Here is a 144,179-nt window from a genome sequence, read left to right as displayed (position 1 = left end):
TGGCTAGACTAATGCTCCCATTCTGTCAAGGAAGTCACTAGAGTGAAAGTTGCTGATGTAGCTGGAAGCATTATAAACTGAGAAGCAAGGACCTATTTGTATGCGCTACCTTAAAAATAAAATTAAAAGCCTGCTTGCCTTGACTGCAGTGTGACTGGAGGTGCTTTAGGACCTTGCAAAATGCCTTCAGCTGTTCACATAATTATGTTGCAGGTAGAACCCCATCTGGCTCCTTCCTGACCCCACCGACCTCGCTTGTTTCACTGCTGTTCTAATGATCAAGGACGCTATTCAAAAATTACTATAGATTGTGTCATTGGAATGCGCCTGGTAAAAGCGAACATGCACTGTCGTGTCTTCTGCTAATTTAATCATTTATTAAAGGAAATTGAAAAATAAATGCCAAAAAAACTTATTTGGTAACCAATCACCCTTTGCACATTTTGCAATCTTCCCGATAAATGCAAGTATTCTTTGCTTTCTTTGAATGCTATTTGTGTTTGGTTTGGTGGGAGGTGGGGTGGGGTGGGGTGAAGTGGGTGGGGATAGGATTTGAGTCCTTTTGTATATTTAAGACAAAAGCTCATGAATAGTTTTATGCAAATGGAAGCCTCGAGAAGGGGCATTGAGAAAACCAGTGAATGTGCCATTCACCCTACCATCAATGGAACGGCATAATTGTCCCAAGCTCCAGCAGTAAATTACTTGGCTCTTCTGCAAATGATTCTACAAACTCACAGCCTGATTGTGGAGCTCTGAACCACAGTAATAGTCCCATTAAACTTTACTCAGCCTTGTGAATTAGTATCATTTACATTATTTGAACTCTAATTACGATACAAGTCGTTGATATAAGTGCTTCCCAAACTAATATAGCTCCTCAAATGGGCTCAGGGTTTTTATGAGAGCACACTCATCTGGCCTAGCTGTGGTTTGTGTAAATAATTTTCTTGTGTAAGTGAGTATGTTTGGATAGCTGCAACTTAATAGGTAAGGAAGACCAGGGTGTTAACGTGAATAAAATATTGCCTGTGGGGGGAGCCTCACCCTGCACAATTGATCACAAGACGCAGCGCCTGCACACCATTAGAATGAGAATGTCCATTAACTTGGAGGGGTGGTCCCTCAAATATTTTATGAAGGGCAAAGGGACCTCAGCCCCTAGGAGTTGACTCCTATGAAGGGAGATGACTCTGGCTAAGAGTTGCGAACGTGATCCATGCGGGAGGCACATTCGCAACCCACAACGCCCTATCTCCGCATGCACGGGTTGCGATTCAGCACTTCTGCGCATGTGTGACCGCCGAAACCCGGAAGAAACCCGTTCTGGTACTTCCTGCTTTCGGCACGTCCGTAACCTGAAAAAACGCAACCTGAAGCATCTGTGACCCAAGGTATGACTGTACTGAATATTTTAAGTGCCTCATGCATGGTTGGCTGCGAGTGGCTCTGTCACCAGAGGTTTCAAAATGGACCTCTGAACTGAAAACTAGTTTTTCATAATAGCAGATAAGCTGGTGGGCCTGTGTCTGGGCTGCACCATTTCAGATGGCAGGTGTGAGCTCACCTGATGGAATGCTGCTCCACTATGGAGGAAAATGAATATGTACAGTGGTACCTCGGGTTAAGAACTTAATTCATTCTGGAGGTCTGTTCTTAACCTGAAACTGTTCTTAACCTGAAGCACCACTTTAGCTAATGGGGCCTCCCGCTGCCGCTGCGCCGCCGGAGCACAATTTCTGTTCTTATCCTGAAGCAAAGTTCTTAACCTGAAGTAATATTTTTGGGTTAGCAGAGTCTGTAACCTGAAGCGTATGTAACCCGAGGTACCACTGTATATATTTGCTAGGGGTGAGTGAATCTATCAGTTTTGCTTCTCTCAGTTTTTCATTTTTCCAGTTGTAACTTCAGTTCTCCACATCTTGATAGAAGTTTGTATTTTTTTTTTAAAAAAAAATAGTCCCCATGAGAATTCATCAGCAGTTTTGTGTGAATTGATCCTATTATTCACAATTTTGTACATAGTTTTACCCTACATAATGCCTTTTGTGTTTTATTTTCATTAATTTATGCATGTTTATGTTTATACATGCTTTACACTACTGTATGCATTTCTGAACACCTTTATTGGCTTTGAATACAAACTGAATTGAATCCCCTCCGCCCTGCCTCCCTCATACTAGCCTTTCAATCCAGAAGCCTTGTCCTTGACATCTAGGTTTTTTTTCCTGGCTAAGGTGTTTTGTTTTGTTTTAATAGCAGAGCATTCAATCTTCTTAGCAGCTACCTGCAATCTGAAGTACTTTACCAGCTCACCTGCTCTTTGTGGGAACTAGGAAAGACATACAGGAAGGCACCAATTGCAGGGAAAGGAAGGGAAGCAACTTCCAGGTGCACAAAACAGAATGTTTGTATTAAGCCCACCCCCTATGTGTTTTTGAAAGGAGTTCTTCCTTGGGGGTGTCTTAAAATGACAAGTGGCAACCTGATGTCAGACTACAGGGCATGGTGGAAGACTGTGGGCCAGGAGTTACCCTTAGGTTTTTTCATCTGGACCAGTATCCCTGCCTCATCCCTCCACCCATACCACAATTTAGGTTTGAAAAACACACACACCCCTATTTGGAAAGTAATTGCTGCCAGGTGGGGTGATCTTTCTGGAGAGAGTGCAGGTGGGGTGAAAAAGGTTAACCCCTTGCTAGCTGCACTTTCCAGGAATATTAGGCTTGGGGCAATTAGGCTTTTGGAGGAAAGCTAAAATGTTTGGGGTTTTTGTGTGTGCTTGCTTCTAATTACTGCAGTGTGTGTGGTATATATGCATGTGAAATGTTGTTGGGCAGTGGCCATACCTATTTTAGCCTGGCCACATCCAGCATGTGCATGCTGCCTCTGGAAGACTGGCTAAGAAGGAATACTGTCCTTGGAGTGACAAAAATGGTTTCCTACCCTGGTTTACAACTTGTGAAAACGAGGCTTGGCTCCCAGTACACATAGCCAGAACTGCTTTGCCCAGGAGAGCTGTTAACCTCTGATGCTACTGCCAGATGGTGTAATGGATCAGTGTGTCTGGCTGTTAACTAGAAGGTTGGTGGTTTGAGCCCACCCAGGGACAGTTGTGGGCAGCATTCCTGGATTGCAGAGGGTTGGACTAGATGATCCTCATTGTCCCTTCCAACTCAATGATTTAATTCTATGACTTCTGCCACTTAAACTTATACTTCAGGTTCGGCATCTATGATGTGGGGGCGGCGGGGGGGAGAGAGACACTCCTTTTTTGCTTTTAGACAGCATTTTGTTGGGATTTTTGTCTTACTATACAATAAAATTGTAAGGGTGTTGCCATGCTGCAGTTTGCATAGCTGCCTACTGGAACAGCCTGGACAGGCCGGGGCAGCTCCTCCGCAGTTGTCCTGCTCTGCTATCCTCACACTGATGGTGGTATTTCTGCCTCAGCAGCGCAGGAGTCTGAGGAAGAAAGAAGCAGTAGAACAGGACGATTGCTAGGGAACTGCACTACCCTGCCTGTTCCCCCATGGCTCGCTTGGGCCACAGTCGGACCAATCTAAAACAGAAGGGGAAGGGAGTGGCATGAGTGAGGAGAAAAATGATTCTGAGGAAACCAAAGGAAGAAGAAGAAGAAGAGTTTGGATTTGATATCCCGCTTTATCACTACCCGAAGGAATCTCAAAGCAGCTAACATTCTTCCTTACCTCCCTCCCTCACAACAAACACTCTGTGAGGTTCATGGGGTTGAGAGACTTCAAAGAAGTGTGACTGGCCCAAGGTCACCCAGCAGCTGCATGTGGAGGAGCGGAGACATGTACCCGGTTCACCAGATTACGAGTCTACCACTCTTAACCACTACACCACACTGGCTCTGTGGCACCACACTGCCACAAAGGCAGACAGCCAGGTGGTTGAGAAGGCTGGAAAGGGCCCTGAGCTTTATAGCCCTCTACAGCCAGAGTACCTGAAGAACTGCTTTCTCCCACAGGAACCTATCCACCCATTAAGATTTGCATTCAAGGCCTTGTTTTGGTTTCCCTGTCTATATGAAGTATGGTAGGGTATTAATGTTTTAGTTGAATAAACATTTAAAAAGTTACAGATATATTTATCAGGGTTCAGCTATGTCCATTCTTGATAGTTTTATTTATTTATTTCATAAAACTTACATACAGTAGTACCTTGGATCCTGAACACCTTGGAACTTGGACGTTTTGCCTCCCGAACACCGCAAGCCCAGAAGTGATTGTTCCGGTTTGCGAACATTCTTTTGGAACTTGAACGTCCGGTGGGGCTTCTGCGGCTTCTGATTGGCTGCAGGAGCTTCCTGCAGCCAATCAGAAGCCGTGATTTGGTTTTGGAAGTCGAACGGACTTCCAGAACGGATTCTGTTCAGCTTCCAAGGTACGGCTGTATACCACTTGATTGTAAGAAAAAGAAACCCTCAATCAAAGCAGTTTTCAGAGAGCAAGTAAGAGAACAAGAGACTATGAGAGGTAAGAAGCACTTCCTTTAATACTGAACTTGAGTGGTAAGTGCTGCTAGCAGGAATGGATATTGAGAAGCAAGAGGTATAAACATGTTTGCAGTAGAAATAAAATGTGTTCAAAACATAAAGGGGTACCTTCCCCGCCCCCCACAAAAAGCCAAAAGAGTATGCTTAGCCATGAAACACGGATGTGGAAACACCAAAGGAAAAACCATGAGGAGAGGAACAAAATAGGAGAATACATGGCCGGCTGGCTGGAGCCCTGAACAGGAGCTCTTCAAATAGGAGGTGAGAATGCATTGCAACATTTGGTTGCAGGTCCCACTTGTTTCTTCCAAATCCGCATTGTAACCCAGAGCAGACACAATCTGGAACTCCTTATGACCGTTATATAAGGCTGCAGGTGATGACAAATTTACAAGCTTGACGCTCACCTCTTAGATGGAATAATTATTGCCCAGGTAGTAATCCTAAGATTTCTGTTTAGAGTGAATAAACAGTCTATATTCATTTGAAAAGGCTTTCCCCCCAGCCACCTAGAAGGATATAAACATAAATTTGAGCATTTCCCGCCCTATTTCATTCCCAGTGGCTTTTTACTCTGCATAAACCTCACCACTAATTGTTTTTCCTAGCTTTAAAACTACCTATAAAACTTTGAGTGTTCAATAAATATTTTTTTTCCAGAACTGGAGCAGTTGTAAAGGACCTGAAATATTAAAAGTACCCTTCAGCTGTGTGTCACTACGATCTCTAGTTTCAAAGCAAATCGTTCTCCCCCCCCCCCCGCCCTTTGGAATAGTTTCTGAACTATTACAAGCTATCAAAAGCTCCCTGCTGAATGATGCTTCTAAAACACTATTTTAAGAGGGTTTTGCTTCCTTTTAGCAGGCAGTTTCACATTTGTTAACCTTAAGGGTCTACTCTCCCTTTCAGAAGGAAGTGGGAGACTTCGGGATATGTTTGTGTCTGGGAGAACATGCATAAATTCCAGCAAACCTCTGGGGGAAAGTTACAGACACCAAGAGAATAGAGACATGCTTTGGCTGATTCTTGTTGCATTTTGCTGCTGCTGTAATTATTTTGTAGATGAAAGAAATGAGGCAACTTTCAGAGTGAGGTGACTATGGGCCCAGCCACACTTCTCCTTAAGTCTGCACCTCTTTCACCTGTTTTCAATTTGGGTGTTCCCACTTGTGTTTTTTGCCTCAGATTTTCTTTAGGGAAAGACCCGTGAGACCTTGTTCATTCTTCCTATAATATTTCCTGTTCATTCTTCCTACAATGAATAGTCTGGGTTACCTCCAGCTTCAACTCTGCCCTCCCATGGCGGAGAGTCAGGGGCAGAGGACAGATGCTTGAGGGGTAGGAGATGATGTGAGAGTGGACCGCCCCTTGATTGCAGCTCTGGGAAAGGTACAAGGAATCCTGTTCAATGGTGGGTCAGATGGAAGTGTGGATGATCTCTTATAGACCCGAGCAGTAGGATCGACCAGTAGTGCCCTCCTTTTGACAAGATTCCTTTCCGCAGTAAGGAATTGAATTGAAATTGAAAGTCTCCTTTCCGTGCAGACATGCCAGAATCTGAACTCCAGACCTGCTTCTTGCAAACTCCCCATCTGAAGTAACTTCCATCTAGGGAGTAACATGAATTCTGTCTGCAGCCAGGGACCCCAGAAGAGGAGGGCAAAAGGGGCTAGAGCAGCTTTTCTCAACCTATGGGTCCCCAGATGTTGTTGAACTACAACTCCCATCACCCCTAGCTAGCAAGGGATGGTGGGAGTTGTAGTTCAACAACATCTGGGGGCCCACAGGTTGAGAGCTGCTGGGCTAGAGCCTCTTTTTTTACAGGTCAGGGAGAAGCTGAGTCAGGGCAGAAAAGAGACTCCTGTTGTAGTCAAGACCAAACTGAGAAAGCTCCCTTTCCAGTCATTTTCCACTTCATGGAAGACGGCAGGGTAACTTGGAGGAGAGCCTTTGTAGATGAAGCTGGTGCACAGACAAATTGATACGGGTTCAAGCATTCTTTCAGGTACACACATCCCAAGCCATGCAGGGCTTTTAAAGTAAGCACTTGGAGATTTGAATGGCACTTGGAAACCAGAATTAGCCCTGTGTAGCAGCTAGTCCACAGAACAGGACAGCTGGATTTTTCTTCGTTTCTGTATGGTTTGACTCAGAGCTGAGTCTGACGGTATACCTTTTACATGCAAAGCTGCTGGGAAAACATTGGCATGTTGATACATATGAGGGACTTCTGAAATGTTTTATATGATTATTATTTATTAATTTATACATCACATAATGCCAAAATTTTCTCCGAAGCCTTTTACAAATACAGTCAAACCTTGGTTGTTGAACGTAATCTGTTCTGGAAGACCGTTCGACTTCCAAAATGTTCAGCAACTGAGGCACAGCTTCTGATTGGTTGCAAGAGCTTCTTTCACTCATGTGGAAGATGTGTCGGACGTTCGGGTTCCAAAAAATGTTCGAAAACCGAAGCATTGACTTCCGGGTTTTCGGCATACAAGAGCCGAATCGTATGATAACAGAGCGTTCGGGAACCGAGGTTTGACTGTACAAAAATCAGTCACATTTAATGTGTAACAGTGTAACACCACATTTCCTTTTATTTGTATAGGGATTTTGTGTAGATTGCTCTTTCATTTAGCAACTGGAAAGTTTTTTTTAGTGCAATAAATTTATGTGCTTGTTTAGGAAGACTGTTCAGTACAGAATTGCTTTCTTACCAAATGAAATATTGTAGGCATTGATTGCACAATACAAACCATTAAGTATGAAACTAGTTTTTTAAAGCAAACAGACAATGATGATGTTTCTCTGACTAAAGCCTGAGTTTCTATGTGGAAAACATTACAACAAATAACTATATGGAACTGAATATATGTTTAAATATCAGCTGCCTAACTACCTTATGGAAAGTTGTGAGTGCAGGTATTTATATTAATATTATTCATAACTAATGTGTAATTATTGTTAGAATATGCGCCAAGAACAGACAACATTTGAAGAGGTATTCTTTGTGGCTGCTTTCCAGCGCTTGAATTTCCTTCTTCTAAGAGCTTTAAACATCTTCTGAAAGTAATTAGTGTGTTCATTACTTGTTTCAAGGGATACAACAACAGTATACTCAAAAAAGTTTAATATTACTTCCCCCTAGGAATCCTGGGAGTTTCATTTCTTTGGGATGCCTGAGAATTCTTTTGCAGAGATTTCTAGCCCTCCTTAGAAAAAGACAATTCCTATGTTATGTTCTGCTTCATTCGGATTAACTGAGCTAGAGGGACTCTTTAAAAACTGATTTTATTCAAGCTACAACAGCATAACAATATACGCCAAACCAGCTTGTCCAACCATCTGCTGGTTAGGACTGTCTGGAACTAGTTTAGTGAGGAAACATAAACTGTCCTTCAGGAAAAAAACACAGCTTAATTCCCTTTCAGCTCAGCAATACAGTTACAACTAGACCTCAGGTCTGAATTCCAGGGTCTGGCAGTTCCCCCTGCCCCCAATGTATGTGTTTATTTATTAGGATTGAATGTATATCCCACCCTGCCTCTCGAAGAACCCCAGGATGGCAAACAGATCCACAATTTAAAACAAAACAAAAACATCATAAAACAGTTAAAACGTCCTAAATAAAATGACCACCGACAAAGCAGAAAGTCGTCGGGACAGCACCAAGCAGACTCCATGTGACACCCTCTAACCTTTTTGTCATTCCCACACCCAGTCAGGAAGCAGGAGGGATGTACCTTCCAGTCTGGTGCTCTGACGTGACCCTGCTGACAAGTGCTGGACTGGAAGGTGTGCCCCTCCTACACCCTGATTTTGGGGGTGAGAATGATGGAGGATATGACATGGGGACATTCTGGGATGCAAACAAGACAGGATTGGCTTCTGCGATTGCGTGGACAGGCGGAGTCCCCAGATCCTGCGCAGTCCCCCCTGTCATGTGGCATAACGACTCAAGACAACGTGCTATTGGATTAAATTGGCCACAACTTTATTAAATTTCAAATGTGGGTAGACCTTGGCTCAGGCATTGGGCGTTCTCCCTCCCCAGTCCCCAGCCGAGGACCTAGGGAGCATCAGGGTTATCCAGTGTGTGTGAGGGGGATGGGCTGGCTCTGGAGAACATATGTTCAAGCAGAGATAGCTGCCCCCATTACGCCGCCTCCGCAGGGGAGAGCAATGACGACCTTTCGGCGTATGGTCAAAGCCTCCCTTCAGAAACCCCTTTAACGGGGAACCCTGGTATCGCCGCCACAAAGAGGAAGATGGACTAAAGGATTCCACCCAAGGCCTGATACCGCCAAAGTTGTGACGTTTTGCTACGGGAAAGGCGAAACCTGCCAATGCAGGGAAGTTCCTTTCCGGCCCTTTAACAGCGACCTTAACGTAGCAGCGCCCGCATACCTGTGAAGAAAAGTTAACCTGCAAAATAAGACATTAACTGAGGGTGGGTAGGGTGGGAGAAGCTCTGGAGCCAAGTGAGGATTCCCATGTAAGATCCTCCCTCTATTGTGTGGGCAGGTAATCCCTCCCCTACCTGGCCTGGTCTCCTTGGCAACACTTCCCCCAGGTGGGATTGGACAACTGACTGAGGTAGGCGGAGACCTCCAGGTATCCCACCTGAGGGAAGGCAAAGCCAAGCCTATGCTGTTGGAGCCACTCCAGATCTAGGGGCGGTGCGCATCCCCGCAAAGGGCGCACCCCGTTTTAAGCGGGGAGCGGTCATTCCAGGGTGTCCTGCTTAAAATGGGACAGTTGTGAGGTATGCCATGTCCCACCAGATACTGCAAGTTGTATCTCTAGCATCATTCCTTTCTTCTTTTAAAAACAGACTATAAACTGGTTACAGACTATACTGAACTGGATTTGGCTCGCAGACCAGATCTAAATCTTCTCCATCCTCCATGGGCCACTTTTGACAAGTGGACAAGGCTGCCAACTTGCCAGTCACCTGACATCATATTATGCCAAATGATTCAAACTTCAAAGGAAGAATTGGGAGCATACTCTTAGGGTGCACTTCCAGTTGTTCCTTTGCAGTTCTGCTTTAATTTAAGCTGGGGTTAGAAAAGAAGAATCTCCGCAGCGTGGCTTAAATTCATAATGGGACTGCAATAATTCCTCTCAAAAGTGAGGCTTGTGTTAGGCGCTGGATTTAATAAATTAAGCACGGAAACAAACTCTGCTTTCACCAGGGATCAGGTCCACTTGGGCACTTTCTAATCGAGTACTCCTGAATGCAGTTAGTCCCCCTTGTTCCTCTACTCTCTGGTTCAATTTCTCATTTTCCTTCCTTTCTAATGATAACTGTGGTTTTTCATTATATGTGCCCTGACACAATGTTTCAAGCATACTTACTGTGTAAGTATGGTTTTCAAACCCACTTAAAACCATGATGATAACCTCTAGTTTGTGAGGGAACCATGGCTTGCATTAGTTGTTGTTTGTGTAGATAGGAGAAATGGGGAGCACACATTCAGAATCTGGCTGGTTATCAATGTGCAAATGGCGGTTTGCAGGAAGATAATCTTATGTCTGCACTGTACCTGATTTGCTATACTTCCCATTTTAACCAATCCCCAGTTTCTCCCTTGTCACAATCTTGCCACCTGTTCTCCCACTTGAACTATGACATACTTTTGGGACAGTCCTAGGCCTTAAAAGTTGTTACTTGTCAGCATAGCGAGAGCAAAGAACCAAAACAATAAGGCCTTGTCTGCACTATACATGGATCATACCACTTTAAACAGTCATGGCTTCCTGCAAAGAATGCTGGGAAGTGTTATGGAGGCCCCTATTCCCCTTACAGAGCTTCAGTTCCTGGAGTGGTTTAAGGATCAATTCCTCTTCACAGGGAACTCTTGAGAACTGTAGCTCTGTGAGGGGAATAGAGGGTCTCCTAACAACTACACTTCCCAAATTTATTTGGGGGAAGTCATGACCATTTAAAGTCATATATGATAGTACAGATGGGGCCTTAATAAATAAATAAATTCAGCCCAATCTGAGTCATTTTACATACATGCAAAAGTAAAAGGAATATGCTTCTGTACAACTGTGTGCATGCTTATTTGTTGAGTATAATGCAGTACGTTAACTGTAAAAAATGCTGTTTTGCAGAAGCAAGAGCTTTGAGAAAGCTCTGCTGCTTTTGTAGGCACATCCTAGATACCTACAACAGAGGCAAAAAATAAAAGATCATGTTTATAAGGGCATCGTATTGACGGACTAATTGGAAGGATACTGACTAAATTCTCAGTAGAGATGATCTACAGTACCGTGACTTTTACAGTCAATATTCTTCTTAGCCAGCACAAATATTTCTTTTAATGGCATATAAATCCATTTAAATTGAAAGTGCCATCTGTCAAACTTCTTAATCTGACCAGAGGTTCAAAAACAACCAATCGCCATTGAGCAGATGATAAAATGGATGTCACCGCAGTTGAACAAATTTGTATTAAAGATAGATGAGGCGGTGAGCCTCAAGCCTGGTTCCACTTAAATCTGCAGGAGGTTTCCTCCTTTGCTTTCAATGAGAGAGGGGTGACATCCTTTATATCTTGTAGTGAATGTTTCTTTCTTTCTTTTAAAAAACCACCTATTTATGTGTTACCCTCCCCTTCCCGCATTAGACTCTGGCATATTTTTCTGCCTCCTCCTCTGTGATGCTTACTGAATGATGATATTGTATCATATTTCTCAGATACAAAAAGCCACTGGATTATAGCACTGCTGAAAGCACGAGTCAGTTAGAAAAGGATGATTATAGAGGGAACAGCTTCTGTTTTTATGGTAATCCTTGTCACTAAGAAGCAACAAGAGTAAAAAAGCAAGAAGCTATACTGCCTAGAAGCAAATAGACGTGAAAAATAAAGGGTGTGTGGATGTATCTTTCCGTGGTGGCAGCCTTCTTTTGGCAAAACCGCTGCATATTATAATCCTCATTGTTCTATCTCATATTTGGCCTACTTTAGTTCCTTGCTCTCTAGGTCATCTTACTTCCAGTGTGTACTGTCTAGTTACACTTTTGTACTTTTTTTCCTGATCTTTTTCCTTGGTCTCATTTGCTCACATTTCCATTCTCTGTGGCACATGAGTGATGTTGACCTGGCCTAAAATGGTTTCAGAGCAAACCAACGTGGTTGGTGTGGAGCCATTTTCAAATCAGGTATATGAATTTAAACCCTTGGGGCAGGAGAGAAATGACTGCAGAGTTCTGACTGCCCTTTTCACATGTACAGGGGAGCTGTTTTCCTGTCACGATAACTCACATGGCAACCTTGTGTTAATAATAATAATAATAATAATAATAATAATAATAATAATAATTAATATTTATAATTTATAATTTTCCCCAGCCACTCTGGGCGGCTTCCAACAAAACACTAAAATACAACAACCTATTAAACATTAAAAGCTTCCCTAAACAGGGCTGCCTTCAGATGTCTTCTAAAAGTCTGGTAGTTGTTCCCTTTGACATCTGGTAGGAGGGCATTCCACAGGGCGGGTGCCACTACCGAGAAGGCCCTCTCCCTGGTTCCCTGTAACTTGGCTTCTCACAGCGAGGGAACCACTAGAAGGCCCTCGGCGCTGGACCTCAGTGTCCGGGCAGAACCCACGTTACCCATTCCATGTAGGCAGAACCAATAGTTGAGGTTTCCCCATCCAATCAGCACCCCAAGAGGAGGTAAAAATTAGAGCCAAGCAAGAATGCCCCCCCCCCTTTATGGCTCTACTAAAGTAGAGTCTTCTACCTTCTCCCCACCACAAATGCTTCTGGAAATGACAGTGTGTTGTTTCAAAGAAAGGATTGTGGAGGGAAATTGCAGTCCTCCAGCCACTTAGTGTTGCAGTTTTGCTGTTGTGTGGGGTGGTAGAGCAGTGAAATAATCAAATTAAAATTAAAAAGCCTTCTTTTCTTTAAATTTAATGTATTATGCTGCCTTTCTGTCAAGGCACTAAAGGCAGCTTACAATTTCTAAATACCAAAGCATATCAGCGATATGCAATGTAAAGTTTGCAGCGGGGGGCACAATACAAGTGGAATGGACTCTGATCTTTACTTTGCCTGCCTGCCTGCCTCACTCTCATCTTCCTTCCCACAAGGCAGATGGTGTCAGGTCCTGTCGTTTTCCTAGTAAGTCCATCATATCCCAAGAATGTGAGACTTTTCTCCCCTCCCCCGCATTTCCTTTTGCCTTCCCACCTTTTGCTCTGCTCACGTTCAGAGCAAAAATAAAATAAAATTCCAAAAGACATTTGGCTGAGTTCTAATGTATACATTCATTTATGAGCATTACAGTGTTGATAATGCACAGTTTAAAAGATTAGCATGAAAAGGTTTGCACACTCAGTTATGCTTTAGCAATAATGCTTTACACTTGGAATACTGAAGACAGATGTATCGATATCATTCCAGCCATCTCTATACCCTGAGAAAGATGAATTTAAGTTGATAAATTCTGTAAGTTACAGGAACTGCAAGAAATCCAATAATAAAAGAGAGTTCAGTCCTTCAGTATATTGTCCATCCTGCTCAAAATCTGTGCTTTCTCCAGGCAGAATATATCTACTGTGAAAGGTTCTAAATGCATTGGTTTCACATAAATTGTTGCTTTCTGGGTTGTCAGAGCTAGCATTATCCTGGTTTAGAAGCTCAGGTTTTGTTTTTTTTAAAAAAAAAAAAAAGCTCAGGTTTTTTTTATTGTTTCTACCCACTATGGAAAACATCGTATTAACAAACCTTGGGATGTAGGGTTAAGAGAGACTCACGCAGAAAGTGGCACATCTGAACCCCAGTTGTAGCATAAGGTTTGCCTTATGCTTAGGATCTTTCAAATACCACTGAAATGTTGTGCCATAAGGTCCTCTGTTTACTTTCGTGTGCACATTTCTGCCTTCATTTGCTAACAAACGCTAACAGAAAGCCTGTTTGTTTGGGATGTACTGGTAAGGGAATGAATGTACGTGGAGATGGACGTCATAATGGCTGGCTATGTCTCAGCCAGGATTGAATAGCGTAAGAAATGTGTACTACATTCTCTTTCCTGGAAATTCATCATGTCAGCCTTAGAACTAGAGGGTCAAATTCTGCTTGCCTGACTCACACCAAAGATTGTGGTAAAGTGAAAGGGACAATGGGAATGAGATGGTTGAAGGCAAGGCCATCGTTAACTGTGGCTTTCAAAAATACCACTAAAATAGGAGCATAGCATTCTCTGATTACATGACTTGTACTGTTAGTAATTGTTTGGTATTGTGTACTGTTAAATAATCATCATAGTAGCCAACCAGATGTCTATGGAAACAGGACATGAACCTAAAATCCCCCTTCCCACTTGTGATTCCCAGAAGCAAGACATACTGCCTAGGATAGAAGAGGGAGAACATAGCCAGTAAGGGAATGAGTGCAAGAGAACCTCCTGGGGGATTGGACTCACCATTGCCAAATGTATGTTACAACAGTATTAACTAGAAGACGCTATATTCCGACACTAATTTGAAAGTGTTGAATGGAGGCAGTGATCAGTTGCAACCTGAAGGCATAGCGTTCCATTTCGTAGTGTTTTCATGAAAGGGCTACCTTTTCCACAATATTTTAAGAATCCCCCTCACCCCACTTTGAAGCTCCTTGAAAAAAATCTACAATGCAGCCAACTGTTGCAACAAGTTCTTGCTTCTCCAAAAGAGAATGCAGCATCGGAGTTGTAGCTGAAGGAGCAGGGGAATAAATGTGACCATATTGAGTGAGTCTGACCACATTGACTCAGTCCTTTTGTAGGCTGCAGAAATGGCTCTAATCTTGTTTGGATCAGGGCTGGCTTAGCCTTTCCTTTTTCCAGAGCCCCAGGCAGACCTCAGGAATAGCGCACATCTTCTTGTAAAATGGTCTCTATGTCTGTCTTATTGAGCATCAGCTCCTTAGTTTCCTGGCTATTCCCCAATCCACACTGGTGGAGAAATAGGTGACATGTCTTCAGGACTATTTTTTAGGTTGGGCGTTATGGCATGTTCCTTGCATGAGGCCCTGAAAAACATTGTTACACAAGGATGACATATTGTTAGATGAAGGTGAATGTCAGGTAGAGAAATCCATTTCCTAGACCCTATAGCTTCAACATTATGTAGGAGCACTACCAAGAGAGCCCAGGTCTATCTAAGAGGCAACAAATCTCCAGAATAATAATAATAATAATAATAATAATAATAATAATAATAATAATATTTATTTATACCCCGCCCATCTGGCTGGGTTTTCCCAGCCACTCTGGGCGGCTTCCAACACAATATTAAAATACAGTACTGTCTCAAACATTAAAAGCTTCCCTAAACAGGGCTGCCTTCAGATGTTGTCTAAAAGTCTGGTAGTTGTTCTTCTCTTTGACATCTGGTGGGAGGGAATTGCACAGGGCGGGTGCCACTACCGAGAAGGCCATCTGCCTGGTTCCCTGTAACTTGGCTTCTCACAGTGAGGGAACTGCCAGAAGGCCCTTAGAGCTGGACCTCAGTGTCCGGGTAGAACGATGGAGGTGGAGATGCTCTTTCAGATATATTGGACCGAGGCTGTTTAGGGCTTTAAAGGTCAGCACCAACACTTTGAATTGTGCTCGGAAACGTATTGGGAGCCAATGTAGGTCTTTCAAGACCAGTGTTATGTGCTCCCAGTCATCAGTCTAGCTGCCGCATTCTGGATTAGTTGTAGTTTCTGAGTAAATTGTACAATCTAATAGCCAGTTGCTCCAGGTCCTATCAGCTTTGGGCGATCAATTGCCACCAGCTCAGTTAATGGAAGTACCGGTAGCCAGCATTGTTCTCTCAGCTCGGGGAAGTATCCAGGCCCTTCTCACACCTGACCAGGTAGCCTGAAGAAACAGAGGGGGCTGATTCATTCACTATCTTGAGATGATTTGGATTTAGTGCAAGACTCTGTGCAGACACAGTAAATGGGATAATGCTAATGGTTTGTGATGGGATGAAGGCTTAATACTCCCTAAGAATGTAGTTAGCTCCTAACTGACATTAGTGAATTGCACGAAAGCTTTTTAAAAGCATTATAATATTAGAACACCGAGGTTTGTCCCCATATATTAACTATAATGGTGTTAATGCTACTTGATTTCTGCACAAGGGCTTCTAGGGTTAGGTGACACTTCAGAAAGGAAGAAAAGGTTCATTACACTTTGTGAACCATGAGTCTCCACTAATGTGACACTCGGTTGTTTTATTTCAAAGAATCCGCAACTGCAGACAATAAGTAATCAAGCAGAGAAACCACACACATGGACTTCTGTTACTGTAATAAAAAAATCATTGCAATTAAACAGGGATGTTGACATAAAAATGAACATCTGAGGAAATTGTGTTACAATGACATAATTATTATCTTGTGGGAATCCTCCAGAGCTATCATGTTGCCAAATTTGTAATGATCACATACCAGTGTAAAGAAAAACAACTTGGAAAAGAAACATGATTTATATGCAGAACAAGGCAGATTAAGTAAAGCAAACGAATTAAAGAATTACCTGAAACATCTGAAATTTCATATCTAATCACGCTGGCTGTATATTATTGACAATATTCACCAATAATTAGAAAATTATCATCTCTGAGGAAAAACGATCATTTTTCATAATTGATTATCTTACCGAGTCCTTCATTGTACTTGTATCCTGCTCTTCTTTGGGGAACTCTGAGCAACTTACCCAGAACTTTCAAGAATTCTCCCACTTACAACCCAACTTCTCCACTGAGTGTTTCTTCAGATGCAACATTGTGGTATGGATAGCCTTTCCAGGATAGAGCTGTGTACATATTATTCGCTTAATATGCAGTGCCAATTCAAAAACCAGTGGGAGGGAGTGCAATAGATGTAAAGTAAACAGGAGTGTGTGTGCGGCCAACGTCTTTGAAGCTAATGTTAGAACTTCCTCAGGGTCCCAGAGTCCACAAAATGGTTCTTCCCCACCCACATGATCATCATCAAGGGTGCATTAAGCGAGGTGAAACCGTTTGCCTCAGGCGGCAGATCCAAACGCCCCCCCCCCCCGTGCTGCTGCCTGACCTGCTGGGTCTTCACCCACACCACCAACTGCCCTGTTGCCCTCACCCCTGCCACTGCGCCCACACCACTGCACCCTTGCAGTGCACTTGTGGTGATGGGGCTGGCAGCAGCATGGGCGCAATAGCGGAGGCAGAGTGGACATCCGGATATGCATGGGCGTGGTGATGTGTGGGCATGGGCAGTATTGGGATGCTTTGCCTACAGCAGCTAAACATCACAGGGGTGAGAAGGAGCTGCAGTGTAGACTTTTGACATGAGACTTGTGGCTTCTGATGTCATCTGGCTGCTGGAAGGAACATGTAGCAGCTGCTCCTTCACCACAGAGATAACGCGAGAAGAGTCTCTGAGACAGACAGCTTAGCTTTATTAGTTTTTAGTTTAACTGCCCTACACCATTCCCTGGACTCATTTTAGTTATAATATGAACTTTGACATCAAACCCACCAGTTGTTGTGCTTGTTTTTTGTTGTTGTTCTTTTTGGAGTGAAGCCAGAAATACTGGAACATTTTGGTGTATTTTCCTCCACTGTATGCACACACAAAACCCTACTATGATGCCTTTATGACAGAGTTTGACATATTTTCTACAATAAACATTTTGAACAACTCTTGTTTTATTCAGCAGTCTAAGTTAAGTAAAACATCGCTATGATGCAAGATGGTGTGAGCTTTCCGCTTAATATCTAATTAGCACATACTTAAACCAGTTTAATCGTCGTCATGTTGTGAGTTCACCCTTTCTCAACCTGTGGGTCCTCAGATGTTGTTGGACTACAACTTCCATCATCCCTGACCACTGATCCTGGTAGCTAGGGATGGTAGGAGTTGTAGTCCAGCGACATCTGGAGAGCCAAGTTTGAGAAAGGCTGGGTGACTTAGTTGGCCTACTCTACAAACATTCCAGCCAAACAAAAGTCAGTGTGCGCACCTCTCTATCCGTCTAGCAAGTAAAAGGTATTGTCACAATTCAAGGACGCATACCAGAATAAAAGCACTTGAGGAGTGCCTGGAACAGGACTGGTGAGTGGTGTGGCCTCCAGACCGTTCTGGGGGTTGGATAGAGGCCTGAAGGGCCACACCTGGCCTTTGGGCCTAAGGTTCCCCAGCCCTGCTTAAATGGCTTTATGTATCAGTGTGGAGAAGCATGACACCAAAACCCATTCCCATTCCTACAGAACGAGGATGTGTATGAAATAGTCCATAACAATGTCCCCCCAAGCAAGCAATAGAATGGAAGTTCTGAAGGGGAGCTCTAGCAAATTTCTAAGATGTTTATAGAATCCCCAGTCCCAATGTGTGTGTGTCTGGTTTTATTTTTTTGTGGGTTTAGGGAGGTTCACCCATCTAGCTTGTGTGTGAGAGTGTGACAGAGCGAGTTGAGACTAAAGTACATTGCAGTCCTATTACGAAAACAGAAATAATAATAATAGAGTCCTGTGAGTCAGGGATGTTCTGGTAGAGGCCCAAGATGGCGGCTGTAACAACTTCTCCTCCGTGAACCCTCCTGGATTACAAACCTTCTATAGCCTTTTACAGCCTTTTACAGCCGTTTTTATAGCTGTTTTTATTAGACTTTTAATTATTTTACCTCTGTTAGAAGTTTTAACCATTTTATCTCAACTGTTGGCCAGTCGTGGCCAATATACGTATTAACAAGGATATCCAAACTTTCTGCTGAGAAAGCCTGCTGCTGATTAGAAACGCCGCCTTGAAGACTGGGTTATGTTGAGCAGTGGAGGAGGAGTAGCAGAGGAGTTGTGTCCACAAAAGATAAGTTCTCTTTTTATCTCCGTTTATCTCTACTTTTAACCTCCACAGTCAGTGAGACAGTGACAAATGGGTCATGGCAAGCGACCAAGATCTGCTGAGAAAGGTTGTTCACCTCCAAGAGTAATAATAATAATAATAATAATAATAATAATAATAATAATAATAATTTATTATTTTACCCCGCCCATCTGGCTGGGTTTCCCCAGCCACTCTGGGCGGCTTCCATAAAAACCAAAAATACACTAAAATATCACAGATTAAAAACTTCCCTGAACAGGGCTGCCTTAAGATGTCTTCTGAATGTCAGGTAGTTATTTATCGCTTTGACATCTGCTGGAAGGGCGTTCCACAGGGCGGGCGCCACTACCGAGAAGGCCCTCTGCCTGGTTCCCTGTAGCTTTGCTTCTCGCAATGAAGGAACCGCCAGAAGGCCCTCGGCGCTGGACCTCAGCGTCCGGGCAGAACGATGGGGGTGGAGACGCTCCTTCAGGTATACTGGGCCGAAGCCGTTTAGGGCTTTAAAGGTCAACACCAGCACTTTGAATTGTGCTCGGAAACGTACTGGGAGCCAATGTAGGTCTTTCAAGACCGGTGTTATGTGGTCTCGGCGGCCGCCCCCAGTCACCAGTCTAGCTGCCGCATTCTGGATTAGTTGTAGTTTCCGAGTCACCTTCAAAGGTAGCCCCACGTAGAGCGCCAACAATTGATTCCCCCTCCACCCGAAATTGATCCCCCCTCCACCCAACAATTGATTCCCCCTCCACCCGAAATAGGGTTGCCAGGTCAGGAGTGGCCTAGACCCTGAGATTTCAGGGCCCAAACCTGAGACTTAGGGGCAGCTTCTGGTGATGTCTTGGGGTGGTGAAGTCACAGGGGGTAGGCCCCGGTGATGCCATTAAGCATGGCACATTAAGCATTAATCAGTCAGTGAGAGCATGTCATTCAGATAAAAAGCACAAAGTCTAACACACGAGTCAGGCATGCAGGCATAGTCTCTTCCTCTTTAGCCTGGCCCAGTTCTTTGTCTTTCTCTGCACTCCCTCCTACCACCGAGCCCTGGAGATGGAGGCTAATTGCAGGAGAGGAAGAGGGCAGACACCCCAGAGAGTCCATGCAATAATTTGCAGCTGCCTTTTGATGAACTGAAGATTGTAACCTACACACACAGTCTTCTTAAAAAAACTTTTTTCAAAGGTGTTTTTGTCTATCGAGAGATTCAAGCCCTCCTTCTGCTACCTTGGCAGCATGGCAATGGTTGTTGTTGTTTAGTTGTTTAGTCGTGTCCGACTCCTCATGACCCCATGGACCACAGCATGCCAGGCACCCCTGTCCTCAATCGCCTCCCGCAGCTTGGTCAAACTCCTGCTGGTAGCCTCGAGAACACCGTCCAACCATCTCGTCCTCTGTCGTCCCCTTCTCCTTGTGCCCTCAATCTAACCCGAAGTCAACCCTGAGGGTTCTGCCAACTCTACCCCAACGCCTTGTTGAACTGCACTGGTCTGGGCAGGAAGTGGAAGGGCAGGCTAACCTGTTTTTTACGTTACACAGTTGCCTCCCCCCCTCCCCTTGAGCCTTGCCCCAAGAATGTCCTACTTTGTTGTTGTTTTTTTTAAATAAATATTTATTAAAGTTTTTAAATATAAATGTACAAATAATAAACAATCTTACTTCTATCACAACAATTTCATCACTTCTTTGGACTCTCTCGCGTCTCCCGCTCCCATTTACATCGTTAAAAGTTTTTTTCCAAACAAATTATCAACTTGTTTACAATCTCATGTCCACTCATTCAAATATAATCTAGCACTTCTCCCAAAAATTTTTATATTTTCTTTAGTCTCACTTATCATCAAATTTAAATCTAATTTAGTGGTGGCCAATTTTTTATAATCTAGCATCCTTCTTAACATTCAACCAAATTACAATGTTTTTGTAGATACATCTTGAATTTCTCCCAGTCTTCCTCCATCTTCTCTTCTCCCAGATCACGGATTCTGCCAGTCATCTCGGCCAGTTGCATATAGTCCATCAGCTGCATCTGCCACTCTTCCAGTGTGGGTAGATCTTGAGTTTTCCAGTTTTTTGCGATGAGAATCCTTGCTGCCGTTGTTGCATACATAAAGAATGTTCGGTCCTTCTTTAACACCTTCTGGCCGACAATACCCAGAAGGAAGGCCTCTGGTTTCTTAGTGAAGGTATACTTAAATACCTTTTTCAGCTCATTATATATCATTTCCCAGAAGACCTTCACCTTAGGGCATGTCCACCAGAGGTGAAAGAATGTTCCTTCATTTTCTTTACATTTCCAACATTTATTATCAGACGAATGGTATATTTTGGCAAGTTTAACTGGGGTCATGTACCATCTATATATCATTTTCATTACATTTTCCTTCAGAGCATTACATGCGGTGAAGTTCAGCCCAGTGGTCCACAACCTTTCCCAATCCTCAAACATAATGTTATGCCCAATGTCCTGTGCCCATTTTATCATAGCCGATTTAACCATTTCGTCTTGTGTATTCCATTTTAACAGCAAGTTATACATTCTAGATAGTACCTTGGTCTTTGGTTCTAACAATTCTGTTTCTAACTTCGATTTCTCCACCTGGAACCCTAACTTTTTGTCATTTTTAAAAACTTCTTTAATCTGAGCATAATGTAACCAGTCTCGCACCTTATCCTTCATTTTCTCCAAACTCTGCAATTTCCAATTGTCTCCATCTTTTTCTAATATTTCCCAATATTTTGGCCATTTGGCCTCCATATTGGGTCTTTTTCGGGCCTTAGCCTCCAGAGGTGAAAGCCACCTTGGGGTTTTATTTTCCAATAAGTCTTTATATTTTGTCCAGACATTAAACACTGCTTTTCTGACAATATGGTTCTTAAAGGCCTTATTGATCTTAACTTTGTCATACCATAAGTATGCATGCCAACCAAAAGCATTGTTAAAACCTTCCAGGTCCAGTACGTCAGTGTCTTCGAGAAGTAGCCAGTCTTTTAGCCAGCAGAAAGCTGCGGCTTCATAGTACAACTTTAAGTCCGGCAGGGCAAAGCCCCCTCTTTCTTTCGCATTTGTTAATATCTTAAACTTAATTCTGGGCTTTTTGCCCTGCCAGACAAATTTAGATATATCTTTCTGCCACTTCCGGAAGCACTCCGTTTTGTCCACAATCTGTAATGTTTGAAACAAAAACAACATTTTTGGCAATACATTCATCTTAATAGCAGCAATTCGGCCTAACAAAGAAAGCTTCAATTTTGTCCAACTATCCAAGTCTCTCTTAATTTCAGACCAACATTTTTCATAGTTATCCTTGAATAGACTCAGATTTTTTGCTGTTATGTTTACCCCTAGGTACTTTACCTTTTTAACCATAGTTAGTTCTGTTTCTCTCTGAAACCGTTCTGACTCTATGTCTGTCAAATTTTTTCCCAGCACCTTGGTTTTCTGTTTGTTTAATTTAAATCCCGCCACCCGACCAAAGTCCTGAATCAATTGTAATACTCTTTTCGTACTAGATTCTGGCTCCTGCAGGGTCAAAACTAGGTAATCTGCAAAAGCTTTAAGTTTGTATTGTTTCGCTCCGACCTGAATCCCTTCCACCAACCGGTCCCCTCTGATCATGTTCAAGAGCACCTCCAGAACCGAGATAAATAACAGAGGGGAAATCGGGCAGCCTTGTCGTGTTCCTTTTTCAATTTTGAACTCTTCTGTAACCACATTGTTAACTATCAATTTGGCCTTTTGTTCTGAATATATTGCATCAATCCCATTCTCAAACCCCCGTCCCACTCCCATTTCTTTTAAATTTCCCTTCATAAATTTCCAAGAAATATTATCAAAGGCCTTCTCCGCATCTATAAAAAAAGAATGTCCTACTTTGGGGGCCCAGTGCTAACTACCACCAGAAGGAACACTTCCAGCTATAGATCTGCTGTATGCTCATAGAGCTTTCTGTGGGTCCAGCAGGGCCTTCTGCAGCAGACATGACCCGGTGGAACTCTTTCCTGGTGGAGGAACACTTGCACTCAGTTCTAATCGCCTCCATCCAGTTGATCTGGGGTTTAGGACTATTCGGCCCATTTGAAAAATAAATTATTACTGTGCAGCAAGAGTGCTTTTGTAACAAAACAAAAAAAAGCAAAAAAAGAGAAGAAGCAAAGAAGTTCCTCTTTAAAACAACATGAAAATAAAATGACATCATGAGTTCCAGGGAAGGATATGCATGATTCATTTATATCTTGGAATGCATTTACTAATAAATCACTCCAAGGTTGTTCTAATTTGCACTTCCCGCTGTGCTGAAACATTGCTAAATATTTTTCTTAAAAGAAAATAAAGGTTCCTTGTTGTTCTGACTTCGTGGAACCTCTCTTACTGTATAATGTATTTCATTTCTGAACTAATCATCTTTCCCTTCCAGCACAATAGGAAGCAAAGGAATGAAGCAGAAAAGGTGATGATAGCTTTGGTAAGGAATGTGTGAAGCACAGTTGTACATCGTTTGGATGCAGATGTAGCTTATAAAAATCTGTTATGCTTCCCTGACTCTAAACTGCACCGAAGCAGTCAATATTTAAGAGCAAAATTGTGCTTTTTACCAATTGATGGATTGCGTCATAAATAGAACTAATCACTAAAATAAAAGTGGGAAATTTATCCACATTGGGAATTTTAATGTAAATTATTACCAAAAGAATAATTTGCTTCAAAATAATTTTGACAAAGGAAGAAACTTAACTGGACTTTGCATCTTGATGTAAAGCTAAAGTCTCTATGCAGTGGTTTAAATTTGTACATTTCAACATCACAGAAAGTTTCCAGCCACATCATTTTTGGATGTCACTGGCCATGTACAGTAACAGAGTGCAACAGTGGTGGCATGTTGGCCGGACCATTGGGAAGAAGCTGGGAAAGCGGTCTGAATGTTCTCTTTGTACAGCAGAATTCTATGATTGCTTGGGAAAATTGAATCTGGCTAAATGGAGCGGGATTTAACTCCAAGCAAATACACATAGGATCGCAGCATGTATTCCAACACATTCTGATCAATTACCAGGCAAGTCTGAAAACGTTACGTCCCTTGAAACCCAGGACGTGAAGTTCATGTCATTACATCAGCCTACACTTCAGCAATTTCTGGGACGGAGTCTGGGCTGTGGAAACTCCCTTCCTACACTAGAAGCAGCCTCAAATTGGGGAAGAAAGACTTGCTGTGGCAGAAAGTCTGAAAAGTGAAAATGGAACAAGCTATACATGCATGGGACTGTTCCCTTGCTTTATAGAAGTGCTGATTGGGGAAAGAATATCTGATTTAATCTAGGCATTTCATCAAAGACAAAACCAATGTTTTGCACATTTTACCTTTTTTTTTTGTTTTCCGGGGAACTGAGAGGCCGGGGGGTGGGGAGGGAGAGAGAGTTACTCATTCCATGACCTATCAGGGAGAAACAGAAAGAATGCTGAACATCTGGCCAGCTCCAGCACTTCTCCACTTAAAAAGAATAGTGATGCCTGCATGCTGGGCAACATGCTTTTGGTCTTATGGCCAGGCATTTTCTAAGGCCTCCAAGCTTCTTAAATAAAGATATGATGTAATGGTGCCTAAAACGCTTAATAACTCAATCCTAAACACATTTAGTTGGAAAGCGGTCCCGCTGAGTGCAGTGGAGCCGCCTTCCAAATTATTGTGGTCTGGCAGCCTAGCAGACAGAGAGAACCTGTCCTCAGGTTATGCTCACGGGCGAGACAGGACCACTTCCACAACTCCATGCATCACTGAAGCACAACACTCTGCTGAAGAGGAAGAAATGATCAGCATAGCAATACTGTTGAGCTGCCAAGACTCCACCAGCTCAAGGGGCAAATCAGCCAGACTTGGGTTGTGGCAAGGAAGGAGCATAGTTAAAAGTCTCTGTGCACACAGGGCTGGTTCTGCCTCTAATGACAGCATGTTAATCCTGCAAAGGATAGAACATTGTTTTAACATTTCCATCCAAATGGACAGCTTGAGTCCCGAGTTGCCCTTTTGTGAACGTGTTATGTACCGAGTTGAATAGGATCCAAAATGCAGGAGTCTGATTGTCCCTAGAACAATAGGATCCAAAATGCAGCAGTCTGATTGGTCCTAGAACAATAGGATTCAGAATGCAGAAGTCTGATTGGTTCTAGAACAATGCAACAGTATGATTCGTCTGCAGGAGCCACCCAATCCAGCTCCAGGTGGAAGTGAATCCACAACCTGATTGGCCTACAGGAGAATCCAGGAATCAGCCAATCACATGCAGTCCATTGTGTAAATAATGTATATAAAGCAGATATTGTGGGGGAACTTTCATTCCTCCTCACCACTATGAGCTGAATAAAGAGCATGAAATCCACTCTCAACCCCGAGTATATTTCAGAACAGAAGAAGTTCTTCTGTTCAAGGAATGGGCACCAGCCCAATAGATGCTTCCATTAGTGGGAGGTGGAGGAAATTTCCGCTAATCCCCCCTGCAGCCCCCATGTTGCTCTGGAGGGTTCCCTGCAGAAGGTTTTTGGAGGAATGGGGACTGCAGGGCTCAAGGGATGTTAGGGTCCAAACTCTTGAAGAGTCCTACACATTCCCCCTCATCCTTCTCCACCCAAGTTGGCTGCATTGGAGTATAAGATTGGCCTCTCCTCTGGAGGAGGACCAGCAGGAAGGGAGGGGTTCCCAATATTCAACGTATTTCTGACCCTTTCCTTCTGGTTACTGTAGGTATGATGAGCCAAAATCAAGTGGAGTGGAGCTGGGAAAATTGATATGTTTTGAGGCAGTAATGACTGGAAACTGGGAATGAACATAAGGGCCTGTGACTGAATGGTATAAAAGAAGTTGACGATACAAACCCTTTGAATTTTGGACCTCTTGTATGTGAAAGTGGTGCTATTCCACTGAGCTATGATTCCACATTACTTCCCTTGGAGCTGGGCTATATGTCTGAAGTCCTTCCACAAAGGAACAGGGAGGGAGAGAAGTGAGTGTGTGGGATAGGGACTTGGTCCCTGGGAGACTATAATATAATACAGAGATTCTGCCTCTGGATTCTCAATGAGGCCTCAGATCTGTAGCAGTTTGTGCAGGTAGGAAGGTGTTTTGGTCTCCTTTCTGGCAGCATGGTTGTGCATTGTGTCAGTGTGTATTTTTGGTTAGATGATAGCAAGAGGTTCCTCGGCTGCTGTTGTGCATTGAGGCCAGTGCTTTCTGTGTGTGGCAATTACATGTATTGTTGGTGTGCAATGCTGTGATTAATTGGTGGTACCAGGTTTGCCAGATGCTACATTAGCTTTGGTTTCAATAGCTTTTGTTGTACCGTTAACTTTGCTACTGATTGGGCAGAAGATCATAACTAGGATTGTGATGCTGCTGTGATATGATAGGGAAACTAACATGACGTTTAGCCTTCTCCTTAGCTCCAAAATGTGAAATTGCAAAGTTTAACCTTGAAAAATCATTCCAATTATGGTCAAATTGATTTAATTTCAATTGAAAAAAGATAAGTGAAAATGGTATGTTTGCTAATTCAGGGAATTTTGATGTTGTTTAGTCCATAAACATGCAGTTTACTGAGAGATCCTGCTCAGTTCAGTGGTGCAGATTCCACAAAGTCCTGTTGAAAGTGGAGTACCTCAATATCAGCGAAGAAAATCCTCATGTTGTTTTCCTCAGTGCTCCAAAACAAACCGCTCACATAAAAGGTGCAACCCTTAACCTATTGAATAGCTGATTTTATTATTAAAAATAAAACAAAAACAACACCACAGGAAAATACTCAAATCAAACTTATATTAATATAGTTGTGTGTGTGTGTGTGTGTGTGTGTGTGTGTGTGTATTTATTCTTTTTATGCCTGGCAAACTTCCAGCTGCCAACAAATTCTCATAAATTCTAAAGATCCCCCTTCAAGTTTATGCAGATTTTTAATCCACAAAGTGTGTGTCAAATTGAGGAATTTTTGTCACTACGGGCGCTTACTAATGTTAGATACACTTGTTGCTGCTTCATATTGTTTGCAATCATCTTCACTAGTGTCAAAATATTTTTCACCACTTCTGCCAAGACGTTTCGCACCTTTCCCTTTTAGAAAGAGAAATCTATTGTAGCCTTAAAATAACCAGGAATCGGCTTTCTCTCTCTCCTCCCATTTTCCATACTCTCAAATATCCCTGAGGCATCTGGTGCTGAAGTGTTCTGGCACCGTCCAATTATTTTACAAAAAGCCATCATAGAAATAATCTCCTCCCCAAACTCTCCCCTCGGTGCTGCCCCAAGCAGATCAATGCATTTCAAAGCAGAATGGCTTGAGAGCAGTGAGGGAAGGAGGAGCATGAATGGTAACAGGCGCAGCAGCAGTCAGCCTCCTCCTTCATGCTCTGTCTCTGAGACTTTTTGCTGGCATCTGCCTCTCACAAGCCCCTTTTGTGTTCATGTGATAAATCTAATCTCCCCTCTAGCAGCTCCCATAGTGTCTCATTGATTGATTCAATAACGGACGAAAGCTTTCTGCCTCCGAGACTATTCTCTCTATAAAAATTATAGTACACCTAGCATATTTATGAGTTTGCATCCAAATAATTGCAGGTCTCCGCAAGAGGCCTTTGCAAGGTTTAGGTAAAGATGCATGACTCTGCTGATATATGGGTGATCTACTGTTGGGTGTGCAAGTGTCTTACATGCATACAACTTTACTGTGCTCAAGGATCCTCCTGTTCCCAGATTACAAGGTTGTTGCTCCTTATGCTAACATGACTGCAAGGTCTCCAGTTTAATTGATTGATAAATGAATGCATCGTCACTGCCACACCCGTGTCTGGCTTGCACGTCTATTCCTTTTGAGGGTAATGAGGCTACATGAAATGAAAAGTCCTTCCCACAGGTGTGCCTCTGTTTTCCTATTCTTAGCCCTCACACAGCAAATTGGCATTGCTAAGACTGAATGCAATTCTCTCCTCAACGCAATGCCTCTGCTGCTGTTAAAATGCTATCTGTACATGGCTGCAGGCATGTATTGGATAGTGCCCATGCTATCACTGACAAGAGACACAACATGCACTTGCCATGCCTGTGCGTCTCTGGTATACAAGTTTTAAGATTTGATTTTAAACTGGTTTTCTTCTTCATATAGTTCTTTGAAAGAAAGCTGCTATTGCAAGCTAGGCTACCACTACCCCCTCCCGCAGCAATGCCCCACCATTTCCATAGGTTTATTGTTTTTCACTTCTGTTTCTCCCCACATATACCCCCAATAGCAAGGCTATCTCCTTCCCCTCCATCACTTTGAACAGTTTTAACACAATTGCTGTAAGATCAAAGCTACAGCTAAGGTAGTGTTTTGGGAAAAGGGATTGTCTGTACAAGCCCTGCTTAGGGGGCGGGAGGGCATTACACAATCGTAAAGGGCCATTCTAGTTCCTGTAAAGTTTACAAAATCTGAATGACAAATGTGTAATAACTTCTCCAATTGAATTCTTTCGTGTATTGGCTGGATATGTCATAACATTTGGCAGCCTGCCCACAGGAAGTTTTATCTTCCCAAGGGCTTAGCATGAGGAATGGAGCACTACTTCTGTGGGGTTGGGTGAGTCCAATTGCGTTTACGCAGAGGCAGGCAGCATTTGGAAGCAGATTTCACCAAGTGGTTGGAAAGAATGCTTCGGATGCCCCGTGAACTATTAGCATATGCTTAGATGCAGCTGTATCTGGAAAGTGGGGCTGTAAATCTCCATGTGATCACTCTTATTTCCTCAACACGCACCTTTTCTAGGAAGCCTTTGGATCATTCCCCAATTCCATATTGTAACTAAGCCAAAGTATGTGTAACTGAGGTAATTCCTCCCCTGCCTATCCATGCCTCTGTTTCTTTCCTTCCTCCATTTGTACGCCTCCTGCGGGGAGGGATCTGTTGAGCCTGTTGTTTTTTGTCAATTGCCATGTGCATAGATATCACTACATAAATAAAGAAAATAATCCTCTGCTCAGTAGATCTGGTGGAAGCTCAATACAGTGGTACCTCTGGTTATGTACTTAATTCGTTTCGGAGGTCTGTTCTTAACCTGAAACTGTTCTTAACCTGAAGCACCACTTTAGCTAATGGGGCCTCCTGCTGCTGCCGTGCCGCCAGAGCACGATTTCTGTTCTCATCCTGAAGCAAAGTTCTTAACCCGAGGTACTATTTCTGGGTTAGCGGAGTCTGTAACCTGAAGTGTATGTAACCTGAAGCGTATGTAACCTGAGGTACCATAGTAGCACACAATCGAGGAACTCCATCAAGAGCTCTGACTGGCAGCAGAATCTAGTCTAGACAGAGTCGTAAAATAATTCAATGGTTCTGTTACTTCATATTATAAGCTTTGATAGTAGAGACCTCTAATAAATGGTGGAATGCCAGCATGAGGTCAGTCATACAGTTTTGCTGCAACCATAATCCATACCTGAGAATCAGCAATACAGGTGAACTTTACTTTATACCATTTAGCATTTTGTCTGAGCCTCCATAAAACTGAAGTTGCTTTCTTCAGACACTTTCTTTCCATCCCTTCATTTTCTGTGTTGAAGTGTGCCTCCACACCACTGACGCCTAAATAAGGTACAGCCATGGGTTTTATCTGAGCAAATATTGACTCTTCCTCTAGAAAGATTAATGATGGAGAAAGAGTGATCATCATTCTGTTATCACAGTTGCCAAAATCATTGTGAAGCGGTACATTGGAAAAGTAAATCATTCAGTGATTAAATGATGGCAGTGATCTTCTCTTGTAAATCACTATTATGAAGCAAGATGTATGTTGCATATTTTCCTGTGCTATAAATGGTGAAAGGTATTCTCTTGACCTATGCCCTCAACAGTGTTAGGTCAAAATATGAAAAAGATAACTTTATTCAAAAAATTCAGCACCTTACAGTCTGATCCTTTAAGAGGAGCTCTACTGGGTCAGATTAAAGGCCTATCTAGTCCAGTATTCTATTCTTGCAGTGACCAACCAGAAACTTCCAAGCAGAACCTGAGTGTAACCACGCTCCCCTTTTATGATAGCCAGCTACTGCTATTCAGAGACATACTGCCTCTGACAGGCGATGGACACTAATCATGGATAGCCTTATCCTCTACAAATTTGTCTAATTTCCTTTTAAAACCAAGTTGGTGGCAATCATATCTTATGGGAACAAATTTCAAGCTGTATGAAGTACTGAATCAGCCAACATTCAGCTTTATTGGTAGCCTTTTCCTAATATTATGAGAGGGGTCCCCATGTACTTTTTCCACAACGTGTAGAATCTTGTACACCTGTATCATCTTACTTTTTCCTCTAAACTAAATGCCACAACCTTTCCTTATAATTGAATTGTTCCTGTCTCATGATCATTTAGCTTGCCCTTTATTGAATCTTTTCTGACACTACAATATTTTTTGAGGTGAGGAGACCAGAACTGCATACAGTATTCCAAGTGGAGCTGCACCATAGATAACAGTGTTATGATATAGGTAGTTTTATGGGGATGTGGGCGGTGCTGTGGTCTAAACCACTGAGGTTTGAATCCACAACAACAGGGTGATCTCCCATTGCTCTGTCCCAGCTTCTGCCAACCTGGCAGTTTGAAAGCATACCAGTGCGAGTAGATAAATAGGTACTGCTATGGCAGGAAGGTAAACGGTGTTTTGTGTGCTCTAGCACTTGTCACAGTGTCCCATTGTGCCAGAGGTGATTGAGTCATGCTGGCCACATGACCCGGAAAGCTGTCTGTGGACAAGTGCCAGATCCCTCGGCCTAAGAAGCGAGATGAGCACCGCACACCAGTCACCTTTGACTGGACTTAACCATCTGGGGTCTTTTATCTTTACCTTACCATAGGCAGTTTTATTTTCAATCCCTTTCCTAATGACGTTATACTTTTTCAAAGCTGCCACACATTGGGTTGGCATTTTCATTTAGCTATCCTCTATGACCCCACAGTCTTTTTCCTGTCAGCCTTCGCATCCAACTAGTGTATGTTAATTATTATTATTTTTTTGCCCCATTGCAACATTGCTAACATTGAATTGCATTTACCACTTTACTAAGAGAACTTTATGGAGTTCTTCACCAGCAAGCTTGGCTACATCACTAGTCATCTCTAGCTCTAGATTGTGAACAAGCAAGTTAAAAAGCATGGATCCCAATACTATTCATTTGGGAAGTCCATCTAAAATATGTGCTACTAAGATTATTCTTGAACCTTTGCATCTTTCAACCTGTCTAGTCAAGATCCTATAATACGCTCTCATATGGTCAGTGTTGGCCATTCAAATTGTATTCTATCGTTGGGGCCTTTCCTCATAGATTGGAAGAGCAGTGAAGGAACTGGGGGCCCACCGTAATAATGCTGGGAGAATGCCAAGGTGACATTGTAGATCAATCCCATCAATATTGCATTGATTTCCCTACACACTGCAGAGAAGAGTATCATTGCACATAACACTTTGATGTTGTGGGGTGGTGTCTGCATGGCTGTGGATTGTGATCACTGTTTTCTCTGTGGAGATATTCCCTGATGTTAGCTCCATGTGTCTGGAGTTGCCACTTGGATTTTTGGCAAACATCCTTTCATGGGGGTAAATGCTACCAGTATTCTATAGCTCCATCCTCTCCCTTCCAGCCTTGCCTGTCTTGTACACGGCAACTACGGCCTTGCCCATTGCACTTGAGTAGCTTGTACCCAGCTAGTTATACTTCCACACCTCCATCACGTGCAATGATGTTTTTAAGACAGTGCAATGATGGCACTGACTAGGTAGCACCAATTCCAGAGATAATTATCCTATCCCACTGGTACACCCCTGGATTTAATTGTTTACATGATTTGTATCTCATACCTTCAAGAGTACACTCTTCCTGCAGCAACTTACAATTAAAATGAAAATACAAAGTAAATAAATCAAAAGCAGTAGAACAAACAGGTAAAAGCACACAGCCCATGCAACTGAAGGAAGCACAATAGAATAACATTGGTGTTGCAAATAATGGATAGGGAATTTCAAATTTATTCTGCACCATCTCTGAAGCACAACATTAAATAAACACATTAATCTAATTTTAATTATGACTGCTGTTGCAAACATTTCACCATGAATTGTCACATCTTTCTCAGAGACAGGGTGGTCCTACTATTAGGCAGAATCAGGCAGCAATTATGTGTGTCATGAAATGTCAGCAAATTGTTAATTTGTTATTACTGCATTTTTACTGGTGGTGGGGGCAGTAACATCAGGAAACATCTCCACTTACATACCTCTGGTATTTTTGTGCTCTAGGTTCCAAAATAATGCGGCTGGCTACTGTCACTTACCCTTCACAGAACTACAATTCCCAGCACCCTTAACACACTTCAGTTCCCAGGATTCTTTGTGGGAGGGAAATGTACTTTCAATGCATGGTATGTATGCAGCTGGTGGAGGGGACAGGGTGCCATGTGCTCTTTTGCCTCTGGCAGAGAAAGGGAACAACACACATTTCCCATTGATCAGTTTAATCTAATAGCGATTTAGCAAAAGAAATCTGCAAGTGAAGGTGTTTTGTATTGGTTTCTCTGTTCATACATGGTTGATACATATCAACTCCACTTCCTTGAATCCAGAACTAAGATGTGTATACACAGGACTCTAGTATCCCATGCACTTATTATTATATTGTAGTTCCAATAATGCTGGGTGTTGGAGGGACTTTTTAAAGAATTTTTCTTCCATCTCTCCCCGGGAAACAAGCTGACAACACCAACCATCTAGTTGCTTGCTACTCTCTGGCACGCAGGAAGACCTGTTGCTTATAAATGTACATTTAATGTATTTGAACATTCTGTCATGTTAAATATTATCTGCACATGAGAAGTTAGTGTGTCAGGAGAAGGCTAGGCTGAAACACTCTCCATGGAATGCAGTATTTCCACCTAATATTCTATTTCTGATCTTCAGGAGACAGTGTCAGTGCTTATGTAGCCAAAACAACACTATCCCAACACAAGGTGTATTGACAGACTCTGAGGAATGACAAGGTTTGCAGAAGTACAAAAAACATAAGCAGGAAAACCCTAAGGTAGAACCCTCCCCCCCCCCCGACTGAGCATGCATGCTCAGTGAGCATGAAATGTAGAGTAACTGTGGGGGGTGGGTGGGAATGGAATAGCATGTCAAGAAAATGAAAGAGGAAGAAACACAAATATAAAATGGGAAGAAAGAATTCTCTCATTGTTTGGATAGGTTACTGTGGTTCACAGACAGAAGTTGTTTTTTTAATGGCCACAAGAAAGGAAGTGAAAGCCATGCATAGAAATCAACGGAGAAATCCAAGAATTTAATGTGCAAGAAAATTTACAAATAAATTGATATCTGCCTAGGAACCATATACTCTCAGTGGGAGATTAGTGGCCAAGTAGGTGTTACTTGTATTAGACATGGCATTGGACTCCAGAATTAATTGGGAGTTTGTGGGTGGCAAATGCCTACAGCTTACACCAGTGTTGTCTCACAACGCAGGGGGCTTTCCCTGTTGCTCTCCTTGCAAGTTAAATCACACATACAGTCTTGGGGCACTTCAGTTTCAGAACAGAACAGAACTGCTTAAGAACGCACACATCCTGGCCACCTGGCACACTGTTGACTCTATGGGTGTAGTCTGGGGGGGCAGCTGCCACCCCAAATCAAGAAAATTCATTAAAAATACAAAGCTAACTGAGGTTATGCCCCCCCCCCAACAAAAATTCTGGCTATGCCCATGGCTGACTCCACCTCCTCTTCCTGCCAGGTTAATATGCTGCCCCCCCCCATAAAGGAGGGGAGCTGCCAGAGGGCACTTTGCCCAAAGTCCTCATACAGTACACTTGTTGCTAACTTTTCTCGAGCTAAGCTCAGATGGGAAGGTTCAACTCCCCTTTCCATGTTGGTTACAGCTTATCGGCTAGCCTTGTTTAAGTCACTTCTCCTGTTGCAGTTACTGTCCTGAATGCTTGGGTGGATGGCTAGATTAATAATAAAAAAGGTATTAATTCCGAGCGACTGGAGTTTCAAGTATGGAGTTTTAGTTAACTGCCCACTTGGATTTTCCTCTCTTCAGTCGCAGGCACATTTCGCAGGCGATGCGCTCGCCCACTCCCTCCCTTAAGAAGAGCCGAGGATGCCACCACAGGTTTTCCAAGGACTACGGCTACGGGCATAAACCGCGCGCCCCGGGGTGTGTGTGCATGTCCCAAAATGTCCCTTCTTTACTGTACTTCCACACACTCCTTTAAAAAATCCCAGGGGCTGAGGCGGGGACTATGGACCGCCTCCTTTCTCCCTTCCTCCTCCTCCTGACGGCGCTTTCGGCCACACACACACACACATATACAACCCGGCCAGGCTCGCGCCCGAGAGGCTGCTGTGTCGCGCGCATGGCGGCGGCGGCAGCGGCGGCGGCGCGTGGGCAGGGCTTCACCGGAGGAGCCTCGCGACGTCCGCCCCGTGGAAGGAACGGAAACGTCTCTCTACACAAGGTCCTTCTGCCGCGCACGCGCAAAAGCCCGGGTAAGGCCTCGGGAGCGCGCGCGCTGAGCCGCGGCAGCGGGGCGAGAACTGGGAGGAGGGGGGAGGGAGGGAAAGGCAGGGAAAAGCTGCTGAGGTAAAGTTAGAGGTGGGGGCGGGGAAACAAGGGAGCGAGGGAAGGAGGTGGGGGGGGCGGCGGCGGCGGCGGAGCGTAGGCGCGAGGGAGCGGGCGGGCGAGCGGCTCCGTCGGCGAAGCCAGTGCCGGGGAGGCTCGGCCGCCGCCATTACTAAGCCCAGATCACCGGGGAGGGAGGGAGGGAGGGAGGAGGAGGAAAGAGGAGGAGGAGAGATGGGGCCAGGCCGCCGGGAGTTCCTCTGAGGGAGCTGCGGGTCCGGGAAAGGGACGACGACGACGAGCCGCCGGCGCTGAGCGAGAGTCCCGGGAATGGTGCCGCGGGAGAGCCGGAGACTGAGGTGAGGAGGAAGAAACCGCTCCTCCTTCCCAACTCCCCCCCCTCCCCCCACACAACTACACCCAGCCCCATCAGCTGCCGCACCGCCGCCGCCGTCGCCGTCGCCGCCAGCAGCAGCAGCAGCAGCAGCCCTGGGGCTCGGGAGTCGGGGCGGTTGCTGCTGCTGCAGCCGCCGGAGAGGTGGAGGCTGCCGCCAGTTCCGAGGAGGGATGGGGCCGCCGTCAGCAGCAGCAGCAGCAGGAACTGCTGAGTGAGTGAGAGAACTGGGAAGACCGGAGCTGCCTTTTCTTTTCTCCTTCCTCGCTTCCTTCCTTCCTTCCTTCCTGCCTCGTCCGAGTCTGCTCCATACCTACACACCCCGCGGAGGGGGAGGGGAATGGTCGGACGCCTCCCCTGCTTGCTTGCTTGCTTTGGTCCCAGACAGGTGATGAAGGCCTGAGCCGGCGGGGAGGGTCGGAGCCTGCTCTACCAGGCTCTGGTGGCGGCGGCGGCGGCTGCCAGCTGGTCACGGCCCCCCCCCCCCCAGCGAGGGAGGAGGAGGAGGAGATGAGACGGCAAGGAAAGGGGCAACCTACCACCTCCTTTCTTCCTCTGCTTGACCCCCCTTCCATTCTTTCTGCTTTTTTAAAATAATAATAATAATAACCGTAGGTCTTCCGTTCTTGCCTTTCTCTCCAGCACCCCACCCCCTGTTTCTCTTCTTTCTGGTCGTCTCTCTCTTTCTCCCTCTTCCTCCCCCCCCCCATCTCGCCATAGCAAACTTTCCTCTCAGGCGCGAGTGGCCTGCTCCTCTTCCCCCTCCAACCCTTCCCAACTCCATAGGGTGGATAGGAGGACTTTTGGAAACGGCGGTGGGAGGCGGGGGCTGTGCGTGTTGCTGGTTGCAGTTCTTTCGTGTTCTTTCTTGCCTTTGTAAAAAACAAAAAAACACCCCCACCCCGGATTTCCTCTTGTCAAGGAAAAGCTCTAGATGGGAGTCTGGGAGTGACAGTTCGACGTGGGAAAGATGCACAATAACTTTAGTGGGAGGGTGAAGAGAAGGGGAAAGTGTGGAAACCTTCCCATATGTCCTTTTGTGCATGAGGTTTTTCAGCAACTCCAGTGCCGCAGATTTGCCCGAAAAGTAGGTGGGAAATGTTTTAAATCCAGACTAAAATAGGCCAGTGGGTGGGTGTGCATGTTAAGTTTAGGCTTTTGGAGATAATTAGTGTATTTTCCCTCTTGCTTAGATACTGCAATTGGCAGAGATTTCTTAAGTCTACACTGCACAATAAAAAAGGCAGTACAATTGATCCAAACATTTGTGGATCAATTGCACATTCATTTCAGCTGCCTGTTTAGACAGTTTTCATTGAAAGGAATTATGGAATTCATATTTGTGATCACCATTTAAAAATGAATGGAGAGTTCATAATAGAATCTCTCTGGCATGGACAACTATGAATTTTTTTACAATCGAGTATATGTATTTATTTTCTTTTATGTAGTATATATTTGTTTCAGAATATTAACGATTTCAGTCCACAAGTTTTTAATTGGTAAAGTTAGTTGTGAGTACTGTATAAAGACTATTGCCTGTGAAAGTTAGTGTCATGATACATCAGTTATAGTGCAAGCCTAAGCATGGTTTGTACAAAGTCCCATTGAGTTAAAAAAATCTTAAGAATGCTTGGGATTGCCCCCTTGCAGTGCAATCCTGTAATGTTTACTCAGAGGTCACACTAAATTCAATGGGACTTACCGGTACTTTCAGGCAAGTATGTGTAGGTTTGTAGCCTTCAACTCTTAAAATACTCTGTCATACGCCCCAAATTTGGAGTAAACACTAGTTAATTCTAAACTTCACTAGTTAATTCTAACTTAATGTTAAAAACCATTAGCTGTTTGGCATCTAATGAGCTAAGTAAATGGTTATTATGAGTGATAATTAATCGTGTTCATTCACCAGCAGAGTGGACTTCCGCTTGTGCAAGAGGACCTATTCCTCCCCTTCCTCCTGCAGCCCTCTGCTCACTATCAAAATCCACTTCCAGAATTGAGGAGCAGATTGAAGAAAGTGGGACTGTTGGGGAGAGGAAGAGGTCTCGCTGCATTGGTGATCTACCTGGGCAACATTAGATTTCACATTTTTAGAGGAAATAGTTGTTTTTACATATACATACATATATAAGTATGATTTAAAGCTTAATCCAGGTATTCAGCCTTCATTTGTGGATTGGTTTGCAAATGCTATTTACAACTTGCAAGACCATTTTAGCATTTTTCTTTGTACAAAATTTTCCTTCTGTGAGTTCTAGTAGAGTAGTGCAAATACAATCATTCAGTATCTTAAATATGTTTCAAGAATTTATTCAATCTCCAGGTAGTAAAATTTTATTGAATTATTTTGTTTCTTTTCTGTTTATAACTCATCACATCTTTCCCCCCACTGAGCCTATTTTAATCAGTAATAATATACTCTGTAGTCCATAAACCACTAACATCAGAACAGTGTAGTGAAAGACCTGTATTGAAGATTCAGTATTGTTATTTCTAGATGAGTTCTTTATTTTTAGTCTGCTAATAGTCTAGTGTGACTTTTTAACAGATCACGATCTTAAGGAATGTAATAAGATTTCACTTCCTAAGCATGTGCATGTTTTATATATACATGTACATGTACACATACACACAGAGCTTCATCAAAAAGTTCTTAAATAGTTGTTCTGGTGCATTTACTAAGGATTTGTTGCATTGCTTCTCTGATACTATTATAAGAAGTCTGTACACTTTATGGAACACTGGTATAAGTAAAGTTTTTGATGGGTTTGTGAAACATCTTGGAACCTTGCTGTTCATGTTCACTTCTAATATCTGTTTCATTAGAAGATAGGTTTGAAATAGTCAGGCTTACCAAAATTTATTTAATATTATCAAATGAGCTGGTCCATTATTTAAGTTAGCTGGTGTTTGTAATATGAGGTGTTTAATATTTATAACTTACTTAGTTGCCTTAATTACTTTAAACCCTAACTTTATGAAAGGAGAAGGAAATAACTACTTTGATTCTTTGTATATTTGACAACAATGTATATATCCACAGTAAATCAAATGATACAACAAATTTCTCCTGCGGGGAGTACTTATATTGTTGGAAGGACTTTGACAATGTGTTATGAAATATTTAATAGGACAATGTGCTCAAACATTTACATTGGCAATATGTAGTCATTGAAACTGATAATATTTATTTTGAAAAGCTGCTTTTAATCCAAATAATTCATTTGTTGATTTTTATTTTTTACTTGATATAAGCAAAACATTTGAAACTATACTAATTATCAGTATCTTTGAACATATGGGCTCCTTATTTTAATAGTTGATTCAAACTTTTAAAAAGCAAAAAAACTCCCATAATATTTGCACAACACTATTAATCATGTGTGGCTCACACATGATTAAGTGACCTGGTTTCCCTGCATTAGATATGGAAGCAATAGTTGGGAAAGCATTGAGTCTTTTCCACTGTGAATCTGCTGTACAAATATTTTGAAGCTTAGAAACTGAGTAATGAAATCTGTAACCTGTTGAGGTGACACAAGTCAGTGTGTGAGCTTGAGTATTTTGTCTTTTGGGGGCATTCTGCACTGTAGACTTGTCAGGATTTTACTTCCCAGCATGTTGTTAGACTTTCTCCTTGCTACTTCCAACTTTCATCAGTATTTAGTGTGAAGAAGGATATGATTATTCTTGCTAGGTTTAGGTGGAAGGTTGGAAGCAGCAAGAGCAACTCAAACAGAGGGTTTTTTTTAAAAGTTGTTTTTAAATCCAAAGCCTGATAAGAAGTGAAAGATGAGACTACCCCCTCCTAAATTCTCTGTGTGCAAAAACACATGGAGTAGGGTAGGCTGGGTTCTCACGCCAGACACAAAATGGGATTCTTCTCCCTTCAAGTTACTGTATTTTTTGCTCTATAAGACTCACTTTTTCCCTCCTAAAAAGTAAGGGGAAATGTGTGTGCGTCTTATGGAGCGAATGCAGGCTGTGCAGCTATCCCAGAAGTCAGAACAGCAAGAGGGATCGCTGCTTTCTCTGCACAGTGATCCCTCTTGCTGTTCTGGCTTCTGGGATTCAGAATATTTTGTTTCTTGTTTTCCTCCTCCAAAAACTAGGTGTGTCTTGTGGTCTGGTGCGTCTTATAGAGCGAAAAATACGGTACCTTCATTGCAGGGGAAAGTTATGAAAAGAGTGAGGGGCTGTCTCACCTTGTGTAGTGCATTCAGAAAATGGATGAGCAGCCAGCAAATTACCAGTAGTGGTTAGCACTGATGGACCTGGGAACAACATTTTGGATCCCAACATTACTGTGTACAAATATATTTAGTGATATGTGTGCTCATGAATTGCAGCAGTTACTGCAGTTCGTGAACTCTGGCTGTGGTCTGCACCATTAGTTAACTCAGACTATGTTCTGCATGTAAAGGTAAAGGGACCCTGACCATAAGGTCCAGTCGTGACCGATTCTGGGGTTGCAGCGCTCATCTCACTTTATTGGCCGAGGGAAACGGTACCTGTTTATTTACTTGCACTTTGGCGTGCTTTCGAACTGCTAGGTTGGCAGGAGCAGGGACCGAGCAACAGGAGCTCATCCCGTTACGGGGATTCAAACCGCCGACCTTCTGATCGGCAAGTCCTAGGTTCTGTGGTTTAACCCACAGTGCCACCTGCGTCCCTTTGTGTTTTGCATGTACTTGCTGTCAAAAACTGTGTCTGTACACTAGGTGTGTTCAGACATTTGCCTCAACAGGTGAATGCTGTATGTGTAGGTAGAGAGCAAGGGCATGCAAACCCTGCTCCCAGTGTCCCAGCAGCTCTTGGTGCTCTGTTTCTATCTTCCTCCATGTTAAATGGGCAAGATATGTGAGGATTTATTTTTAGGCTTGCTTAAATGCCTTGCATGAATAAGGATCCTGCTTTACCAGGCTCCCTCATAGTGTGATATATTTTTCTTGCATTTAAACAAATGTGAATAAAAGCCCACAGACCTCCACACAGGGAAGAAAATATGAAGAGCCCTACTTGATCAGGTCAAAGGTCCATGAATGCATTTGTTAATGATAGACATTTTATTATGCTTGATGGCAATTATGTTCAATGTGTACATACTGCTTAGGCCAGGGGTTAGGAACCTGTCACCTTTCAGATGTGCAGGACTCCGATCAGCCCTAGCCAACATGACCAAAGGTCAGGACTGATCAAAGCAATGTCTGGAGGGTGATAGGTTCCCTTTATAGGCCCTTCACACCTATAAGCCTTGGGCTCCTCATATCAGAAATATGTTACAATCTTGGTGGGAGTCTGCATCCTGCAGCACCTTTCTTCTCCCTGCTTCTTATTCCCCTACCAACTCTCTGTGATAGGAGGACACCAAATAGAAACAGAGAAGGGTGGCAAGAAAAGTCACCTGCTCTACAGCTCTTGACCCAGACACAGTATGCTGTGTAGTGGGCCTGTTTGGCTCTGTCACCCTGTCATCTTCTTAACCAGCACAAGTTCTAGGGGTGGGATGGGATGGGGGCTTGCACAGTGGGAGGCAGCCACAGCTGATTATTAAGGAAATGGAATATGTTACAATCAAATCTTACATCAGGTATAGCCAGCATTTCCTTAAATCACACATAAAGTGATTTAAGTGTGTGACTAACTCTCCACCTTTCCCTGTTCTGGCTGTGAGGTATCACGACTTGTTGGCAAAGATGTGGAAGTGCCAATGGGTGGCCTGGGTTCCCACTGGATCATATCATTCGTTAGTCTCTCTGCTGCCTCCCCCCACTCCTCCATGTATGAGCCTAGAGAGCTCCTCTCTGGCTGGGGGAAAGAGCTTTCCTCAAGGGGAAGAATCCAGGAAATGCTAAAAAAACAACAAGGAAGAGGTGGCAGTGGGGCAGGGGGAGGGAGATGAAGGCTTGCAGGTCCTGGAGATGAGAAGAAAAAGGTTGGAATGGACCTTTGGATGGGTGGATGGGATCCTAACAGAGGGATGGAGGAGTAAGGAAAACAAAAGGGTTCCTTGCCACTCTTGCAGGAACGACAGATGTCCTGCTGTGGAGTTGAATTTGCACAAACTAAATATACGCATAATGCCACTCAGCCGTATTGCTGGTGGGGTTATGGTGTTGTCAATAGGTGTCACGAGCAAGGATTCACAATGTAACACTGGGGGGATGTTTCATTGCTGTGCAAACAGGAGGAACGAAACTACATGACCCAGCATGCAGCGAAGCCAAGAACCCAGCTTCCATCAAGGGTTTTTTTTGTTTTTGCGATCAGGGGTGGTGGGAAGACTGTAATCCCAAGCTACTCAAACAGGGAACTGGGAATCAGTAGTAAAAGCCCTAGATGATTTTATGGCTATATCCACAACTTAAAAATTGCATTCTTCCTTTCAGTGGAATCCTGACAACTATATTTTGATGTAGGGAGATTTTGATTAAGACAGAGCCCTGTTGGATCAGACCAAAGACACATCTAGTCCAGCATACTGTTCTGATAGTGGTCAACCAGATGCCTATGGGAAGTCTGCAGGCAAGAGAGCTCTCTCCCTATTTTTCAGTTTTCAGGAATTAGTATTCAAAGGAACACTGCTTCTGACCGTGGAGGTAGACCATGGTCATCATTGATAGCTCTGTTCTCCATGAATTGGTCTAATATTTTAAAACTGCCAAGATTGGTAGCCATCACTTAATCTCATTGGAGTGAATCCATAGTGCTTCTTTGAACAAGTATTTTCTTAGTTCTGTCTTGAATGTTTCAACTTTTACCTTCATAGGATGGCCCCAGGTTTTAGTATTATGCATAATTTTAAGCACCTTTATTAAGTCTATTACTTAGGAGTCTTTGGTGAGGTGCTTTATCAAATGCTTTTTGAAAGTCTTAAGTACAGTATACAGTATCAATGGACTCAATCCTATCTATAGAACTCTAAAAACGATGCAGAGCTTTTCCTTGCAGAAGCCATGCTAGTTCTGCTTTAGCATGACTTGTTCTTTGATATGCCTGGTAACGCTATAATTATGCTTTACATATTTTTTTCTTGGAACAGATGTTAAGATACCTGGATTGTAATTTCCTGCATCCTCTTTTTTAAAAAGAGTTAAATTATACACTCTTCAGTTCTCTGGTGTGGAGGCTGATATAGGGGACAAGTTACATATTTTTGTTAGAAGATCAGCAACTTCACATTTGAGTTCTTTAAGGTGAATGCCATTCAGACATGGTGATTTGTAAGTTTGTAATTTAACATTAAGGCAAGGAACATGTATATTGTCACCACCCTTGGCCTCAGTTCTTCGGATTCCATTCTTATAAAAAGTTAGTTGGGGCACAGAGATCTGTCCTCCATCTTCTGCTGTGAGGACTGTTGCAAAGAATTCATTCAGCTTCTCTGCAGAGAATTAAGCATTAAGAGTTGATGCAGTTGGGTTTGTTAAGGATGGGACTTGCATGTGTGCCCTTGTCTATTGATACAGAGTTTGCATGCCTGAACGTGGCTGTTGTTTCATTTGAAAACTGAATGTTTGAAATACCCAGCAGCTCAAATATGGGTCATTCATGTTAGAATAAAACAGAAGCTTCTGATTAAGCTATCCAGTTAAATATTGTAGTGCTTGATTCAGAGGAAGTTAGTCACGTTTTAGTTTTATTAAAATCAATGGGACAAGTTAGTTATAACAAACTTAAACACCATTGATTTCTGTGAGACTAAACCATGACCCAATTTAATCTGGGTCTAGCCATTCATATTCTCCCTGTTAAGCCAATAAAACTTTATTTAATACAAAGCAAAAATCATCAGCATATTTATAAATGCAAAATGCCTGTTTCCCAAACTGTCCTATCAATTATGTTAATGCCTGAAAAAGTTAACATGGATCGGTCAGTATTTGTGGTCTGCTTGAATAAAACATACAGTAATGTCTTAGTATGTAGATCTACATCTTGGGTTAAGAAGGAATCTGGTTAGTCTTCTTCACAGCTAACATTGCTGCTGATATAATGATTAACTGTGGTTAAGCTTGGTAGGGAAAAATTATTCTTCAGAAGAGTAGGATAAGTGAAACAGCATGCAGTTCTGCAGTTTCCTCCCAATTGCTTAGGCTTCATTAAGCATCATATTTGCAATAGCTGTATAACTGAGTCCTTGTACCTGGTTGCTAACTTATACATAGGAATTATTTAGTGGCATCTAAGGTTTTTTTTTTTTTTTAAATCAGTGTTGGTGAACAATTAATGTCACTCTGATTGATAAATTCTAAGAAATTATTTCCTATTTTACTCAGTAAGTAATGCATAGGAGGAAGACGGTTAGTGAAGTATGATCATTTCAACAATTTATATTCTTGGCTTCTTTCTAGCATGGTTGCCACAGGGCCACTTAAATACTGGCTCCTTGCTGCTGCTTTGCTCCTTCCCTTGTGCAGCTGGCGAAACAAACCAAGAAAGTTGGCTTCTTTAGAAGCCATTAACCATAATTCCTGCTACTCATGTAACAGGAAGCTCTGGTTAACTCTGGCCTCCTAGTCTGCTTTGCAGCTTGTGTGAAGAGAAAAGCTGCAGCAAAGGGGCAGGTAGCAGGGCTTTGATTGTGTGAGTGCAGCTTTAATGTACAAGTTTTTCACTTGCTCATGGTGGTCTTTGCATGAATTTACATTTATGGGTGGAATTCAGTGTCACACTCTTCCAGCCTTTCTGCCTTTGCAAGCAACATCACAGCTTTCCACATAGAAGGATGCTACTCTCCTCCCCTTGCATGCAGTTCTTAGGGTTCTCACCTCTCCCGAGGAACTGGGCAATTAGTATTCATATATCACACTTCTTTTCTTGTGAAGGTGATGTTGCCCTAAGTTTTATATGGTCAGTTTAAAATATGGCTAGAGTTTGGTTAGAAAACAATTTTTGCATCAGCTGTCATATTCAAATAATTGTTGCAACTCTCATCAACTTGCAGTATATCATAAGGAAAGGGGGGATTTTTTAATTAGTGACTGAATTATCTATGACAATTAATTTCTTTAGATTTCTACAGGTCACCTTGGAGGGAGGACTCGGTAACTTTTTTTCAGAAGGATTCAATCAATAAAGGCTCCTAAGGAAACTGGTCTTTGGAAAGCCTTTGACCTGTTCTCAGTGGATGCTGCTTCCTTGCTAACTATGATTGTGCTCATATGCTCATCCTATATGCTTAATACACATTACTAACAACTGAGACTTATTTTAGAGACCTTGAATGTCAGGAGTTGGGAATTTAACAAGTGGCTTCTGTAAAACTCCATTGGCAACCAAGACGACAAATTCTAGTATAGCATCTCCTGTTAATGACCAAAGTGACATTCTCACCAAACTAGCTAAGTTACAGTCCAGGTTGATCCAAATACAACAGCATGGGCAACAAAATGTTGATGAAACAATTGATAATCAAGCCTTTCGCCCATAAACTGTTTCTCCAAAATGTATGGTTAAAAAGAGGGCTACCAGAGGAACTTTTAAGTGTATAGATGCAGAGCTGCAAACTCAACCCCCCTTGGGATACGATATGGTGAGGGACAATCCTGCCCTAAATCATGTGGACGAATCTTAAACCACTTTCACTAGGTTTCAGGTATCGGATGATTCTGCCTCCCACTTGTTGTTGTTTAGTCGTGTCCGACTCTGCGTGACCCCATGGACCAGACACGCCAGGCACTGCAATCCTATAAAACAGCCCACAATGTTTGGTAGCCCCTTCCCAAATTTACAGATGAGGCAGGTCAGGGGGTTACAGGGAGAAGAAGAGGTGGGGAAAGGTCAGTTTCATGACCTTGCCCTTCTGCTCGCATAACATTGGATACACTCATATGGGTTTAAAAGCTAGTGACATTAGTAACTGGTATTTTGATAACACCTTTTCATCTAGTCCAGATGAAGTAATTGTTGTTCTAATCTGATGTCTGAGGTCTCTGTTGAACTGGATTTGGGTGAATAAACTGAAACTCAGTCCAGAGAAGTTGAATATATTGATGATGGGGAGGTCTGTTGACTCTGTAGTTGATGTCCTTTTCTGGATTAGATAAACACTTGCTTTTAACAATCAGTTAAATATTTAGGAGTACTCCTAGATCGAGCTCTCTTATTGGATGCATAGCTGATTTGCCATTGTCACCCATGTCTTGCTAATGTTTATTGCAAGCCAACTTTCTTGGTTTGTTTCGCTAGCTGCACAAGGGAAGGAGCAAAGCAGCAGCGAGGAGCCAGTATTTAAGTGGCCCTGTGTCAACCATGCTAGAAAGAAGATTATTGCAATGTACTTGGGGTTGGGGTTGTTGAAAAGTATTCAAAAATTGCATTTTATCCAAAATAACTGCTACCTGCTGTTTTGGGAACATAAGAGAAGTGCTTGAACATCACTTCCAGTTGGTTTCTGTGCTGTTGAGAGTAAATAGAGCCTTTGGTGGCAAATATCAGTCAGAAGCAGGGATAACAGTTGGTAGGAAACAGTGATGGGCCCTGATTCAAATGATGACTGCTTTTCATTCAGAAAAAGCAGAATTGTTACCTATTTTTAAAGTGATTAGTTTATGGTTTAGACTACAGTCTTTTTGTTCTGTATCCCTGTTGCGTATTCCTCACTCAAGATGCCCAGTCTTGGAGCTTTACTACCGACTTTACTCTCTTTTTGCCTCATCTATATCTGCTTTTTTCAAACATCATTCTACTGATTACTCATGCTGGAATATGCCATCCTTCATGACTTCTTTCTATTTCTGTACCTATATCTCACAAGAGAATAGTCTCCAACACATTTTCAGGTACCAGTGTGCTGCTTGACATGTTGATTATATGCCTGTCTTTCTTGTCCCCAAAGCTGCCTTTACATGCTGTAATAGTGCCTCCTGAAGGACATGCTGTGGTGTTTTTTTGTTTTTTGCGAAAGTGCCCTCTTGTGGTCACAAGTAGTCTCATTGTCTGCACTGGTGAAAGCCACATTGTTTGAGATTTTTTGCTGCAGCAAAAAAACCCCAAATTGCTATAAAATAAATTGAAATCTAAACCAGCCAAGCATCTACATCATGGTTTAAATTATCACAAATGAGCCATGGTGAGTCTTCGAGTCACATTCCTTCTCCCTCTCTAGGCATAAGAGAAAAGAGCAAAAAATTCGGCTTTCATTCAGAATTGATTTCATCTAAAGTTTCCTGTTATGTATGAAATTACAGTTTATTTTAGCTGTACTTAGTCAAACCAAGATATCCGACTATTCTTTGCTGGGTGATATGCCACTACCGCCCCATCCTTAAACTTGTGTTTTCTTGCGTATTTCAGCCTTATTACTAGTCTACAAAAGATTTTACACGCCTGCTTATTACTCATAAGAGAAGCTGACAGGATGGACCAAGTGCTTCATCCCTCCTTTGCCAAATCCTTCTTATGAGTAAAAAACAGGCTAGAAAAGCATTTTGAAGGTTAGAAACTCAGTAGGCTAGGAAATGAAACTCACTCCTTCACCAGCCCCATTTTTATGGTTGATAGACAGCACCTGGTTTGAAGGTTCCCTAGAACATTCCCCTTACTATAAAGACTTATTAGGGTAGATGGGTACCAATGGTGTGATGTCTGTGACCAGCACCTAGTGCTGGAGTAGAACAAGAGGGGGAGATGGAGCTTGCTCAGGACTTATCATACTAGGAAGAATGTAGGAGAGATGGAGATAATTATAGTTATTTATACATACATACATACATACATACATACATACATACATGTATATACCATCTTTTCTCCAAAGAGCTTATGTGGCACTGATATGACACTTTCCCTCCTTTCCATTTTATCCTCCCAACAACCCTCTGAGGTAGGTTAGGCTGAGAAACAGCAGCTGGCCCAAAGTCACCCAGTGGGCTTCATGGTTGAGTGAGGATTTGAACCCTGATCTTCCAGGTCCTAGTCTAGCATTCTGACCACTACTCTACACTGATTCTCATTTCCTCATTATATTTTACATCCTCATTACCAGTCCGTTTTCACAGACTTCTGCTAGATTATTGCTCTCAGATAAATCTTCTTTGACCCTCCTCCTGGCATGTGCACTCTTACTCTGGACTTCGCATTGGGTCCACTGCTGACTTTGCTGTTCAGCTTGTGGTGGAGAATCAAAGGCAGGATTTGGATGTGATTGGAGGGGTTGCCAGAGGCCCAGGAGAGATGTCCATAGTACTTGAAATTTTGGGCTCTCTTATGACTGTGGGGCTCATCCTAGTCCAGGCATAGGCAAACTTGGCCCTCCAGATGTTTTGGGACTACAACTCCCATCATCCCTGACCCCTGGTCCTGTTAGCTAGGGATGATGGGAGATGTAGTCCCAAAACATCTAGAGGGCCGAGTTTGCCTATGCCTGTCCTAGTCCCTAGCTGTGCTGGATTTCTCCATGGAGTTCCATGTTTCTTCTTCCAAGAAAGTCTCCCCTGGATCTTGGTTAGGCCCTGATGGATGACCAATAGCATTGGCAAACAGCACAGGGGACTGGTGTTGGCAAGTAGCAAGGGCAGCCATTCTAACTACCTGGTACTCCCTCAGGAGCCCAGCAGTAATTGTGAGGCAGATTCAGCTGGCACTCATTTCCTTATTCTCAGTTCTTCTGGGCCTTGTCCTTGAGATATAAAAAATAAGGACATGAGTTGCAGCTTTAGTTGTACCCTGTCCTGTAAATAGAACACTGTATGTGAGACAGCTGCCACTGACTACTTGAGTGTCAGTTCTTCTGATTAAGAATAAGGAAATGTGTGAATGGTTGTGTGTCCCAGCTTGTTTCTTTACAGTACTGGATGTGAGGCAGATACATCTACTGCCTCTTCTTTATGCCCAGTGCCTCTGGGCTCTCCCCACAACATGTGTATAGAGGGCAAGGCCCAAACAAATTGAGAATTGAAAGGGAGTAGCAGCTGCGTCACACTAGACTGGCCAAAGAGGATGCTTGCTAAAGGAGCAAATCATGTGTGATAGTTAAAGGATATTTGCATTTTTTATGTTACCAAGTTTGGGGTGGTATATATGGAGCATCCCTTAAACGTTCAAGGTCAGAGGGTTAAGAAGAAAACTGCATATCACAACTGTGCCAGACTGGAATGCTTTCAGATATTCTGAGCAGATTAACCAACATAATCCAGATTGTGTGCTACAACAGGAGAGCAGGAATTGCTGGAGGCTGAGGAATATGTTTCAGTAAAAACACTCCATTCTACAGAGGAAGACAAAACAGTCCTCCGTGGCCACCAGGCCATCTGTCACGCAGGAAACTACATCTGTCCTTCCTCACTACAAATATGGCAATTAGTCTCTGAACCATGAAAACACAATATCAAGCAAGTTTCTCTAGGAAAAAATGATTTCAAATGTAGATTCAAGCAGAACAGTAACTGTTCTCCAAATATTTGTTTCAGAAGAAAAAAAAAAGCCTTTGAGTACCCCAGTAGACAACTGCTGAGGCACTAGATTAAAATTAACCATGTATATCATTAATACAAAGGATAGTCTTGATTGCAAACTATTATTATGCCAGTGACTCAGTATATTTTAGGAGAGGAGAGAATGAACCAAAATGTGGGTCACATAAAGGCCCCAATCAAAAGAAGTTACATGTTTGTGCAGATGAGCACTGAGTACTCATTAGTGTATGTTTTCTGTGCAGTGGTTTATGCAGCCACTGAGGCAAGATGGTTTTTAAGCTGAGCAATATTTTCCTGCCTTGGCAGTGGGAATTGCTGTGGTAAATTAAAGAAAACTTGAGATACATATTGAATTCTTGTCTCTAGCTTTATTGTATTGCAGGCAAAATATTTACAATTTAGGACATTGGTTTTGATGGGTGTATGCTCTCAATCAATTAGAGACTTGCTCTAAGTTTTTGTTTATGGCATATATGCATAGGTACCGTATATTATTGGAGTCAGGTTACCAAATTAAAACTCCAATTTGGTGTTTCAATCTTACGACTTATCTTTGCTTATGTCCACTATAAGTAATTAACACATGTACTAAATTAAACTTAAAAAACAACAACTCCTTGGGTTGGATGCTGAGGTACCATGTGTGATCAGAAAAGTATTTCTACTTGTGCAGGGGGACTCTTGAATTCTGCTGATTCCCTTCCTTCCACTGCAGCATCCCATGTTCTGTCCAGAAGGTCCACTGATTCTTAAATTCAGATAGCTGTGAAACATGGGAGTCTACAACAGGGAAAGGATTGGAAGAGCTCTGCATGTACTTTTCTGGATCCTATCGTATGTGGATACTCAGCATTTTTTTTTAAATTTAAAAGTCACACATGAAGATTCTATTTTCAACATTTCTGTCCTTCTTTCCTACTTCTAAGGTAGCTCAAAGCTGCTAAGCATAGAGGGTTGGATTTAGGGTTGCCCTTTGCAAATGGAAAGGACCAGTAGCCCCCTCCCCCCGACATACTGGCACCACTCCTCACACTTTTCTGGAGTGTCTCCGAACCTTCCGGAGAAGATTTTCAGGAGATACAGAGGACTCTAGGGGGAAAGAGGAATATGCAAGGTGTACCTCCCATTCCTCACTCCAGTTGGAGTGCCGTGTGAATGGAATCTTGTTCATGGGAACTGGGGTCCATTGGACCCACTGATATATTAAGCAGTGCTTGGTTGTTCATTCATTCTCTTATCTCTGGTGCATTATAATAAAATCAGCAGATAGAACAGATTATTTGGGTATGGGTTTCCATAATTGATTCATGAATGATCAGTTTTAATAAAAGAATGAGCTAGTTGGCCCTCAGCAGGGTTAGTAAAAGTTGAATAGTGGCTCTCTTTGCAGCTGCCTTGGGGAGCAGTCACTGTCCTTCAGTCTCTCATTCAACCTTCAATGCTATGGCTGTATTATAGGAATCTACATTGAGTAATGTTTTGAATGCTAAAACTTCTCAGATTTGTCCCTTTCTCTGTCACTAACAGTACCTATCCTCTGCTTAGAATAATTTCACCCTTTTTCTTGTCCCCTTTGTGTTCATTCTTTTGCATTTAGAATGCAGTACAGCTGCATCAGAATGCAGAGGAGCCTGAATTTTAATTAGGAAGAAGCTTGGAATAGTTGTCAAGTGCCATTACATAGGTTCTGTGATTAGTAAGAGCAAGCAAACTAGGACAGTGGTCTACAGTACAATAGTTTTAAAAGTTGCTGCTCTGTGCAATACTTTTCCTTGTAATTGTTTTCAGTGATATGGAAAGGTAAAGGTAAAGGGATCCCTGACCATTAGGTCCAGTCGTGACCGACTCTGGGGTTGCGCGGTCATCTCACTCTATAGGCCGAGGGAGCCAGCGTTTGTCCTCAGACAGCTTCCGGGTCATGTGGCCAGCATGACTAAGCCGCTTCTGGTGAACCATAGCAGCACACGGAAACGCCGTTTACCTTCCCGCCAGAGCGGTCCCTATTTATCAAATTGCACTTTAACATGTTTTCGAACTGCTAGGTTGGCAGGAGCAGGGACCGAGCAACGGGAGCTCACCCCATTGCAGGGATTTGAACCGCCGACCTTCTGATCGGCAAATCCTAGGCTCTGTGATTTAACCCACAGCGCCACCCGCGTCCCTGTGATATGGAAAATATTTATTGCTAATTTGTATAATCATCCTATATATTAATTATTCTCTACAGTGTGTATTAGTTAACTTTTCATTTTAAGGGTAGAGGAGCAGGAAAGAGAAAACATTTCTTGAGAACTATTTACAGAAAATTGTAATATCTTCTGAATTTCATAGAATCATAGAATCCTAGAGTTGGAAGAGACCACAAGGGCCATCGAGTCCAACCCCCTGCCAAGCAGGAAACACCATCAGAGCACTCCTGACATATGGTTGTCAAGCCTCTGCTTAAAGACCTCCAAAGAAGGAGACTCCACCACACTCCTTGGCAGCAAATTCCACTGTCGAACAGCTCTTACTGTCAGGAAGTTCTTCCTAATGTTTAGATGGAATCTTTTTTCTTGTACTTTGGAACCATTGCTCCGTGTCTGCTTCTCTGGAGCAGCAGAAAACAACCTTTCTTCCTCCTCTATGTGACATCCTTTTATATATTTGAACATGGCTATCATATCACCCCTTAACCTCCTCTTCTCCAGGCTAAACATGCCCAGCTCCCTTAGCCGTTCTTCATAAGGCATCATTTCCAGGCCTTTGACCATTTTGGTTGCCCTCCTCTGGACACGTTCCAGTTTGTCCGTGTCCTTCTTGAACTGTGGTGCCCAGAACTGGACACAGTACTCCAGGTGAGGTCTGACCAGAGCAGAATACAGTGGCACTATTACTTCCCTTGAACTAGATGCAATACTCCTATTGATGCAGCCCAGAATTGCATTGGCTTTTTAGCTGCCGCGTCACACTGTTGGCTCATGTCAAGTTTGTGGTCAACCAAGACTCCTAGATCCTTTTCACATGTACTGCTCTCAAGCCAGGTGTCACCCATCTTGTATTTGTGCCTCTCATTTTTTTTGCCCAAGTGCAATACTTTACATTTCTCCCTATTAAAATTCATCTTGTTTGTTTTGGCCCAGTTCTCTAATCTGTCAAGGTTGTTTTGAAGTGTGATCCTGTCCTCTGGGGTGTTAGCCACCCCTTCCAGTTTGGTGTCATCTGCAAATTTGATCAGGATGCCCTTGAGTCCATCATCCAAGTCGTTGATAAAGATGTTGAATAAGACCGGGCCCAAGACAGAACCCTGTGGCACCCCACTAGTCACTCTTCTCCAGGATGAAGAGGAACCATTGATGAGCACCCTTTGGGTTCGGTCAGTCAGCCAGTTACAAATCCACTGAGTGGATTTTCTCTTGTCAAATGCCTTGCTGAAATCAAGGTAGGCTACATCCACTGCGTTCCCTTCATCTACCAGGCTTGTAATTCTGTTCAAAAACGAGATCAGGTTAGTCTGACATGACTTATTTTTCAGAAATCCACGCTGACTATTGGTGATCACAGTATTCCTTTCTAGGTGCTCACAGACTGTTTGCTTAATGATCTGCTCCAGAATCTTCCCTGGTATTGATGTCAGACTGACTGGGCGGTAATTATTTGGGTCCTCTCTTTCCCCCTTTTTGAAAATAGGGACAACATTTGCCCTCCTCCAGTCTGCCGGGACTTCGCCTGTTCTCCAGGAATTCTCAAAGATGACTGCCAGTGGTTCTGAGATCACATCTGCCAGTTCTTTTAATACTCTTGGATGCAGTTCATCTGGACCTGGAGACTTGAATACATCTAAACTAGCCAAGTATTCTTGTACTATCTCCTTAGTTATTCTGGGCTGTGTTTCCTCTGCTGAATCATTTGCTCCGAATTCTTCAGGTCGGGCATTGTTTTCTTTATCGGAGAAGACTGAGGCAAAGAAGGCATTAAGGAGTCCAGCCCTTTCTGTGTCCCCTGTTTGTATTTCACCATCTTCTCCTCTGAGTGACCCCACTGTTTCTTTGTTCTTCCTTTTGCTACGAACATACCCATAAAAGCCTTTTTTGTTGCTTTTAACCTCTCTAGCAAGCCTGAGTTCATTCTGTGCTTTAGCTTTTCTGACTTTGTGTCTACACGTGCTGGCTATTTGTTTGAATTCCTCTTTGGTGGTTTCCCCCCTTTTCCATTTTTTGTACACATCCTTTTTTAATGTTAACTCAGTTAAAAGTTCTTTAGATAGCCACCCTGGCTTCTTTAGGCACCTTCCATGTTTCCGTCTCATTGGTATTGCCTGAAGTTGTGCTTTTACTATCTCCCTCTTAACAAACTCCCAGCCATCATGAACTCCCTTTCCTTTTAGTATTACTGTCCATGGGATCTCACCCAGCACTTCCCTAAGTTTTATGAAGTCGGCTTTCTTAAAGTCAAGAAATTGAGTCCTAGTATGCTTGGCTGCTCCTTTCCGCTGTATAGTAAACTTCAGAAGAGCATGATCACTCGCGCCTAATGATCCTTCCACTTCTACCCCACTAACCAGGTCATCAACATTTGTTAGGACCAGATCTAAAATGGCTGTTCCTCTTGTTGCTTCTCCCACTTTCTGGACAACGAAGTTGTCTGCAAGGCCAGTGAGGAATCTGTTTGACCTTATGCTCTTGGCTGAGTTTGACATCCAACAAATATCCGGGTAATTGAAGTCCCCCATTACTGCTATCTCCCTTCCTTTTGCATGCTTGGCCATCTGTTCCAGGAAGGCATCATCTATGTCCTCCGTTTGGCTTGGGGATCTATAGTAAACTCCCACAATGAGGTCCCTGTTATTCTTCTCTCCCTTAATTTTGACCCAAATGCTCTCACTTTGGCTTTGAGGTTCTAAATCTTGGATCTCTTCACAGGTATACACATCCCTGACATATAACGCCACTCCTCCTCCTTTCTTGTCTGGTCTGTTTCTTTGAAATAGATTGTATCCCTCCATTATTACATTCCAGTCGTGGGACTTATATCACCAGGTTTCAGTGATGCCTATTATGTCATATTTAGTTTGCTGTACCAAGAGCTCAAGCTCATCTTGTTTATTACCCATGCTTTGCGCATTAGTGTACAGACATTGAAGTCCATTAATCATTCCCCCGTGTCTCTTATTTAAGGATTTTTTCCTCCCACCACTAGGTCTGCGTGCTGTTTGCTCCATTTGGTCTATGACATTTGGATGATCATCTTCATCAATTGATAGACTCCTACCTTCAGGAGCACTGTCTCCCTCCCCCACATTAGTCAGTTTAAAGCCCTCCTGATGAGGTTTCTGAGATTTTTGGCAAAAACATTCCTCCCAACCGTTGTGAGGTGCAGCCCATCGCTTGCCAGAAGTCCATCTTCAAGAAACTGCAGTCCGTGATCTAAGAATCCAAACCGTTCCTGTTTACACCATTTGCGAAGCCAGCTGTTCACTTCCACTATTTTCCCCTCTCTCCCTGAATTTATGGGGGAAAGGACTGACAATCTGATTATTACCTTAAATATAGTTTGGAGAAGCAATTCAATGAACAGTAGAGCTTCTCAAATGTCATTGTTGACAGGGGGCCCCTGTGTAAACACACCTTGTGGAATTGTGCCAGTATGTGGAAACAGTTACCACTTTGATGAATATACACACTGAGGTATTGGATATCATTATCAATATTAGCACCTTCATTCCATAAGCATCAGACTCTTTTAATAATCTGTTATTTATGGAGTCAGTTATGTGAGGTCTTGCAGAGGCACATGGGGATGGGAGTAGAATGGCAGTAGGTGGGCTGAGGTGTTAACAAGGTTAATGGTATCACCATCTCCACCCAGAGTTCCCCCAACCTTGTGTCCGCGTTTTCCTGCCCTGTCCCAGTTAATGTAGCACCACTGCTAGGAGGTTATCACTGCAACTCCATTCCCCTCACACACTTCCTGTGGAGGTTTATACTTTGATCAAATGATGTCATTGGTCATCATACTGTTTATTTGGTAACACTTGGAAGTTAGATTTATTAAATGTTTGTAATTATTCATATATTCCCCAGGTTTCTGTTTGAAGTGGTTTTTTTTAAAATAATAATTTTATTTTGCTAACTTTCTGCCTTTTGAAACCTCATTGTTTGGAAAGGAGAGAAAAATCACCCATGCTGAAACATATGCGTTTTAAACATATTTTAGGTTCCGTTTCTAAATGCCGTTAATTAGAAATAAGTTCAGTTGAAATCAGTGCAATATTGCAGTAGAAAGAGCTTTGTGTGTTGAAACTGTCTGCATTCATTCTGCTTTATGTGACTATCTTCCCATAAAGAGAGCCATAAAGAGAGCCAGTGTGGTGTAGTGGTTAAGAGCGGTAGTCTTGTAATCTGGGGAACCGGGTTCGATTCCCCGCTCCTCCACATGCAGCTGCTGGGTGACCTTGGGCCAGTCACACTTCTTTGAAGTCTCTCAGCCCCACTCACCTCACAGAGTGTTTGTTGTGGGGGAGGAAGGGAAAGGAGAATGTTAGCCGCTTTGAGACTCCTTAAAAGGGAGTGAAAGGCGGGATATCAAATCCAAACTCTTCTTCTTCTTCTTCTTCTTCCCAGACAAGTTCATAGTGGATGGTTAGCTTTACATTGGTTATCTAATTATTGGAGGATAGGGTTCATGTTATTATTGTATAAGCATTATAAGTGCACTGATGAGTATTGACCGCTCTTTCTGAACAGCAGAATCCTACTTGGACCCCAGTACACCGGACCACATATAATTGCATGTATGTTTCCTTGGATTGCCTTTGTTTGATCAGGGATCTTAACTGGAAGCAAGTGCCATTGATGTTGATGGAACATGTTTTTCATGTAAATGTGCTTAAAATAAGAGCACTAAATGCATGTAAGGTGCATTTAAGTGTGGACATGTGAGCTACATACCCATTTTTATATATCTAACTTGGTTAAAAGCATCAGGTGTGTGTGTTTGAATTTATTGAAACATTGAAAGTAGACCTATAGGTAACTGTAATTAACAGAGTGTTTCTTCTTTCCCTTTCAGAAATATGCACCACTTGATCTGAACATATAAGTTTATTGCAAGCATGAGAATCCAAGAAGAACTGAAAATACCTTTAAATAATTGGAGATAAATTTTTAGTGTGTAGAAGCACTTTTAAGAATGAACACTACAGCTGGTTGTGTTGGTAACTACAGAAGGATGAGAAGAACACTATGATGGCAAAGAACAAAGAGCCTCGTCCCCCTTCCTATGCTATTAGTGTGATTGGACTTTCGGGGACTGAAAAGGATAAGGGGAACTGTGGAGTTGGGAAATCGTGTTTGTGCAATAGATTTGTGCGTTCAAAAGCAGATGAATATTACCCCGAACATACCTCTGTGCTTAGCACAATTGACTTTGGTGGACGAGTTGTTAATAATGATCACTTTTTGTACTGGGGTGACGTAACACAATGTGGAGAGGATGGAATAGATTGCAAGATTCATGTTATTGAACAGACTGAGTTCATTGATGATCAGACTTTTCTGCCTCATCGGAGTACGAACTTACAACCATATATAAAGCGTGCAGCTGCAACCAAATTGCAGTCAGCAGAAAAACTTATGTATATTTGCACAGATCAGCTTGGATTGGAGCAAGACTTTGAGCAAAAGCAAATGCCTGAAGGGAAGCTAAACATTGATGGATTTTTATTATGCATTGATGTAAGTCAAGGATGTAATAGGAAGTTTGATGACCAACTTAAATTTGTGAATAACCTCTACGTTCAGCTATCAAAATCTAAAAAGCCTATAATAATAGCAGCAACTAAATGTGATGAATGTGTGGAACACTATTTACGAGAGGTTCAGGCATTTGCTTCAAATAAGAAGAACCTTCTGGTAGTAGAAACATCAGCAAGATTCAATGTCAACGTTGAGACGTGTTTTACTGCACTGGTACAAATGATGGATAAAACCCGGGGTAAGCCTAAAATAATTCCCTATCTGGATGCCTATAAAACACAGAGGCAACTTGTTGTGACTTCAACAGATAAATTTGAGAAACTTGTTCAGACTGTGAGAGACTATCATGCCACTTGGAAAACGGTTAGTAATAAACTGAAAAATCACCCAGATTATGAAGAATACATTAATTTAGAGGGAACAAAAAAGGCCAAAAATACATTTTCAAAACACATAGAGCAGCTTAAGCAAGAGCATATAAGAAAAAGAAGAGATGAATACATCAATACATTACCAAGAGCTTTTAACACACTTCTGTCAAATCTTGAAGAGATTGAGCATTTGAGCTGGTCTGAAGCTTTGAAATTAATGGAAAAAAGGCCAGATTTCCAACTATGTTTTGTGGTGCTGGAGAAAACACCCTGGGATGAAACTGATCACATAGATAAAGTGAATGACAGGAGAATTCCATTTGACCTTTTGAGCACGCTAGAAGCGGAAAAAGTCTATCAAAACCACGTGCAGCATCTAATATCAGAAAAAAGGAGAGTTGAAATGAAGGAGAAGTTCAAAAAAACACTTGAAAAAATACAGTTCATTTCTCCTGGGCAACCCTGGGAAGAAGTTATGTGTTTTGTAATGGAGGATGAAGCTTTTAAATATATTACAGAGGCAGATAGTAGAGAAGTATATAGTAGACATCAACGGGAAATTGTTGAAAAAGCCAAAGAGGAATTTCAGGAAATGCTCTTTGAGCATTCAGAACTGTTTTATGACCTGGATTTGAATGCAACACCTAGTTCTGATAAAATGAGTGAAATTCATGCAGTTCTGAGTGAAGAGCCTAGATACAAAGCTTTACAGAAACTTGCACCTGATAGAGAATCTCTTCTATTAAAACACATAGGGTTTGTATATCATCCCACTAAAGAAACCTGTCTCAGTGGCCAAAACTGTATGGACATTAAAGTAGAACAGTTGCTTGCCAGAAGCCTCTTGCAATTGGACCACGGTCGCTTAAATTTATATCACGATAGTGCCAATATTGATAAAGTTAATATTTTCATTTTGGGTAAAGATGGTCTGGCACAAGAGCTGGCAAATGAGATTCGGACTCAATCCACGGATGACGAGTATGCCTTAGATGGAAAGATATATGAACTTGATCTTAGGCCAGTTGATGCAAAGTCACCTTATCTTCTAAGTCACTTATGGACTTCTGCCTTCAAACCACATGGATGTTTCTGTGTGTTTAATTCAATTGAATCACTCACTTTTATTGGAGAGTCGATCACTAAAATCAGGACCGAAGCATCTCAGATAAGAAGAGACAAATATATGGCCAGTCTTCCATTTACATTAATACTGGCTAATCAAAGAGACAGTGCTAGCAAGCACTTGCCGATTTTGAGACACCAAGGACAGCAATTGGCAAACAAGTTGCAGTGTCCTTTTATAGATGTGCCTGCTGGTACTTACCCACGTAAATTTAATGAGGCTCAAATAAAACAAGCTTTGCGGGGAGTTTTGGAAGCAGTTAAACACAATTTTGATGTTGTAAGTCCCGTTCCTACAATTAAAGACCTTTCGGAAGCTGATTTGAGAATTGTAATGTGTGCCATGTGTGGAGATCCATTCAGTGTAGATCTTATTCTTTCACCCTTTCTTGACTCTCATTCCTGTAGTGCTGCTCAGGCTGGCCAGAATAATTCCCTCATGCTGGATAAAATTATAGGTGAAAAACGGAGGCGAATACAGATAACAATATTATCATATCATTCTTCAATTGGTGTAAGAAAAGATGAACTTGTTCATGGGTATATACTAGTTTACTCTGCTAAACGGAAGGCATCTATGGGAATGCTTCGAGCATTTCTTTCAGAAGTACAAGATACGATTCCTGTCCAATTGGTGGCTGTTACTGATAGTCAGGCAGACTTTTTTGAGATTGAGGCTATCAAAGAATTAATGACGGAAGGTGAACATATAGCTACTGAGATTACAGCTAAATTTACAGCTCTGTATTCTTTATCTCAATATCATCGTCAGACTGAGGTTTTCACATTGTTCTTCAGTGACGTTTTAGAGAAGAAAAACATGATTGAAAATTCTTATATGTCTGATAGTACAAGAGAGGCAACACATACAACTGAGGATGTTTTCCTCCATTCTCCCAGAGGAGGTGCTCTTACGTACAATTACTATCCAGATTCAGAAGATGATACTGAAGCCCCACCTCCTTACAGCCCTATGGGGGATGATGTACAGCTTATCCCAAAAGATCGGTTCGATTTGGAAGGTAATGAATACCCTGTTCATAGCACACCACTTAACTGTCACGATCATGAACGCAACCATAAAGTGCCTCCTCCAATAAAGCCAAAACCAGTTGCACTCAAGCCCAATGTGAAAAAACTAGATCCAAACCTGTTAAAAACTATTGAGGCAGGTATTGGCAAGCCAAGAAAAACTAGAACAACTCTGGCACCATCTGATGATCTTGATCAATCTGATAATTATGCAGAACCTATAGACACCATTTTCAAGCACAGAGGTGTTACTGATGATATCTACGCAATTCCAGATGATAGTCAGAATCGCATGATTAAAATTCGAAACTCATTTACTATAAATAATACCCAAGGAGATGAAGAAAATGGATTTCCTGACAGAATGTCAAAGACCCACGGCGAAAGAAGACCTTCAAAATACAAATACAAATCTAAAACACTGTTCATCAAAGCCAAATCTTATTATAGGAGAGCACATTCAGATGCAAGTGATGATGAAGCTTTTACAACATCTAAAACTAAAAGAAAAGGAAGACATCGTGGCAGTGAAGAAGATCCCCTTCTGTCCCCAGTGGAAACATGGAAAGGTGGCATTGATAACCCTGCTATTACATCGGATCAAGAGTTAGATGACAAAAAGATGAAGAAGAAAACTCAGAAAGTAAAAGAAGACAAAAAAGTAAGACATTTTTTAAACTAACTTTTTTATTTTAACGATGCATTAAGTTCTTTTTGGAGTTGTGCAAGTTGGCCTTATCAAATGTTGATTGCATTGTCTGGCTGGGAAAAGGCCCCAAGGAAAATTGGATAGAGGGATCTTGCATCAAAGGGACACAAGATTCCTCAGTCTGATTTGGGGTGATTTCCCTTCTCTTCCTTGGATGATTCAGGGTGCTTTGTTTGGTAGGTCCCCTTGATGCCTGAAGAAGCTTTTCAGAGGTATAAAGGGGAGTGGGGAGGAGGGATAGATTGTTTCAGCTCATGCAGCTTTGGATACAACCCAATGCCTTTGTTTCATATCGCAGAATCTTTCTAGAAATGTCAGCTATATTTCTGGTTAGATTTGACAAATTTATATAGAAGGCTATTCAGACTGGCATATTTTAGTGACTAGGATAATGTTACTCCTATTGGTGAATGCACTGCTGTTGTCGGGCTCAGGTTTTTGATTTGTTTTTTAATTAGACAGCAGCATGTATTCAGTGCACAGCAGGTTTAGCATAGTCAGTGCTTTATTACTGGCCATTGTAAAGATAATAAATATGTAGCGTTTCAGATGTCAGTGAGGTCAACATTTGAAATAACTGTTTTGTGAACTTTGTATGTTGAATGTGGAAAGGGTGGGAGGAGAAATTGTTCCCTTCAAATTGTAATACAGTTATTTGTGAATTACCAGCTATTCCTTTATGGTCTTGTGTTGTGTTAGATCAGATCTAGTCCAGTGTTGTGTTGTCCTGGCAGTGGCCAGCTGTGAGTCTTATACATAACCAGGATACAGTGTTGTTATATAGATGTATATTGTCATTGGGCATAGTAGGTTGTTGTGCAGTCTTTGGGCAATCAACTTGTGAAACTCTTGTGATCGCACTTTTTGGAAAGAGTGTTGTATGCAAAAGAGTACTGTGCAGAGAGAAACCCCTGCATCAAAACCTGCCTATGACACTATTTAGCTGTCTCTTTAGATAATTATTTGACACAGGCAGTTGAAGAACTTTACTGAATAAAAGTGTGCATTGCAGATAAAACGTTTTGCCAGCTTTCTACATGTTTTAGTAGCTTGTATGGTTAGTTTTGAAAAGATATTGGCCCCGAAGGACTTTCGTGGGGATTAGTTCTGGTTTTTCTAATATTTCCTGTGCACGGAGAAGCAGTTTAAAAAAGATTAAATATTGTTTAGAGTAATAATTCTAAAAGTATATATAGTGCAGGCAAACTGTCAGATTTTAGAATTGCTTTATAGAATTGCTCTGTCTTGGTACTGATTATATCTTTATATAAAAGAAGTTCTTTGGGCAAAGTTTTCTGGGCAGCATTGATAGAGTAGGAGATACTAGAAGGACATCTGTATAAAATACTGAAATTAACCTTTACAGCTGTTACACTACTTGCAGAAATTGCTTCAGCTCAAGCAGTGGAAAAAGCAGCCACTGGTTATTGGCTGCCTAAGAAATAGAGTCAACCTGGTGTATTACTACTTCCTTGTAAACTTTCACATTTTACAAAGTTTCTGTAACCCATAGCCAGAGCTTTCCAAACTGTGTTTCACGACATGTTAGTGTGTCGGCTGCAGTGTGTAGTGTGTCACGCAAATGCTCCCCACGCTCCTCCCAGGGCTGGAAAGAGAGAGGGCACTTGGTTTGCAAATGATTTACTGAGGAGGTTATTTGAGTAAAAATTAGGATGAAATCCTGGCATGTCATTAATACCTATCCTGACTTCTGCCTTGTACAGTAGTTTAAGAAATTGTTCATGCAAATCTTTGCACGAACATCAGAATTGACACACAGCGTAGCAAAATGCAGAAAAGGTCAAATATGAGTTTAGTTTAGTGGTAGCTGCTGTGATGCCATTCTGAGCCATGTGAGATAATCTCCCAGCAGCTACCAATAGGCTCCTCAACATCTTCTATGAGCCTCAGATCTTTCCACATGAGTACAACAAAATGGTTCTCCTTCAGTTCCTATACCAAACAGTAACGTTGAATGATGCCCTTTCTTACAACATTAACAAAATGAGTAGGTTTGATCATTTCAAAGAGTGAAGCTTTTAAAATAATAATCACAAAAATGGGAAAATGTTTGTGCAGATATTTCTAAAAGAAAGCCAATGTGAGCTGGTGAATAGTATGTTGGCCTAAATGCAAGGCATCATTTATTAACCTCAGATCTGTGCAATGGATATAGTGTTGGCTTGCTTTACAGTATTATTATAGAGAACGCAGGAAATTTTGTAAATAGTTTTTTGCTCTAAAATAGCTATCATTGTGGTTAACTATAAACAGCTTAGTATTGTCTTGTCATTTTGTTAATTTGTTTGAGGACACTTAATTTTGTACAGTGTGGGAAAGAAAAAAGGTGGAACCATTGTTAATCTTCACCAGTTTAAAGTATTTCCCGTCTGAATGGAGCTATCACACCTCATAGAAACATACTATTTAGTGTTTTGCATTGTAGGTCTTGAGAAATAGGAGCTTGGATCCAAAGGCACACAAGTGAAATTCTGCTTGCACAAGGGGAGATTCCCCACTGTTGCTTGTTTGTGTCCTGAAAGGCCATGCCAGAGCATGCCACAGAAGGAAAGATATGTCATAAACATTTTAAGAAGTGGCCTGTTGGGCTTCAGTTGGAAATGGAAACTGGCAAAAAATGGATTGCGACTTGATGCTTAAGCCACAGTTGTATAAACCCTTAAGTTTAAATATGGTATTCCAAAGCATATAGTGCTATGTATTGTGGATGTTCAGTTGAGCAGTTAGGCACAGCACAGGAAGCAACTGTGTAATTGAGATTGCTTTTACTAGGCAAACATGCACATGCACATGCTATACACACATTATTTGTAGTTGCTACAAGATGTCTTCACTCTCTGAGCCCAGAGATGGTTCCAGTTTACAAAGTCCTTAGTGAAACAAAGTCTATGTAGCAAGTGCAAAGTACAGTTGCTAACAGAATCCTGCAAGTGCCAGAGTTCTCCAAGTCCAGAAGTCTTGGAAGTTGTCCAGCTTCCCTCAAGCGAGCTCTTCACAAAGTGTTCCACATTTTCACAGGATTGTTCCTATAGTCATTTCCACGTTTCCCACAGATTCTCCTGTACTGTTCAACAATGAATGCTGTAATCTGAGATTGAGCCCTTTTCTACCCAGTGTTACCTGCTAGGTTGCCCAGCAACTTAGATAAGACAGTCATAAGATGCTGCAGCTAGGGGGTGGGGGCATTTCTGCCTATTCTTGAACATTTAATTTAGCCTTTATTGTTTTCTTATTAAAAGAAGAAAATACTTACATTGAACCATAATATAGAAAATTACCATTCTTTCCATATATATACCTAAGTAATATTCCATATATTACAAAGGAACTTTAAAAAAAAGGAATTTCAGAAAACAACACAATCAAAGCTAGCCTCCCATATGTTGCGTAGCTTTTTATCATCTTGTATGAATTTGAGTGCAGAAAGATTTTAACATTGTTGAAAAGCTTGTTTGCTCTCTTTATTGAATACATTATAAATTAATATATTCAAAATTAGTTCTGTTACTAAGATTCTTTTGTTACAGGTATGATTTTATGTAGATATTATTAATTTTTTACTTTCATTAGTGACATACTTGGCTAAGAATGCTGTTGTTTTCTTGTAGCAAAAAAAGAAAACCAAGACATTTAATCCACCAACTCGTAGAAATTGGGAAAGTAATTACTTTGGAATGCCCCTGCAGGATCTGGTTACACCTGAAAAACCTATACCACTCTTTGTTGAGAAGTGTGTGGATTTCATTGAAGACACAGGTAGGACACAAGTTGGAGCATCAATAACATTTTACTATTTCTTGGTAGCTAACTATAAAAGTCTTGTTAGCTTCTCATCATTTTATACTATGTGGTAACAGAAATAACAAGTGTGCGCTGAGGACTGTATACTTTCACATATTTACCAAAGCAAACCCTTGAAGGATCAGTGCTTTTTAATTTGTTCATAAATATTGTAGAGTTGGGGTAAGTACAGTAATGTGGTAGCCAAATTTGCTGATGCTACTGAATTGTCACTAAAACAATTTTAGGGTCACTAAAACAAAAATAAAGATCGTGGAGTGCTCCAAACTCAGGGAATGGGTGGTAAAAAGGAAAATGCAATTTATTGTAAACAAGTGTAAAGTGATACATATCTGGACTTAAAAAACAACAACCCCTTAATTTCACATATACGCTCATGGGGTCTGAAATCATATTGACTCTGGACAGGACTTTGGGGTTAGAGTAGATAGCTTTATGAAGATGTTCACCCAGTGTGCCACAGATGTAAAAAATGACAAATTCCATGCTAGGGATCATAGGAAAGGAATTGAAAATAAAACTGCCAATGTAACAGTGCTGTTGTGCAAACCTACTGTGTTACAGTTTAGAATACTGTACAGTTCTAGTTGCCTCATCACAAACAGGATATTGTTCATTTGGAAAAGGTTCAGAAAAGGCCAACCAAAATGATCAAGGGTTTGATTGGAGCAGCAGTGGGTAAAATTATGCATGGCATAGGGAAAGTGGATAGAGAATATTAAATGCAGTACATTATGGACATTACCTCTACTGGGGGCAGTAACGGTCACCAGTGTGGATGACTTTAAAAGAGGATAAGACAAATTCATGAAAAATAACCTGGACTAAATCTGATAGATACTTTTTGCCTCCACTATTGGTGGCAGTGTGCTTCTGTCCCACTTGTGTGCTTCCCTTAGGTTGGCCACTGTGAGAGCAGGATTTTAAACTGGATGGGCCATGGGCCTCATCCAGCAGGCTCTTCTAATGTTCTTATGCCTCCTGGAATATGGAACTGGGAGGAGGGCAGATTTCTTCTACTCCTGTACATGCTGCTGATGGTCTTTTCTCTGTTGTCTTGTGGTCTCCTCTCCCTACCTGACTACATTTCCCTGACTTTGCTCACTTGGCCTCAACCACAGACTTAGGTTTGCTGAAAAAAACTGAAATCTAACATACAGAAAAATCACTTTTAAAACATGTTGTTAATGCAAATGTAAGCATGCAAGATTCCAACAAAACTTGAATTGGGATCTATAGGATTAGTGTGATTTCTGTCTTCTGCCTACCTTTGTTCTAAAGTGCTATATAAAAGCTAAATAATGTGAAATGAAGAGATGTTACTGATGAACTTTTACAACAATTCAGCCCCACTTCATGAAGCAGCAGTTTTCCCCACCCTTTGTGCTGCAGCCCAGATCTTTCCCGAGTATTCCCCCAAACTCAAGAAAGGCTGGGGGGGGGGCAGTATGCTAAAGTTGGAGAAGGGGTGGCAAGCCCCATTGCACAAACAGCATTCCCCTTTTGTTATAAGAAGAGTGCAACCCTGCTTATTAAATTATATCAGTACTGGTCAATGCCTTCAAGACTGAAGCAGGTGCTGCAGGTTTGAAAAAATTCAGCTGAAATAATCTTTTAAGTGGCTTAGATTTTGTTCCCTCCCAACCCCCATTTATTTCATATATAAACATTCAATACATTTATGGATACCAGTATACAGACCAACCTAGAAGTAAGTCTCATTGAACTCAATAGGACTTACTTCAGAGTAAACATGTATAGAGTTGTGATGTGAATGTCTACATCAAATTAAACAATACCTTCTCTAAGAATAACAGAGGCCAAAATGAACAAACTTAACATTCCTCTTTCAGTCACAGCTCATTCCATTGATTGTAAACCTTGGTAGAAAACTGTTTTAGGAAGTAAAGCAGACCCAGCATGTCTTGCCTTGTTGCCAGTAAAAGGGAATTGCTTCAATGACTCGTTTAATAAGTGTTGCTGAAATAGTTTCCTTTAGCTGGTAGTAAACCTGAGTACGCTGCATTGTGCACTCGTTAAATGTTACGTTTGAATAACTGAATGAGTGGGCAGCTCAACTATTTCTGTGTACAGGAGCAAAGATTGTACACTTGTTGTATGTAATATATTACACTACTCATAGGTAGCATGATTTATACAGCCCAGGACTCAGTTTGTTGGCTTCTAGGCCTGAGCAAAAAGTAACACAGTGATTCTAACAGTGTTCTGTAGGATCAGTTTTCATTTGGGATTAAGCTGTAGTCATCAATTGACCCAGGTGCTAATTTAGATTTTGAGAATTCAAGCTGCTTAGGTGCTGATCGCACTTTGTTGGTTTTGGACAAGATTTCCTTGCAAAGTTTTTCAATTTGATAGCATATACTAACTCATGTGGGGGATGCGGGTGGCACTGTGGGTTAAACCACAGAGCCTAGGACTTGCTGATCAGAAGGTCGGCGGTTCGAATCCCCGTGACGGGGTGAGCTCCCGTTGCTCGGTCCCTGCTCCTGCCAACCTAGCAGTTCGAAAGCATGTCAAAGTACAAGTAGATAAATAGGTACCGCTCCGGCAGGAAAGTAAGCGGCGTTTCCATGCACTGCTCTGGTTCACCAGAAGTGGCTTAGTCATGCTGGCCATGTGACCCGGAAGCTGTACGCCGGCTCCCTCGGCCAATAAAGCGAGATGAGTCCCGCAACCCCAGAGTCAGTCACGACTGGACCTAATGGTCAGGAGTCCCTTTACCTTTACCTTTTTACTAACTTATGTAGCAGTGTTTTAACAGCAACCTTTATCTCCATTGTTTTATTTTTAAGTAGAGTCAGTAATTTTAATAACATTCAGAATGCATGAAAACTAGCATTTATATTATTACACTTGCAATAATAGCTAACATTTACCGTATTTTTCGCCCTATAGGACACACTTTTCCCCCTCCAAAAATGAAGGGGAAATCTGTATGCGTCCCATGGGGCGAATGCAGGCTTTCGCTGAAGGTTGGAGAGCGAGAGGGGTCGGTGCTCACCCGCAGGGCTCCCTAGGCTGCGGATAGCAGCCTGCTTCCCGGAGCGCGGGGCACGCTGAAAGCAGAGCGCCCGGCACTTCGGGAAGATACCCGCAGTCTAGGGAGCCCTGCGGATAGCAGCCTGCTTCCCGGAGCGTGGGGCGCGCTGGAAGCAGAGCGCCCGCCGCTTCGGGAAGACATCCGCAGCCTAGGGATCCCTGCGGATAGCAGCCTGCTGCACGGAGCTCGGGGAGCACTGAAGCAGAGTGCCCCGCACTTCGGGCAGACATCGGGCAGCCCCACAAGCTCGGGGGACAGTGGGGAGGTGCAGCGCCGCCATCCCGCTGTTCCCCAACCTGGTTTGGATTCCCCGACCTGGTTTTGGGGGGGAAATAAAGGAAAAAATTTTCCCCTTTATTTCCTCCCCCAATAAACTAGGTGCATCCTATGGGACGAAAAATACGGTAAATAACTACCAATTCTGAAGTTTTCTAAGGATGGTATACCAAGTAATGCATTCCATTTGTGGAAGAATTTAGTCTTGTTCAGTGGAATGCCCCCTATCTCCTTCCAATGCTAGGAGTTCCCTCCACTCTCAGGGGTTAGACTAGATGATCATTGGGATCCCTTCCAACTCTACAATTCTATAATACTGTGACTCAAATTAGAGGTTAACTATCTGGCAAACATTTTTATATCTGGAATATTTCACCTAGTAATTATTTAAGAAAAGTCTTTTTTTAAAGCATCTTTTTATCTATCCTGTGTTCAGTTTTTGACAGCTTTTCTTCCCCATGAAGCTTGTATTTCCTTTTGTGATTCAGTGCATATGATATGTGTTGAGTCAGGAGCATTTGTTAAGTGAGGTGGCTTATTCTTTGAGTAGTTCTTTTAATTAATAGAATTTTTCAAAATGAAGCATAACCAAATACAGTTAAACAAGACAAACAAAATCATTATAAACCAATACAACCTGTTATTTGTGTACAAGGGAGTGAAGTGTGGGGCAGAAAAGTTGGTGGTCCAGACCAACACGATGCTCAGACATTTCAGATATCACAGAATTTCCCATCTTTCTTATGTTTATAGAAGGCCACTTTCTCATAGACACTATCTGTGACTCTTCCAGTATTGAAGCATTTAGCCACCATATTGTCTGTTTGTCAGGATCCAAAGGACTGGTACACATGATTCAGTAGAACATTAACACCTGTAATTTGCAAGGAGGTATCAAAAGCCATATTTATGTGGCTGCTGACCTCTGACCAAAAAACTGTGGCTTTGGGAGAAGACCAAATCATGTGACAAGAGTGTTGCTTGTGGGGCATTACAATGCCAGCACCTGTCCGTGCTAGTTAAGTTTTTGCTAAAAGACTTTGTAGATTGCAGTAAATGCTGACAATTATTTTTTCTTGTATCAAGCCTTTAACTAGGTTTATGTGAGTGAGGGTGTGGGATTGAAGAAGTGAAGAGGGATTATGGGAATTCAAATCACATACATACATTGACACGAGGGCTTATTCATAACAGTTGTTAAGACTGTAAATTATGTATGCATTTCCTTTTTTAATGGTGATTAAAATATAAAACTTTGTGAGAGCAAGTAGTAGAGCATGTTTTGTTTTTAAAAGTCTGATGATTAATCGCACTATGAATTAGAATTAGCTTACTGTTTTTACAACCATTGTTTACTCTGAAGTAATCCCCACTGAATTGAAGCTGAGGGTTGCTTTCCTTAAAGCATTCTTAGGATTGCAAATAAACAAGAAATCAAACCATATTAATTGAAGAAATCAATAGTACAAGTCTTGTATTTAAGCCCTAGCCTGTTAGCTGCAGGCAACAAGGAATTACATGCAAATATGAAGATGGAGTTTCATGCAGGCATGTGAGTAGAGTGCTCTAAGAGGGATGGAGTGTTCTATCTCTCATCTACATCTGGCATAATAACCAAATGGACCCCTCCTCTGTATGAGAATAGGAAGGCTGCTCTATAGCAGAGGCCGTCTAGTAAAGCATTCAACAGGCTACTTGTTGAACTCATGTTCATGAGTGTGATAGATATTTTAATATGAATTTTGCTTATGCTTAAATAATAGCTTTTCGTTTGCAAAATATAACCATGTGACATTTGCTTTCCACCCCCAAAGGTCTATGTACTGAAGGTCTCTATCGTGTTAGTGGGAATAAAACTGATCAAGACAACATTCAGAAGCAATTTGATCAAGGTAATGGGAGATATGATGCATATCACAAATAATTTTGGGTGTATCAAACCCTGCAGTCTAATTTTTGCATTCCAAACAGATAATCATAGAAGCTGGAGAGTGTGCATTTGTATAGTTATATGAAGTACAAATTATGATTTGCCTGTTAATGTATTGAGAACATGCAGTGGTAAGCAGTGTGGTAATTGTATAATTTGTTCATTTACTGTTTAGATCTGTAGCCTGCTTTTCTACAAGTTGATTACAGTAAAGTTGATTACAGTAAAATATGCCAATTCAATTTGAAAGTCACAATAATTTATCAAAAGCAGCAACATCTAAATAAAACCCCGCCCCTTCCGTTTCCTACTTGCCCCCCCCCCCCAAATTCTGAGTGGTTGATCTATAACTGAGCTGTACAGGTAGTAAAGCATAATTTTACTGTAACAACTGTCAATTTGGTTCTAACAGTGAAGCGGATTCATTCTTTGGAAATGAGATTTCCAAACTTTCAGACAGGAGTTTTCCCCAGGCCTCCCTCAAAATGCCAGAAATTGGGCATGGAACCTTCTGCATTCAAACTATTGTTCTCTGTTACTGTGCTCAGAAGATTAGGAAGACTTTCTGCTTCTGAGTGCCTGCAAAACTTGACATTAGATTTGCTTTGTACTTTATTTAAGTGTTTCAGTCAAAACTTCCACCCTTGAATATGGAGTGGGGCAGAGTTTTTAATTAATACAAATCATAGTTGGCCGTCGGGGACATTTAATTTGTGGACTCCTGATTTGATAAGTAAATCAGTAATTTATTCCAGATTTTCCACTTTACCAAAAAATGATAATTCTTTCATGTTGTCTCAAAACCTTGCACTTCTACTAATGATGCACAGGTTTGTGGTTTAACTCTCCACCAAATTTGTGTCTCCTAAATACACATATACAAATACACTTTTTGTATTGCTTGCAAAGGAGAAGGTTTGAGTTAAATAATCCATTTCCACCTTAACATAAGGTTTTTCTTCTCAAGTACCAGGTTAGAGTTTACTTGCACAATAAATAAATAGAGTGTGTAACTTTGGAAATAAATTAGGCTAACATCCAGTGGTGTCCATGCCTCAGCAAAATGAACTTCTTCTCATGTGAAGGGAGTTAGTGTTCCTCTCTGCCTCCCTCCCATGCCCCCTCCCCACAAAATTAGATCCAATAGGGTTGTGGAACAGCAATCTATATGCAAAGTACCATTGTATAAGCAGATGTCTGCTTGCACAATGTTGGATTTCAGCCTTAGTCTGTACAGTTCTCTTGTGGGGAATAATCTTGGCTGCTGATAGCATGGTGTAAGAATATATAGTCCCTATTCCTAACTCTGAAAGCGGGATAAATTCTGATAATGCTGATTATGGTTGGTGTGTGAGTGTATAAAACCCCAGGGCAGTCTCTCATTTTCTTAACATCTGAATAGATGATTTATAATATTGATAATTATGATCAGTGCTTATGGCAGACAAGTCTACAATAGCCCATTATTCCAGGGTAATTTAAATTGAGTGAATGGCTGATTTGTATTTATAGTTCAGTACGTCATTTTTTGAAATGTGTAGTTATGGCTCTCATTAATAAAATACTGTTTTGTGTTGTTTTACAGATCATAACATCAGTCTGGAATCTATGGATGTGACAGTAAATGCTGTGGCAGGAGCTCTGAAAGCTTTCTTTGCAGATCTACCAGATCCTTTAATTCCTTATTCACTGCATCCAGAATTAGTTGAAGCATCAAGTAAGCAATTTTTGTGTGTGTGTGGCACGTGTTTTACTGGTTAAAACATTAAATCCAAGTCTTGGAAAATTTAAATAATTGAAATAACTGTAAGATGTTATACTGATCACTTTCTAAAAAGAATGTGTTATGCTGCTTCAGATAGCTGTGGTATGATAACCTGTTTGTTGTCTTTGAACATGCTGTTTGCTAAAGAAGTAGCAATGCAGTAGAGGATTCTGCTCATAGAAGTCAGGGGGTTTATTTTTGCTGATTTCTATTCGCTTGGCAGCCTTCCAAGCCATCTCCCATGTTGTTCCAAAGGCCCCCTCTCCACTGCAGAGCAGATTTTTTACTTCTGTGGGTGCAAGTAGCTCATGAGGGAAACACAAATTGGTTAAAATTGTCTTTCCATTAGCAGGAGTGTTCAGTGAGTGGAACCCACTCCCAGTCTTCTGGAATATATTTTGTTTCTGAATATCTTTGGAAAATTCCAATAAATAGAAAAATCTGCTTATAGTGATAAATATTGAAGTAAAATTCATTGCTGATGGTTGTCTCTCTATTACGGCTATATAAAACATAGTGGCAGAACTTCAGCAAACCATAAGCATGTAGCATTCCCAGCTGTCTTCTCTGAAAAGCATAGACTGGTGCTTGTGAATATATGTGTAAAGCTTCTGCCACCCATGCAAAAAACCATGCATGCTGTTTAAAAGCACAGATCTTTGCCATTTTATAGCTAAATGTAGAATTACATGAGGAAGCAACATCCTTTATAACTTACTGCTGACTTCAGTTCCCAGGGATTTTACTGAAAACAAGAGTTAGTAAAGCGCATCCTACTAAAGCATTTAAAAAATATTGCTAGCAGCTCTTCCACAAAGCTGAATTTTACAGTTCCCTGTAAATTATCTGTAAAGATAACTTATGCAGCCATTTTATAATAGTGAGTGTGGTAATTAGAGAGATTTCTAATAGGCTTTGTAGTGTTTATCATCTGAACAAATTAATACATTCATCCATGAATAAGAATCACATTTGTGGAACTTTCCACTGTAAATAAATGTTCTAAAATTCTGTACACATAGTTTCAAACTTTATGAAACTTGCCTGCCCCCTTGCCTGGATATACCCACAAAAACCTATCAACATTATTTGGAGTACCAGTTGAGCATCTTCTTTCTCAGCCCCACCAATCCCTAGGCAAGAATCCAGGTTGCTACCTGCATTTGAGAATCCACTCGCTTGTCTATATGCTTGTTCTCTAAAAAATATGCTGTAAAAATATTTTGTGGCTTCAGTACTGCCTTCCTATAAATCAATAAAAGCATTTAATACATGTTCATTCATGCATTTGTAATCTCAAGATTGACTACTGTAATGCTCTTTATGTGGGACTATCCTTGTATCTTTTACAGAAACTGCAGCTAGTGCAGAATGTAGCAGCCAAACTGCACACGGGAGGAGGCAATTGGCAACATGTTACCCAGTTACTGAGAGAGCTGCACTGGTTGCCAGTTTGCTACTGGGCCAGGTTCAGAGTTCTTGAGTTAATGCACCAAACCCCAAACAACTTGGGCCCAAAATACTTTTAAGGACCTATTAGGTTTCCAAGGGGTTGCTCAAGAGCAAGCAGGCAAATACCTCCCTGTTCGGCTGTGAAGGCCTGCTTCTGGTGCAAAATAAACTTTATCTGTCCAGAGCACCACTCTCCCGTGGCTGACTCATTCACTGGCAGAATCCGTGAGTGGGCGGGGCTTAAACTTTCCCCAGCAAAGTAATTTCTTGACGCCCAGTCTGCGCCTCCCCTCTCGGCGCGAAACCTTACTGCGCAAGGAGGGCGTGAGTAACGGTGGACCTCTCCCCTCCCCGCTTTGCCCAGGCAAGGTGTCCTGGCAACGCCTCGCCTCCTCCGAACCCTGCAGCTCCTTTCCACTGGAGGCGTGGTTACTCTCCCCCGCAGAGGAGGAGCTGCTTTCCACGATCTTTGGGGGCTCTCTGTAATCCATCTGGCTTTTCCTCTCTCCCCCCTGAACCGATGGCAGTTCCCTGACAGGACCTATAATGTGGCAGGCCCTGGCAACTCCCTGCCAGTACAGATTCAACAGGAATCATTCCTGCCTTTTTAAAGAAATCACCTAAAAACAGTGTTGTTTAGTAGATGCGCCTTTGAAAACTGAATTTATTTTACAGGAACCAGTACTTAAGGATTTTTAAAATGTTTTATTGATACTTTAATTTCATTGTATCTTCTATATGGTGTACACTGCTTTGCTGTGTTTTTAGAAGTCTCTAAGAGAGGGACTCTACTTTTGAGCATTTTCAAATTGAAACAGTCCCTAGCATTTCTTGCTGCCTCTCTTTCTCTCTCAACTCTCTCAAAATTAGCCTATACAATGGTACCTCAGTTTACGAACTTAATCTGTTCCGGAAGTCGGTTCTTAAACTGAAACCGTTCTGAAACCGAGGCGCGCTTCCCCTAATGAGGCCTCCCGCTGCTGGTGCCCTTCCACCATTTGGCTTCCGTTCATAGACCAAGGAAAAGTTCACTAACCGGAACACTGTTTCTGGTTTTGCAGAGTTCGTATACCAAATAGTTCGCAAATAGGGCTGTTCTTAAACCAAGGTACCACTGTATGAGGAAGGAGGGTGAGAAACTGACAGCATAGAATACTTGATCAACAGAGGGCCATTGTTTAACTTCACAGTTTTGTTAATACTGTTCACATTCAAAGCCTTTTTCAATATTTGGCAAAAAAATCCTTTCTTCTGCAGAAATCATTGATAAAACAGAGAGGCTCTATGAATTAAAAGAAATTGTGAAGAAATTCCATCCAGTGAACTACGATGTCTTCAGATATGTAATAACTCATCTGAACAGGTATTTGTTTTTCAAATTATCTATTTAAATGATTGCTAATAGAATTTAGGCTACAGTCCTGTACACTTATACCTTGTTGTGAATCCCATTGGCCTCAGCATACCTTACTTTTGAATATACATGCAGAGGATTGCACTGTTCATTAATATCTGTAAGGAATAGTTATTTATACCATTTTGCCCTGTTTAAACTACTGTTCTATGATATGCCAGTGACACCCATGAGCACATGCAACATTGGTTTGAAAACTGATAACGCCACAAGAAAGCCTTGTCTGCAGTATTCCTGTAACACATTGTTAGTGTCTAGTGTTCTGTATGGATATATGTGGATATGTATTGTAGTAAGTAACTGTTACTTCTATTTTTGAGCTATGGGTTTTGATGTGTTTTATTAACACCAGCCCATTCTTTCTGGGTAGATGTTAATAGATCTCCGCAATCTAGCAATCCATGCAGATACAAAGCAGATCCATGGAGTTCTTGTATAAAACTGTATGTGGTAGTAATGTTCACTTGGGGAGAATGGGTGTGGGTAGACACAAGTCCAAGACTAGTTCTCTTTCATCCTGCATTCTGGATGTAATGTTTAACCAGAACCTATATCTAAAAGTTGCTACTTCTGGATGTTTTAAAGCAATTGTGTGGAGTATTTCTAAATGCACTTACTTTTATCTTCTTAACTTTAATTTATGAACGATTAATGCTTTCAACATTTTTATTCTTATTGTAGGGTTAGTCAACAAAGCAGAACCAATCTTATGACTGCAGATAACTTATCTATCTGTTTCTGGCCAACATTAATGAGACCTGATTTTGAAAACAGAGAGTTTCTATCAACCACCAAGATCCTTCAGTCCGTAATAGAGACATTCATTCAACAGTGCCAGTTTTTCTTCTATAGTGGAGAAATTTTAGAAACCCCTGACAGTGTGACACACCAGCCTCCACCTTCCAACCCAGTGCAGATGGTGGATCCCATCATACCACTACAGTTACCGCCACCTCTACAACCTCAGTTGATACAACCCCAGTTGCAAGCAGATCCTCTTGGGATTATTTAAATATAACAACTGATAGCAAAAAGAAGATGATTGTAGGCAGCTTGGCATTGGATAGAAAAGGAAAACTAGACATGCATGTTTCAAGATACAAAAGCAACGATAGTACTTATGACAACATCTGGATTCAAGCTCAGACCTTTCTGTTGTAGTCATACTATACTCCTTGTTTCTTAAACACTGCAGGTCAAAATTATCTGATTAGCATGACTGGAGCGGTTTAATTTAAAAAAACAGAACCAGAAATAACTAAAGTGCAAAGCTGCTGTTGCATGAACATTTATTGCAATCACTATCATTCCTGTGACGGTTTGTCACAATATATTGTGAATAAAACTTTTCTATAGAAATGTAATGATTAAATAAATCATTTATGGAACATTCAATGCTTACAGCCTGCTTTAGGGCTGTTTTTGTTATTTAATGTCCTTTTTTCCTGGCAGTTTCATTCCCATTTAACCCTTTGCTGTGGACAGCTAAAATAGAGTTGTATCTTATTTGTAAATTCCAAACTACTTATGCTACAGTACAATTTGTTTCAGAAAGAACATAAGCTGTACTGTTATAAATACCACACTCTTGTACCTTCCATTTCTCTTCAAGAAACCTGTGGACATTTTTGTTTGAGGGGTTGATAAAATTATTTTTTCTTACAGCACAATACCAAGGACATGCTTATTGTAAAAGTGAGTTTAACCATTGTGTAAAAATGTTGCTATTACCTATTTTTCCCTTATTTTGTAATACTGTTAATTCTGTAAACAGCTGCATGTTTGAAAGATCATTGATGGTCTTGTAAACCTAATCTAATATATTTTAGAAATTTTAATTTTTCCCACTGGGAATTCATCTAGTATATAGAAAATAGTTTGACATTTTCATATAAGGCTATATAACTTTTCATACATAAATGAAAATTTTGTTGTAGTGTAAACTTGCTAAACCAAACGATTTAGGACTTAAATTTAACATATACGCTATATATATTTTTCTGTGGCCCTTTAAAGGTATAAAAAAGCATTGCTAATATATAGCAATAAATACTTTGGGTACTGAAGCATCTTAATATGTACATAAAATGATACTTGTATTCATGTGGTTTTCTTTCTGTGATCTGTTGTACTAAAATTCAAAATTACTGTTTTTGCACCATTTTAAAATTATTTTTCTTTTACATTGGTACAAGTTTTGCTGTAAAAGAATGCTGCTTAATTTAAACATCCTTGGTTAATCTTTGGTGTTCAGTAAATGTGATAGAAGGCTAATTATCATGCAACAAATTATTGCAGATCCTAAAAATATTTTTTGAGTTTCTTTCTTGCTCAAAAAATCAACAACCCCTGATTTCTTCAGCTGCTGAGATATCTTGAGTAGATGGGAAAACCTTATAGACACTATTGTAATTTTCATTCAGTTTGCTATCTAATATAGCAAGTAGAACAATTTTGAATTTCAACCTTCTTAAGAATTGATCTGCATTTTCATTTTAAGAATTAAGTTTCTTAAGAGTTTTGCTCCATTTCTCAAAAATAAAAATTGCCTTTTTCAATTGTTATGTCCTAGGTATTGTACTTCCAATTATGACTTGGCTTATCATTCTAGCTAAGATTCCTTAAACAGGCTGCTGATAAGTATTTGTATATTATAAATTATCTTGATATTTGTGTTATATTCTTGCAACTATCTTTTTTAAATAACAACCACAAAAAACCCTCTATTCAAATTCAAAGCACACAGGATATAAATACAAGAATAAAATTTCGTCCTATAAACGTAGTAGCATTAACTTGTTTTACATTACATCTGTTGTCTAAATAGCTTTTATTTATAGCTATCAGTTTAACATAGGCATGTTAAGAAAAAAAAATTAAACTTCAAGAGTTTTATAAACTGTTTCTAGGTTGCTAAAGAATTTATTTTTCTACTATAGATGGTTTAAACAAAAGCATCAAACTGTACAGAAAAAGCTTATTTCTATTTCAAGTAGGCTTACATTTTTCATTCATATCCATTTAAAGAATTTGTCTAACAGAATGAGAGTTGAGATTTGTTTTTCCACTTAGAATTCCATTTTTTTGTAAGCTAGTGTAATTTAGTTCACCGTGTTGATATACTATTTTATTACCTATCAGATAGGTTTGCAGAACTTGTTTTCAAGTCGTTATAGACAACTATTTGAAACAACCTATTTTTGTTAGGAACTTCTGCTTATCCTATAACCAGTTAGAATGCTGTTCTTTAGTTGGCCTAGAATATGATCCACCGTCATGGCTGTCACATCAAAGCAGCCTTTCACAACCTTGTGCCTGCCAGGATGTTTTGGGTTCCAGTTTCCATCAGCCCCATCCAGCATGATGAGGGATGGTGAGAGTTGTAGTCCAAAATATCTGCAGGGCATTGGGGTGGAGAAGGCAGCCTTACAGCAATGCACAGGGCATACAACAATGCACAAGTATGTCTGTATCTGCATATCCCATAATCTGAAGGCAACTTTAGCACTCCCTGCTGCTACGTAAAACTCAATGGTGCCCCTATGTTGCAAGCTTTGTTAACACTTCAGAAAATACTTGCATGTGTCACCTACTTGCTCCTTCTGTGATCTTTACGTTGAAATTAAAGTGCTACGGATGCTACTCAGAAGGCTTTCAGCAACCCACTTTTCTTTTGCCTGTCGTTTTTTTGCTTTAGCAGCTTTTCATACACACATACCCGCTTAAAACATTTGGTTGTTAAGTGAAAACAGGAGGCAAATTATACACACGCGGTCTTTGGAGGCCAAGTGCCCCTCATAATCTGTGAGAATCCTATGCATGTCATAGATGTTATAAACAGCTGACCTACACAGAATGATTACTCATCCCGCAGTTTGGCTTGCTCATTTTGGCTAGTGAAGCAATCCTTTATCACTTACTCCCTGCCCCCATGTTTCAGGTCCTAGACAATTTGTTGATATTGTGAATTTGGTCAGTTACAGTAATGTGAACAGTGCTCAACAGTTGTCAGTTTGATTTCCTCATGCTTCATACTGACCTTTGTTATTTTCTGTGTGTTTCTGAAATAAACAGTTTAGGCTGCAGTCCTTGGCACAGTTGTGCTTGAGCAAATTCCATTGAGAATCAGTGACATGGATTATAGCCTTAGTCTATGATCCTGAGCTTAGTTACTAGGGAGTCAGGCCCATTGAAGTTGGTGGGACTTATTTCTAAATAGCTGTGCTTAGCATCATGCTGTTGTGTGTCTAATGCGTATTTGAACATTTTATGAGTATGTTTAGTCTCACACATAATACATTATAAGTGGTATTTTATATTAAATGATGTTTTACAGATTATTTTTACATTACACTCAACTTTAAGGATTTTAACATAGTGTAAATAGGTATACAACTTTAATGAAGAGCAACAATTTTTCTCATTGTATGTTTTCTGCATTACTTGAATACTGGTCGCTAGAAACTACCACTGACTTGTTTATTTTTGAGGTACTGGAGTTTAGTTTCTAATCTCTCTTTAAAATGGTAAAGAAATGAACTAATTGGAGAACTTTAAAAATTAGGCCTTAGCTTCCATTGTGATTTTTTTTTTTTTTTACAGTAACTGTGATGCTATATCAGCTGAATATATATATACTTTTAAAGTTCTTTATAATTCATGTAATCTTGTCACACCACCTACAGAATGCTACAGTGAATTAAATATCGGTGAAGCTTATCTGTATGCAGAATGCAATGAATAAAACATTAAGATGCCTACTGTGTATAATGTTTAGTTGCATATTCAACTTCTGAAGGGCAAACAATGGTGAAATTCTGCAATGGGTATTTTTGAAATTCACTTTTAACAAATTGTAAAGCATTTCCAGTACAGATTTAGGCTACCTTATTTAAATGTAGTATGACAATTTGGGAGAAAGGAACATCTACTTTTTAATATAGATGAGCAAGATTTATATGTATATTGGTGAAGAGGAGAACACAGTGGAGTGGATCCAAACTTGCCCTTCCACAAATAAAAGCATTTGAGATCTAGTGGATATTCCTGCCACTGGAGGAAAGGGGCTGCTTTTTATGAAATCACTTCCCTATAGCAGCTATCTCACATACTTTCTTGAGTGTTCCCCAACCCTCCATAGCAGGCTTTTGGCAGATAGAAGGCCCCTGCAGAACAGCCAGAAAATAGCATTTGACCCACAGAAACACCTGTTTCGCTCTATGCAAGTCTGGATCCAACCCAATAGGTTACAGGCTAAATATGATTTATTTTTGGTTATATGCTACCCTGATAACTTGTTGAAAAAACATGACAGACATAAATCCTTTAAATTTGCCATTCTTGCTAACTAAGATAGGACTTCTATGCATGTAACCTTTAGAATGTGTTTCTTACACTTCTACTGAAACTGCACATTGCTGAAGATTTGTTTTCTGTTAAGGCTGCAATATGTGAGGCGTCCACCAAAAAGAAATTATTTCCACTCATTTAATTTTAATTTGTGAAATAACCATGATACAAAAATCAGCAGACTTTTGAAGATAATTAGATTTTTATAATTTTTTTTATACACAAAGCAAGTAGTGGCTCCACTGATAGATACGTAAAGCAAAAATGTCATTTTTTAAATTTGTCGTTGGAGCTCATGGGCTTATAAGCTTTTGCATGTTTGGCCACTATTTAGTTATTTTTCTCTGGCATTCTGTGTTAGCCTAACTCATGCTATTTCCCCCAAATTTTCATGGCAGAAATGCACTTGTCTTGGGCAGCTTTTCCTTCTCTGGACTTAGGAAACTGCAAATTGACATTGGCTGGAATAGGGAGGGCTGTCCCTTCAAATCTGACCTACCCTCTTTGTCTTTTTGAGTAGGAAAATCAGTCTCAAGTTCCCTAGTTATTACTTTCGCTGGGTTATTACTTTGCGTTTGGTACCCTCATTCATATTATGTAATATCAAAAGTTCACTCATCTGAATGGACAGAAGGAATGAATTATTGCTTTGGTTAAACCCAGGGCACTCAGGTTTGCCTGCAACTTCCTGGTAGTTGCCAACAATGGGTGCAAACCCAAGCAACTGGAAAATGCATGTGGACTAAATTACCTCATGGTAGTTTTCTTGTTGATAGTTAAAAGCTATTCGTTGGAACCCTTTTCTGGTCTCATAAAAACATGAAAAAACTATTCTTCATAAAATTGTGAAAGCTCACTACAGCATGTACTGAAGAAATGTATGCCCTGAATTCCACTTCATCAAAAGTACTATCTATGATTTCCTCTCTGTTTAAGCACGGGGGGGGGGGGGACAATTACTGAGTTCTCCCCACCGTCCAACCTTACATTGGGTCATTTGGGTGAACATGACATGCTGTCGTAGGAGGGTGCACTCAACACATGCATCTGATGTGTACAGAACGCTTATGTGTACAGTGGTACCTCTGGTTAAGAACTTAATTCGTTCTGGAGGTCCATTCTTCACCTGAAACTGTTTTTAACCTGAGGTACCACTTTAGCTAATGGGGCCTGCCGCGCCGCCACCACACAATTTTTGTTCTCATCCTGAAGCAAAGTTCTTAACCAAGGTACTATTTCTGGGTTAGCAGAGTCTGTAACCTGAAGGGTTTGTAACCTGAGGTACCACTGTACAGATGTTCACAAAAATGTGTGAGCAGCCGTTACTGAAAAAAAGATTGGCTGCTACTTTCCAATCTAAAAAACTCACAGACATTGGCTGAACTACTAAGATGTGATATAATTCTCAAACCCTTTTTCTTAATGAAAACATGTCGATAGTGGCTAGAATGTCAGTGCACTCAGAATTTTGTTGATCTGCATCTTCACATACATTGAAGTTTGATCCCTTTATACAAGACAGCTATTGTGTTTTAGAGTCTTGGACAGACAATGGAGACCAAGATTCAAATCCTCCATGGGGATCACTAGTTGCACTCTGCCTCAACTACCTTACAGGTTTATTGTGAGAATAAGATAGGGAACACGATCTATGCTGCTTTGAGTGTCTTCAGGGGAAATCCCACCCCATATGTTCACTCCCTCATGTCCCCTTAAGGTGCTTGGAATGCCATTTTAGCCTTACCAAGACAAATCTTGATTCTTCCATGCTTCTACTTTTGTTTGCTTTCATGCTGCTGTTTTAAAATTGTGCTAGGTTTTTCTGTGTGTGTGAAATTTAATTGTAATTTTTGCTTCCTTGTAAGATGCCCTGGGAATTGATTGAAAAGTGTGGTATAAATCTCAGTACTGTGGTACCTTGGTTCTCAAAATCCGTTCCAGAAGTCCGTTCTAAAGCCAAAGCGTTCCAAAACCAAGGTGCGCTTTCCCATAGAAAGTAATGCAAAATGGATTAATCCGTTACAGAAAAAACAACCCCTAAAACAGCAATTTTAGCATGATTTGTACTATCTAACAAGACCATTTCTGGGTTAGGGTTAATTTTAGTATTGGGTTAGTGTTAGGGTAAGGATTAGAATTAGGGTTAGGGTCAGTGTTGTTTTATGCTTTGTGATTTCGATTCATTTGCGGTTGGTTTGCTTTTTTCAATTTGTTGCGTTGCTGCTTTTCATGAGTTGCAAATTCATTGCCTTTGTGGTTTTTTGGATAGTTTCAATTTTAATTTTGAATACTCAGCTGGGAAGTGCTAAGCCTCCACTTCCCAGCTGAGAGATCCCCGTCAGCTCCTTCTTGCACGGGAGTAGGAGCTGGATCGGGGCAGCTCAGCTGGGGAAGTGCAGGCTCCCTCACACTTCCCATTGAGGGGTCCGGGCCTGCACTCCCCTCAAGGGAGAAGTTTAAAGGAGCCTCTACCTCAGCATCAGAGCCCCTGCACCACCTAAAGGCAGCCAGGTGGAATAGTTGCTGGGGTGGTGAAGGTGGAGGCAGGCCGGCAGCTGCATCTGAGAGCCCCTAAACTGCTGCTGAGGCAGCTGTCGGGCTGTCTCAAAATTGCCATGCTATGCTCCTTTAAACTTCTCTGTTGAGGTGAACACAGCCATGCACCCCGCAGTGGAAAAGTGTGACGGAGCCTGCACCTCTCCAGCTGAGCAGCCCCGATCCAGCTCCTACTCCCGTGCAAGCAGGAGCGGGGGCAATCAAAACAGAAGTGTGCCCCTGGAAAAGGAAGTGTAACACTCAAACCGGATACGTTTGGATTCCGAAAAAAGTTCACAAACTGGAACACCTACTTCCGGGTTTGCGTTGTTGGAATTACAAGTTATTCGTGAACTAAGCTGTATGAAAACCGTGGTACCACCGTATTGTTTAAATACCCACCCTGGGACCTTAGAGTAAAGGGGTGGGTGATAAATAATAAACAAACAAACAGAAGAGCCTCGTGGTTGATTGGGCACCTATGTCCAGCTTTTCAGCCCCACTGCACCACAGTGGCCTTGGAAAAGTGGGCATAAGATGTTTCGACTCAAATTGCAGTTATAAATATGCACTGAATTGGTTTGAGCAATTTATTATTTGGAACTGTTTGGTCATTCCTGGACAAGAAATCGCAACTCAGCTGCTCCAAAGTACAGTTGGTCAGGACACCTGAATGCATTATTTGGATGAGGCTCTCTGATCTATAATTCCGTAGGAGACATTCTGTGGTGACAGATGTAATGTTAAAATTGGCTAGTGAAAATAATGAATAACAATGCAATTACATATTGCTGTTGATGGCTACCATATTAAGGAATTGGCATGTAAAAGGCACAGTCTGTTCCAGGAATATGTTGTGGTGTAATTCTACTAATATTGATATAACTAATTGGCCAGGTTCTGGTCATATTTGCAGATTGTGGCCTCTTGTGTTTTTGCACAAGACTTCAAGGTGCTAGATGAGTGCTAGATGATTGTATGATTTTTATAAAATGTGGCAACTTTGACAGTAACTGTCCCCTGACTGCTGATTTTTGCCTTTTCCTTCAAAAGGTGTGAATAGTGGTTACTATAGAAAGCATTATGGCTTCCTAATCTATTGAGATGTCATGCCAAAACATTCTAAGAGTATATATAGCATAACAAATTGGCTACTGTAAACAAGCAGTTATGAAAGTCTTCACTTGACTAGCAAGTATTATGAACTGTCTGGCTTTGGTAGGTCAATGCAAAACAACAAACACAGAATTAAATTTCACTTGGGAAGAGGATGAATGCTTGTGCTCTCTGTGTTCCAACTTACAATCATTGATCTGCCAGCACCGCACCCTAACACAGTATACTGTATCAGCAAGGGCAGTGGAGCAATTAACGTTGGATTAACGTTGCCTTACAGGCGAAAATAAGACAAACTGGCGGGAGAAGGGTTCCTCAAATTAAAATATTATTGTAGGTCTGAGACTGAGTGTGTTTGGAAATGGAGCAGGATTTAGTCCGTTTCAGAAAAAGGGATATGACTTCAGATTTTTACAGGGACCAATTTCAAATTGGTGATATGTGGAGAGCGTTTGCTTAAAGGAGCTAACGGCATGCAGTGAACTGTCGGGAAGCGGCAGCACGCTGCTGGTGAAGTACACACTGCTGATAGACTCCATATTTATGGCACATGGCTTGCAGGAAACAGGTTTAAAATGAGATGGCTATATCACGAAACACTAACACAGGTAAGCGCTAGCCTGTTTAAGTGAGGTCTAAAACTAACCAAGGTATTAAGTCTGCTGGAACAGATTGTAAGAGAAAGTAAACGTTCTGAGTGTGATATACCTGAAGGAGCATCTCCACCTCCATCGTTCTGCCTGGACACTGAGGTCCAGTGCTGAGGGCCTTCTGGCGGTTCCCTCGCTACGAGAAGCCAGGTTACAAGGAACCAGGCAGAGGGCCTTCTTGGTAGTGGCACCCACCCTGTGGAACGCCCTCCCACCAGATGTCAAAGAGAAAAATAACTACCAAACTTTTAGAAGACATCTGAAGGCAGCCCTGTTTAGGGAAACTTTTAATGTTTAATAGGCTATTGTATTTTAGTGTTTTGTTAGAAGCTGACCAGAGTGGCTGGGGAAACCCAGCCAGATGGGTGGGGTATAAATAATAAATTATTATTATTATTATTAGTAGTAGTAGTAGTAGTAGTAGTAGTAGTAGTAGTATTTGATTAATCAACCAGATGAAGAAATCACCACAGAATATATATTGTTTTCTAAATAGTGACAGGTGATGTAGTGTAGTGTAGTGTAGTGTAGTGTAGTGTAGTGTAGTGTAGTGTAGTGTAGTGTAGTGTAGCAGTTAATAGAGCTAAAATATCAGCTAATAGAGCTAAAATACTGACAATTCTGAGGTGGTTTTTAGCAAGCTTTGTTCTTTCACCCAGCCCTGTGCCATAGGGGGGGGTTAATACTTAGGTACAATACAGTGTGAGACTTAACAGTGCTCTGTTATTTTTAACTGGAACCTGCTTATCTTTCAGATTAATTTAACCAGCATGTCTTAAAACATGACATGACAAGTTTTTAATATTTTAGTATTTTTGGTACTTTTTTTGTTTCAAAAGTTCACGTTCAAGTGAGAAAGATGAACCATGTTGAAAATCCTCTCACATTAGCCCAAATTTACTAGCCAGTTTGGTCCTGTGAGAACTTCTGTGACTTCAGATACGATGGCCTTCTGAGTACATCCCACATTCCAGATGACCTGCTTACTGAGCATTCAGCCCAATTTGTCAGCAGGGTGATTAGGTGATGCTGCCTACTTAATCAGCATCCACTCTTAATTTCTTTGCAGGGCTATGTTGTGTCAAAGCAAGTGATATCTCACATTGCATTTCCCCATCACTTTCCTTCTTGCAAAAAGCCCGATCTTTTGGGAGAAACGGGCTTGTTGCGTGAGAGCTCCAAATCAGCTTCAGTTGTGCAAACGGAATTGGCCAGTATGTGACTGAATCCCACCCCAAAATAGAAGCTGTCTAGAAATGGCCCAAGCCATAGTAGACCTGTTTCCGTATGGTGCTTCCATTCACCTGCAGTGTGTGGGTGTGGCTATTGGAAATGGCATCATGCCGCTCCAATACTTTTCTCCCTGCCTCCTACCACAAAGAAGAAATAATGAACAGACTACTTACGAGTCTAGTTTTATTTCGACTATGACTTTGTCCTGTCCATGACAGGCATATATTCAATGGATGCAAACTCATGTCATTTCTTCCCAAATGTTCAGTTCTTGCATATGTTCTTTACAGTGAATATATATCCTGTTCAGGAAAGTTTCATTTCTGTAGCATCAATAGAATTTCAAGGGAAGTGCTTGGTTTGCAATATTTCTAGCTTCCGTTTTAGTGTGGTAAGGAGCATAAAGGTTAGGTGGACCAAAAATATTGCTGGCATTTTATATTACATTGGATTTCTCTGAAACGGGAACATGAGCCAACTGTCCTTGTCAGAAAACAGCCTTTAAAGAACAGCTGGTGCAGGATTGCGACAATTATACCCTGGCATTAAACGGTGGGTTCAAGGCAAACATTTACATTCTTCCACATTTCGTCCCATCAAAAATGCATGAGAAATGACATATAGGCTTAATATGTCAAGACACACTGCAGTAACACATTAATGACTCCAGATGCTGGAGATGCTTGAATCAGAACTTCATTTGTTGGGCATTTTTTGGAGTTCATATATTCCTTATGTGATTCTACACATGTAGAGCTAAGACTGATATTAATGTAATGCAACACGGCCAAAAACCGCTGGTGGTGCTGCTGAATTCTTGAAAACGTTCCCATTTTTAAGCAAAGGCTTTCAGTACTGCATATGGGCAATGTATAGCAGACCATCAAAATAAATGTTATGGATATGGTTAGGGTTACACTTCTAGCTTCAGCACTGTTATGTACTGAGTCGAATAGGATCCAAACTGCAGCAGTCTGATTGGTCCTAGAACAATAGGATCCAAAAGGCAGCAGTCTGATTGGTCCTAGAACAATAGGATTCAGAATGCAGCAATCTGATTGGTCCTAGAACAATGCAGCAGTATGATTGGTTGGCAGGAACCACCCAATCATGCTCCAGATTGAAGTGAATCCACAACCTGATTGGCTTACAGTAGAATTCCGGAATTAGCCAATCATGTGCAGCCCATTGTGTAAATAATGTATATAAAGCAGATACTTGAGGGGACATTCATTCCTCCTCACCACCATGAGCTGAATAAAGAGCATGAAATCACTTGGCGACTCTGAGTATATTTCACTGGCGACGAGGATGGGATCCCGCTGAGCTGACTGCCACACACAGCACCGCAGCACCGCCACCTGCCGCACCGCTGCCTCGCACCGTGTATCCAGGCTTCAGCTCCGGGACACAAGGAACTCAGAATGGCCACTGACAGCAGCTTCACACCGTTCAACCCAGCATCTGGAGACTGGGAAGCATACGCCTCCCGTTTCACCTTCCTCCTAGAAGCCAAAGGGGTCACCGACGAGGAAGACGCCAAGAAGAGGGCAATATTCTTCAGCGTTTGCGGAGAGGAGACATTTGAAATCGCCCGGGCTCTCCTTGCGCCTGAAGACGTTGCTACTGTTCCATACAAAACAATAATAGAACAGCTGAAGGGGCACTTTTCGCCACAGCCCTCAGTGGTGGCTCGTCGAAATGCCTTCTACGCAAAGCGGCAAGCCCCTGGGGAAACCATAACTGGGTTTGTGACCTCTCTCCGCCAAGCCGCCCGGTTCTGCAACTTCTCAGAGCTGGAGAACATGCTTCGTGACCGCCTCGTCGGTGGCCTGAGGGATGCGAAGCTGCAACGACGCCTCTACGCTAAGAAGAACCTAACGTTCCAGGTCGCTCTGGAGGAGGCCCTGGCAACGGAAGCTGCCGAAAGGTCGACGCAAGAGGCACGGCCAAGCCAGCCATCCCAACCGAGGGTCCACCACGAAGACCTCACCGACGACTCAGGATCTGACAGGGAGGAGGTGCACCGAGTACAGCAGCGCACTCAAGCAGCCCACATACCACAGCTGCCTCAACGAGAAGGAGGGAACTGTGCAAGCTGTGGTGAAAGTCACGAGAGGAGGACCTGCCGTTTCCGCAACGCAGAGTGCAGGCAGTGCAGAAAAGTGGGACACATCGCCCGGGTGTGTACCCTCCGGGACTTCCAGAAACGTAAGGTCCCCACAATGGGGGTGGGGACCTTCAGGGTGCAATACCGAGGGCGGACGCGGCAACTGGACTTACTTGTGGTCAAGGGCCCCTACATTAGCCTACTGGGATTGGCATGGTTTGGACCACTGGGGCTAGCTGTCACTGGGGTGAACCACACTAGCTTACAAGTGGACGTGGATGCCATATGCAAGGAATTTCCGGGGGTTTTCGACGGGAAATTGGGACAGTATACGGGCCCCCTCATTGCTCTACAGCTTGACCCCGCAGTACGACCGGTCAGGCTCAAGGCCCGCCGGGTCCCGTTCGCCCTGAAACCCCGTATCGACGAGGAATTGGACCGGCTCATGGAGCAAGGAGTGCTGGAACCGGTGCCTAATGCCCCCTGGGAAACCCCAATCATCACACCTGTCAAGCCTAATGGTTCAGTCCGCATCTGTGCAGACTACAAATGTACCATAAACAAGGCCCTCACGGCCCATGCATACCCAGTGCCAGTGGTCAGCCATGTCCTTGCCACCCTGGCTGGGTTGAAAATTTTTGGCAAGCTGGACTTGGCCCAAGCATATCAACAGCTGCCAGTAGATGAGGCCACAGCAGAGGCACAGACTATTGTGATGCACAGAGGAGCATTCAGGGTAAAGCGGCTGCAATTCGGTGTCAGCGTGGCGCCAGGCATCTTCCAGAATCTAATGGACTCTCTTCTTAAAGGGATTCCTGGCGTCACCCCCTTCTTCGATGATGTGTTGATTGCCGGGCCCACACCAGAGGAGTTTGAGGACCGCCTCCGCACCGTTCTGCACCGTTTCCAGACAGCGGGCCTCAAGGTGAAGCGGGAAAAATGTCTACTAGGAGTGCCCCAGGTGGACTTTCTGGGATTTAGGGTGGACGCAGAAGGGGTCCACCCGACTGGGGACAAGGTACGGGCCATTTGTGATGCCCCAGCGCCCAAGAACAAGACTGAACTGCAGGCCTTCTTGGGACTATTGAACTTTTACCATTCCTTCCTTCCCCACAAGGCGGCGGTAGCGGAGCCCCTACACAGGCTCCTGGACAAGCGGGCCCCTTGGGTGTGGGGCCAGCGCCAGGAGGCTGCATTCCAGGCAGTCAAGGACTTGCTTGTCTCAAACTCGGTCTTGGCACACTTCGACGAGAGGCTGCCGGTGGTGCTAGCATGCGACACCTCGCCCTATGGCATTGGCGCTGTCCTGGGACACCAACTCCCAGATGGAAGAGAGGTACCGGTGGCATACTTTTCCCAAACACTCAACGCAACCGAGCGGAACTACTCACAAATCGACAAGGAGGGTCTGGCAATCGTGAAGGGAGTTAAAAAATTCCATGATTTCTTGTACGGGCGGCCCTTCACCGTGGTGACTGACCACAAACCGTTGCTTGGCTTGTTTGCCCCCGAAAAGCAGACCCCCCAAGTGCTGTCTCCTCGTGTCCTCAGGTGGTCAATTTTCCTTGCCAGCTACCAGTATGCACTGATTCACCGCCCTGGGAAGGCGATGGGCCATGCGGACGCCCTCAGCAGGCTACCACTACCGGAAACAGGCCCCAACCCAGCACCAGCACAAGAGGTTATGAGCCTGGAGCTGCTTCTCGACCGCCCCATTCAGGCACAAGAAGTTGCACACCATTCCAAGAAAGATAGGGTCATCTCCCGGGTCCTGGACTGGGTGTGGAGGGGATGGCCCAGCAGCAGCCCCGGGCCAGAATTCGCCGGCTACACAACCCGCAAACATGAACTGTCGGCCCACAAGGGGTGCCTGTTATGGGGAAGCAGGGTCGTTGTTCCCCAGCCCCTCCGCAAAAGGGTCCTCACAGCCCTACACGAGACACACCCAGGGGTAGTAAGAATGAAGGCCCTTGCCAGGAGTTATGTGTGGTGGCCGGGGATCGACGGAGAGATAGAGGCCTGGGTCAAACACTGCCAGGCCTGCCAAGAATCCCGCCCAGATCCCCCAAGGGCCCCAGTCCAGTCCTGGGAGTCCGCCCGAGCACCATGGTCACGCCTGCATGTGGACTTCGCTGGCCCCTTTCAGGGGAAAACATTCTTCATAGTGGTGGACTCCTACACCAAATGGCTGGAAGTCGCACTGGTACCATCCACTTCTACGTCTGCAGCCATCCGGGTACTACGTAGGCTGTTTGCAACCCACGGGCTCCCTGACACTCTCGTCTCAGACAACGGGACTGCATTTACGTCAGGAGAATTCCAAACCTTCACAGCGCAGAACGCCATCCGCCACATCCGTTCGGCGCCATTCCACCCTGCCACCAATGGCCAAGCAGAACGCATGGTGCGGACCACCAAGGAAACCCTTCGCCGCATGACACAAGGGGATTGGGAGTACCGCCTTGCCACATTCCTTCTAGCACAGCACAGCACCCCCAGCTCAACGACTGGCCGGAGCCCAGCTGAACTACTAATGGGTCGGCGCCTTGCAATCAGATTGGACCGCCTTCACCCCGATAGAGCTCAGGATGAGGTAGTGGTGGGGGAAGGCAGGAACCCCCGGACCTTCGAGGCCCAGGACCCAGTGTACGCAAAGAATTTTGGGGCAGGCCCTGCATGGGTACCCGCCACAGTCACCAGGGTCACTGGCCCCGTGTCGTACGAGGTGCTAACAGATGGGGGGCAATGCTGGCGCCGCCACTGCGACCAGATACGCCGACGATTCCCGGGAGAAAACCAGGAGGAGGAGGACGGGTCAGAGGAGTCCCAAGGGAACAGTGGGGCAGTGAGGCTCATAGAGCAGCAGGGGCCAGCAGGAGAGGCAGAATCAGTAAATACAGAGAGGACCCGTGAGGCCGAAAGGACACCAGAACCAGAACCACGACTGAGCGAGTCGGTTGCACCAGACCAAACAGCCCCATCACAGCCAGCATCCTTGGAACACGAGCCAGAACCTGAACCCTGGACGAGGGAACACCCCAGGCCGCAACGCACACGTAGGCCGCCAGCGTACCTTGAGGACTATGAATGCGACCTCCCGGGCAGGACTGGAACTTAGAGGGGAGGGGTGTTATGTACTGAGTCGAATAGGATCCAAACTGCAGCAGTCTGATTGGTCCTAGAACAATAGGATCCAAAAGGCAGCAGTCTGATTGGTCCTAGAACAATAGGATTCAGAATGCAGCAATCTGATTGGTCCTAGAACAATGCAGCAGTATGATTGGTTGGCAGGAACCACCCAATCATGCTCCAGATTGAAGTGAATCCACAACCTGATTGGCTTACAGTAGAATTCCGGAATTAGCCAATCATGTGCAGCCCATTGTGTAAATAATGTATATAAAGCAGATACTTGAGGGGACATTCATTCCTCCTCACCACCATGAGCTGAATAAAGAGCATGAAATCACTTGGCGACTCTGAGTATATTTCAAGCACAATTGCTTTGTGTTCCAGTATTTCAAAACTATGATTTCCTCTACCTCCCCAAGACCTCACTTGCAGTTAGGGTTGCGATAAAATGGATTTTCTGAAGCTGATGGGGGAAATCCTGTCAGTGAACCTCCACTAACTGCACAGTTAAGGCCTAATTAATGCAGTCAAACAAAGGAGGTGAGTGAAATTGTTCTGGGTCTCACAGTAGGTTGTAGAACTGCATGGCTGAAAAATACATTCATAGAATTAGTGTTGGAGGGGGTGAAGACAATTGGCAGAGGAGTGGGAACATTGTCTGGCCCACTGGGGGTTCTGGGCAAATTTCAAGTACCACATGCCAGTGGTTGGTGGGTCCAGTGGTGGACTTTTGGCTCTCAAATTTTAGTGGTGCCCTGTGCAGTGCTAAAATTCGGCACCCTTGCCTCTTGCACTCCATGTTACAGCATTGTGGTGTTCCTTGCAGCATGGCACCCCATACAGCCGCAACACTTGCACTACCTTAAAATGCCACCTTTTGGAAATTCCCCCTGGATGTCAATCCCCGTACATATGGCAGCCCTACATTATCTGAATTGAAGTTCACACTCTAGCTGGACAAAAGCACATGGGATATGAAGCAGGGCCAATGAAGAACATGACCAAGGAGAGAAATGTGGCCTGGGCCAGATAGAGAGAGCTGGAGGACTGGATTCAGCCACCAAGCCTGAGGTTTTCCGCCCTGTTGCAGTCTAACCCTCTGAAATGCAGGCAGTCCAGAGAAGTGATGCCAAAGTAATTTTGGGCAGGACCCATCCCTTAAAAATTTCCTAGAGCACACACTGAGTTACCTCCTACATATGGGGTCTTTTAATGTATGGAATGGTGAGATCACAGCTCAGTTTTTAATAGTGTGCTTATGTTAGGGTTTCCCCCCCCTTCTGGCTGAAGGATCGGGAATCTGTGATATATATTCTGCAGCATTTTGTACCCAAGAAGTATTTTAGTGATGCTGTTAAATTTATAAACTGCGATAAGATTTTAAACTTCAGCAAACTCTTAATGGAAGGTTTTGAGGCAAGCACCATTACTCTTTAGTCGTCCAATCCATCAATTAAGGTGTACAGTATTTGTTTAGTCTATAACCCCACTTTTCTCTGACAGAAAGGGAGAGTGTTAGCTCTTAAATAGCTCAGGTCAGGAATGCAAAAAATGCATTTACTTTCCTTTTACTGTTTAAATAGCCCAAGAATGGAGAATGTTTCAGCAAGTCACACCCCTGCCTAAAATGTCACATGGAAATTATTACCACTGATTCCTCCGTCCTAGACTGGCTGTGGCTGCCTCCAAGTCAGCTAGCCCTAGATCCCTGGCAGAGGCTGTGGTATTTCAAAAATGTTACTGTAAACGGATTCTTGCTTGTTCTCAGATTGAACAGCTCGGTTAAAATGCACTGGTTTCTCAAGTGTGAATAATTAGTATTTCTGATATTGGACACTTGTCTGTTAAAATACTTGAGAGCAAAGGCCTGCCCATTTCTCAGCCCTGCTTCTACATCAGCACCAGCAAACCTGATGACCTCCAGACTACACTACCCTCATCGCTGACACTTGGCCATGTCAGCAGGGGTTGAGGGGAGTTGGATAACAGCTGGGAGCACCAGGTTGATAAAGGCTGTTCTAACTATAGGAGCCAACTTCTAGGGACTGAGGGGGTCTTCACCCCCCCCAATAAAATATTTGAGGGGCCTGTGCTCCCTCCCCCAGTTGATGGGCATTGCCACTCAAATGGTAGCAGCTGGTGGGAGGGCAGCTAAAATGCGAGAACTGGTCAAAGGGATACTTCCACTTGCCCCTCCCAGTAAGGAAGGTTTGGATTGCTCTGCCAGTGTCATTCTGGGAATGGTCAGTGGCACAGAAATAATAAAGTCAGAGAATATTATTTTTCCTAGGGAGGCCAGGAGGAAAAAATCCCTCAAATTTTCTGAGCGAAGCAGCTTCTGAGAAATTTCAGCACAACTCTTCTGAGCATACTTTTAATTAATTTTTTCTTAATATGCACATAAAGAGTACACAAAAGAGAGTGCCATTCAATAACCATGCCCAATATATTTCGCTCATGTTCTTAGCCCATTGGGTTTGTAACAGGCACTTTTCCTGACTTCTTTTTGCATTTTGGAGCAAATTTGCTCTGTGTGTCTTGCCTTTATGATAAGCTCCAGTAAAAACACAGAGAGGTTATTTGTCTTCTTTTAACAAGTTTGAGGCACCAGCTGTGTGTTTCTCTACCGCAATTGATATCAGGGTTGCAGCCAGATAGCTTCTTGGCCCGTGCGCATTGCTACGGATGCCACCTTGCTTTGCACATTAGAATGGAGTTTATGCCTGCCTTGTGATTTTTTGAGCACAAGCAGATGGTGAGTAACTGAGTCTAATGAGGGGATAAGTAGGATCATGATGGCAATGTCAAAGGAGAGATTACTGGACGTCTGCTTTACAGAGACTGAAAATGAAACAAATAAAAATCATTGCAGAAACATATTGTTTTGTTTGTCAGTGTTTCTGATTGACTTACCCATGTTTTTACAGCAGTCCAGGACTCTCTGAGTTATTTTTACCTATCGTCTACAACAAAAGGTTTCTTTCAAGCCTATATTTTTTTTGGGGGGGGGGGAATGGGGGAACAAGATCCCACAGACACCATGGAAGTGCCCTGTGGGTGCATGTTCCCCATTGGCCATGTTGGCTGGAGCTGAGGGGGGCTGGAGTCCCAACAACATCGGGGGGGGGGGGTCCTGCCTTAGAAGTTAACTTGTGGGCAGCCCCAGCACCAGGATTTGAAGGAGTCTTTAGCATGCCATACTCAGTGGCTTCAGGGATTCTGTTGGTTTTTTTCCCTTTTGGTTAAAGGAAAACTAGGTAGAAAAATGAGAAATCCTGGATGCCAAGATCTAGGTTTGGGGCAAGTACTCTTTGGTGAGAGAACCCGGGCAGAGATTTAGAATCGCATGATGTGCAGCTAAGTAAGGCATGGAAATATAGGCAGCTAGAGCTTTAAAATATCCCTTTCTAAGTTGCTTCCAAAGTTCTCCTATTCCCTTAGCACAGAAAGAGACCACATGTTTGGTAAGTTAAAAGCAGTTTACTTACAAACTCTTCAAAGGTCAGATTCATGTGCTTTTCCATACAGCAGTCAGAAAACACAAGCAATAAAACTTAGGCTCCAAAGTGGGGAAAGTTTCTAAATTATTTGTATAGAAACACAAAGCCAGACAGTCTGAGTTTGGAAAAACCAACTCAAAATTCTTTACTCGTAGGAGTTCACATGGTGAGGAGGAGTGACCTAGCTAAGACTGACAGGAGAGCTTACTCTATGGTCTTAACCCTTTCATGCATTTAGACTTAAGGAATGTTTATTATATGAGGCTGGCTATACCACAGATTCTCTCCCTTCCATGCCATTGTTGGTGGCTGCTCCTGCTCCACTATCTCATGATTGTACTTCCTGCTTGTTTTCCCGATACACCCTATGAACAAACAGGTAGCGGCAGCCCCACCTTACCACCACTGGTGTTCATTTGTTCATTCACTCTGGGCCAATGCAATCGACAGGCAGGCAAGCAGGTTGCAATGGTGATGAAGAGGAGCAGGTCCAGGAGGCTCTTGTTCAGTGACCTTCCACCACCGTTGGGATGTGGAGCATTGACAAGTACCTAGCTATATCAGCCCTTGATGCCAAGTTTTAAATATTATTATTCTGATGTGAAAACTTAAGCTGACAACTAGACCACAGGTAACCTGTACTGCTTTGAAAATGACTAGGATTCAGCGGTTCTAGGACGTACCAACCAATAAAATGCAAATTAAATAAAATTAAAAGCATTTGCAATGCAATTTGAACTTTCTACCCTGTTAGCACTTTTTACTGTTATTGGCAACCACTGTTCCAGAAACTGCAGCTTTGAGGTGGCCTTGAACAGATGGTCTTTAATAGTTGCCTTCGAGCAAATCTGTGGAGAGTATTGGGTAGAAAATGGATTGTGTATTGCAACCAAGCCACATGAAGTTTAAGTTCTAAACTGAGCAGATAGAACTAACTAAAATTAGGGATGTCATACGCCTGGTGTTGTTTTTGGCAATTTCCCTTAAAAATAGCTTCAAAAACTTCGATTTATTCCAAGATTTTGCAAAACAACAACTCCACCCCCCCCCCAAAGCTTTTGTGTCTGGATTTTCACTTTTTGAAATATGCCAACCCTGCTGAAGTTCCTTTTATCTTAATGGTGTGTGGGGGGGGGTGATACCAATATGGATGTCTCGAGATTTGAGCATTTCTAAGTCAGTCCACAAGTGCGTAGCAATGCATTTGTTGAGTAGATGAAAACCAAGAGATTGGGTAATATCCAGTTGTGGCAGGCCCCTTGTGCAATGGACAGCTGGTTTTGTGTGTGTGTGTGTGTGTAACAAACAAACCAATAAATCAATAGAAACCAACAGCAACAATAAACAGTTTACAGTTATGCCCAACTTAAGATAACCGCCAACCACAACTAAACATTTAACGAACCCCAACCCAACAAAAACAAAATAGAGGAACCAAAATTATAACCATTTAAAGCATTGTAAAACATTTTAGCCAGTTGCCCCAACCCAAGAGTTGTTCCAGCCATGTCCTGGTGGCCTCCCAGGAGCCTTTTAGCTGTTCAGAGTGAGTGTGGGCCCTGCCCCCTAGCCCAGATGGAATTGGGCCTTTCAACAGGGAGCAGGTCTTCCTTCCAGCACCCAGGCAGCAGCGGTGGAGGAAGCCGCTTGGGCGTCTGGGGCAGTGCACCCGGGAGCGGGGTGAGCTGCCTATAGGGGCGGGGTGAGGATGGGCCAAGCCACCCATAGGGACGGGGCGCACTGCGGGGCCTCCGGCGTCTTCCTGTCTCCTCCCACTCAGTCGCTCTACAGTTAGGGGGGGAGGCAGTGGGCGGACCGCTTGGCCAGCGTGGAGCCTGCGCACACCCAAGCCACCACGTCTCTCTCAGGAGAGACGCGTGACGTAGGTGCGCTGCAGGCCCCATGGTGAGTGCCACCCAGCATTTTGTCACCCGCCCTCTGTGGTGACACCTGGGGCAGCCTGCACCCACTGCACCCCCCTTCCTCCACCCCTGCACGGCACCAGCAGTTGGGAACAGAGCTTCCTCTTTCTCCCTTCCCCCCTGTAGCTGCTCCCAAAGCCCTGAAATGTTGGGGGACCTTGTGGAGCAAATTTGGGGGGTTGTGGAGAGCTCCAGAGGAGAAAAAGATGTGCCAAAAATGCTTAAACACAACCCAATTTTTGTTCAAATCTATTCAGATTCTGCCTGCTTTGTTGTACCCATAGTAATCTTACTTAAAGTAGCAAAATCCCATAACGTGATGGAATCCTTAATAGCAACAGAGAATCATTTTAAAATAAATTTGTGAAAGCCCAAAAGCTAGTCAGCAATAACATTAAGGCTGGCCAGTTTTATCAACTAACGAGAGTGTAACTTTTATTGGAAAAGTAACTAAAATCAGGTGTTTAAGAGGATTCGATTGCTGATGAAAAACAGTGACTAAAATCTATTCTGGCTTTCTTTTCCATTTATATCATAACTAACACAGACAGTGTGTCTATACATGAAAGGCCTGCTGGGCTTTTTCATATATTTTCTCGTTGACTTTAAGGTTGTTCAATAAATTATGCTACTTAGCATTTCTAGGAGATTTGGAAGTATTAGTCCTTATCCTGCAGATACCAGAACATCTCAATGGCAAATCAAGTCCAGTGAAGACGGAGAGTCACATTTGTGCAAACCAAATTACTGTTTAAAGTCAGAGGTGTCTTAGGCCCCCTCTGCACTATGCATTTAAAGCAATATCACACCACTTTAAACAGTCATAAAAGGTAAAGGGTAAAGGGACCCCTGACCATTAGGTCCAGTCATGTCCGACTCTGGCGTTGCGGCACTCATCTCGCTTTATTGGCCGAGGGAGCTGGCGTACAGCTTCCGAGTCATGTGGCCAGCATGACTAAGCCGCTTCTGGCAAACCAGAGCAGCACATGGAAACGCCGTTTACCTTCCCGCTGGAGTGGTACCTATTTATCTACTTGCACTTTGACGTGCTTTCGAACTGCTAGGTTGGCAGGAGCAGGGACCGAGCAACGGGAGCTCACCCCGTCGCAGGGATTCAAACCGGCGACCTTCTGATCGGCAAGTCCTAGGCTCTGTGGTTTAACCCACAGTGCCACCCGTGTCCCTTTTAAACAGTCATAACTTCCCTTGAAGAATTACGGGAACTACAGTTGTTGGGAGTCACCTGTTCTACTTACAAACTACAATTCCCAGAGCTCCCTGGTCAGAGAGATTGACTATCAAACCACCCTGGAAACATTTTTTCACAGTTTTTTAAAGTGTACGTTTGGAGCACTAAGAACAACTTAAAATGATCTTTGAGCTAACTGAGAACATGTCCTCTGTTCATAAATAGCATATGCAAAAGCATGAGGTGCAGTGCAATCCTATCAGAGGTTTGTCTTACTGTCCAGCAGGACTTACTCCCAGGAAAATGTTGTGTTGTAACTTTAAGTAAGCATGCTCCGAAACATAGGCGTAGTCAGGATTTATTTTAGGAGGGCAGGCTTTATGTTAGGGGGACAGAACCAAGTTATTTGCAATGCAGTTGGTCTGTTAGTTAAGTATTTTTATTTACCCTACCTTTTCATGTATAAGACGAGGGTTCTTTTTCCTCTAACGGGGGTCGTTTTATACACGGATAGTGCATAGGAGGAACTGGTGATTGGTTGCAGGAACTTGTTAGCGGTGATTTGGTGGGTGATTGGTTGCTGCGGCAAGGGCTGCTGTGGATTTGCTGCTGCTGTGTCAGTTGGGTGTGTGAACGCCGGTTGCTATGTGCTTTGGATACGCGAGCAGTTGTCAGCGGTTGTCAGTCTGATTTTCGGCATTCCTCCCTAAAGCTCAACAACCTTAGGCAATCCACCCCCCAAAAAACTCAACAACTTTGGGCAATCCTCCCCCAAAAAGCTCAACAACTCTCCCCCATTTTCTTAAATTTGAATCCCCCCAAATACATGGAAAAATATGGTATTTCCTTGATTGGGGGAACAGCTGCACCCCCCCTGACTACACTCATGCTCCGAAACCAGAGTAAGTTTAATTTTATCAGGAGGTGGTTTTGGGGTGTGTGCAGGGACTACAGCGTGGCGGAGAGGGGAGAAAACCAATTTAGCCATGTTGCACAAAGAGAGTCCTTCTCTACATCCATCTCCTGGTTTCTATGTTAAACAGTACAGTGGTACCTCGGGTTACATATGCTTCAGGTTACAGACGCTTCAGGTTACACACTCCGCTAACCTAGAAATAGTGCTTCAGGTTAAGAACTTTGCTTCAGGATGAGAACAGAAATCGCGCAGCAGTGGTGCGACGGCAGCGGGAGGCCCCATTAGCTAAAGTGGTGCTTCAGGTTAAGAACAGTTTCAGGTTAAGAACGGACTTCTGGAACGAATTAAGTACTTAACCCGAGGTACCACTGTATTAGGAAAAACCCGCTGTTCATAGACTTAAAAGCATCTTTTGCTCCAGTTAACAGAGAACAGTTAAGGTCCAAGCTGAATAGGCATCATTATTTAAACTTTTGTATGTCATCTTCCTCCCTTATGTTTGCATGGATTCCTTTCATTCTGTTTTCCTGCAGCAAGAAGATATTTATGTGGGTGTGTTTTCTTTGGAAACCCTGCTGTTAAACATGTGCCAGTAGTTTTTAAACAACAACAACAAATGTCACTATCAAAGACTTTACTCCACAAACTATCCTGCCCAAATCATGACTGGGGCGCTCTTTCAGACACTGAATTTCTGTTTGCTTAATCCTCCCTCTGCGAAGGGCTTGTCTCTTTTTGCCTTTCATTTTTAAAGGTCTTGAAAGCTATGGGAGGTTTAATTTGTGTGCCGATAGACAGGGCTTTTTCACAGGCTTGCTGGCGACAAACCAAAAAGCAAACTGAGAATATGTAATGGATTTCCCTTTTCAATCTGCCTGAGAAAGGAAATTACAATTTCTTTTGTAGGAATCCAAACGTCCCCAATTTCCAAAAGGAGCTGGAAGCCTGGAAAAGTGCGTTGATTTAATCCAGTTTTGTGTTCCCCTCCCTGCAATATGCATAGAACACTCATGATAAGGAAATAATGTACTTCAAACCAGCATTTGGCTGCTGTTTCTGGCTAATGTGACATCATGCTGTTATAGTACAAAATGTATATGTTTTGGCACATTTTTGTAGTGGGCGATCTCATTGTGGAACTAACTTTGGTTTTTCTATATGCCAAAGTGGAGGAAATACCTGGAGGCTTTTTCAGTGCTTTGGCTGCCCATTTCCTGCACCTGTTCATTCGTTTATTTATGAGTTTTTTGGGAGGTCATTCTGGATGGTAACCCGGGTCCCTTCCAATTCTTGGGATCTTGTATCACACCAGTTCCTTTCTCAAGTTAATGGATTTGGTTTATTAGTTAACTACTGTGACTTAGGATAACCAAATAAGTTGCTCTGTGTTGTAGTAGAACAAAAGGGAGGGCCTTTCACATGTGAGAGAAAATTCCCCTTTATGGTTCAATATGGACCAAATTCCCACTCACACCAAATTCCCAATTAGTCAGAGTTTTATTCAGCAATGCCTTACCGGAAAGAGCCCAAAAGCGTCTGTGAGAGCATATCCATTAACGTACATCCTATATAGGAAATATACCTCAGCTAGGCTGCTTCATCCTCTAGGCAGCCACCCCAGAAAGAGAGGGAGAAATAAGATGAATTAATATAATTACATTTTTGTGGCATTACGTGCCAGTGGTGAAGCAACAAGGGTATTTTCCGAGATTTTTGAGACGGTTCTTGAAGTGAGGACTGAGTTTTGGTTTGCACAAAGCTTCAGAGGAGAAGCTAAGCTCTCTGCTAACTTGCCCCAAGTCTGGTGCTCAACCCTACAGGATGCAAGATTTCTCAAGCTCCCAATGCAGAGGTTTTCAACATTTCTTTAATCTATGGCTCGCTTGACCAACTACTTTCTTTCTGTGGCACCCCTGTGGGGTTCAAGAGGCCATTTACCTCTTGTCTGAAGAGCTGGCACTCTTTTTCAAACACCCTGCCTTGTGGAGTGCTCCCTCAGCCTCCTCTCCTCTTCCCACCCCTTGAGTGTTCTCTGTGCAGCAGCAGCTGCTCCCCCCTCCCCCCCGCTGCCCCAAAGAGAGGTTCCTCCCAGAGGACCATTTGCCTGTGGAGCTTATAGCCAGGGCTGCTACAATAAACAACTGTGCAAGGCTCCGGGAGGCAGAGATGTGTGAGGGCATCAGAGGAGGGAGGAAAGGAAAGATGGACAGTGTTGCCTGCGGCACCCCTGACCATCATTCAAGGCACCCCAGGGTGCCACAGCACACCAGTTGAAAACCACTGCCGCAATGTATTCTCCAATACGTTTCAGGATTTCACATCAAAGACCTGGCTTGCCTGAAGCATCAAGTGGCTAGACCTGCCCCCATCAAACAAAAGTTCTTGGTGCTCTATCCAGTTCTATGATTCTTGGGTGTATCTCAGTTTAGGTAGACTAGTATGTCTGCTGTTTAGTCTGTGCCTGCTAATTAAGTTCTTATGTCAGTGTCCTGCTTAGCCAAAGAAAACCATGCCTCAGTAGCAGTGAGGCTGTAATGCTTAGAAAGCATTTGATCAAAGCGATTTGCAATACTCGGTTTGTATTTTTAGAAGCGTTTGAATTTGCTGTCTTCCTTAACTAAACAGATCAGGTCTGTATCTCATTAACAGATGGCTAAAGTTCAAGGTATTAGTGGATTTCAGAGATCCTTCTCCTTGACAGGATGTTGTCCAAGCCTCTTTTGTATGGTATATTTAGCTACTCTTCTAACGGTCAGCAAATACACAATGTCTCATAAGGTTAGTTAACAAACAATTAACTTTTTTCTTTCTCTTTTTTTAGCCAGTGCATTATTTATCTATTCTATTTAGCATTTCAGACCACATCAGCTAATGAGATAATAGATGAGGTCAGGCATCTCTACACAGATTTCATGTGTACTACCAAAATAACTACCCCACAATTTCTTCTGGAATTTAGTTGGCCTCTTCCTCACCCCCAGATGGAACTATTTCTAATCAAATATAAGGTCATCAATGGCTTCTGCTGGTTATGATGGCTATATACAACCTACAGGATCAGAGGCAGTGGGTTTCTCATAGGCATCTGGTTGGTCATTGCAGCGTCATGAGTTTGGGGAGTCAGTTTGGATGGGACTGTTGGATCCCTTCCAGGCCTGTGATCCTGTATCTGCTAAGGCTTAGAAACTAGTAAAGGAGGTTGCTGAAGCGATCAGACAGGTTTCTTTATAAGACAATGGCCTTAGCTGGCTACTTAAGTGTATCTCAGCATCTCAATTAATGAGCTAAGTGATTGTTATCTCCAGGAAAGGAGGTATGCATTTCTTTTTCTCACCTGGCTGGTGGCTTTGTGATATTAGGCAGAAGAACAATAGGCAGAAGAACAATGTTATGTTGGTATGAAAGGAAAAGCGGGATGCTGAAAACCCGATACACAGGGACATGTTTTGCTCTGTTCTGAGCTTATGGTGGACTTGGGAGGATTCTCTGGAAACTTAAAGGGGAAACGAAATCTATGTACCTGCTAATGCTGTGAGCGCCTCCATCCTATGCTCAGGTTGTATATATGTGCAAATAAAACCAAATAACTTAAGGACACCCCAGTCTTTGCTGACCTTCATTTTAAGGAAACAGAGGCCTGGGTAAACTGCTTAGAACTCCTGAAGTCTCTGTCCACTTGAAGATTGGGATGGCATATAACAGTGGGTACAGAATGCTTGGCTAGACTACTTTAACACCATACAATTAAAGCACATGGAGTCCCTCAACACCAGTCTTGAAATACCTACATTGGCTCCCAGTCCGTTTCTGAGCACAATTCAAAGTGTTGGTGCTGACCTTTAAAGCCCTAAATGGCCGTGGCCCAGTATACCTGAAGGAGCGTCTCCACCCCCAACGTCCTGCCCGGACACTGAGGTCCAGCGCCGAGGGCCTTCTGGAGGTTCCCTCACTGCGAGAAGTGAGGTTACAGGGAACCAGGACCTTCTTGGTTGTGGCACCCCCCCCCCCCGTGGAACGCCCTCCCACCAGATGTCAAAGAAATAAACAACTATCTGGCATTTAGAAGACATATGATGGGTGGGGTATAAATAATAAATTATTATTATTATTATTATTATTATTATTATTATTATTATTATTTCATTGCATTTCTCCTTCCTTGGGGATTTAACATGGATACCAGGCAGAGGGGGGTGGGGTGGAGAGTGGCCATTCTGGTGCACCCTCTATGCACCCTGGCACTTTCTTTTAATGGCTGATTACTTCCCCCCCACCGTCTAAAATGGTTTTAGTTTGGCACTGGGGTCTCTCGCTAACAGTATATGAACATAGGGATTCACACAACCATCTGTTTTCACTTCATGACACTTTCACACTATTATTCATTCCATATTAATCTGCAAATCCTTTGTTAAATTGGCATGAAAATTCACCTTTTAATACATTTTAAATATTTATTTTAATTGTTTTTCTCTCAACGTAGGTGTTTCCAAATGTATTTTAAAAAATAGATGTTGGTTGTTGTTGTTTTTAACCGAAAACAATGTTACAAACTGCAAAATCAGTTGGGAAAGCTGTATTTCAATCTGCACATAAGCCTGTGAAATTCAGCTGGTGTCTGAAGTTACAAATATCAAATTCATCAAACATCACTACCTGAAGATTTCTAATCCACGGGTCTGCAGTGATACTAAAACTTCAGTAGAATAAATGTCTTCCGGGTCTGTATCAATGTGATAAAATTGTGCAAGTATTCAAATAAAATCATTCCTAGTTTCTTGTTTTTGTTTCTTTTATTTCAGAATGACATGTTGTCATTTTTTTTAAAGATACAAGTGCTCTCTCTATGTAGGATTAATAGATTTATTTTACAAATTTCTTCAAAACTCATATAAGATATGGATTTAGAACAGAGCATCAAGAAAAAATATACATGGCAGGGAGAATGTTGGTGTGGGTGTTGCGCTGATAAATAAAGCTGACAAAAATCTTGGAGAGGGAATTAAATCCAAGCAACACCCAGGATTAAGCTTTTCACATGCTACTATAAAAATAGTTTTCCATGCTTACAGTGTGCGTCCTCCCCCACACCCCTTGCGCCCTGGCCTAAAAATGATATTTTTTTTTTTGAAATGAATGAATTTGAATTTGCTTTAAAATATACTCATTTTACTCCATGGCTTAACATGACTATATTGCTGAGGGTTAACACTGTGTGTATGAATAGTGAGAGAATCAGTTTTCTTTGTCTATCGAAATGAGTTAGATCCTCCTTGTTATGATATTTATTCAAGATATCCTTGCCTTGTTACAACTATTCCACTACTTAAGAGGACTGCTGAGCTGTGCTACAAATAATGAAAATGTTGGTACGTTGACATATGCATTTTATGTGTCTGAAACTTTGATATACACTGTCTAAATAATTTTATAACAATCCTGTAAGTGGGCCTTTTGGGGATAAGAGGTGGCAGCAGGGGTGATATTTCAACCAGAGACTCCATAATTTTACAGCCTTAAACTGCTACATCAGCTGAACATTTCTGGGTAGGGATGGAAATCTGTAAAAGAAAAAGAAGGGGAAAGTTTTGATTAAAGGGAAAGTATTATTGAATTGGGGACGCAGGTGGCGCTGTGGGTTAAACCACAGAGCCTAGGACTTGCCGATCAGAAGGTTGGCGGTTCGAATCCCCGCGATGGGGTGAGCTCCTGTTGCTCGGTCCCTGCTCCTGCCCACGTAGCAGTTTGAAAGCATGTCAAAGTGCAAGTAGATAAATAGGTACCGCTCTGGTGGGAAGGTAAATGGCGTTTCCATGTGCTGCTCTGGTTTCGCCAGAAGCGGCTTAGTCATGCTGGCCACATGACCCGGAAGCTGTATAAAGCTCCCTCGGCCAATAAAGCGAGATGAGCGCTGCAACCCCAGAGTTGGCCACGACTGGACCTGATAGTCAGGGGTCCCTTTACCTTTACCTTTATTATTGAATTAGGCATTGGTTGTTTGACAATGAAACTGGAAGTCTTCAATACTTCTCCATCTCTCTCTCTTTCTCTCTCTCTTTTAACAGATGTATACCAGGAATAAAAAACACAGGCAGCACTGCACAGGCTTGCTGCTGTCAGGTGCTAATCTGGCACCTTTTAATGCTGGAAGACAAAGGGTTTCCTTGGCTAAAAATAACCACTCCTTTCCTCCTTTTCCTAATCTTCCTCCCTTGCTGCAGATTCATTATGTGTGCTCAGCACCCAGCAGGATTTACTGAGATTTAATGACATCACAGATTAGAAAGCAGCCTCTGTTGCAATATTCCTGTGTGCTTAGCTGTTCAAATGCAGCTAAATAAGGATATACTGTAGTGTGTTTTTCACATGTGAATGACAGAGTAAGTGATTGAAGCCTAAAAAATACCTCTGTGTATTTTGTGTTAAGTAATGTCTCCCCAGGATATTATATGGTTCACCTATTTGGCTTAAGAGTGCCTGGAATCCATTTCCCGCAGAGGTTGCGGGCAAAAATGAGCTGTGAATTAAAAGTAGAAGTTCCTGGCAAAAAGTGGGATCTAGATCAGATGTTTTAGTGGACTTTCCCAGGAACAAAGGTGTTGTTCAACTGATTCCACCTCCTCCTTGCAGCCCCAAGGTCTGAGAGCCCTCCTATCTTCTTCCGAAAGCTAGAAAGAGACATCACCTTGCCAACAAAGGTCCGTATAGTTAAAGCTATGGTTTTCCCAGTAGTGATGTATGGAAGTGAGAGCTGGACCATAAAGAAGGCTGATCGCCGAAGAATTGATGCTTTTGAATTATGGTGCTGGAGAAGACTCTTGAGAGTCCCAAGGACTGCAAGAAGATCAAACCTCTCCATTCTTAAGGAAATCAGCCCTGAGTGCTCACTGGAAAGACAGATCGTGAAGCTGAGGCTCCAATACTTTGGCCATCTCATGAGAAGAGAAGACTCCCTGGAAAAGACCCTGATGTTGGGAAAGATGGAGGGCACAAGGAGAGGGGGACGGCAGAGGACGAGATGGTTGGACAGTGTTCTCGAAGCTACCAGCATGAGTTTGACCAAACTGTGGGAGGCAGTGGAAGACAGGAGTGCCTGGCGTTCTCTGGTCCATGGGGTCACGAAGAGTTAGACACGACTAAACGACTAAACAACAACAAAGCTGGAAAAGTGCTAACTAGGCTTTGGGAAAGAGGTGGGAGGACTCTAGGACCCTGTCAGAGCCCTCACACCACCTTCCCAGAGCCCAGCGCATCACTTACCTGACTTTGGGAAGGCAGCGTGAGGGCTGCGGGAAGGGGCATCAAATGTTGGTGAGAGCTGCAACAACAACAACAAAAAGCCTTGAGGGGTGTGTGTGTGTGTTGGACCACCTTGATGTAGACCATTGCTCCCCACAGTCCAGAATGCCACTAAATCTTAAACATAAGAAGAGCCCTGCCAAATGCTCATCTAGTTCAGCACTTGCTGTGAATACCGGAAGACTGCAAACAGACCTTAAGTGCAGCAGCCCTCTTCATTTCATACATAGTACAGGTTCAACCTTGAAAAAGCATCTTCATATGAGAAGGGCTTGCTTTCAAAAGCCTGTATGTTTCCTTGCAAAAGCTTACGGTTGATTTTCTTCATCTGGAACACGAGAATAAATGCCAGTATTTCAAGGATTTCCCTTTAGCTATTGCCTTTAACAATACACACACACATTCCGTTTGTTTGAAAGTTATTGGGCAACAATAATATACCAGAGAGAGAGAGAGAGAGAGAGAGAGAGAGAGAGAGAGAGAGAGAGAATTAGCTTCTCTTCTTCCACTGAGTTCCAAGCAGAGTGGAAGGGTTACTCTGGGACATAGCCTTGATGATCAAACAGCTCAGAAAAGATCAAGTCTCTGAGACTCTTGACAATGATGAACGAGAGTGTTATCCTGAGTAGGTATGATTCTAAATGACAGCTTGCCTTGGCATGAGAGGCGGAGACAGCACAAATATTAATTTCCTTTGCCGAGAGTGGGTGAATTATTTAAACTAACATTGATATGGAAAATGACGAAACAAGCCTTGAGGGTTCTTTCGCACTTCAGCAGAGTGAGCACATTTTTATCTTTGCTGGAGTCATTCTTTCTGATGCACTTATGCCAATTAGCTATAATACCCCTTCCAGAATATTTCCCATTATGCATTTTAAAATGCATTCAGTTGAAGATAATGTGCTCGCAGAGAGATTTCCATGGATTATAGAGGATTCTTTAAAGCTTGAGTGAAAAGCCTTCTGCATGCAAAAGGGGCTGGGTTCAGTCCCAGGCATCTTCTGGGGGGAAATATAAAAGTGCCAGGTATCAGAGATTGGAAGGACATCATTGGAGAGCTGCTGCCAATCGAGGTAACAAAAAAGTAATGATGATAATAGGCTAGATTGGGGTATCCAACACGGGTGCCATCTAGACATTGCTGGAGTCCAACTCCCATCATCCCTCACCATTGGTCATGTTGGTTGGGGCTGATGGGAATTGTGGTCCAACCTACTAAGCCAGGTTCAAGGTCCCTGAATTAATTTACAAAGCTCAGAAGTAACTGGGTCTAGCTTAGGGACCACCTGAACCCTTATAACCCACCTTGATCACTGAGATAATCTGCAGGACCCTCTCCTGGTTGTCCCTTGAGCCGGTGCGGGTTATTTGACAACAACATGAAGCCAAGCCTTTAGGGTCATTGGCCCGGCCCTGTGGAATGCTCTTCGAACAGAGTTTTCGCAAGCATCTTCTATATTGACCTTTGCTGAAAACTTTACTTTGTCTCCATGCTTATTCAAATTACAGTGGTACCTTGGTTTGTGTACAGTCTGGTTTGCATACATTTTGGATTACAAACATGTCAAACCCAGAAGGTTATGCCCCAGTTTGCGGGGAAAAATTGGATTACAACCCATTTTTTTTTGGAGGCCCCATTGGCGAAATTGCGCCTTTGGTTTAAACCTGTTTTGGTTTATGAATGGACCTCCAGAACGGATTATAGTTGTAAACCAAGGTACCACTGTATTTTAAAAAACAATTGGTGCTGACCTTTAAAGCCCTAAATGGCCTCGGTCCAGTATACCTGAAGGAGCATCTCCACCCCTATCGTTCTGCCCGGACACTGAGGTCCAGCTCCGAGGGCCTTCTGGCGGTTCCCTCACTGCGAGAAGCCAAGTTACAAGGAACCAGACAGAGGGCCTTCTTGATAGTGGTACCTGCCCTGTGAAACAACCTCCCACCAGATGTCAAAGAGAAAAACAACTACCAGACTTTTAGAAGACATCTGAAGGCTGCCCTGTTTAGGGAAGCTTTTAATGTTTAACAGACTATTGTATTTTAATATTTTGTTGGAAGCCGCCCAGAGTGGCTGGGGAAACCAGATGGGTGGGGCATAAATAATATATTATTATTATTATTATTATTATTATTATTATTATTATTATTATTTCTTCTAATAGCTAACTGGTGATCTCTCTCTCTCTCTCTCTCTCTCTCTCTCTCTCTCTCTCTCTGTGTGTGTGTGTGTGTATGTATCTTAGTGGGTAGATCATGACACTCTTATCTCAGGGTTGTGGGTTCGAGCCTCATGTTGGACAAAAGATTCCTGCAATGGGTTTAGACTAGATGACCCGTGTTTGTGTGTGTGTATGCGTGCATGTGCATGCTTTGGTTTTTTTTAATGACATTGCATTATATAAGTATTTCTATGAAATAAATATTTTATTCTTTATTCTCTATTATATTTGTATCCTGCCTTTCCTATCAAAGGAACTCAGACAGCAAACACCAAGAAGTTAAAGCAATACAAATTAAACGTATTTTTTTAAAAAACATATAAAAAAACCTGTATGACCTCATGATTAATTATTTCAAGGGTGCCAAGTATCTTTCAGCTACCAAATGCCCCAGTAAAAAGGGATGTGTTTAGTTTCCATTAATAATAAGAGAGAGACACCTTACCAAAGAGGGCATTCCACAAAAGTACATAGAGGGCACCAACTGGCTATGCCGGGCCAGATGGGTCTGTTGTCTAACTATGTAACAAATACTTAATTTCATGTAGGACTTCAAAACCACCTGCAAAGAATTGTGTGTAAATGTCATCTGGCGGTGATACTGGGCAAGAACTGGAGAGACCTAGGTTCAAATCTACACTCATCCATGAAGCTCATGGTATCTTTGGCGATTTATCAGCTGTCAACCTAACCTACCTCAGAAGGTTGTTGAAAGAATAAATTGGAGGTAGGGAAAGAACCATGTATAGTTGAGCTCCTTGGGGAAAAGATGTGATAAATACATAAATAATAATAATACTTAATGTATGCAAAACTGATTTGGGGGGGGATTAAAGCAAATTTACTTTTGAGTTTTCTTTACAATTTGTTTGAGGAACAGTACTGTAATATAAAGTGTGTGCACTACTCATGAGAGAACAGAGTCTTTGCAGATGAAGACCTTGCAACTCCTTTAAACTCTTGTTTTATTTGATTTAATTGGAATCCCCCCCCCCCATTTCATCCTTACATTGCATTAATTGTGCAATGGAAAATGGCTTCAAGAGTTTCACAGCACACATAATTTCTTTACAGACTCTTTCTGGGACACCTCAAAAGAGACTGGCTGGCTGCAACAACTATCATTTGCTGACCATGTGGTCTTTCTGCCACCTTGTGGAGAAGTGTCACTTAACTCCTAAAAATTAGCAGGAAAAGTAAAGAATGATAGCATGATCTGCTGCTATTCCTGTCGATCCAGTGGACCTCCCTCCCTCGCTGCAAATATATAGATCAGGCGACATTCCTTTCTCACAGCTTGTTCCATATGCACACTGGAATTCTTGCAAAGCACAGGATGCTTTTGATCAAAAGATAAGTAACTTTCCCCCTCTAGAAAAGCTGTTTTCCCTCCTTTCAGTGGAAGAGAACAACTACGATGTATATAACGCAAGTGAGATTCTATGTGGGTTGAGTCACCTATGTTTATCCCCTCCTTACAGTGTCTTTTCAATGGAGCCTGCAAAGTCATCTGTGCTTTGTCAATGTCAACTGTAATGAAAATCTAATGTAATTGTATACGCATGTCTGAACCAAAGTAGGCATAGAAAGTGGGGAGTGGTTGTCTTAAGGAGTAAAAGGGATTCACAGGTAAGGATTGCAGACTCTCCCCCTGTAGCTACACCTTATCTCCTTGCAGTTCCTCTCCTCGGGAATTTTAGGCAACCAGGGCTCTGAAGAAGACATGTAGACAAAACAGCCTCTGAGAAGTGCTGAAAAGAGGTGAATCTAGTTCTGCTGGTGTTGAGTCTTGTTTCTCCCTATTGCAAATGAGGGCTTTCCATGCTGACTGGAGCTGGCTGGAGTTGTTGTCTCAAACATTTGGAGGGCACCAGATTGGGGAAGACTGTACTGATGGAAAGCACTCTTTGATAGCAGCCTTAGTTCCTACTTACAATCAGACTTCTTGCTGAACCCAGCACTTGGTTCTTTGCTGTCACTCAATTTTGGATGATACAAATATTTATGTGTGTCTACCATAAAATTTGGTCCCGATTCCATTTTAGCCCTTCCATCTGAGTTTACTCAGACAATCTGGTGGTAACCCAATTTGACTTGGAGGTCAAAATGTACTTTATTCCATTGCCCCCTCCCCCCACTATTGGAAAAATAGTTTAATTTTTTTCCTTTTGGCAGAAGTGGGTGAAATTTGTAGGCCTTGTGGCCTAGAAGATACATTCAGCAAAATTATAGGCAAGCAGGCACAGGGGCTTTTGTGCTGGTCATCTTTAAAATATTCATTTGTTTATTTAAAGAAATAATTTTGGTAGAACTGGATGAATTTGGCAAGGTAAGAGCATGCTTTGAAGAGCATGAATCCTGCCAAAATTCACAAGGTTGGATGCACTGGTTTTCCTGAAAAGGTAGTTATTACCATTTTAGAGTGAGTTATAAAGGAATTATTTAATCTTCCCTAGAGTTTTGGGGGCAATTGGATGGAAATTTCAGAAATGAGAGAAGTGTCCATGGGTAAGAAACTGGCCAAATTGCAGACACATAGGTCCAGGGACTTGTGTGGGAATAAGTAAAAGGGATCCGTCTTCCAGGTAAAAATCCCTGGATTTCATTCAATAGTTATCATAAAGCTACCTGATGAGCAAAATTGAGTTCAGTGTCACTGCGTAAATAATGTTTATTGTAAAAAGAGTGCAGGAAATGACCTGGGGATGTGATGTCTGGTTGTTGTTTTTAAATAAAACTTGTAATATAACCAGACAAATCTTGAAAGTTGTTGCAGCAAATCTAATGCCTCCAATACAATGAATCATTAAGTGTTTCTCTTTTCATGTTTCATCTAGTTGTTTCCTTATAAGGGAGTAGTGCTAGAGAACAAACAAGATCTAAAGGAGAACTGGAGGGAAAGGGTATTTAAGTGGCCTGTTGTTAACATCTCTGCGCTCTTCTAGATGAATGCACATCATATCTTCAGGGAATAGCGTGCCTTTTGCTGCTTTCTCCGTCTAGTAGTAAAGACGAGAGTAGTGTATAGGCATAGATAAAATAGATAAAAGCTAAGGAGCATCTTAGGATTGGGAACGTAATTGCTACTGAAAATAGTATTATTGTGTCAAGTTCTCCCTCTCCTCCTATAATGCGTAAAATCCCTTTATACTATTCTGGGGTGTCATCAGCCAGTCTCAGCTCCCATCAGCAGTAACCAACGAGAGGATGCCATTTTCTGCTCATTTGCAATCAGGAGGAGAATTGAGTGGCGCGATACAAGGCCTTCTTTCTCAGTTGCATCATGGTCCTTATTTTCTAGGAACCAAATGGCATGTTTTTTGCATCGTCTTTTCCAAAACTCAATAAAAAAATTCCTTCCAGTAGCACCTTAAAGACCAACTAAGTTAGTTCTTGGTATGAGCTTTCGTGTGCATGCACACTTCTTCAGATACCATGCACACAAAAGCATGCACACGAAAGCTCATACCAAGAACTAACTTAGTTGGTCTTTAAGGTGCTACTGGAAGGAATTTTTTTATTTTGTTCTGACTATGGCAGACCAACACGGCTACCTATCTGTAACTTTTCCAAAACTGTTTGATATGTTTATGGTTTTTCGCTTGATCAGACTTATTTAGAATATTTATGCGTCATTTTCACTCAGGGAAGAACGTCCCCAAGCAACATAAACCATAAAATACATTTAAAAACCCTGTATAAAACCGTCATAAAGCATGGGACCTAAACATGTTCATGCAAAAATATTTCTTAAATGGCAATCCTGCTGACCCCACTAAAAGACTCAGGCTCAACACCCCTCACCCTTAACTCACTACCCTCCAGATTAATAGCCAAAGGCCTGAATTAGACTGGTACCTAAAAGCAGATGATCATGGCAGTAGGCATTGTACATCCTATCCCCTACACTTCCCTCAGTGGAAGCACATGGAGAAGGGTCCCTAATTATGAAGGCAGTGTCCAGGTGGGTTCTTATGGCGAGAGGTGGTCCATAAACTATGAGGGTCTACAGCTGCATAAGTAGGGTTGCCATATGTCTGGAATTTTCTGGACATGCCCGGAATACTGTAGTTGGAAGCAGTGTCCAGGCAGAAATCTGTAAAATGTCGGGGAAAATGCGGACATATGGCAAGCCATGTTGTCATTTTTGCCAATTTTCCTTTAAAAATAGCTCAAAATAGCTCAAAAACAGCAAGCGACAACAACTTTTGTGTCCGGATTTTCACTTTTTGAAATATGACAACCCTAGCATAAGGCTTTAATGGTCAAGACCAGCACTATGAATTGAGTCCAAAAACTAATTCGTAGGCAGAATATATGTGCCAGAATTAGTGTTATATGCTCAGATTACCTTATCTGGCCACTAAATTCTTCACTACCTGTACTAGGTGAAGAATCTGAACCATCTTCAAAGGAAGACACATGGATGACACATTGCAGTAAACTGACTTAGATGTAACCAGAGCACAGGCAACAGAAGTTAGGTGATCTCTGTCCAGATAGAATTGGACCTATGCTACCAACTAAAGCAGGTGGAAGGCCCTCTGTGCTACCAAGGCCACTTGTGGTTTGAACAACAGCAACAGATTCAGAAGTAGCCCCAAGACAGGCACCTTTCCATTTATGGGGAGTGTGAGCCTTTTCAGAACAGGTTGAACCACATCCCTCTGGTCTAGGGATACCCCCTATTATCGTCAGATAATGTTTTGTCACCATTACACTCCTGGTTTTCTCTGATGGCATTAGATTTATATGGATAATGGATTTATTGAGGTGTCTCTCATTTGGCTGCTGTTGCATGTGAGACATCTTTCACCCCGTTCTCCTTTTGTCACATTCTTGAAGATTTAATTTGCCATATATGTGAAATCCCACCTCCTTATTCTAACCATTATTTAGTTTGGTGAATTGGGGGACCAGTTGAGGGTGACATCCAAATACTCAGCTGCCCCATGGTGGTGGCAGCTGTTAAAGCCACGGAATTGGACTGTCATCAAGAAGGAACTCATTGATTGTACATGCAAATGTCAGCAAATAGAAAGGGCTGACTGTGCAGTTGGCTGTTGCTGTTTGCAAGAACCAAGGATGCTATTGGCCAGCTGACATCTGTAGAGAGAAAGAGAGAGAAAAGTCCAAACATATAAATAATTTTATCTGACAGGTATGTAAAGTGCCTTTACTTTTAATCATTATCGTTGTTATAATGGTGAATGTATGTAACCAAATATATCACCTTGCCTAGTAATTTTTTATGGCAGTCTAGCAAGGGGCATTTCAATATGCTTTCGAAAGCTTTCTGATAAAATGCTTGAATACTTTAAAAGCCAATGTGAATAATGCATTAAAGGCCCCATAAGGACTGGGTTTGGCTTGCATACTTCTTGCAACACCTTCTTCTCCCTTTAGAAGCTGCCCAGCTGCTAAGTTAGAGGCTCTGTTGAGGGTTACTTTCTTCCAGGAGGTCCAGTTTCTGAGCTCCCAAAACATGTCCTTCTTAGTAGTGGCCCCTGATTTTGGGAATTCCCTCCAGGGGTCACATGCAGCTACTTCACTGTATAGTTCTAGGGGACCTGTCAAAACATTTATGTCCCATGAAGATTTTGATATTTTTGCTATCTGTTCAGCCTGGCTGTGGCTTTTGCAATTTCTCTGTGTTGCTTCCTGTTAGTGGAGATTGTTTATGATTTTGTTTTGAAATCTGAAATATTGTTAACTTGTTGGTTTTTAATGGGGTTTTTTAAAATTGTACATCGCATTGTGTACACTTTGTTGTATGATATATCACTTTGCAGATTATTATTTTTTTGAAAGGTGATCTCTACATTTTAACTAAGAAGTAGTTTTAATACTTACTATTTAATACTTACTATTAACCACAGCCTTGTATCCAGCATTGCTTGGGGAGGCTGCAAACCCAAAAAATCACTGCAGTTTTGCGATCAAGGGTTAAAATCAGCACCAATTTCAAAGGTTCAGCCTGCCATCTTAATTCAAGATGCCACTCAGTTGTATCCAAACATAGATGAAAACCTGCTCCTTGATCTCAAGAAGCATCATGAAAAATTTGGTTGTCATCTCTTAATAGGCGTTCAAAGGCATAGCAAACAGGCAAACAGCTTTCCAAAATATAAACTGCACACCAACATTAGTAATTAAATGTTTGTGTCTTTTTCTCTTTTGTGTTTAAGCATATGGCACAGTTGCCATTGTTACTAGAAGGGCCTCATTTGAATAGTTTAATAAACAGTTTGCATGGCCTGCTGAGTCAATTAATCTTCGAGACAAGTGGCTGATCTCTAAGAAGGATCAACCCTGTTTGCTCAACGGCAATCCCTGAAGGATTCTTGGGTTGTGACTTATTCCTCTCACCCTTCTTGCTGTTGTCTGCTGCTGTGGATGCTGACGCTGATTCAGCTGCTTATAGAGCATCTTGAATGAATTCCACATGCTGCCTTTCCTAAGGTCTAGAGAGAAAAGAGCACCAGCAACTGTGCACCGTTCCGTCTGGAGGTGCAGGCACTTTGGACAGAAATGGACTGCACAGTGGAGCTGCTAAAAGCACACACTCTGGGTTGGGATGCATCCTCAGTTCTCTCCCAGTAACTGGGCCTCAAGGAAGACATTGTCAGCCGAGTCCTGCTTAGTATAATGGATAAGCTACTGGACATTTGATACTCTCTCTGTGTGCATGTGCTGCTGCTTATTGAAATGCTGTGCATATAGAGCAGGGATGGGGAACCTGACACCCTCCAGATGTTGGTGGATTAAAACTTCCATCCTCTCCACCCACTGGCCCTTTTGGCTGGGGCTGATGGGAGCAGGAATCCCACATCTGGAAGACTCCAAGTTCCTTTCCCTTGGGGAGCTTTCAGCAAGTTGTTGGGCTAGCATTCTTTGCCCGCTCCAACTTCCCTTACTTTCCCATCTCTTTATTTTACATCCAACCTGTGTCTGGGCATAATGTAAGCAGGAGTAAGGAGCAGAATGCCCTTCTTCTTCTTTTTATTTTTGCAAAACACCCCCCCCCTATTTATGCAAGGAAAGTTATGCAAAAAAGGATAAGCAGATACATTACAAAACAGAAGGTCAGATATATTTTGTCAGTGAGGCTATCTTTCTCTGATTCAGATGTTTTTCAGAATTTTACAGGGATCAGTGTTGCCTTGTGTCAAAAGCCAATCAGTTTGCGTTTTCTAGATTTCCAGATTTTGGGATGGAGGTTGCAGCCAGCCAAGACCAAGTCTTTGTTCTGCCACTGATGTCTGCAAAAGTACTGCCTGCCAGTACTGTACCTACTATGGTACCTGCAAAATAATATCCCCTCAAATATCCACAGTTCGTAAGAGAGTATTTGCTCTTTCTGTTCAGTTCAGGTTTGCACTGGCTCAGCATGCTCCACTTCGAACAGATCTCCTCAAACACATTCACATTTCAGTGGATGCCAGGATTAGATACCAAGCCTCACTTCTGTTTTGAACAGTAGCTTGGACTACTGCAGTGCACTCTACGTGGGGCCACCTTTGAAGGTGACGCAGAGACTACAACTAATCCAGAATGCGGTAGCTAGACTGGTGACTGGGAGTAGCTGCCAGGACCATATAACACTAGTCCTGAAATATATATATTGGCTCTCAGTACGTTTCTGAGCACAATTCAAAGTGTAGCTGTTGACCTTTAAAGCCCTAAATGGCCTTGGCTCAGTATACATGAAGGAGCCTCTCCACCCCCATCGTTCAGCCCAGACACTGAGGTCCAGTGCCGAAGGCCTTCTGGTGGTTCCTTCTCTGCAAGATGTGAAGTTACAGAGAACCAGGCAGAGGGCCTTCTAGTAATGGTGCCCACCCTGTGGAATGCCCTCCCATTGGACGTCAAAGAAATAAACAACTATCTGACTTTTAGGAGACATCTGAAGGCTGCCCTGTTTAGGGAAGTTTTTAATGTTTGATGTTTTGTTGTGTTTTTAATATTCTGTTTGGAGCCCCCACAGTGGCTGGGGAGACCCAGCCAAATGGGCAGGGCATACATGCATAAATATTATTATTATTAACAACAACTGCAACAGGGGATAATCTTGCTGTTCTTTTCCCCACTGATGGAAAGAGTGCCATCTGTGGTGTATTATGCAAGACCCCCCCAGAAGCCATGTTGTGTTATACCATAGCCTCATGACAGCCATTTTGTGACTGGCACCCATAGGATCCTAGTTTGCAACAATCAATGGCTAGTTTAACAAGCCAGCTTCATAACCCATGGTTTGAAATTGGCTTGTTGTGAAACTAACCATGGTTTGCAGCCATGATCTCTGGTCTGATCATGCTAAGTGCTAAGTGAGGATCCTTTAAAGGTGAAACTAAAAGAGGAGGAAGAGATCCCCAAGAGGGGTGTAGTAGCCAGGACTATATCTGCATTTGATATAGACCATGACATACGCTTTTAGATACAAAACTATGCTTGATATGCAATAAGCATTTCCCAAACTGCCTTCAGCATGGCTGTATATTTCCATTTTCTTCTCATTTTGCCTCAAGCAAAAGTTATGAAAGACTGGCCTGAACCATCTTGTTTTTAGTTCAGGGATGTTTCCCAGAAATTCAACACCCACTGTCTTTTTATATTGAACCAGATGACTCCTCAAGAAATCCCAGTAATGATGATTAGCACCTCTTGTTCCTCATCACAATGACTAATCTCTAAAACCTTTTCTTCTAAATTGAAATGTAACTCAGATGATTTGATTGGTTTTCACAACCACCTGCTGGATCAGATCATTCACTACATTAGAACCTATTCTTTATTACATTTGCTTTTCCATGTGCTTTATCACAGAGTTCTTGAAGTGCCTTGCAAATGTTTTTACTAATACTAAACTAGCATTGCATGCACAAGCAGTAGTGAAATCTGGGCTTACCTGATCCTCATCCATGATGAGATGAGAAGAATTTATTTTCACTTTTAAACTGACTAAAGTTCCTCATTATGTCCAAACTCAAAGAACTTTGGCTAAACTCTAGCTGGTGCAGGCAAGAATTGGTTGGTGGCTTATAATGCTGGTTTGAACTCAAACTATAGTTTAAACTAACCAGAATTTATCTAGGTTTGGACATAACTAGTAACTCCGGAGAAGTGGGGAAGGAAATGGGAAGCAAACCCAAGGCATGTGCTAAACCATAGTAACATTGATAGTGCATGTGCTAAACCATAGTTTAGTGTTGCATTCAAAGAAGGCCCTTGCCACTGTCCCACTGTTCAGGAAAGCTCATGGGGTGGTGATGTGGGGTAATGCCTTCACTGTAGTGACACCCTGCATATGGTACATATCACAATGTTATTGTTGGCATTAAGGCAATCATTAAACGTGCAGTTTCAACATGGTCTTTGGAAGAGGATTTGACAAGATTCACAATAATTTAACGGGCACTGCGCCCTATTCCGATCATTTTTTTAAAAAAAGTTGGCTTTAAATTGCTAGTTGAATTTTAATATTTGAATGCTTTTATGTTTATATTGTAGCCCAACCTGGCATCATAACTGACGAAGAGTGGTTTAGAAATTGAATGAACAAATAAACAATACTTAACCTGTTTTAGAATGCATCACCATGGTATATCTCCTGAGGGCAAATCTGCTACATTAGAAACAGGTGGTTCTACACTTTGATATTAGTTCATGGCAGAGTACAACAAAACTGTACTTGTTGATGGTTCTTACTACTATTGTTAGCTCTCATGAACTGGCAGGACTGTCGGGAGGGGAAAGAGGAGGAAGAGATCCCCAAGAGGGGTGTAGTAGCCAGGACTGGGACATACTGGGGCAAGGAAGGAGAGGTTGGTGTTGGAAGTACTCACAGGGTGATGGAGGATGACAAGGCGATGGGGGGTCAGTGTGGTGTAGTGGTTAAGAGTGATAGACTCGTAATCTGGGGAACCGGGTTCGTGTCTCCGCTCCTCCACATGCAGCTGCTGGGTGACCTTGGGCCAGTCACATTTCTTTGAAGTCTCTCAGCCTCACTCACCTCACAGAGTGTATGTTGTGGTGGAGGAAGGGAAAGGAGAATGTTAGCCGCTTTGAGACTCCCTAGGATAGTGATAAAGTGGGATATAAAATCCAAACTCTTCTTCAGTGCACAGGAACCGGAGGAGCAGGATCTATAAGCAGAGCCTCAGGGGCCCTGTCAGCACAAACATGGCAGGCTCTGAGGCATAGGGAGCAGTGGGCAGGGCACTCCAGGAGGCTGCGTCAGGCAAAGGCTCACAGCCCAGTTCACTAGTTGGCCAGGTGGGGCTTGCTAGCTCTGGGAGGGGTTATGTGATTCCTCAGCTGGCGTAGGCTTGCATCAGGTGAGGGTCACTTGTCTCATCAAGGCCGAATGCTGCAATCAGCAGGCAAAGTAGAAAAGGGCAGCAGGGCTGAGGAACTGGTATGGTCAACTGCCCATGTTGAAAGACCTCTATTTGGATGTTCCAAGATATCTGTGGGACTGTGCTTCACTTAGAATTTTGGACCCTGAACTTTGGATTTTGAACTTTTGAATTGGATACATGGATTGATCCTGGACTGGGGGCTTGGCATACTGACCTGCTGCCAGGTAGGCCAGGGATTCAGGACACTCTCGGCTGAACCTACCTCATGGGGTTGTTTTGAGCATTAAATGAGAATGATGTACCCCACCCTGAGCTCTGTGGAGGAAAGGTGGGATATAAATGAAAATACATAAATAATTTTCTTTTGTCCCTGACTTTTACGCAATATCTCATACATGCCACAATGTCCATAGTTCATTTAAAGAATCCTTCTGTGTAATTGAAAATTGCTCTTACGTAGTTTGAGTTCTTTGGCTATAACCTTTAAAGGAAGATATAGCCACAAACTAACCACACACACACACACACACACACACACACACACACAATCTGTAAGGAGTTTGGCTGCAACATTGCTTTTGGCCATAAAACAGCACCAGAGGTGTCCAGCCTGATTCTGTCAAGATCATATCTGTTCCCAACAGTTTCTCTTATACCTTGATAGTGCACTTAAATGTGTCCGGACTACTAAATGTATCCTAATCTTACATCTTAAAAAGGTAAAGGACCTCAGACAGTTAAGTCCAGTCACGAACGAATCTGGGGTCGCTGCACTCATCTCGCTTTACTGGCTGAGGGAGCTGACATTTGTCCTCAGACAGTTTTTCTGGGTCATGTGCCCAGCGAAACCAGAGCAGCGCACGGAAACGCCGTTTACCTTCCCGGCGGAACGGTACCTATTTATCTACTTGCACTTTGACGTGCTTTCGAACTGCTAGGTTGGCAGAAGCTGGGACTGAACAATGGGAGCTCACCCTGTCGCGGGGATTCAAACTGCCAACCTTCTGGTTGGCAAGCCCTAGGCTTTGTGGTTTAGACCACAGCGCCACCCCATTACTTCACAAGTAATGAAAATCCTAGAGAAGTTACTCTTTTAAGCTTATGCTGGAAACTTTGCATTTTAGTTGCAAATTGAGGACACACAGACACACACAAATTTAGTATGCAGGAGTACAAGCTCAAGGGTTGTAGACATTGGTGCATGAACTTATGTGGCATACTTCAGGCTCAGAGGCTCTCTAGACCTTTTGTTTTTCTCTTGGGCATATGCCTATGAAGCCTACAAAATCCAGAGCTTTTCTGTTGTGTTGAAAGGGGGTTTTCATGCATGGGAAAAGCAGTTTTGCCAAAACCTCTCTAATCTAAGTAGCGCTGGCAAAGAGCCAGAAATGTGTCATCTTTGTTTAAGTGTGAATTGTCACACTGCTCTATTTTAATTGTGCACAACACAGCCAGTATGAGTTGCATTCCCCTCTATGTTCAGATGGAAGATAGACTCCAGGTGCTGAAAGTAATGGGCCTCTCTTTCTCCCCCCCTCCTCGACCCCCCACCAATCACGAACCACAACAATTAAAAAGGAAGGTCTGTTTACTGTACTCCTGCTTGGCCTGTACCACTGTGGCCCAGAAGGCACACAGATTGCTTGCAGCCTCCCTTGAATCTTCATTTATGTGTCTGTCTGATATACAGATGAAAGGCAGGCTACTCAGCATGCAGATGATATTGCAGGTTAGCTTACAGCTGAGAAATGATGGGGCGTTTTTTTTTGTTTTCATCCCTTCACTGGCTAGAAAGTTCTCATCTTGTAGAGGGGAAAACAGCTTTCTTCCCCCCTCCCCCCGCCCCCATTTTTAAAAAAGCTTCGCAAAATAGCTGGCACAGGATAGCTGGCAAATGTATGTTGCAGTTTCCACACAAACACACCCCGCCAAGCAGACCCTGGCAAATAGAATTTCGAAGAAGCATCAGAGTATAGGAACAAATTTGTGTAGGACAGGATTTAAAAGACCTTGGTTCATGTTAAGGGCCCTCAACAATGTAAACAGTGTTTCACAAATTGGATTGCACAACTTATGCACAGTGTGATGTTTAGAAGATGATTTCCATAAGCCATGCTGAATTAATGTGTGGATTTTATGTTTTCCTCCGTTTTAAAAAAAAAGTGGTGGATTACAGTTTGTATAGATCAAAAATGCAATTAAAAACTTTTTTTAAAAAAATATGTGTGGAATATGTATGCATGTGCATAGTTTGCAATTGCACACAGAGAAATGCTCAGGCAATATTTTCCCTGAATAATAAATATATTGTTACGATACTTAGGTTAAAAAAAATAATACAATGACACTGCACTTTCCCAATACTCCCTTGCATTTCCTTTCCCTTTTTACTGTCTCTTTAAAAACCTTCTGTATTGTCTTGGGCTCCCCTGGAAATGCAGTAAGGATTCCTATCACATCTCGGTTGCCATGGCAACAGCAGCCTTTCCCATAATGAGCTGCATCATCTGAACTGATGTCACAGCATCATGCAGCAGGTCAAACAAGGCACCTCCTAGTATTGCATCCTACAGATTGTGCTGTAAACATCAAAAGAGGATGGTGTGAGCAGGAGATGGTGAGTGTTAAACATCCGCCTATTCTTATTTGTCTCTGCCGCTTGCCTTATCTGTACGAGGCTCTCCTATTTTTAGAGTGTCTGAGTTTTGCCTCCTGAGGATGGGTTTGGAGGAAAGATGCTGCATGTCTAAATATAATTTTTCAGGCAGAAAGGCTTAGACAAAGGCCTACAAGAGCCTCACAGAGCCCAAAATATTAGTAACTGACCTAGCTGCTTTCCGGAAGCAGACCACAATGTATGTAAATTGCACACCTTAATTTGTGGCGCACCTTTTCCAATAGGTTTCGTGTGAGGAAGCGATAGCTTATTCCTATGTTGTGGATTCAAAAATATTTAAAATGTTGACAGCCACTTGCCTGGAAATGAGAAGTGAGCATCTATATTCTTAATCTTCAGAAATCTTTGGGGGTTTTGCAGAATCATTATTTACCTCTGGTGGGCTTTGATAGGAGGAGAGGAGGTTAAAAAAAAAAAGCTAACCAGTGCTGAATAAGCACTTGGCACTGCGTTGACTTTAAATGGGATTTTCTGCTGCTATTTTTTAATGGCTTATAAACCATAAGGCATGAAAACTCCCCATCCGTGGAGGAGAATGGGGTAACCCCCATCTAAGAATGTTGTTGTGAAGCTGTAGAAGGGAATATTTAGTGACTCTTGGGTATACTCCTTAGAGGAAAGAAAGCAAGTCTTCCACTGCAATTGCAGTAAAGGAGTAGCCAGCAAAGCCAGGTTCCCATTTGGTCCTGCTAGTCTTACATAAATATAGTAAGTATACACTATGGTTGTATTAACTGGCTCTTAACCAAAGGTAAAACAAAATATTCTCTTAGAATGTCAGTTGTGTGTTTAACATCAGGGTGATTTTGAGCCCTTATTGATGGCATCTAAATGTTTTTGCTTCGTAATCATCCCCCTCCCTCCCTCCCTCTCTCTCCTGGGAGCCAAAACATGGGCTTCATTTAGCTTTCAGTAGGACCTGGGTGGGTGAGATAGAGCAATTCATTGTCTCCCAATGTTTAGATGAGTCATTGTTTTATCTATTGCTGTTAAAAGTAAAGAAAATACCAGACACGTGTTGGTTTAGCTGACCAATATGTCCACTAGGAATTAGGGAGTGGTCTCCATTTCTGCTTTGCTTATTATAGTTCTTATTTTTTAAAGAACAGACGTTGCTGGTAGTTTTGTTGTTTGATCAAACAGCCGAGAGTGCAAGAGGACACTAATACAAAGCATAAGCGAGAAAACGTAGGAAAGAGCTAATTGTTTTTCATAATCGTAATAAGCACAAAGGCCTCATCTGGCATTATCTGTAATGGATCTTTTTGATCTTAATTGGGTCGCCTGCACTGTAACCTCCGAGCATTTTCTGGCATGGTCTAAGTATACATCTGTCCTTTTAAACCAGGAAAACGACATCAGGGAGTGCTTTATTTACTGTGACAGTTTTAAAAGGGACATTGTACTGTCCTAAGAAAGGAAGTCTCTGGGGTCTACCGGGTGATGCAAAAAAGGCATGAGTTAGCAAGACAGGGAATGTCTGGCTACTGGCTGGATTATGTACCCCAGGCAAATAAGTTATTATTTGAGAATTGGCTCCTAGAGCAGATGCACCTGCTCGGAAGCAGCACCCTTGTTGTCTCGGTCCCACAGCACTCGACAGCAGTGGACGTGCATCTCTGGGACAGAGGAAAAACATGAAATGTGCAAGTAGCAGACATTGTCTAGGGAAAAGCAAGCCTGCATCATCTGGGTACATCCAGTTTTATGAAGCTTTTTGGTTAAAAGACTGAGAATAATTTCAGGCAAGATGGAAGGATTAACTAAGATGCCCAATGCATGCTACTTAGTACTGGAATTCTACTAAGCAAAGTAAGACTCAATGGGGATAGTCAGAAACATCCCCACAGAATCCCCGCAAGCTGCATTTCCCAGAAATATAAATTTGGTTCCTCTAGCAGAGAGAAAGTGCATCCATTGTGAAGTACCTTGTAGCCAAATGGACCGGGGTCATAGGTCAGTGGTAGGGCATGCACTTTGCATTCAGAAGATCCCAGATTGAATCTCTGGCATCGCTAGGCAAGGCAGGAAAAGGTTTCTGTAAACAAGGAGCACATAAGTCAGTGCAGAGAATACTGAACTAGTTAGACCTATGGTCTGATTCAGTATAAGGCAGCTTCCTGCATCTCTACTTGATAGACTGAAAGCAGAGTTGCATGTTTGCATGAAGGACCTTATTGCTACATAATGCCACTACACTTACAGACAGTTATTTGACTCAGTTCGCTAGAAACTTTATAGAAGACTGTGATAAAATGGCCAATCGTCTTCACTACACACTCACGTTCATTTTTCAAGCATTATCTTTCTCTTGGCACTACTTCCCATTGACAATACCCACTGCTAATAGATCGGTGATAAAATAACTTCAAGATATCATATCCAGTTTTGAGCCAAGTACTTTAATTTCTCTGTCTATTTTAAAACAAACATTTGTTTTTATTTAAACTGATTGCTGGCCACTTTCTGTAGAAAGTTTCTAGAAATAACATGATGCTGCCTGCTGCTGGGGTGGGGCATAATGACAGGGTCTGAACAATAACTGGCTCTTATTTGGAGCAATTAGCCTGGCATCCATCAAACAGTCTTACACAATGATCTCAAGTCTGATATCCTGTCCTTTCCGATTGTTTACTGGTCCTGAAGGTAGCACTTTTCTTCTTCATACTGCTGTATTTGATCTTAGGCAATTTCTTTTACACATGGAAATACTCAGGTGGTCAGTAGTAAAGCTTGAGGTGTTCTTAAAAAGTCATTGTTGGGGCCACAAGGACAGCATAAAATATTATAGAATGGGGTGCATTTGTGGTTATTCAACGTTTACTTTGCTAATAATGTTATCGGTAATTTTAATTAAAATAAATGTTATGATTCCTATGGCCAAATAAGAAGAATTCAGGTAAGCTCAAGATAAAAGATGTGCTAATTTCTAGAAATGGGAGCCTGTCTTTGTAGGTATTAAGTTAACATATGTTAGCAGAACCAAAAGGACTAATTATCACAATTAGTAGAATTAATCACAAGCTGAAAGTGTGGGTTTTTAATTGGAATTTCCTCTGAGATGGGAAAAGCTATTCTATCCTGATGGAACTATGTGATGCACATCTGTTGACTGAATATATAGAAGATTCTGTGTGTCTCCTCCACCCCCCAAAAAAAAGAATTATAAGAGAATTATCTTCTTTAAATATCATATCTCCTGTATTAAGATATAGCACTGTTTTATTTTAATCAATTATTTTAACCAATTAATTAAAAGGAAAGGTGAAAATTGCCTAAATGCTTTAATCTCTTCATCTGGCAACTATCAGCATGAAAGCAACACAGTGATGCTCTGAAATAAGAGGTCAATTTGCAGCTGCCTCTGTTAACTTAAAAAAAAAAAAACTTGTTTGCTAGGAATTTATTTCTTGGATTACTGGTCCAGAGAACTGTCATCTTCTCTAGACTGGGCATGTCCAGCTAGAAACTGATTTCTATTAAATGGAAATCTGCAAGCATATGACTCAACAGACCAAATGCATTTTGAACTGCCTGGGACATGACTATCCTGCCAGTTTTTTTGCAATTCCAGAGTGTTGGCAAAAAGCAGGTGTTTTATGTAAGCAGCCATATATTTTGATGGGTGTCATTTGGCTAGACAAGTTTTGTAGGCCTTCAGTAATGAAAATTATAATTACAAAAAAAAGATGCAAGGATATATAGCAGAACTGGAATTTTCTAGCTCATTCCACTAGCATTCTTTACATTAACATCTATTTACTGTTGCCCTTAAAGATACATTGTTCCTTAGGGATGTTCGATGCCTTTATCTTAGTTTAGCCATAACAGCAAAACATGCTGTATTCCTCTGTATCATCTGAGTCAGGTTTAAATAAATACAGTTACGAGAACTAGCAACAGTGAGGTTCACATGTTGCTCTACAACTTCCCTTTCCTTCATGTACATGGAGGAAATTATAAACTTCTGCTTTTAGTTTGTGGTAAACTATGGTTTATTGTTTTCAAAGTTTGGTTTGCTCCAAACTAAAGGTGGAACCTGCCATCCTGTAGATGTTGTTTGATGTCATCAACCCCAGCCAGCATGCAGAGCTCAGGGCTAGATGGGCATGTTGATGTCAGGGGTGGGAACACAGCAAACAATCCTGCACTCTCTTCCAAGCATTGAGAGGGCATCTGAACTGGGCAGTCAGCTCATGGTGAAGTGTGTCTTTCATAGGATCTCCTGGCTTGCATCGTATGATCTTGGTATGACCCCAAACTACTTTCAATCTGCTGAAAGTTGTGGAGAGCCTCACACCCCCACACCTGCATTGATTCATGGCCTATGCTGACTTGTGTTTGGATCCAAACTGCTAATTTAAGGCCTGCTTCAGTTCATTACAGTGGTACCTCTGGTTACGAACTTAATTCGTTCCAGTGGTCTGTTCTTAACCTGAAACTGTTCTTAACCTGAGGTGCCACTTTAGTTAATGGGGCCTCCCGCTGCCACCGGCGCGCAATTTCTGTTGTCATCCTGAGGTAAAGTTCTTAACCTGAGGTACTACTTCCGGGTTAGCAGAGTCTGTAACCCGAAGTGTTTGTAACCCGAGGTACCACTGTATATGGGACTATAATCTGCCAGATGAGATTAATATACTTATTTAAAACATTTTGCAGTCCCATTTATGGACAGGATGCTCCTGACAGAAGAGGCAGATAATTCTCCCCCTCCCCCTGCACCTCTCCTGCTGCTTCAGAGGGTCAATCTCCAAAACAGATTTGGATGAAAGTTACCGTTTTACTTCCTCCAGCAGCAGCATCACAGGAGCAGAATTCTAGTCAGAAGATGGCCTTGCCAACAACAGCAAACTCAGCACCCCAACAATCAATAAAATCAAAACAAAAGCAAATAAGCAATAAAAGTGAGAATGCATGAAAAGGAGATTGGAGCCACTCATGCTACATGCCTGTAAGCCCTCGTAACTCCCCTATCAGTTTTGCTCCCAGGGCTTGCAGGCTTCCATCATGTGGAAACCACTTCCAGTGGCTGGAAGTCAACCTGCATTCTAGCTTCCAGTCCCTGTGACTTCCAACCAAATGACGTTTTCACCTGTTCCCTGTTTTCACCTCCAAACTTCCCTGAATAATTAGTTTAAAGACTTTTGAAGCTTGCTTGCAGATCTCCTCCAAAGGTCTTCTGAAATGCTGTGATTTCAGCAGGGGGTATCTTCTTCATCTTGGTTCTTTAAAGAAACAATATGGCGATTCCAAAATCATAGCATACCCTCCAACATTTCTATGATGAAAATAGAGACGTCCTGTTCCATAATGATAATTTTACTATTTATACCCCACACATCTTACTGGGTTGCCCCAGGCACTCTGGGCAGCTTCCAACATACATGAAAATATAATAAAACATTAAACATTTTTTAAAAACTTCCCTATACAGGATTGCTTGGGGGTTGGATAACTCCATACCCTCCAAAATTTATCCAATGAAAACAGGGACATTTTAAGGAAAAGTGGGACATTTCGGGATCAAATCAGAAATTGTGACGGCTATTCTAAATTGGGGACGTCCTGGGAAAATAGGGATACTTAGAGGGTCTGTCATAGTTATAGGGCCACGCCCACACAACCTCTGAGCAGTGCGTAGTTCTGGTGTTTAGTTTTCTCTGGATGGCAGGTGATCCTTTGTAATATTTGTGTTATTTACAAATTTACAAGTATAGTGGTACCTCAGGTTACATACGCTTCAGGTTATAGAATTTCTGCTAACCCAGAAATAGTGCTTCAGGTTAAGAACTTTGCTTCAGGATGAGAACAGAAATCGTGCTCCGCCTGCACGGCGGCAGCAGGAGGCCCCATTATCTAAAGTGGTGCTTCAGGTTAAGAACAGTTTCAGGTTAAGAACGGACCTCCAGAACGAATTAAGTACTTAACCCGAGGTACCGGTGGCAGGAGGCCTCTTTAGGAAAAGTTTAAGAACGGTTTTGGTTTAAGAATGGACTTCCAGAATGGATAAAGTTCGTAAACCGAGGTACCACTCTAGACCATAATGGGAGCAAGCAGGCACTCCTTCACCAGGCAGCAGATCATCTAAGAATTTATGCATTCCTCCTAAGGTTACAGCCCCAGTGCCAGCTGATTCCAGCTCTTTCTCTTTCAAATGTTGTCACCTACTGTGTTTTCCTCTGTTCTCATTCATACATGTGCATGTGCACACACAGACATGCATACACACATTAGCAGCAGATGTGGCTTAGTCTGGCTAATCAGCTTCTGGGAGAGAATCCCAAAGTACCTTGTTCCTCTTTCATGTAATGATGAAATACTTCTCTTTCCTGGACAGTTTCAGTCTTAGCAAGGCTGACTCAGCCCTTTATCATTCAAGGGTCCAAGAAAGAGCTTGTAAGTTAGAGCAAGCTACCCAGCAGACGATGTCTGGATCTTGTCTCTTAGACAAGACGTTACAAACACTGTCTGTTTTGCATAGATATGGTATGTTTTCCAAATGAATATTTTATCCTATCTCTTTTCAGACAAAACTCTTCCTCTTTCTCCCTCCCTCCCTTTCCTATTTTCCCAATTGTGATCTGCTTTAATTCTAAATACAGGACTGGGGGAGAGAAGAAAACAGCAATATAGTAATTACACTAAACATGTTTAATAAAAGTAAAATGTACACGCCCCACATCTTGCTAATATCACATTGTGTTTCTCCATCATGGCTATCACAGTGATTTTTCATATAGTATTGCAGTGTTTTCTCTTGCTTTCAGAAAACTGAAAATTAAAGTTTTGGAATCCTTGTAGACCCAGGGGTTCCAAACCTGGCACCCAGGGGTGCCATGATGCCTGTGGAGGGTTTTCCTGATTTCCCTGGACAGGTGCCTAAGATGCTGAGCTTCCTTCCTTCCTTCCTTCCTTCCTTCCTTCCTTCCTTCCTTCCAAAAGCAAGTCTATAGCTCTACCGCACAGAAAGTTATTACTCAAAATGTGTAAGCATTTCTTCAACATGAGAGTGGGTGCGGTGTGCCCTCCTTGTAAATTCCCCACAGCAGGATATTCGGAAACATACATGTTGTTACACACACTGAACTTTTGAGGATAAATGGGGCTTTCCCCCCCAGCCAGAACTCACCGGAACTGAGTTCTGGCATCTCTCAGGTGGGCGCCATTGCCATTACAGTGGTACCTCAAGTTACAGACGCTTCAGGTTACAGACGCTTCAGGTTACAGACTCCACTAACCCAGAAATAGTACCTCAGGTTAAGAACTTTGCTTCAGGATGAGAACAGAAATTGCGTAGTGGCAGCAGGAGGCCCCATTAGCTAAAGTGGTGCCTCAGGTTAAGAACAGTTTCAGGTTAAGAACAGACTCCAGAACGAATTAAGTTCTTAACCCGAGGTACTACTATATAAGAGAACAAGGGAGCTGTTCATGGTGAGTTACAACACCTCTTTTTCTAGAAAAATAGCACTGAGGATAGAGATATTTAAAAACCCAGACAACACAATCATTCCTCCACACCCACATTTGCACACTTTTAGGAAAATTGAGAATTTATATTGTTCATTTTGACCCTTGTCCCAATGTTTGGCTCAAATTAGGAACACAGAAAGCTGCCTTATACAAAGTCAGACTCTGGGTCTATCCAGCTTAATGCTGTCTGCACTGACAGAAACAGGCTCGGCAGGGTTTCAGACAGGTGTCTTTCCCATTCTTGCCTGGAGATGCCAAGGATTGAATCTGGGGCTTTCTGCACACAGAGCAAATGCTCCTCCACTGAGCTACAGTCCTTTCCCGTAAAGATATCCATGACATTTTGCCTCAGAAGAAACACTAGGTAGCTAAGCAGTTGAGGTCGGGTCATATAGCTTAGCTTGCTGAAGAAAAGGTGGAGCAAACCTGCTGCCCTGATCATGCATATCTGGTATCTGACTGGTGCACCTAGTAGTTTCCTCCTTTGGCAGATGCTAGGCTGTAGTTGAGACATTTAAAACATGCAGAAACAGATGCATTTGTCTCAGCTATGTGGTCAATCCACTAGAAATGACTCAAACTCTCTGTCTTTGGTAGCCGAAAGCACTGGGCTGGGCTCCAAAGAATGCAGCGCAGCTGGAACAGCAGCATTAGTGCAGAGCCTGTGTGGAAGTTGCTCCTTTGACTTGCAGCATTTTTCTTTTTCTTTCTTTCTTTTTAAATGTATTTTTCTTTTGATCCGTCTGCAGTTGCAATGGTTTCATTTCAAGCTCTTGCTTCAAAAGGCCTCCACCCATTCTACTTGGCCAGTGTTCAAAAGAACCAAAGGCTATATTTTTCTTGGCGAACCGTGGAATTCTTCACCCATGGAACCATGGTCCTCATTTTAGAAACAGCTGCTGAGTAGATTTCTCACCTCCCACGAGCTTAGTGGGAGTTCACATGCTTTAAAAAGATGGATTCTGTAGTATCCAGTTCCAACTAATGACAGTGTTAACATTTGCCTGAAGGAGCATTTAGCCCAGACTTCCTGTAACCTGATTCTTGACTCCTTACCTGGAAGTGATTCATGCTAATTTCTTAGATTTATTCTCCATCCATAGTAGCTTGTCTTACACTGCAAATCAAGAATCTCACAATCTGAACATCTTGAAATTTCCCCTTCTCAGTTATTAGCTTGGAGCTCAGTAAGCTATTAGTATTACTATTGCTATTTTTATTAGTATTAAATTTATTACTTGTCACAACATTTAAAAATTCAGAATTTAATACAATTTAATGCAATTAAAAGAAATTACAAGCACAGGAATAGGGTGGGCCCTGAAGACGCACATCTCAGGTGTCAAAGGCCGGGGGAAAGAGATGCATCTTCAGCATTTGCCAAAAGCTATATTGTGAAGATGCCTCCTCTGTGGGGAGGAAATTCCAGAGAATTGCTTGCAAAAATGTACACATTAGTAAAAGCTGCATACAAAAGCTGCATTGGACTACTGCAATGCGCTCTATGTGGGGCTACCTTTGAAGGTGACCCAGAAACTACAACTAATCCAGAATGCGGCAGCCAGACTGGTGACTGGGAGCGGCCGCCGAGACCATATAACACCAGTCTTGAAAGACCTACACTGGCTCCCAGTACATTTCCGAGCACAATTCAAAGTGTTGGTGCTGACCTTTAAAGCCCCAAACGGCCTCGGTCCAGTATACCTGAAGGAGCGTCTCCAGCTCCATTGTTCTGCCCGGACACTGAGGTCCAGCGCCAAGGGCCTTCTGGCGGTTCCCTCACTGCAAGAAGCCAAGTTACAGGGAACCAGACAGAGGGCCTTCTCGGTAATGGTGCCCGCCCTGTGAAACGCCCTCCCACCAGATGTCAAAGAGAAAAATAACTACCAAACTTTTAGAAGACATCTAAAGGCAGCCCTGTTTAGGGAAGCTTTTAATATTTAATAGGTTATTGTATTTTAGTGTTTTCTTGGAAGCTGCCCAGAGTGGCTGGGGAAACCCAGCCAGATGGGCGGGATATAAATAATAAATTATTATTATTATTATTATTATTATTATTATTATTGGGAGAAGTTAAGGGGAAACACTTTTCAGGAGGATATTTAAAGGAGCAATCGTAAATTTGTTGCAGAAATGTGGAGAATTGAATTTAAGGTTTGAAAAATATGAAACTTGGAGAACTGAAATTGACAAATTTGCCCATCCCTAAGTGCAACATTAGCAATACAAATAGGCATTGCAAAGATCATTGCTTGTAACTGCATTTTGTAAGTGCATCTGGGCACAGTCTAGAAATCACACAGGTAACATACTCCAACAGGGGTGCCAACTTGAATAAAATATTGGTGGGGGGTCAGGTAAGTGGGGTGGGCCCTGCATAACTGATCACATGCAACCCCCCCATTTGAATGGCAATGCCCATCAGCTTTGGGGTGCGGCCCCATCAAATATTTTATTGGGGGACCTGAAGGGACCTTGGCCCCTAGGAGTTGGCTCCCATGTACTCCCATTAACTCTAGAAGGATTTAAGCACATTAATTATACATTAAATTTCATCACTTAATCTTCTCCCCTTTCCTTGAGTTGTTCTGTATTTCTGTTTTGCTCATCTGATCTATAGAATTCTCTAGAAAACCCTTGGGTGACTATCTCTACTCCTGAAACATTCAGTGGTCACACTTGGATCCTTAATATCTACTTGCTCCTACTTATTTTGTCTGGTCCATTACCTTGTAAAGCTTTAAATGGGATGAGATTGCACACCTTGTCTGAAAGCTGAAACAGAGGGTGGTCCAAGTTTTATTCCGGGAACCTCTCCAGTCCTGGAGTTGAAGCTGCAAATGCTGCTTATTTGCAAAGATGCAATGAACGCATACACTATTGAATACCTCCCATGTTCCTGTCTTCTAAACTAGTTCTAGTGGTGAGTATGTAAATGTACACCTTGGCCACCCTAACAATCGGATTCAAGTTTAGCATCATGCCTTGACTGGCACCCTAAACCGGAGGAAGATCAGGATCTACTGTCAGATCGCTGGTTGATTTGAAGTAGATTAGCAAGGATTTCTGATTCTCTAGTTTTTTAACAACGACAACAGCAAAACATCTTCCTTAATTATACATCTAATATGAAGTGTGTGTGTGTGGGGGGGGTTATGTGGGCAGATAGTAAAATTCCTGGGCTCGAGGTTATTTTATTCTAAATGCATGTCTTCCGCTACAGACTCTCTTTGGTGAGTCTCAGGATTCTGATAAACAAGACAAAGTAGATCCCAAAAGGCTCAAGTCTGCCTGCCCATGCCCTATACTAGTTTTGTTCTCAAGAGGCTCTCAATCTGGTGCTATTACATCAATAGTCAGAAGATTTGACTGAGTGTCTCATTTGTGCCAGATGGCTATAAAATGAGAGTCCGAGAGTCATCAGTATCCACATCAGCATAGGAACAGATGTAAAGTGCTATTAAGTGCCATTTTAATGCATATGTGACAGAGAGAACAGGAAAGCAAATGACTTAAAAACAAAACGTAAAGATACATACAGCAAGTCCCTTTGAAAAGTGCAAAAATGTTTAAATCATGGCATTGTAAAATAAACAAACACAACCAGCAAGTCCTGAAAACCTGCTAAATTAGCAGTTTGCTTTCTTTAGAAGACTATTGTTTCTTAATAAGTGGATGGCACTTGCATATTACACTTACGAAGCGACATTGACACTAAACAACAACAGTCACAACTAAAGAGCGAAAGGGAACTGTTCATGCAATGCTACTTGAAAGGTAGATGCACTGTGCAGTAGTTTACCATATAGTACCAGATTTGAATGACATATAACCTCTGCACATGTTTATTTGGACTACTGAGGGTTGGTGTCTATTTGATTCAGCATTAACAAATGATAGAGAAAGCAACCAAATTGAATAAAAAAAAATCTGTTTCTCTCCCACCTCTTGCCTGGCAGTAAGCCTTCTCTGGTACATTAGAGAGAGGTTTGAGTACGTTGTCAGCGATATGCTGATGACACACAGCTCTACTACTCCTTCACATCTGCAGATGTGGCAGTGGACATGCTGGACCGTTGTCTTGACTCGGTAATGGACTGGATGAGAGCCACGAAACTGAAGCTCAATCCAGATAAGACTGAGGCATTGTTGGTGGGTGGCTCCTTAGACTGGATGGAAGGGAGGTTGCCGCCTCTTGGTGGGGTTACACTCCGTCCAAAGGATAGGGGGTACTTGGGGGTACTTCTGGATATTATGCTGCCGCTTGAGGCTCAAGTGGCCTGGAGTACCTTCCATTAGCTTTGGTTGGTGGCCCAGCTGTGGCCCTCTCTGGACAGGGATAGTCCATACCCCTCCAAACCAATAATCCAGGGGAGGGGGGAAGCTGGATTTCCAATGACTAGCAATGGAGATATTAGCTGCTGCTAATATAAAAACAAGAGGTTTATCATTGAATCGTAGAGCTGGAAGGGAACCACGAGGGTCATCTAGTCAAATCTTTTTGTCCAAGGTAGGGCTTGAACCCTCAACCCTGAGATTAAGAGTCTCATGCTCTACCAACTGAGCTAATGCAGAATAGGGTCTGTGGGAGGGAGGGGTTATTGGTTAAGCATTTCTCCATATTCATGCAGTGGACCAACTTCTTGCTTGTTCTTTCTCTTGCTTCAAACATAACCAAAGAAACCTCTTTTAAAATAATTTTTAATCTATTTTGCAAGCCTGAAATCATTCTAAGCTTTGACATGCCTGACCTTCTCCCTGCAATTGCTGGCCACTCCTGTATTCTATTGTTTCACGATTTTCCCCTTTCTTCCCTTTCTTATACATGCCCTTCTTAAATTTCAGCTCATATAAAATCTCCTTATGCAGCTATTCCAGTTTCTTTAGATGCCTCCTGCTTTTTGTTGTTGAAATTGTCTGCATTTGGGCCTTCAATATTTCTGCTTTAAGAAACTCCTATCCCTTTTCTGACCATGGGCTCTCACTCAGTAGGTCCTTAAGCTCTTTGAAATCAGCCTTCTTAAAGTCCAGAGTCCAACTACACTCAGCTTTTCCTCTGTATAATGAAAATCGAGATGACATTATCATGATTGCCAGTACTTCCATTTCATCAATCAGTTCCTCCCTGTTGGTGAGGACCAGGTCCAGGATAAATAGTCCCCTTATTGCTTATTTCATCTTATGGGAAATGAAATTGTCAATCAGGCAATTGAGGAATTTCTTGCTGAGCTGGAGTTCCAACATATATTGGGATAGCTGAAGTCTCCCATGATTACTATATTTCTCCTTTTTGAATGTTTGGTAATCTGCTCTAGGAAGGCATCATTCAAGTGTTCAGTCTGGCTTGGAGGTCTACAGCAGACACCTAAAGTAAGGTCACTGTTGTTTCCCTCTCCTACAATTTTTACCCATATACACTCAATGTGCCTTCCATGCTCCAAGTCATGGATCTATTCACAAGTGTGCATATCCTTTACATATAATGCTGCTACTCCTCCTCTCCTGTTTCATCAATTCCTTTTGAATAGATTATAACCCTGAAATTCTACATTCCATTCAGGTTAAGTAATGCCTATTAGATTGTATTTGCCACCCTGTATTAAGAGCTCAAATTCATCCTGCTTGTTTCCCACACTCTGTGCATTAGTATAGAGACAACTTAAACTAAGAATAGGTCCTTTCTTTCATGCTGCTTTCTGTACTCCATTCAGTGAATTAAAGAATGCGCTGAAAGCTTTCCATTTCATTGCAACCTGGTTGCTTAAGGGTAAAATGATTAATGAGTAAGATGATACCAGAGTTGTGGTTTTGAATGAAATATTTTTGAAGCAAAGTTACTAGTGCTTAGGAATGCCATTATTTTATTTCAATTTGATTCCTTTTTTATACCATAAACTCATATAAAATATATATCTATGGGGTGTACAAAATGTCTGGGCAAATCAAGCGCCTGTTGTTATAAAAAATAAACTAGGCTTATGTACTGGGTACACATACAAAAGGAACAGAACCGTTTACTTAAAAGGGGGGAAATGACTTTTGAAGTGGGTTGGTAATATGGCTATATTATTATGATATGTGTTACACACACACACACACACACACACGGAAATAAGCAATGCTTATCTATATTGCACTATAATTCTGAATACATCCAAAACACAGACCTTTAAACCTTGCCAGGATGCTTGCAATTTGCAATGGTACCCCTGCATAGTTTTTGTTCTTGCAATGCATAATAATCATAGTACATTTTGAATCCTCTGGTGTATTTGCAAAATACATCCTTGGAATCCAGTCCTATTCAGAGAATATGAAATAAGATTATTGTCCCTTTCCAAGCACAGCTTACTGCAGGTCATTGTGCCACTTACACATGTTGGAGATAAAATATATTGTTATGGCTCTCTTCCTTACCCCGAGGGCTTGTGTGAGGACATTTGACTGCAGTGAGAGAGAATGAAAAAGCACTAAAAGGGTTCATGATTTTAGTATTTTTATTATTATTTGTGGGGAGTTTTTTAAGCATAATGGAGGCAGTCCATCAACTTCTGCTTCCAAATGACTTCCTTTCAATCCCATTGAAAAGAATGGAAATAGCAAAGCAGCAGTGCTTGGGAGATAATGCCCAATGTGTATACCTGCTTTGTGATAATGAAATGCTAGTAAATAAAAAAGGGCAAATTAATGTGTGATATAAAATTCACTTGCCTCCAGAAACTAGTACAGCATGTTTTTCAGAGGCCAAAGAATGAATTTTATATATAGTTTGTCGCTTTCAGCTGTATACTATTTGCTAGCTGGCTTACAATTTGTACAAGTGGAAGAAAATGAACCCCTCACCCAAGCAATGACACTGATTAAGCAGGGGCAGTCAACCAAGTGCCATTGCTTATGCAAACATCATTCATGTTCACTGTTAAGCCATGCACAAAGTTCTTTGGAGCATGGGTGGCGCTGTGGTCTAAACCACAGAGCCTAGGGCTTGCCAATCAGAAGGTTGGCAGTTCGAATCCCCGCAACAGGGTGAGCTCCCGTTGCTCGGTCCCTGCTCCTGCCAACCTAGCAGTTCGAAAGCATGTCAAAGTGCAAGTAGATAAATAGGTACCGCTCCAGTGGGAAGGTAAACGGTGCTGCTCTGGTTCGCTAGAAGCAGCTTAGTCATGTTGGCCACATGACACGGAAGCTGACTGCGGACAAATGCCGGGTCCCTCGGCCAGTAAAGCAAGATGAGCACCGCAACCCCAGAGTCATCCGCGACTGGACCTAATGGTCAGGGGTACCTTTACCTTTACCTTTACCAACTACTTGGCCACTTGTCTTTAGAAATGAATTTCACCCCTCTGCTCTGGTATGCTCAGTACATTTTGAAAAGCTAAAACGTTTTTGGAGGGACGATAATGGGACAAGCTGCATATAGGAACAGGCAATAAATAGGTTTTTATTTCCTTTGGTTTATGTAATTAATAGGAATGGATAGGCTGCTTAACAAAGAATCCCTAAGCAACACACATACATAGAACGATTTAAAGCAGTTATCATCAAACAATTTAAAAACCCCCACAGATGTACAGTCAATGTCCAATATGCATGGCGGTTACGTACCTGACCCCTGCATGCGTTTGTGGAGTGCACACAAGCCCGCTTCACCCCATTGTGCCTCCACAGCACTTCCAGGTCTCTGTGATGTGCACAGTCGTGTGTCAATCGGACATGTGTGAATCGGTCATTGCCTGTACATAACTTGTTTACATACAAATATACATGATATATAGGGCATATATTTAGAAGTGAAAACATATTGTTTGTCTCATGAAACTCTATAGAAATTATAAAATCATGGCTGTCACAGAAATGAATTACAACTGATTACTTACTGTAAACCAAATTTGTCCTTTCTTCTCTATTAATTAACAGCATTCATAAACCACTTAATATTTTAAAAATCTCTAAGCAGTGTATAGTCCATATATATATATATATATATATATATATATATATATATATATATTACTAAAACATTAAAAACAAGAATGCACAGTCTAAAACAAATAAAACAGCAATGTGTAAATGCATTAAAGTATGTACAAACCAATAAAACAGAAAATCACAGGATTCAAGCATGTAAAACAAGGTTCAGACTTGTGGGTTTTATTTAATTTTATTAAAAATTGTGGAAAACCTTTCAGCACACAAAGGGAGAAAATGGAAAAAGTTTCATCTTTAAATTATCAACATGGAGAAACTTGATGATTCAAAAAAAGAATTAAAGAAAACACTTGGATAATCATTCTTTAGTGTCCAAAAGTTGTATTTTGAAGCTATTTTATTTTGCCTACAGGATATTTCAAATAGCTGTGTGTGGAAATCTGTATCCGTTTCTTTTTCTGTAAAAGAGGCTCCCATTTTGCTGCCTCACTCTCAGGGTACCTCAGAATTTTCTTCAGAATGTTAGACACATTTTTGAGCTTACCTTCTTGCTCCAAGGTGGCCAAGCATGCTGTATGTAGTTTTCCTTCCAGTAAAAATTTATCTAGCACTATGTAGCCTCCACAGATGACTGCACTTCCTGATCTGAAGAAAGCCCAGTGGGAGGAGTTATTTCATGATGTCTTCCTCTGGGCTTTGATTGACATGTGGGCACCTAGGGAAGCTGCAGAGTGCCAACCACTGGTGAGATCATTGTACAACAAACACCATCAACCAGCTCAAAAGTAAAGTAAGCACATCAGAAACCCTGCACCTCATCAGTCTCTCTCTATCTCCCATTTAATAATTTTAAGATCCAATTTCTTTTCTATCTTAACTGAAGAAGACTGGCGGATTAAAAAAAATGCAGAATACATTTTCAGCATAGCACTAATTTCAAGAGCGTTAAATTGGCCCCAGTCAGCAACCTTGGTTTGAAAAGCAAATATTTCTGCCTGTGTATGTTCCAGAACCCTGGGGAGTTTCTGTAGGTGATAAAGGCAAGCCCTGCAATTAGAGGAGTCAGTGGCAGATGGGTCACAGACAAGAAAATCTCACACACCATATGTTCATTCTAACAGGGAAACAGTCAAAAGGCAAAAGGTCTGGCTTAATCCTTGCTACGAACAATTACAGTCAGGCTCAAAGCCAGGGATTCCCCTAATCTTATTCCACAGAGCAGCATCAGCATCTTTGAACTATTTTTCGAATGGCGTTTTGGTGTCCTGTCAGTCCTCCAGAATAAAAGATGTAGAAAAAAGCAAAATATGGTCTCATGTACAAGCAAGTGTAACTGTTAAAACAAAGGCAAAGAGTCAACAGATTAAAATGAACTGGCTTCGCTTAGGCATGGAACAATTCAGATTTGGGCTGTGAAAGGCCCTTCCCAGATCTGATTTGGGGACCGACTCAGCAATATGGATCCAGCTCTGATTTGGTTTGGATCAATCTGGACCCAATGTGATCTGGACCTGGATCCAGAAAACCAAATATTGTACTCCACTTGCATAACTGCATGTAATTTGGAGACATGATTGCCCCTCGGGAAGGAATTAACCCCAACAAATTTAAGACAGCTGCATCTAGAGCTTTTTGTGCCACCTTTAAAGTTAGATTTTTTTTTTATGTCTGTCTCTGTCTTTATTTCACCAATATATGTGTGCAGCTCAAGCTGACTGTGCACAATGTACAATGTATTCACCAGATGATGACACAGTACGAATACAGATAGGTACAGAAAGCAGAATGTAGCCTAAATGCTTTGTTCCTTTAATAACGCCCAGTTCTGTTGCAGCTAAGTTCTACGACTGGCAAGTGCCCTAGCCATGCCTGCATTAACTGTAACAGTGCTGAATATATGCCTGCCTCATTTTAAGTTCCATTATTGTTGATGTTCAATTTATATGTACAGCATAATGCCAAGATGGCTTCTAAGAGGTTTATGGAACTTAAATGACATAGCATACCCTCAAAAGCTGTATAATACTGTTCTGTTCTGTTCTGTGGTGTGGTGAGCTCAGAACTATTCTTTGTGAAGGTGAAGTATTCTCAAATGTCCCTTGTAATATCTATCAGCTAACCACAATGATATTTACCATCATTATAATAGGGTCCTAAACCCCCCTGTAAGTTAGAGCAGTAGTATTCCCATACTGCAGAATACTGAGTGTGCGGCTTGCCTAAAGCCACCAACTTCATGGCTGAGCTCTGATTTGAATCGGGTCGGGGCTTTCACATTATTTGCCAATTCACTGCAGGAGCTCACACCGCAATAGGACCGCAATACCTCAAGGACCGCCTCTTTCCATATGAACCTATCCAGACCCTGAGATCATCTTCTGTGGCCTTCCTTCGTGTGCCTCTCCTCGAGAGGTCTGGAGGGTGGCAACACAAGAATGGGCCTTCTCTGCAGTGGCTCTCCCTATCTGTGGAATGATCTCCCCAGGGAGGTTTGCCAGGAAAAAATACAGTGGTGCCTTGCAAGACGAAAAGAATCCGTTCCGCGATTCTCTTCGTCTAGCGGTTTCTTCGTCTTGCGAAGCAAGCCCATTGACGGCTTAGCGGATTAGCGCTATTAGCGGTTTAGCGGCTTTTAGCGGCTTTTAGCTGCTTATCAGCTTAGCGGATAAGCGGCTTAGCGGCTTAGAAAAAGGGGGGAAAGGGGGAAAAAGTTGGAAAAACTCGCAAGACATTTTCGTCTTGCAAAGCAAGCCCATAGGAAATTCGTTTTACGAAGCACCTCCAAAACGGAAAACCCTTTCGTCTAGAGGGTTTTTCGTCTTGCGAGGCATTCGTCTTGCGGGGCACCACTGTATTCCTTTTTAACCAGGCATTTGTTTGATCTGATTTACATCCTATGCCCTTTTAAAATGTGTTTTTTTGGGGGGGCTATTGGGTTGTTGTTTTCATTTTTATTATGTATTTTGTGCTTTTATATCTTGATTTTGTTCTGTGAATTGCCCTGAGACTCCCGGGTATAGACCAGTATATAAATTCTATAAATAATAATAAATAATGATAATTATTAGGTGAGTTCAGTGGTGTCAGATAAGAGTTCCATACTGAGTTTCTTTTCAGCTGATTTTTACTGAACCAAAATGTTCCTTCTTAGCATGAAGACTTTCCTGCTTTAATTTGTTTTGTTTTTAGTTCACATGCTATAGTTAACTTACTTTTTTTTGGCAATGTAAAGTGGGGGGTTTTTTTGCATTCTCTTACCAAATGATTGTTTTGAGAGGCTTGAAATCAGTGTCAGGTAGGTCAAACCAATGTGTAGTTAAATGCATGATACATTATGCGGCTGGTAATTTGTACCAAGTGGAGCACAAATAAAGACCATCTACTAGTTACGATGTGGGAACTGAGCTACTTGAAAGCCTGCATTTTAGTGCTCAGTTAGAAATGTGCGTTGGTGGAACCAGATGATGCAGTGAGTTGCAAGGAGAAAGCAGGGGCGGTTTTAGGGTAGTGTGACCTCTGCAGTCGCCCTGGGCTCCACCTGCAGGGGGCACCAAAGCAATGTTGTAGAATGGAGCATGAGAGGTGGGTGGACACTGGGGAGGTCATTCCACAGCCAGGGTACTGTGCCTGAGAAGGGCGCTGTTGGTAGTGGGAAGAAGAATTGAACCAATTACCTTTTTTCTGGTCCTGCTTCTCATTCCCTAGAGTTTGTTCTGTCCTGGCTAGAATGGAATCCTAGAATCAGCATTAGGTTCATGTTGACTGTATCATATATACAGAGGAGATGCATTTAATTTGGGAAATTGCATCAATAAATCATATTTCAATGGGATTTCTTTTTTTGAAATGCAAACTGCAGGTGTGGACCCCTCCTAATCTGTTTCTAAAGTGCTTTGCCCCCTGCAACTGCATGCGATCCAGATAGGGTCTCCCACATTGCGGTGAGGGGGGGGGGGGAAGAAGCTGCCTTTGAAGGCAGGAGTTAAAGCCACATGTAGGTTGACTGAGTTCTGCATTCCTTCTGAGGCATTGTTTGTTGCACAAAAAAAATTGTGATGGAGCAGACACTGTAGAAAACATTGTAGGAAGAGCAGGGCAAACGATAGAAACATATTCTATGTGGGAAACTAAATTATTTATTGGCTTATTACATAAAAGGCAAAGATAACAATGCTTTTTCTCATAAGAAGAAACCTCCCAAATCCACTGTTAGGCAAAAAAGTCGCAAAAGTGTGGCAAGATTTATTATAGTCTAAATTATAGTCATTCTAATTTATTTCACTGCATATTAATCATTTATCGTCCGCGTAAGACTATCAGGCTTAGGCTGTTACATTGTGAAGCATTGCATCTACTGTTCATGGCTAACATGGCAACATGATCCTTCGGTTTAAATATAAATTTCTGAAATGTTTCTTGGAGACGCCAGCATTTAAAAATTACTTGTCAGGTTATCTTAACTTGCAATTTTTTAAATGACCCAACACTTTTTTTTTAGTTAGTTATGAATTTATTTTGGAAGAATATCTATGCTCTTGTTTCCATTTTGACAATTACTAATTTGTGTCTAGCAAGTGGGATCTCATGAAGTTATCCAAAAGAGTCTGACATCACTAAGCAGTAAGTAATGCCGATTAAGCACCATTAAATGCTGTTGGTTTAGCAGCTTTTAGGTTTATGGGCCCAGCCCCAAGTCTGCATTCGATATCTTCTGGAAAGGTACATCTGTTTTGCCTGTATCTTCTGTGATGAACCTTACCTTTAAACCTACCAAATCAGTGATGGAGGAATGTGTGCTGGGATACAACTCCTGTCATCCCTGATTCTTATCTAGGCCACCACGGCAGCCAGAACACTGTTCTGGGGCCTGTACAGCCACTTCTGATTCAGATGCTGTGGAGAAAAAGAGCTGTGTGTCATTGGCATATTGATGGTCCTGAATGGGGTAACTGTGCCCCTGAAGGACCAGGTGTGCATCCTGGACTCAGAGCTGTCCATGGAGGTGCAGGTCAATTCTGTGTCCAGGACAGCTGTCTACCACTCCATCTGGTATGCAGGCCGAGACCCTACCTGCTCACAGACTTTCTCACAAGAGTGGTGCATGCTCTAGTTATCTCCCGCTTGGACTACTGCAACACACCCTACATGGGACTACCTTTGAAGGTGACCTGGAAACTGCAACTAATCCAGAATGCGGCTAGACTGGTGACTGGGAGTGGCCACCGAGACCTACATTGACTCCTGGTACATTTCCAAGCACAATTCAAAGTGTTAGTGCTGACCTTTAAAGCCCTAAACGGCCTCAGCCCAGTTTACCTGAAGGAGTGTCTCCAACTCCATTGTTCAGCCCGGACACTGAGGTCCAGCCCTGAGGGCCTTCTGGAGGTTCCCTCACTGTGAGAAGTGAAGTTACAGGGAACCAGGCAGAGGGCCTTCTTAGTAGCGGTGCCCGCCCTGTGAAACGCCCTCCCACCAGATGTCAAAGAGAAAAATAACTACCAAACTTTTAGAAGACATCTAAAGGCAGCCCTGTTTAGGGAAGCTTTTAATATTTAATAGGTTATTGTATTTTAGTGTTTTCTTGGAAGCCGCCTAGAGTGACTGGGGAAACCCAGCCAGATGGGTGGGATAAAAATAATAAACAATAATAATAATAATGCTGTGCTCCAAATCCTCAAATGACCACTCCTTGTGGCTTCATATAAATGTTAAGCTTGTAGTCCAAAAATATCTGGAGGGTCACAGTCCTTGCACTAAGTGCTGTGAACATCCTGAAAGTCTTATCTGTATGCCTGTGTCTTGTTTCAAAGCATTAATGTTTCTTCTAGAACAGATCTTGCCTTGCTTTTGACCAGGAGTAAAACGTGACAAACTAAACTTCACTCAAGTTACCTGCTAAGTGGAATTCTGAGATTTCTCATTTTTTTAGCACTTCCATTTGCCCCCTTGATTATTTCTCCCACCACTCGAGGCTCTCATGCACCTGTAATACCAACTGCTGATCGAATGTTTCTGTCACATCTTTATGTTACTTGCTATTAAATCAAACCATTTTAGCTTCTGTCATCGAAATGCTTTTTAGCTTTTTCCACTTCACTGCTAGCAGAAATTGTTCCTGGCCTTTTGGTCTGCCTGGGTGTTAAAAGACTATTGCTGTAATACCAATTTACTTATATAGTTTTGTCTCTGTTTCTGTAGATAGTGGCTGCATTACGTGCAACAAGGCATTGTGACAAATACTTTCAGTCTTCATGGTGAAGACAAAATTAAAATTGACCACAGCATTTGAAATCTGTTTTCGGTGTCCCTTGGTGTTTCAAGCTGTCTAACTCCCAGTTTCATTGAATGCTATGAAAGCTAGAGAAAATGTTTATTTTCTGATGGCTGGAATACACACTTTTCTGTGTATTTACACTCTGGTCCTTAAACTTATCAACTACAGTCATACCTTGGAAGTTGAACAGAATCCATTCTGGAAGTCTGTTTGACTTCCAAAACATTCGGAAAGCTCCTGCAGCCAATTGGAAGCTGCAGAAGCCCCATCGGACATTCGGCTTCCAAAAATAGTTCGCAAACCTGAACAGTCACTTCCGGGTTTGTGGCGTTTGGGAGCCAAAATGTTCGAGAACTAAGCTGTTCAAAAACCAAGGTACGACTGTACTGTATTTGTCTCTGCTCCACACAGAATCTTCTTTTAATTCTTAAAACATGTTATGGGTCAAATTAAGTTAATGAGTCACTTTAAAGAAAAGGTGGGTGATTTGCCTCATGCACAAGGGACAGAACAGATGGCTGATGAAGCACTCAAGTTGCCAACGTATTTATCTGTGTGCTGCCAGGGTTGGGGGGTGCTAGATGAGATAGTGGTGAAGACAGAGAGAGGTGGCCACCTCAGGCAGCAAGTGCTGGAGGGCAATGAATAATGGTAGCCAGTTGCTGGAGCTTTGTAAACCATTCACCCTATCCAGTGCTCCCCATGCTAGACTGCTGCCTTCAGGTGCGGTAGAGAATGCTCCATTGCTCCATTGCCAATGGTCCATTCAGCTTTGGAAAATGAAATGGGGGAAAGGCACCATGTTGACCTTTGCCTCAGGCAACCAAATAGCTTAGGCTGGCCCTGACAATGGAATATCTTGACACCTAATATCTTCTTGTGGGGGTGGATTAAGATTTCCAGTTTGTGTTGTGCTATAAAGGTAAAGGTACCCCTGACTGTTAGGTCCAGTCGTGGACGACTCTGTTGTTGCGCGCTCATCTGGCTCTATAGGGCGAGGGAGCCGGTGTTCGTCCGCAGACAGCTTCCAGGTCATGTGGCCAGCATGACTAAGCCGCTTCTGGCGAACCAGAGCAGCACACGGAAAAGCCGTTGTGTTGTGCTATAGGTTGTGCTATATCTTTCCCCACAGGGCAAATAGCAGCACCAAGAGGCCAGAACAGAGTAAAGGTTAGTTCCTTCACTCAGCATTGCAAGCTGCAGCCCTAATCCAAATTAGAGAGGCGGTTTGCTTTGGTATTATGAACTCTTAAGAAAACCAACCAGAGATCCAGTCTCCTGCCCACATGTTGTGGGCAAAGGGGCTATTGTGCTCTCTTATGTTGTCTTCTGTCTAATAGATGCACCTCAGGATCTGTAGGAGTTTGCTGACCCCATGCAATGCCCCTTCCCTGCTACCATGCACCTTGTTCTATCCCCTCATTTCCACTTTTATTTTTGCATCAACTCTAGAGAGGCCACTTAAAGGTAAAGGGTAAAGGGACCCCTGACCATTAGGTCTAGTCGTGGCCGACTTTGAGGTTGCGGTGCTCATCTCGCTTTATTGGCCGAGGGAGCCGGCTTACAGCTTCCGGGTCATGTGGCCAGCATGACTAAGCCGCTTCTGGTGAACCAGAGCAGCGCACGGAAACACCGTTTACCTTCCCGCCGGAGCGGTACCTATTTATCTATTTGCACTTTGACGTGCTTTCGAACTGCTAGGTTGGCAGGAGATGGGGCCAAGCAATGGGAGTTCACCCCATCGCGGGAATTCGAACTACCAACCTTCTGGTTGGCAAGCCCTAGGCTCTGTGTTTTAACCCACAGCGCCACCCACTTATGTCCTGTCAAAAAAAGTGAACACGATTTGCTTAATAATAATAATAATTATACCCCGCCAATATGACAGGGCTTCCCCAGTCACTCTGGGTGGCTTCCAACAAAATATTAAAATACAGTAATGCATCAAACATTAAAAGCTTCCCTAAACAGGGCTGACTTCAGATGTCTTCTAAAAGTCTGGTAGTTGTTCCCTTTGACGTCTGGTAAGAGGGCGTTCCACAGGGCAGGTGCCACTACCGAGAAGGCCCTCTGCCTGGTTCCCTGTAACTTGGCTTCTCACAGTGAGGGAACTGCCAGAAGGCCCTTAGAGCGGGACCTCAGTGTCCGGGTAGAATGATGGGGGTGGAGACGCTCCTTCAGATATACTGGACCGAGGCCGTTTAGAGCCTTAAAGGTCAGCACCAACACTTTAAATTGTGCTCAGAAACATACTTTTGCTTATGTTAATTGATGCATATAGATGGAAATTTAGATAAAACTACCTTGTGATTTGTTAAGGGTTGCTGCAAATTGTAACTCTGTGACCTGCGCCCAGAATTCTTTGAGGGAAAGCATGTGCTCTGAATGTGCTGTAATGGTATAGTTGTGTACACAGCCTGAGCCAGGAATCAGAGCCCCTCTGACATAAGCTGCATTGGATGAGGGAGGACATTTCTGCTGTGTGTGTTGTTTACTCTTGAGAGAAGAAACCAGGATGGGTGGGGAGAGAGGCATATGCAGAAAGAGGAAGAGGGTAGCCAGGTGTAAGATTAGAGCTTTCTGCAGTCCAAATGATTTCTTGATAAGTAGTCACTATATGCTATGCAGTATACGAAATACAACTTCTTTCACGCCTGAGGCAGAATTGTAGTCTTTCACTGCCAACATCCTCAGCAACTAGTTATTGCATTGTGAGGCATTGTGAAATGAATCCACAAAGTAGAGAAGCATTGCTTGCTGTTTCCTCATCCAGAAATGGAATTTCATCTGGCTTGTGCCAGCCATTGTTTGTCAGCAATCACATGGAAGATGGCTGTAGGTTTGCAGTTGACTGTAGGCAGCCCTGGAGCTCCCAGATCCCAGAGCATACATATATCAGAGAGGCGCCTCTGCTGCTTTTGACGTTAACAGCAGGACACGAGAAACAGCTTGGTGAGTGACCGAATCTGCTGTTTATTTCTAGGTCAAATGGACATTTTTCGTTCTATCATTTGCAGCCTTAAATGCAATGAAAATGTTCTATGAGAATATCCACCAATTTAATCGTGTGCAATGCTGTTCTTTCTTTTTTTGTTGAAAATATTGAAGTCAGTGCTCCCTGGTCAGTCACATTTAGCAGCTCTTTTTTAAAGGATAGATTCATTTCTCAGCATGGGATAGCACAAACCTACTTAAAAGCCATAGTTCTCTAGTTGTTAAAAGACATTTCTTAAAATAATAGACCCTTTATTCTGGAATATTTACATTTCTCCCCTCTTCCCTTCCCTTTTCATATTTTTATTCCCCAGCATTACATATATTTTCTATGATGTTCATTTTCTGTCATGTTGCATAGATCTACAAAGGATGTGCCTTAAGGACAAATCCAATCCTGCCACTCTGAATTCGCATTTTGGAAGCAGCAGGGTCTATTTTTACTGACTGGCTGGCTGTGGGCACCTCCATTGGAGACAATAATTTGCTATGACAGACACCCATAAGGTGGCATTCTGTCTGTTTGAGGCTCTAGGAAACGGGAGAGCACGCTTAAGCAGAATCTAGTTAGAGCAAACTTCAACATGGCTGAAATTGAGATATGTACCTTTTACATTATTTAAGGTATCTATCAAACGTTTTTCTAAAACAATCCAGATGATTGCATAGCAAAGAACTGCTGAGTACAATCAACCATGTGCATTCAATATTGGAATTATCCTGGGCAAGTTCTCTACACATCCTGAATAAAAATCAGCAAATGGACATAGAAATCTTCATCAATATAGGTA

The 144,179-nt window shown here is 42.3% G+C and overlaps 2 protein-coding genes and 1 long non-coding RNA gene across 5 annotated transcripts in view; 2 read left to right on the top strand and 1 right to left on the bottom strand.

Moving 5' to 3' along the window:
• Positions 1 to 33,796: 33,796 nt before the first annotated feature.
• Positions 33,797 to 77,280, top strand: ARHGAP5 (Rho GTPase activating protein 5). 3 transcript variants are annotated; one of them, XM_081858445.1, is made up of 7 exons: positions 33,797 to 33,929; positions 54,868 to 58,742; positions 62,420 to 62,567; positions 67,764 to 67,841; positions 69,465 to 69,596; positions 72,354 to 72,459; positions 73,192 to 77,280. In XM_081858445.1, exons 2-7 carry the CDS (start codon positions 55,041 to 55,043, stop codon positions 73,520 to 73,522), a joined length of 4,497 nt encoding a protein of 1,498 aa, XP_081714571.1. In that variant the 5' UTR covers positions 33,797 to 33,929; positions 54,868 to 55,040; the 3' UTR covers positions 73,523 to 77,280. The 3 variants fall into 3 exon arrangements, with proteins under 3 accessions (XP_081714571.1, XP_081714570.1, XP_081714572.1); XM_081858444.1 differs by lacking the exon at positions 33,797 to 33,929 and adding an exon at positions 34,207 to 34,361; XM_081858446.1 differs by lacking the exons at positions 33,797 to 33,929; positions 72,354 to 72,459; positions 73,192 to 77,280 and adding exons at positions 34,207 to 34,361; positions 69,811 to 69,827 and having other exon boundaries at positions 69,465 to 69,617.
• Positions 69,817 to 72,347, bottom strand: LOC309345683. The gene is made up of 2 exons (XR_014158345.1): positions 71,638 to 72,347; positions 69,817 to 71,177 (listed from the first exon to the last, which is right to left on the bottom strand). It is a non-coding gene; the product is annotated as an uncharacterized lncRNA (long non-coding RNA).
• Positions 77,281 to 118,550: 41,270 nt separating the features above from the next.
• AKAP6 (A-kinase anchoring protein 6) overlaps positions 118,551 to 144,179 on the top strand; it is a 239,361-nt gene continuing 213,732 nt past the window's right edge. Inside the window, exon 1 of the mRNA XM_081857580.1 lies at positions 118,551 to 118,661. The gene's annotated coding sequence lies outside the window, so the exon portion shown is untranslated. The remainder of the gene's footprint in view (positions 118,662 to 144,179) is intronic.

The sequence above is a fragment of the Podarcis erhardii genome, assembly GCF_964252035.2.
Source record: "Podarcis erhardii genome assembly, chromosome: 1".
Taxonomy (NCBI): Eukaryota; Metazoa; Chordata; class Lepidosauria; order Squamata; family Lacertidae; genus Podarcis; species Podarcis erhardii.
This window is presented reverse-complemented; position numbering and strand designations above follow the sequence as displayed.

What these genes read in the sequence shown, in the direction of transcription:
- ARHGAP5 (XM_081858445.1), top strand. Translation starts at nt 55,041, where the DNA reads ATGATGGCAAAGAACAAAGAGCCTCGTCCCCCTTCCTATGCTATTAGT. An exon ending in AAGTAAAAGAAGACAAAAAA is followed by an intron (nt 58,743 to 62,419) that starts GTAAGACATTTT and finishes GTTTTCTTGTAG; the next exon opens with CAAAAAAAGAAAACCAAGAC. An exon ending in GTAATAACTCATCTGAACAG is followed by an intron (nt 72,460 to 73,191) that starts GTATTTGTTTTT and finishes TTCTTATTGTAG; the next exon opens with GGTTAGTCAACAAAGCAGAA.